This window comes from Rhamphochromis longiceps, linkage group LG2, assembly GCF_057381845.1.
Source record: "Rhamphochromis longiceps isolate RC_006_pf linkage group LG2, R_longiceps_female_GT1.1, whole genome shotgun sequence".
Lineage (NCBI taxonomy): Eukaryota > Metazoa > Chordata > Actinopteri > Cichliformes > Cichlidae > Rhamphochromis > Rhamphochromis longiceps.
The window spans coordinates 11,083,118-11,227,296 of NC_140558.1; the positions used below are offsets into that span (position 1 = coordinate 11,083,118).

Below are 144,179 nucleotides of genomic sequence, written 5' to 3' on the forward strand. Positions count from 1 at the left end.
TAAAGTAAATAAAAATAAAATCGAAACATTTCCATGTGACAGTTTGACGCTTTGTTTTAAGCTAGAAATTTAATGTGAACTAAACATCCCTGCAGTCGTTGGGCTCGGTCAGGTTGCTCAGACTCCGTGCTGGGGACGCGGCGTTGGCGTTCCTGTCATTCAGAGACTTCAAACTGCGTCATCTGCATTTGATGAATCTTCCGTTGTGTCCACACAGTTGTCACCGCCGGCGTTAATCAGAATGAACCATTCTGACGGTTCTCTGCAAGGTGGAACTCCGGCCGGGTCGCCACGTTGAAAGTGGAGCGGTGACCCGGTCGTCCTATCTACTGTACTGTTGTCCATGTTTGCGTGTCCTCGCGGCAGCGCTGTTCCTGTTTTTGTCGCCGATCGGTCGCTCGGGGATGGTTTCGTGTTTCCATTCAAATCGCTGCCAATCCCTGGGCCCGCCTTTGACTTCCAGCCTCGCTCGGTCTCCCGGGGTTTTCTGGGTTAAATGTTGTAAACAGGCTCTGTGTAAATGTCTATAAATATATTTTTTGTATGTATGCCTTTCCTAATGATCTGGAGAAGATAGATGTTATTTTTATATATTGCAGCGGATGTTTTGTAAGTATTTTATACTTTTGATATGGTTCTCTGTAAAACAAGAGTATTATGTAAATATAGTTCTTTAGAAAGCTGCTGCCTGTGTGTTTCTGTCTGTGTGAATTCTCTAGACCTGATTCAACACATTCACTAAATGAGACGACCTGAGTTTTCTGTGGAGGTTTTCCGTCCTCCATCATGGAAATGAAATGAAGCTCTTTCTAGTTCATGAAGCTGTTTCGCCTTGTTCAAGGTCACGTGGATCAAGGTGTGAGTGGGGACTCTTCCAAGGTGCGATCTCATGACTGTGTTATAGGTGGTTGTTAATGGTGTCATGGGCCACCACCTCGTCGCACTGCTCATCAGACCCAGCACCATCCTCAGTCACTGCGATGAGCAGTGACAAATGCTCGCACCTTCTCATACATTGCTGTGCAAAAGTCTTGAGTCAAGTCTTGGTTATTAGTTGCTTTTTCACTCATTTTCAGTCCAATCCTTGTACCTGACCATTTTCAGAGAAGTTTCTTGTTTTGTAAACTCTTTGAATTATTCAAGCATAAAAAGACTCCATACTCAAGGGTGAACCGGTGTTGTCTGCTCATAACAGACATCATAACAAATAATACATTTTAAATTGTATTTTTAGGCTCCGTATTAGCTGCCTCTGATGTGACCCTAGTATACAAAGTTTTCTAGAGTCAGACTTTCAGCCCCCAGCCATGTCACGCATGCAGCACCTTGCAGTTAACAGGTTATACTGCTGCAAACACTTTAATTTTCACTTTTTCATACCTCAGTTCAGCTGAGTTCACACTACAGCGTTACCTGTAGCAGCATGTTGGAAGCAATTTAACTGGATGACTTTGTTGTCAAACCACAGTTTTTAATATAAGACACCAGTATTGGGTTGGACACTTTCGTTATCGAATCTGAGGCAGAAGAGAGGAGCAGCTGCACACAGCGTTTCAGTCTCTTAACTGTATAAAGCCAGTGGAATTTACTTTAAGCTGTTAAAGTATTACAGGCAGAAAGCAATCACACAGACACACAATCAGCAGGTACACAAACCCCAGAGTGGTGGCAGCCATCCTATTCAAGCCATGTTTACAGTGATATTAATCCTGTTAACTGTTACTTTTCATTACAGTTAATGATTCAATTAATTGGGCAAAGCAGAAGCTACTTTAGAAGCTTTAGAAAAGTTTATAACTTTCTTCCTCTCACCTAAAGGTAAATCTAACAATAAAACAGAGTTTACAATCCAATAAATCGCTGATTTACATTCCTTTGTAACAATATTAAAACTAAACACGGGCTGCTGCTGGGTTATTGACAGGTAACATCCTCCTGACTTGCTCTCTGCAGCTCTGCTGTACTCTAAATAAACAATGAAGTCCAATTTGACCAGAACAGGAAGCTAATAAAGTACATCAACTCCTGGGCTTGTAACAGTCTCCTCTGAAAATGTGCTGTAAGGACAGATGATTCATCTACTGCAGACTTACAGGTATAAACAAACCTGAACCTTTCTGATTCAATCGCTTCTAGTGAGCGGTCTCTTGGAGGAAACAAAAACTGGTTATTATTAGAAAAGAGCCTGAGGGAACTGTCGGGAAACTACAGTCCTATCAGGCGTTTCCGTCTGGCCCCACAGGTTTACTCCCTCTCCCTGTTACCTGTGCTCGGGTAGTTGTTCTCGACAGAAAGTAGCGACGTTTTACTTTAGTGAACAGGTGAGTGTTGTTACATTACTGTTCAGTTTGTGGTTTACAAGAGAGGAGGAGGACTCATTTTGGGCTTAACTCCATGTTTGTGTTTCACATTTACACCTTCAAGCATCCACACTAGACTCAACATATTCATGTTCTCATCTATAAATGCTGTTTACTGACATCAGGTTTCTTATTTCTTTCCACACTGCCAGAATTATTTACACATCTTTAAGATTATGATTAGTTACTGCTCTTGATCTTTACCTTTTTAAGTCTTTCTGCCCCAGTCTTGCACAGGGTCAGCTCACAGCTTTCCCCTATTTGGAGGTGAACCGATTCCATCAGGCTGACCTTGCCACAGTCTGTTCCCCCTGTCCAAATCATGGACAAACAGGTGAACAGCCAATCACCTGGCAGAGAGCATCAAACTGCCAGGTGGCACTTGTTACATACCCACCACAGGTATCTGTCTGAAGACTAGGGTTAAAATCATCTTGTACTAAATAACTAGGGCTGGGAAGCATAAACTCCGTGGCTGGTGTTTCACTGGTATATTAGTCTTGTTGGTTTGTGGCCTGACTGGACACATGGCTGGGCGAGTCTTGTGGTGTGGCAGAGTGTAACTGTTGAATGTATGAAAAGCAGGAGTTGCAAAGTTTAACTAAAATAGTGTTATGAAAATTTAGCTTGGTAGTTGGGTCTGGTAGCTCTGTAGACCATTAACTGCTGTGACTTACTGTGAGCTTTGTAGCTACGTTCCCTCTTTGTTGGCGTCTTGGAAATTTTGGTTGATGTAGGCATTGTTGTTTTGGTATGTTACTGATGCTCATACTGGCATTTTAGCAAAGCAGTGTACAGGGAGTGCAGAATTATTAGGCAAGTTGTATTTTTGAGGAATAATTTTATTATTGAACAACAACCATGTTCTCAATGAACCCAAAAAACTCATTAATATCAAAGCTGAATGTTTTTGGAAGTAGTTTTTAGTTTTAGCTATTTTAGGGGGATATCTGTGTGTGCAGGTGACTATTACTGCGCATAATTATTAGGCAACTTAACAAAAAACAAATATATACCCATTTCAATTATTTATTTTTACCAGTGAAACCAATATAACATCTCCACATTCACAAATATACATTTCTGACATTCAAAAACAAAACAAAAACAAATCAGCGACCAATATAGCCACCTTTCTTTGCAAGGACACTCAAAAGCCTGCCATCCATGGATTCTGTCAGTGTTTTGATCTGTTCACCATCAACATTGCGTGCAGCAGCAACCACAGCCTCCCAGACACTGTTCAGAGAGGTGTACTGTTTTCCCTCCTTGTAAATCTCACATTTGATGATGGACCACAGGTTCTCAATGGGGTTCAGATCAGGTGAACAAGGAGGCCATGTCATTAGTTTTTCTTCTTTCATACCCTTTCTTGCCAGCCACGCTGTGGAGTACTTGGACGCGTGTGATGGAGCATTGTCCTGCATGAAAATCATGTTTTTCTTGAAGGATGCAGACTTCTTCCTGTACCACTGCTTGAAGAAGGTGTCTTCCAGAAACTGGCAGTAGGACTGGGAGTTGAGCTTGACTCCATCCTCAACCCGAAAAGGCCCCACAAGCTCATCTTTGATGATACCAGCCCAAACCAGTACTCCACCTCCACCTTGCTGGCGTCTGAGTCGGACTGGAGCTCTCTGCCCTTTACCAATCCAGCCACGGGCCCATCCATCTGGCCCATCAAGACTCACTCTCATTTCATCAGTCCATAAAACCTTAGAAAAATCAGTCTTGAGATATTTCTTGGCCCAGTCTTGACGTTTCAGCTTGTGTGTCTTGTTCAGTGGTGGTCGTCTTTCAGCCTTTCTTACCTTGGCCATGTCTCTGAGTATTGCACACCTTGTGCTTTTGGGCACTCCAGTGATGTTGCAGCTCTGAAATATGGCCAAACTGGTGGCAAGTGGCATCTTGGCAGCTGCACGCTTGACTTTTCTCAGTTCATGGGCAGTTATTTTGCGCCTTGGTTTTTCCACACGCTTCTTGCGACCCTGTTGACTATTTTGAATGAAACGCTTGATTGTTCGATGATCACGCTTCAGACGCTTTGCAATTTTGAGACTGCTGCATCCCTCTGCAAGATATCTCACTATTTTTGACTTTTCTGAGCCTGTCCAGTCCTTCTTTTGACCCATTTTGCCAAAGGAAAGGACGTTGCCTAATAATTATGCACACCTGATATAGGGTGTTGATGTCATTAGACCACACCCCTTCTCATTACAGAGATGCACATCACCTAATATGCTTAATTGGTAGTAGGCTTTCGAGCCGATACAGCTTGGAGTAAGACAACATGCATGAAGATGATGCTGTGGACAAAATACTCATTTGCCTAATAATTCTGCACTCCCTGTATGTGGGTGTGTAGCGGTACATTATTTGGTGTTGGGCACTTTTGATGAGATCTGGTGCTCATTTAGGCACAGTAGATTTTCACTTGCTGTTCTCAGGTTATTGTTTTGTTTTTTCCTGTTGAACCCATTTGCAAGGATAGACTTACTATCCTGCAGCTGACATGGCTTGATCCCTTCTGTATATCAGCTATGCTATCAGAAACCTCCTGTACTAAAAACTGGTTTGCCATGCATTACCATAACTGCCAACATTCACTTTTACATTCCACTTAATTTGTGGTGGTAAGAAAACTGGCTTTAGTGAGGGTGCGGCTGTTGGCTTGTTTGTGGGCCAGGTTGTATGGTAGCAGTTTTGACGTTGCCTTGTGTTGCTTTTTTGTTTTCAGAATAATTTGCAAATGTGAAGGTGGAACATTGATTTTTATTTGTTTATTTATTTGTTTATTTATAAGGAACCCCATTAGCTTCCACAACAGTGGTTGCTAGTCTTCCTGGGGCCCAAACCATCAAATACCACCAAATAAAATGTTACACAATGAGTTGGATGCAAAAATGTCCACATAATTTGGCTCTTACATCCACAATAAGGTTTTACAATTCTGAAAATGTAAACATGTAAATATTAAAAAATTATAAAAAAAAAAACACTCAAACAAAATACACAATTTCCATTACAAGTGACATTACCCTCTACAATTTTTACAAATAAATTAAAAACTGCCTAAATAGGCTTTTAGGTGATTTTTAAAATGATGAATAGAAGCCAATTCTCTAATTGCATAAGGCAACTTATTCCACTGAAAAGATGCTCTAAATATAACAGAGTTTTTCAAAAAGTTACTTTTAACTCGAGGAGTTACTAAATTGTGGTTAGTTGAGAATCGTGTGGCATGATTATGTATTTCATCTGGATATAAAAATACAAGTAAGCCATAGTATAATTTAGCTTGTACAGAAAGCCAAGAAAGTTTACCCTGCATTTTATCAATACTTGTATAATATGAACACCTTAACACTAATCTGGCCGCCCTATTTTGGACTAACTGAAGTCTGTTCAGATCTGTCTTATTAGCTGCTGACCAAATGATTGAGCGGTACTCTAGATGAGATAATACTAGTGCATTAATGACATCTTTCATAATTGAAGAAGTAATATAAAAAGAGCATTTCCTAGCTATAGCTATGCCCTGTCCCATTAATAACAGAGTTGATGTGCTGAGACCATGAAAGGTGGTGGTTTATGGTAACACCAAGTAATTTAATCTAGGTGACCTGTTCTAATACCGATTCAGCTATGGAAAGATTTAGTTGTGGGCTGTTGACTAAGCGTACTCTACTTCCTATTAACATGGATTTGGATTTAGACACGTTTAAAATCATGTTGTTTTTACTTATCCAATCAAACACGTTCAGCAAATCTAGTTGTAATACGCTTGTCAATTCAGAGTAGCTACTGGCTGAATAAAACATGGTGGAGTCATCAGCATACATTACAAGATGAGATTTCTCCAGGACATACGGCAAATCATTTGTAAAGACTGAATAGAGAAGTGGACCGAGGCAGCTGCCTTGGGGTAGACCACAGTTCATTTCACAGCCCTCTGAGAAATAACCATTATAATAAACCTTTTGCCTTCTTCCAGACAAATAACTTTCCATCCAGCACAAAGCAGCTGGTGAAAATCCATAACATTTTAGTTTATCTATCAAAAGATCATGATTTATCAAATCAAATGCAGCACTAAAATCCAAAACTACCACCCCGGCCAAATTCCCATTATCTAGATATTTATACCAGTTATCTGTCATGTGAATAAGAGCTGAACTGGTGGAATAACCAGGTTTGTAGGCATGTTGAAGCTGAGTGAGTAACTGATTTTCTGTTAGGTAATGTTGAATTTGTTCATAGACAATCCTCTCCATAATTTTACTTAGAATGGGGAGTAGACTAATAGGTCTGCTATTGACACCATTAAAAATGTCATTCTTGTTTTTAGGAATGGGCAAGGCAAGTTTATTTGTATAGCACAATTCAACAACAAGGTGATTCAAAGTGCTTTACAGAGACATTAGAAACAAAAACAAATAAAAAGCATGATTTAAAATTGATTAAAACAAGCAAACAAACTAACTAATTAACAAACAAACAAACAAAACAGCATATAAAATCAAAACAGATAAAATCAGAACAGTAGATAAAATCAGTAGTTAAAATGTAAGTTTTGAAATTTAAGCTTAAAAGTGTGGATTTGGTGCTTTATTCAAATGCAGCTGAGAACAGGTGAGTCTTCAACCTGGATTTAAATAAACTGAGTGTTTCAGCTGATCTGAGGCTTTCTGGGAGTTTGTTCCAGATATAAGGAGCATAAAAGCTGAATGCAGCTTCTCCGTGTCTGGTTCTGACTCTGGGAACTGATAAAAGACTGGATCCAGATGACCTGAGGGATCTGGATGGTTCATACTGGGTCAGGAGGTCACTGATGTATTTTGGTCCTAAACCATTCAGAGCTTTATAGGCCAGCATCAGAACTTTAAAGTCTATCCTCTGACGGACAGGCAGCCAGTGTAAAGACCTCAGAGCTGGGCTGATGTGGTCCACTTTTTTGGTCTTAGTGAGGACTCGAGCAGCAGAGTTCTGAATGAGCTGTAGTTGTCTGACTGATTTTTTAGGTAGACCTGTAAAGATGCTGTTACAGCAATCAAGCCTACTGAAGATGAATGCATGGACTAGTTTTTCCAGGTCCTGTTAAGACATCAGATCTTTTATCCTTGAAATATTCTTGAGGTGATAGTAAGCTGATTTTGTTATTGTCTTAATGTGTTTTTCTAAGTTTAGGTCTGCATCCATCACTACACCCAAATTTCTCGCCTGGTTTGTGGTTTTTAGGTGTATAGATTGAAGTTCTCTGGTGACCTGTAATCGTTTTTCTTTGGCACCAAAGACTATTACCTCAGTTTTGTTTTTGTTTAGCTGGAGAAAATTGTGGAACAACCAGTCATTAATTTCCTCAATGCATTTACCAAGAGCCTTTTTGAAAAAACTTGTTGGCAGGACATCTAAACAGCACGAGGAGGAGTTCAGTTGACCTAAGATGTCCTCCAGGTCTTTGCTGTTAATAGTTTGAAACTGTTTCATGGTGTTTAAACAGTTTTTCGGTGGACACAGTACATATCCTGAATCTGCTGTTGATGTACCAATTGCTTGTCTAATCTTTTGGATTTTTTCTGTGAAGAATTTGGCAAAGTCATTGCAGGCCATGGTCGAATGAAGTTCAGCTGCCACTGACACAGGAGGGTTTGTTAGCCTGTCAACTGTGGAAAATAAGACCCGAGCATTATGGCTGTTTTTAGTGATGATGTCAGAGAAGTAGGACCTCCTTGCACTCCTCAGTTGTAAATTATAATTGTGAAGTTTCTCTTTATAGATGTCATAGTGAACCTGGAGGTTTGTTTTTCTACATCTGCTCTCAGCTTTCCTACACTCTCTTTTTTCTTTTTTCACCAGTGTGGAGTTTCTCCATGGAGACTTTTTCCTTCCAGAGATAACCTTCACCTTAATGGGAGCAATAGTGTCCATAACATTTAACATTTTTGCATTGAAGCTATTGACGAGCTCATTGACTGAACCTTTGGACAGGTCAGGTGTTAATGGGAAGACCTGGTTAAAAATTGCACTACTGTGTTCAGTTATACACCGTTTTGTGATCACTGCTGTTGATATATTTGTGTGGGCTGAGATTTTACTTTCAAAGAAAACACAGTAATGATCAGACAGGCCCACATCAGACACAGTAACCTTTGAAATGCTCAGGCCTTTGGAGATCAGTAGGTCGAGAGTGTGTCCTCTATTATGTGTGGCCTCTGTTACATGCTGAGTCAGCCCAAAGTTGCCCAGAGTGTTACTCAGGTCTTTAGTCCCTTTGTCCTGAGGGTTGTCCACATGGATGTTAAAATCCCCAGCAATAATTACACAGTCAAAATCAACACAGATCACAGACAGCAGTTCACTAAGGTCATTAAAAAAGTCTGTGCAGTATTTGGGAGGCCTGTAAACATTAAGAAACACAACTTTGGATGGGGCCTTCAGCTGTAAAGCCACATATTCAAAAGACTGAAAACTTCCAGGAGATAGCTGCTTACATTGAAATGATTCATTAAATAAGACAGCAACCCCTCCTCCTCCAGCCATAATCCTCGCAGCCCTGACCCTTCACACATCAGACTGCGGAGACAGAGCATGAAGGTGGTAAGGAGGAACTAAGGGGGGCGAGGCTGGGCAATGTGACTTCGATTGCTCTGTTGAGGGCGGGGCTCGATGGTGAACCTTTGGCTGCTCTGGTGGGGGGTTTATGGGGGACAAAAAGGGATTGGGCCGGGGGGTAGATCTGAGCCCAGCATTGACCCGCTCCATCATGTGGGGAGGAGGGAGAAAGGGAGGGGGGGTGATGGGGGTGATGGCCTGTCAGGGGTTTGGGGGACTGGGGAAGATCGTGGTCCCTGGTCCTGGTCGTTGGTGTTGTTGAGAGAGTTGGAGGCAAATAGGGACCCCTCTTCTTGCCTCAGATGTCTCTCCTTTCTGAGGCTCTTCCCGGGTGGGGGCAGATGGAGCTCCTCCTCAAGGTTTCTGCTGGGCTTTGTCTGTTCTTGGAGTACTGTTTGTTCCTCTTTATGAGATAACTCCTCGTTTATCTCAGCCTTGGCACCAAGCACAGATGGATGACGTATGGAATAAAACAAGTTGGAGGTGAACAGTTTCACCCCTGACTTGTTAAAATTAAATCCATTTGCTTTAAACAGATGCCTGCGTTCCCAAAAAATATGGGAATTATTGGGAATTATTTTCGATTCTTTCCACTGCAACGGAAATAAGCTGCATGCCAAAGATCTATTAAATATGTGACATATAGGAAGGGACACAAACTTGGCTGCAACTTTGAGCAGTTTACTGTCTATATTATCAGAGCCGGAGAATGTATCGTCAGGAAGTGATATTGATTTTTATGAAGGGGGGGGGGGGGGGTCGAGTGTTAGCTAATGCAGGTCACTTGTGTCTTGCAGGCTATTAAAAACTGGCCCAGATGAACTGCTCTTCCACTCCACCTGACATCAACCTTTTGATCATCTTTTTCTTGGTTAGGTTATGTTTACTTAAATATGAAATAATTAGACTTTTATTTAAACTCCTTGCTTGTCACCTACTTCCAGCCAATTTGTGGCATTACTCTTTGATGTACCAACAGCAGAAAGCTGCGCTTTCCACACAGAGCTGGTGGAACCATCGCGGACACACCTGTCACACTGAATCTGTTTTTTTTCCTTTTGTTTGTTTTGGGTTTTTTGTTTTTGTTTTTGTTTTTTTAAAGGGTCAGCCTTGAATTTCCAGGGATTTCTTGTAACCGCCTGACAACAGTTTTAAGTTTACCCAGCTGTCATCAGTGTCATGAGTTTTCTTTTTTGTTTTTGTCTTTTTGTTTTTTCTCTTTTTAGTGACAGAGGTTGGTCAGGTCATCTGTAGAAAAAAACAAATGCCCTGTGAAAATACTTATTACTGCAGCTAATGACTACAGTTAATTTAAACTGTTAAAAGGGAAATGTTAAGGCTGTAACAAAATCAAATGTTGGTGTTTTTGTTTTTGTAAATGATACAAAAGAGACATTGTCCCTTTTAAAGATGAACTGTAAAATATTTTCCATAGCCATCTGTTCAGAGATGACATTTTACTTCCAATTGTGTAGCTAACTGGGAATCAAAACTGCTAAAACCTCCAAAATTAAGAAGCCATAAGAAGCGTTTGAGTTAAAAATCAAGAATGGTGGACACTGTTTCTCCATGATTTGGACACAGGGAACCGACTGTGGCAGGGTCAGTCTGTTACAACCGTGTGTGTGTGTGTGTGGGGGGGACTTAAAAAGGTAACGATCAAGAGCAGTAACTAATCATAATCTTAAAGATGTGTAAATAATTCTGGCAGTGTGGAATGAAATAAGAAACCTGATGTCAGTAAACAGTGTCTGCATTTATAGATGAGAACATGAATATGTTGAGTCTGCTGTGGATGCTCGAAGATGCAAATCTGAAACACAAAGATGGAGTCAAGCCCAAAATAATCCCTCCCTCTCTTGTAACCCACAAACTGAACTGTAATGTAACGACACTCACCTGTTCACTAAAGTAAAACGTCGCTACTTCCAGGTCTGGTGTGGTTGGAATGGAGGCGGAGTCGACTGGGTCCGCTCTCCCTGCCCAGTGCGCGCTCCCGACGCAGATAAATTCTATCGAGACGAACTACTTGGCATTACACCTGTCCTCGCAGACCAGGTGTGTGTCGGTCTCACCTGTCTGACTCTGTAAATGATGGAGGAGCTGGTCGGGCTCGGCGCCGTGACACTGCTGGGCGTCCTGGAGCAAGGTAAACTTTTTGTGACACGACTTCTTACTGGGATTAAATAATCATTCTAAACGTTGTTTTCTCCTTCCTGTTTAGTTTTACATCGTTTTGTATGTTTATGACCGTTTTAAATTGTTCCAGCCTGCAGACTCGAGAAACGGCTCAGCTGGTGCTGTTTTCATAGTCGAGGCCGTCTTCAGACCTCGTCAGTTTTAAAATTATAAATGCACAAAAAAGTTAAACACGGTGATTTAACCGGTCATGATGCTTGAATCTTTTTCTTTTCCACTATAGCTCGGTTACTGTTTTACGCCTTTTTATTTCCTGAATTCTGTTTACACGTGTTTTATGTTTGTGGTATTTAAAGCAGTTTGAATTCCTGTGTTTGCATGTCAGCGTACACCAGAGGTGGGAAGTAACGAAGTATTTGTACTTCGTTACTTTACTAAAGTAAAATTTCCGGATATCTGTACTTGAGGGTGTGGCATTAACCCTGTACTGCATAGCGTTGCCCTGAGGCAACAAACCACATTTTCATGCCTTACGGTGGCCCTTCAAAAAAAACAACAACTTTTCCCCCCCCCAAACAATGCTACCAGGCACATCTCTTTCCAATAAAATGTGGAGTTGAAGGTGGTGTGACTTTGATTGGGGAAGGGGGGGGGGGAAGGGCTCCTTTCTGCAAGCTGCACTACATGAGAGACATCTCCATTAGGAGGCAAGATAAAGATCACAATTTTACATGTTTATAGTGAAATAAATGTATATTAAAAATACTTGTATGTGCATGAATATGTTAAGAAGCATATTTGATTGTTTGTTCTACTTTTTAAAATTTATTTATACTGTAAAACTGTTCATTTTCATTCGTTGCCTCAAGGCAACACTGCGCAGTTAGCCCAATTTTTTTTTTTTTTTTTTTTTTCAGGCAATATAATGCATTTGGATATGTGTGTAGAGATGTGTTTGTGTGCATTTATGTGATCATAGTCAATATTTTTTACTTTACAATCTACTCATAATTACAGGACATGGATGCAAAAACTTTTTATGCAAGGAAACCAAGGGAGTGTGCACTTTCTGTCCTCAGAAAGTGAGGACAGTGAGCATTCAGGGAGTGACAGTGAAGTAGAGGAGTGGATCCCTGAATGAGGTTTGAGGGACACTTAGGAGCTCAGGGGTCAGTTGGTAAAGTAACTGTGTCTGTGTGTGTGTGTGTTAGTGCCTACATAGCAAGCAGGTCTGGCCAGGATCTGGTATCAAGCCGGCACTTTGCGTAATCTGGGAGAGTAGAAAAGCGCTACATAAAAATCAGTCCATTCACTGTCTGAACAGAGTTTCGGCATGTTACTTTTGCACTGTTTTGCATGTTCTGGCACATGTTGTTGTTATTGCATGGCTTGATTAAGGTACACATTATGCTGACATCTGGGGCCAGAGCTGAAACCGTTCTGGGCCAGCACAGGGCCAGCAGTGTGTCTACAACTGGCCCGTGGCTGCACACCACCTACAGATGGCCCACATATCACAATGAATAACGGCCCTTTGGTGGCCTAGATCAGGTTTGCCAGAGGTAATCCACACATGGGCCAGCACAGGATGACCAGGGTGTCTGAAGCTGGCCCATGTGTGGATTACCTCTGGCAAACCAGGTCTGGGCCACCAAAGGGCCGTTATTCATTGCGATATGTGGGCCATGTGTAAGCACATTGTGTGGGCCTGATCCCTGCCATACCAATATTGCTGTGTGGGTGTCAGTGTATGTGGTCATGTATTACTTATTGTTGTGGGGACACAAATTTGTTTACACACTCACATTGAGGTCTCGCCTACAAAGGCTTGAGTCAGGGTTAGGGTAAGGTTCAGGCAGGGACTTGTGATGGGTAGAGTCAGGTTAAGTCTCCATTAAATTAATGTAATGTCCCCAAAAGTGATGGAAACACAACGTGTGTGTGTGTGTGTGTGTGTGTGTGGGGTTAGGGTCAAATGTTGGATGTATTTTGGTGTTTTATTGTTTTGTGAAATGTTTACATTGTTTATTTATTTGTTCATCCTTGTTGTACTAATACAACTTATTATAGAATAACTTGGCATTTTACTACCCGTGTTGCCTTTAAGCAACAAACCAATATCTGTTTGGGGGGGAGCAGGTTGTCAAATTTTATGATTGATATATTATTATTAGGGACCCTAAAGCTCCCCCAAAATAGGGAGAAATATTTTTTTCCCCCAAAATTAAAAAGTCATGCAGTAGAGGGTTAAAAGAGATGAGCAAGTGCAAAATCAGGGGCTGCAGTTAGCCGACTGCAGATGTCCATAAGGTACTTCAGCATGGAGGTAGCCCTGCACTGTCAGTGTGTTGGCAGCTAAAGGCCAGCTGCTTATTTCACAGGGAGAGAATAATGCAGAGATGGAGAAGGATAAGAAGGACAGAAGAGGAAGGAGAGGGCTTAAATTAAAGACTGCTCAGTGGTATTTGATTCACTGGCAATTTAAAGTATATACGCATAGTCATCGTGTTTTTAAATTGCATATTGGGTCTGTACATGTGACATTATGTTTTACTGACTGTTATTTAAAAGCTGCATGAAAATCATCTGCAGGTTAGTGCAGGGGTTAAATGGGTTACTTTGCTGTACTGTGATGGATTTAAAACAGCTGATCACAGCTTGTACATTAAGAAAATCTACTGCAGCTCTCAATAGAAATTGTGACTTAGGATTTCCCCCCACGCTGAGCCATTACAGATTGGTGTGTCCAATTTTTAGGGTTCCTTAACCTGCTGAATCCACTTTAACCCCTGACTGTACACTTTCTGTTTAGGGCCAAAGTCACCCTCTACAATGTAGGCAAGGGAAAATATTTTTTTGTTTTTAAATTTTCCTCTTTCTCTGTTCATGTTCTGCTGATCTGATTCAAGTTGAATATTTATGAGAATTAAAATGTAGGCCACGTTTGTTAATCTAATATTTTATTACATTAATATAGCACAAGGTTGAGTTAGCTCTGCACACACATAGCTGGTAGAAACGTCCTCCAAAGAGCTACTTTCAAGACTACATTTTAGAGTCGCTACTCTTTACTTTGAGTTAAGGAGTTGAGTCAGTACTTTAACAGAGTATTTTTAACACTATCTGTACATGTGACACCTGGCGTTCACAGCCCTCACTGCATTCGTGCTTCCACTTTATTTATTTATTTATTTTTTTAGCTTTTATAAATAAAATTTGCATAGATGAGCAGCGTGGTGTGTACTTTGGTCTGTGTAGCAGAAGCTGTGTGAAGGACAGCTCATGAAGCCATCTTTTATTTAACATTTGAAAAAATAACAATGTTCATGTAATTAAAGTGTAATGTGCACTAAAATGTGTTCTTTATGTTTTTAGCCTATTTCTCTCTCCAGGTAATTTATGCCAGGAGGAAGTATTCAGTGTCTCCACCTGCCACCACTGGACCACCAGAATTTGAGAGGGTCTTCAGAGCTCAGTGAGCCCCTTTGTGTCTGTTTGTCTATGCATGTACTTGTATTACTAAAATCCTGTGGGGACCCTTCAATTTTGGAGGATGAAATTTTACCTGATAAATTGGTAAGAATGAAAGGGATGCCTCTGGTGCCCCCTGGAGGCTGTGGTGTGTAGTGTTTTACCACTTAGTTTCGGTTAGTTTTGTTGTCCTTTGTGTTTAGAGCAAACTGCTCAGAGTACTTCCCCATCTTCATCACCGTGCTGTGGCTATCTGGAGTATTCTTCAGCCAAGGTGAGGCGACAGAAGCCACAGAGGCTGCTGCAGCATTAACACGTACGCTTTACGACCTGAAAAGGTAAACATTTAAAGGTGTGTCTGTGTGTTTCAGGTCTGTCTTCAGTCTGCGGTTTGCTTTATTTATATGGACGGTTCAATTACTTTAGAGGATATTCTGAGTCTGCACAGGGACGGTGAGAGCTATGAGAACCCCTACAATTACAATAAATACACTCGCTGTTTAAAATCATTCTTATACTGATGCTAACGTTTGCACTGCAGGAACTCCCATATGAAATGTGAGTTTTACTTTATGGAAAGTTCCTGCTCTGGCTTTCATACCCTCTGAAGGATGGGATCTCTCAGGGTTATTGAATTTTAAATGTTCACAGTGAAGTTAAACGCTGAGTTAAAAATGTCCAACTGTGTGACATCATCAGAATCGGCATACTATATTAATCTCTAGGGAAATTATATATCAGTCTGACAAACGGCAACTATCAAAATTTTGAGCTATGCAAACAGGACAAGAGTACAAAATCACCAAGCTAAGGTTATTTATTTTGACTGCGATTGTTTAGATCCAGACTGTCCCCTGAATGCCTCGTCATGTTGGTTTTTTCAAAGCTTGTATTTTTTTTTTAAACTAAATTCTGCACTTCCTCTAATGTCCACTAGAGGCTCGCGCATAGACTCATGTAAAAATGTCTAACTTTACAGCAAGAAATGAAAATGTTTACAGGCTGATTCCTGTAGTATCTGTATGTGGCCTCTTTTGGCTGTGGTCAAAATGCTAACACTTTTAGAAAATAGTCACTAGTTAAAATCTAAAATGTTCATTCAACCAGGTGGAACAGAGCTTTCTGCCTCCTGTAAATGACTTACTGTGAGTAGTTCTGCCTGTGCAGGTGTGTAACAGGTAAACTGACTCAACACTGTTCATGCCTCTGGTCTCTTTCAGTCTGGCTCCACTTTACTTCTGCGCTCAGATTCTCTGGATTCTCATCGGGTTCTCGGCTGTTGGCATTTTCCTCACAATCTGCCGAGTTTACCTGAACATGGACCTGCTGCAGGAACTTTGCTCCATCTTCGGGCTGTTTTGACCGAGGAGGATAAGAAGTGACAAAAGGGAGGAGAGGTTGTCTTCTACTCTGATCTTCATCTCTGTATTTCTCATACAGTTCGTTAAATATTCTGTTATCAACCTGAAAGTAGGGAATAAAGAGAGATGATGTATCTGCATCTGTCAGTTTCTGTTGATCACCAGCAGAGGGCACCACACCCCGACTTTGACCTCAAAGTTTCTTCATTTCAAACGACAGACACCACGGTGTAAAAATACTTAACTACAATTTAAAGCGCTGCATGCTAAAGCCCCGTTCTTGTTATAGTGGATATAAGGGGGTAGTCAATATTTAAAACTTAAACTCTTTCGTTTTGCATCTATAATTAATAAATGTGCTTTCAGGACATCTTCAGTCATATTTACACAGCACACCAAGGAGGAAACGCTGTGTTTACAGAAAGAGGAACCTCCCCTACAATTTCCATTTATGGTTGAACTGATTTAACAACAGAATTTTAGTGGAAGGCAAACAAAAGCCAGCAAACTGAAACAATGCTTTTGACAATAAATAACAATTAACTGTTTTGATAAATATTCATAAAGTTTTTTTTCTTTTTCTTCTAATGCTCCACCCCCACCCCCACATACTGGCCCTTTTTAACTTCATGTTATTAAATATGACCTTTTTATAAAGCACATTTCAGTCCTCACGTTCCTGTTTTTGGCCACAAGGTGGCAGCATTTCATTTATAGAGGCTCTGGGTAATAAACACTGAAGATGAAGAATAACTTGATCATTTTGAGAAAAACAGATTTTAAGTCAATCAACATACAAAAAATTTTTTTAATTTGTTTTAATATTTAAATAAAAAATTTGTTTAAAAACAAGTTCTAAATTCACTATAAAACTCTTTTCATACCTCAAATCTATAGTGCTTATTTTTAACCTTAAATTAATACGATGGACTTTTGTTGAGCCTAACAGCAGGTAAAGCTGAGGAGTCCTGAGATGATTAAAATAGAAACCAGCCCCTCTGCTGGTCCTCCTTCACTACATCCATGAATCTTCTCCGAGGTCTTCCCCTTTTCCTCCTGCCTGGGAGCTCCAGCTTCATTAGTGTTGGTCAAGTTACTTGAAAAAAGTAATCAGTAACTAATTACTGATTACTTCCCCAAAAAGGTAATCCCGTTACTTTACTGATTACTTATTTTCAAAAGTAATTTAGTTACTTTTTAAAAACACGATTTACAACCTGAATAGGTGATAAAGCGATAGATCTTTCAGCCCAATTCTACTTTTTCTGCATAATCCATCATACAAAATGTAATCAAATGGAAAAGTCTCTTTTTAAAACTTGTTTTGTTAGTTTTAATCTTTTAACTTTATGCATCATGCAAACATTTAATTATATGCAACATTCACTGACTGGAAGAAATTTGTTTAATATTTAAACCTATTTTCTGCACATAAAATAATTTTTTTTTTTTGTGTTTACACTCAGTCTTTCAAATAGATGCAAGTAAAACACAGCAGAAAATAAAGTCAAAGACTCAGCGGTCCTTTTGCTCTATTTTCACCTGTAAAGCAGGAGTAGGGTAGGCGGAGGTTTATCCTGGTGCAGGTGTGCCGCAGTGGTCAGTGGAAGAATCCACGAGTTTCTCTGAGTTTCCCATTACGTCGTAGCGCACTGCTTGCTTGGAAGTTTAGGGGGGTTTTTTTCGCTGTAAAAATAAGTTTTCTTCCCACGCACAACAGACGCTAAAGTTTTTGTCACTTTTTATGGAATCAAACTCAAAGTAAGGTTAGTACTTCCACGCTTTAAACGCTGCACGCTCATACTCTCTCCCACAATCGATATGTGATCCATTGTTGATCTGCACACAGCTGTTGTCACAAACGTCGCACTTGCTAACGTCATTGTCATGAGACATTCTCGCAAAAAATCAAGGTTTTAGTAACGCAGTAACACAGCGTTCCTATGGGAAAGTAACGGTAATCTAATTACCGTTTTTGCAATAGTAATCCCTTACTTTACTCGTTACTTGAAAAAAGTAATCGGATTACAGTAACGCGTTACAGCCCATCTCTGATCTTCATCATCCTTTGTCCAACATGTCCATGCTGCCTCCTCAGCACAAGTTCAAACCATCGCAGCCTCACCTCTAAAAAACATAAATGAAACAATATGGAGGATTTCAGAATAAGCAGTTCTTAAAAAGTAAAAATGTTCAAAATTTCTACCACATTTGAGGTGTCTTCAGTATGAGCACTGAAACATTTTTTTTTCTTTGCTGTAATTGTTCCTCAGGGACAAGTGGACATGAAACCCACAGTCCTTTTGCACAAAAACGCATTCAGGTTTATCAGAAGCTAAAAAGAAGCTTCAGGTGCCATCTTGATTATTTCCGTGCTTTTATTTGCTTCTGCAGCATCTTTAAACATTAAAACCAGCATAACTCTGCTCCTGCTGAGATCTCTACAGTTAATGTGCGGTTAATTAAACCAGCGAGTCAGGCCGTTAATGTGATCCAGGCGCAGGCTGATATTTCCACGTACTACCTATAAAAAAACATGGACCGCACCAGCACAGCTGCCATCGGGTGTAGAGGGGTGGGGGCTCCTAAAGCATAAGTGTCTATGGAGGCAGGGGTAAAACCCCTCTGCTGGTTTTCAGCCTGACTCGTCTGTCATGAAAGCCAGAAGTGTAACAGCATTAGATCTGTGACATGAGGTTTATACTGAGATCGATACATTCATTAAACTCTGCTGTCCTACGAAAAAAAATGTACGTTTTATAATTCAAAGATAATCCTGCAGCCTTTGATCTTCAGGTAACATTTATAAGGTAAAACAGTGAGATCTGTGTTTGTGGAGGATAAAGGCGTCTTTGTTGGTTTATGAGGATTCATCTTTAAAATCAAAACTACTTTGTATCACAAGTGTAGTCTATTTGTAAAAACCCCAGGCAGCAGAAGCTGATATAAGCCTGTAAACTGTGAAGTGACCGGCTGTTGGAGATCAAATCTTTCTTGTGTGCGTCCGCAGTTTGTGTTTATTTGGAAAAATCCGATCATCCGACCAGCGGCCTGAGGAGAGCCGAGTCACGTCGAGCAGTGTGATATGAACGCTGCCTTCAGAACAAAACAGCTCTAATTAAAGCTTTAAGAAGTTCTCAGAAGCCTCCAACAACAAAAAGGAGGACATCTTACATAGTTTTGTGTTTGTCCTGAAGTCTGATGTAGATATTTTTCCTCTGGAGCACACTGCTGTTTATCCATGTCGGTGTAAACTGCTCAGTGTCTGCTAGACAAGCATCTCCCATCAGCTGAAAGTTACGCTAATCAAACCAGTAATGTCTCTCTATAAAAATCATCTCTTGGTTAAAATACACCGAAATCTCTTACTTTCATGTAGGAACTATTTTCTATCTGCTGTTTACATCCACCAAACGAGAGAACCAAGTTACAACCTGGAGGCTGAGAGGAGCCCTGACCAGTAACACTCAGACCTGCCATCAAGCTGCAGGGTAAAAGAAAATGAAGCTGAGGCACCAACAGCTGCAGTTCCTCTAACGTCCAGCAGGGGCTCCAGCAGTGAGTCAGTCCCCACAGACTCCCACGTTAAAATATCTGACTTCACAGCAGACATACACCTGTTTACAGCCTGATAGAACAACTGTTCTGGTCTCTATGGATAATTTAAACTTTTATAACACCTGGACAGGTGTGAATGTTTTCTTTCTGACAGCCTCTTTGACTGACAGGCAGCTGTAGCTGCTAGCTGTCTGCTAGTCTTCACCTCAGCTAATTGGAGTCCCTGACCTGGAGCTCTGGACCGTGTTTGTGCTGTTGGAGCCTTTTTTAATGGAATTATCTGACCAATAATCTGGCTGCTGTGAGATTAATTAAACTAAGAGACCATCAAAGCAGTCTGAGCTCCAGTTTTGGGACTTTATTTAGATTCTACTGAGCGTTAAATCATCAGGTATGTGTGTCTGTTTGATGCTCCCATACAGTCTGTAGGTTAGGCAGCAGTCAAAATGCTAAGTCGAGTCTTCAAAATGAACAGCCCCTAAACAGTGGGTGGCATCATGGTGACAACATCAATCCATTTATATGCAGTCTATGACCGTGATCTATATTTAGCCCCCACTGTGTTGACTTTTACCTCTCTTCTACCCGCGTGGAGCCATTTCTGCCCTCGTTTCAGGAGGGATTTACATAGAGTTGTAAGGTGATAGGTTGCAACTATCAGTCACTAGTTATTAAATGACTTTTGTCTTAGTTTTTCACATGTCTGTGGGTCAGAGGTGGATTGTGAGTAAGTTGTCACTCAGGTTGTTTGAATTTTCTCACGCCGAACTGTAATCTGCACCACAAAGAACTGAAGACTATTTATAGAGCAGCTCTGCTCGAGTTTATATTAGGAGGTGCAGCCAGGTCTGTACAGCCTGTACATTATCACACACACACACACAAGTGCGCGTGCGCTGGTTCATGTGTGGAATGCGGCCCTGTGTGTATTTTTAGCGTATCGTCGTCTCTTTGGCAGACGGCGGAGCAGCAGTTGTTGTTCTCAGCGTCAGGATAACTTTCCATCCAACAACAGCTGCTTCACTCTGCGCCATCTTCTCAGGCTGCGCCCATCAGAGACAGCACCGCAGACTGCCTCCATCGCTCGCCATCAAACACCTGAACACCAGCGAAACACATTTCTAAGACCCGGTGTCTGAGAAAGGCTCACAATCACATCTAACAACGTAAAAATAATTTCATGCCTCTCTGTGACCTCTGATTATGAGTTTACCAACAGGTAAACGATACCTGAGGTCCTGACTTGTCCCTCCTCAGTCTGGAAAAGCTTCAGGAGGAGCTGGAAAATGTTGCACAGCTGCTAAACTCCTGAGTTGGCTTCCACTGAGCTTCCACATAAACAAACAACAAACGTTAAGTAAAGAGACTTTGTTACGTTTAGGGAAGATATCACAGTTTTTTAATATCTGAAGCATAAAACACGTTTTAAATACAGTTTAAATGCGAGGCTTGTTAAGCCACACCTTACAAACATCACCAAGACAGCAGCACAGACTGTGTGTCTCTGCGCACCTATTCATCTGTGATGGACAGAATGCTGTTCAACTTGTCTCTGAGTCTTACAGAAAACATGATCAGTCAATAACATTATTTCAGTTTGATCTGCAGACAACCTGAAGCGATTTCCACGTCTCCTTTACCAGGTTGTCGGACAGAAGGCTTGAATGTTTAAATGGATCCAGTTTGAGCGCACTTTTTTGAATTAACATGTTTATTTTACTGCTCTGTGCACTAAATCACCATATTAATGAGTTTCTGCAGCATTAATCTCTGATGTTATTTATTGTTATATTTTTGTGTTCCCTGTGAGTCACTCATAGTCACATGACGCACAAAACCTGCTTTTTACTTGAACGTGCTCAGAGCCTAAAGGGTCAGGTTCTAGTGTCAGAAGTTGAGGGACTCGAGTTAAACTACATTTGACCACCCATCACGGGTGGAGCCATGTGACACTGGTGCATCTGTATGTGGTCACATAAGAGAGGGGAACTGGTTATGGAAAAAAAATGGACAAAGACACCTATGGACCACAAAAAGAAACAAACAACTTCTAAAAGTGGTCGATTTGATCTTAAAGTATACTCAGACATGTGGTGATGACTCATTTAAGAAGGTTGTTATTAAAAGCCACCGTAAAGACGTCACACAACCAGAGTGACCTGAGCCTATCATTAACCAGCTTCTTGTCATGTAAATCAGTGAGTTAGTTAACTTTGCCTGCTTCCTGTGGATGTGAGATTATAAAGATCTGTTAAACAGGTCCTGTCATTTGTTTTCAGCAGCATCATCTGAGCTTCCTGTTTCTAGTGATTCTATTAAGAGCTTAATGCTGATTGGCTGAGATCATAGTTAGTGAGGCTGTTAATCTGAGCCGGATTAGATTAACCGTGTGTCCAGGTGTCTACCTACTGGCATTTTAAGATGTAGGCAAACAAAATTATTTTAAAAACGTATCTTTATTTAACACAGCCCTGCCATGAGAATCCTGATTTTGTCAGTGACTTTGAATAAGGTCATAGAAAAACTTCAGTTCACCATAAAAAGTAAAAATTTTCTATAAAGAGGGCCGAAATTAAAAAAAGGTGTCACGATAGCGTACGATTACACTCAGGTATGATTGTGCTAACAACAATTTAGGAAAAAAGCAGCTACACTGCATCAATTCAGTGATCTTGTTTCAGAAAGTCAAAACATTAGCTGACAGAGAAATTTAAAAATGGCAATTTAAGTTACCAGATCCAGAATTTACATGTATTTGCCGACCATCTCCAGAAAGTATTTTGCTACCTGAGACAACTTATATAGAGTTTGCTAACGTTAGCCAGATAAAAAGACACCTCAGGGACGAACGGGATGTTGACGACCAAATGATCCCATCATGTCCTGAATGTCCTGCTGATGTTGACCACCTAAGGTCCCCAGCCTGGTTGGCTTCATTACATAAAAATAGATATTTTGCTGGCTAGCATTAGCTAACATTAGTTTACTTACTGATAGAGCTAATCATAGCTAGCTTGCTCGCTAATGTTGTTTCTAGAGCTGCAACTATTCATTGAGTAATTCAAATAATTTGATTTGACACAAATTCTTGACTTCAATGATTTGTTTAATGCACAGCTCTGCAGCATGGCGATGTGTTAAATTATGTAAATGGGAGTGCTTCAGACACGTTTATGACTAAAAACAGACCCGCAGTACAAATGTATTTAGGAGCAGCGTGTGAATAAAAACTCAGATAACAATAAGGCCACACAGCTCTCAGTTTAAAACAAAAATACTGAAACAAAAACACCTAACACAACAGCAGCAGTGATGATGACGCTGGCACCTTTTAACATAGAGGCGGAGTCTATTTACACACCACAAAGGGCAAAGAGTGAGGTCAGGCAGAGTGAAAACAAACAGCAGCTCTGTTCCTGTGATCAACATTAAAACACTTTATTGGGAAAAAGCTGCAGGAGTCCTTCATCAAAGCACCTGATCAACAAACTCCGACAACTAGAAAAGTGAAATTTGTAGCTGCTCCATCCACCGCCATTTGTCTTACATGGCAGAAGAATCTGCAGTAAAGCTCCACGGAAAAAACAGAATCCAATGAGTCGTTTATTGTGAAAGACCTGTGTTTTTTCTCTTTTGAATGTTTATGATTGCTCATTAATAAGACAAAAGTATTTTTTATCCGTTTACTAGATTAATCGATGGAATAATCGATAGATTACTTGATTACTGAAATAATCTATAGTTACAGCCCTACTTGTCCATTCGTCCATCCTTCGCTACCGCTTATCCTTTTCAGGGTCGCGGGGGGTGCTGGAGCCAATCCCAGCTGTCATAGGGCGAGAGGCGCGGTACACCCTGGACAGGTCGCCAGTCTGTCGCAGGGCTAACACACAAGGACAGACAATCATTCATACTCACATTCACTCGCACATTCACACATCCAGACCTGATTGTGTTATTGTCTTTTTCCCTGCCATGTTCTGAATCACTGACTTCACGTGTTTCACGTGTTTGAGTTGAACAAGAATGACTCAGGAAGTTCAGAAGATAAAGGAGGACATGAGGAAATAAGGGAACACTGGAAACTTACTGTTATTTTTTGATTTCATTATATTCAGGATATGTTTTTAGAGTTGGTGCTGAGGACTTTTTCTTTTTCTGATATCTGGAGAAAAAGATGGCCCACAAGTTCAAGGACCCATAAAGTATGATATCAAAACCTGTAATTATTAAAATGGGATTCTCTTTGGTCACATTTAAAGCTCAAAAGTGTTTTAACAGAAACACACAGCTGGCACATGTCCTAAGTGAGTTTCAGAGCTTTACAAGCTTTGCGTTTTGCTCGTATAATGGTCATAAAACAGGAGCAGGGTTTCACTGCCGAGCTGCAGTTAAACCCCAAAAACCTCATCCAGCCAAACAGCCGCTGACTCTCTGAATTTAGGCTCTTTGTAATCTCTAACAGAAATACATCCACTCCTGTAGACCAGGTTACCACCAAATATATGGTCTTATTTGCTTTGATGACTAAAATAAACACATTATACAAAATTTAGTGTTGTGTTAGTTGGAAAAAGGAATTTGGAAAGCTAGCTAACTAGCATTCCCATTCAGATGTGATTTTTGTAGCTATAATGTTAGCAAGCGACATGGTCAGGCAGCTAGCTGTAACTTAGTTATGCTGCGCAATTATACTGATAATTATTTTGCACCACTAGCTGATAAAGAATTTCAAAAATATTTACTAGCAGTTTAAGTGAATGACTGTCTCTACTTTAAATGTGTTTACCTAGTTAAAATAGTTAGAACTAGTCCTCATTTGTGTCATTATCAAGAAAATGGGTGAGGTAATTTGGAAAATTAGCCAACTAGCATTACCTCTCTGATATGATTTTGCTAGTGATAAAGCTTGCAATCAAGTTATACTTAGCCCACTAGCTGTATTTTTCTATGCTAGTCTGATGGCTATAATAATACTAACTGATGATGTAATTTATCAGCTTCCAGGATTGATAAGTTCTCATATCAGGGCAGCGAGTTTGGATAAGTTGGTATTTGATTGTATCCACTAAAACCAGCCATTTAAAATGACACAGACTGCCATTTGTCTGTGTTAGCAGGCATGCTAGTGCTTGCTAATATAGAACTAGTTAGACCAGCGGCCCCCAACCCCAGTACCAGTCCATGAGTCGTTTGGTACCAGGCCGCGAGAGTTGAGCTCGGGTGTGAAATTTATGGTTTTCGGGGTTTTAATCAGTTTTTATAGTTATTTTTCTTAATCGTTTTTATTGTTAACCGGTTTCCCTGGGTTTTTCCCCATGTGTCTGGTTTTATTTTGTTGTATTTATCTGTGACACCTTAAAGGCCTGTCTGTGAAACTATTGACGGACATAAACCAGCCCGTGGCGCAAAGAAGGTTGGAGACTGCTGAGTTAGACCAGCTGACTAACCTTAGCTTGTACTGTAATGTTGTCTCTGTTTAAACCCTGTATGAAGACATGTGAGTGTTGGTTTTTGTCCTCGTGTCGCACCTGGGTTGTGCTTGTTTAGTGAAGTTATTGATATTTGATTTCTAAGCTAAAATTAGCTAGCATTGCTCACTGTTTTCTTCTCCTATGTTTATCTCATATCTCAGTGATAAACTCATAAGTAAAAACATATGTCAGTGTGGAACAATAAAGCATTGTGTAAGTAGCATGCACTATGCTGGTTATATATTTTTATTTTGAATAACTGTGAATGATCTGAGAAGTTTTTCCTGATCACACCAATAACATCATCTTCCTAAACCCTAAAGAGAGTCAGACTTAGCATTTACATACCTCACACACACACACACACACACACACACACACACACACACACACACACACACACACACACACACACACACACACACACACACACACACACCCTTGACCATGACATCAGCTGATAGAAATGCTGTAATTCAAGCAGACACCACCCTGAAAGCTCAGCTGCGGGTCAGAGCAGTGACAGTATTGACACTATTGCTGCAGCTGACAATAAGATGACAGTAGTTGACATGGACGAGTAGGGAAAGTCTCCTTGTTAATGACTAAAAGGGCCTGCAGAAGATACTACTGTATCTGCAGTCATCTGGACACAGCTTAACCACAGACTGTAGGTAAAGGAAGGACTTTGTGACATCATCAGTGCAAACAGTGCAGAGGTCCACTTCAGCTGAGGTGAAGCCGAGCAGGCCACGCCCCCACCCTCATTAGCTAGTCCCATCTTCTTTGTCGTTCACTTCGTACATCTCAAATTTTCTGTGTAACACAGATGTCAGAAGGCTGGACAGGCTAACGCACAAGGCTGGTCAGAATCTGAAGCAGTCAGTGAAAGTCAGGACTCAGGAGGTCATTATGAAGAACCAGTCTCAGCTGCACCACTCCACAGAGGCAGCAGAGCTCCTTCTCCACAGACTGATTCAGTCCCACTGATCATTCCTGCTCTTCTCTGTCTATTTTATAGCCTGTGGCACATTTAAACATCATAAGTTGACTTAAAGTTATTCAAAGGAGGCACATTTACATTCCATCTCTTTCTAAAAAAAAAAAAAAAAGTTCAATATACACGATAAGCTAAAAGGAAATAAAAAAAATGGCACTGGTCTTTAGATTGTATTCAGAATTTTCAAATGGATGATGATTTATGAATCATGACACACTGCTCTCCCCTACACCTTCCTTTGTAGAGTAAAATTACTGGTATTCTATTGGTATCTGAAATACTGGCCCTGTATTTGCTTGGTATTTGGACAGATACCAAAATAGTGGATGAATGGTAAAAAGATGTTTGATATTATATTGTCTTTATCTAACTTATCAAGATGACTTCTGATAAAAAACCTTTCTAACTAATCTAGGTTTCTCTGGCAGCAGATAACGTTTATAACTTAACACCATTGCAAAGATTAAATACAATAAAAAAGTTATTTGCGCTACATTAATTTACCGTGACTAACTAAATATTTACTTTTATCTGACACCTTTCTGCGTGAAACTCTGCAGCTCGTGAACCAAAATAGCCGTTTGTGTGAATTTTCCACCTGGAAATTATTATTATTATTATTATGTTTAAATTATTATTATTTTGACATCCACAGTAACATATTCTACATACTTTTTTTTCAAGATGTGAAGTAATTTAAGGTCCAGAGGGCGTTTCAGAGCCATTACACCCTCACTTTATGTTGAAATTCAGATTACTCATAGATTATCTGGTGCTCTCAGATTAATTTTGTTGTGTAGGAGTTTCCTCAGGATGAAATAAACCGCTGAGCGGGGAGGGGGGTGGGGGTTAAGGCCTTACACACGAGTTTTCTGCATTACCATAACGGTTCCCATAGACAATAGAGTCGCTACTGCGCATGGCACAGTTTTGATATGCGGCTACTTTCAAACGCTGTGGGAAAATAGAACTGCGATGCTACAGCCGTGACAGGAGTGTGAAAGATTTCTGAAGTCTTACAAGCTGGTATTAAAGTGATGTGTAAATTTACTGTCCAGACTTTAGTACAGTGTGGAGGAAATGCAGTCTGAAGATTTATGTTCTTACTGTTCAGATGTGAAGCTGGACTTATTTGCAAGAATAATATTATATGAAAACAAAATAAAATGTTATCCACTGAATAAAATAAATAATAAAATATATTAGATTTATATATTATTTATATTCTATATAGATAATAAATATATTCGTTTTGGGATGTTTTGGGATTTTTGACCTTTTCAGAAATTTGGATGTAACAGAAAATAAGTCCGAATGCTAAATTGTTGTAAACAATGTAGTGTCTGAATTCTTTTGCCTTCTGAGTGGAGAAAATTATTTTTCTTTTTTGTGTGTAGTCAAATGTTAATTTGAATAGTGGAGGTGGGAAAAAAGTTCGGACATTTCCCTTTTTTTAAAGAGATGATTGTGGAAAGAGTTCCTGATTGTCTCTGAAGGCAGCAAAGGTAAGCCCTGCCCTCCTAGCCGGCTGCTGTAGCGGTGCGTTCATGCGACTTTTTCCGGAGTGTTTGAAAGTTGTCAACAGAGAAGCAGAAGAAGGAGCAGGAGATCAGCGGCTTTAACGGGACTGCGGAGCTCGGAGGAGGAGGAATGGGCTGCACTCAGAGCAAGGTGAGACACACGGCCAGGAGACACTCGCGGACCCCGCCGGCACAGCTCTGCTTTGTCTTCTGTTTTTCTGTCGCCGGAGGTTCATTAACAGGCGGTCGGCGGCGGCGAGACGTGCCGGGAATGAGCGGCGGGGAGCGGACTGTATGTCCGCGGCACAGGCATCGTCTTTACCCAAGTTTAACCGAGTCACAAACACGGCGGCAAGTGGAGATTTGGCGCTAAAATGTGGGGAAAAACAGCGTTTTCCTCGTCCTGAACATCTGTTTCTAATCTTGAGTTTGAGTTTTCCCACGATGCTCCTTTCTAAGAAGTGACCTCAGACACATTCATTTAGAAACTTCTCTGAAATCCTCCAGTGTGCAGATAAAGTGAGTTTATTTACGAGCTTAAAGCAGCTTTAAGCTTTTAGCACCAAAACGTGCTGCAGTGAGCTCGACTTCCCTCTGTGAGCCTCACTCAGCTGAGAGGTTTGATTTAAAAGGAGAAGTTATCATCAGTTTAAACCAGCTGTGCTCACGGGCCACAAACGGTGGCTCAATCCAGCACAAACCAGAGCACAAAATGCTAAAAACACCTTTCTGCTCATGGTTTTATCGCTGCACTCTGATAGAATTGCTCTGCATCACTCACAGTTCAATTTAATGCTTATTTATCACTCCCTGGGCCTCTGAATTCATCCTTTCTTCTGATTGGCTGCCCCTCATAAGCAAAAAGTTTGAAGAGTTGGAGTGGGACTAATGTGCCTGAGATGACCACATTGGTCATAAGATGATACTTCTTACAGGAAATGGCAGTGAAAACTCCAAACATTGTTCCGTCTTTCTTTGCAGAACCCTTGTTCGGGTCGTGTCGGACTCTCGGTCGGGATGTTTCTGAGTTTGCGGCTGCAGTTTTTACACTTTCTGAGCTGTCGACCTGTTCACCTCCATGTGCGGCTCAGCTGTTGGTGCTTAATACGTCTCTGCTCTGTGTGTGAATCTGCGGAGTTCGCCCGTCTTGTGGCTGTAATTCTGCCCCACTCAGGGGTAAAAGTGAAGTTTGCCAGCTGTTGTCTTCCACTGGTTATTGATAGAAAGTGACAGCGCCACTAAAACTTCACACAGTGCCCGAAAGGAGGTCCGGGGCCTCTTGTTGTCCCGCCGGCTTGGACTTTGATATCACTGAAGCTGAATCCTCTCTGATCCTTTCAGCGAGCAGGTTGCAGCATTTTTCTGAAACTGAGAGAAAGTTTATCAGCATTTTGCTTTCTGCAGAGATTCAGAGAAAAAGGTTTCCAGCTCCGTACTTTTGATTTTGGACTGTGTTAGAGTAACTTTGCACAATTTAAAGTTACCCTTATTTATCCTATACTGGCCCTTGATGCATCCTTTACTTCGGGTAAAGGATGCATCAAGGGCAAGATGTTTTAGCTCCTCCCCTTTAAGGATTGACTCAATTTATGTGGCACAATGATGTTAACTGCTAATTCTGAGATGGGACATGCACATTTTTTTTGTCACATGTCACATATGCCCGTCTTTTATTTACAGTCTGTGCTCATGTCCACCTACAATCGTAGAAACGCCGACGCTTTTTATAGCATCGAGTAATCAACAGGAAATGTGATGACATCATATATTTCCCAAACTTCATGTGGTATCTGCTAATGTGGGGACCACCGGACCGCCCCAGCTGCTGTTGGACAGTACAGATGTTTTGGCTTTATCTACCTTTGCATTTTGTGTTTAGTGTGACTGATTGACCAGCTGAGACATTTAGACTTTTCCATCCGATTGATCCGGCTAATGGAGCTCCTGGTATCGACGAGCTGCAGCTGAAGCCTTCGGTTGGCGCTTCAGAGTGATAACGCTGAAGTTGATGGATAATTTGATGTTGATCCTGGTTTAAATACCTGCCTCGGGCACATTGCTCCATCGCAGAGGCGGCTGAAGATGCTGTTGCATAACACAAAGCCGAGTAAATCTTTGATTAGCTCAGAATAGAAAGAGGCGTGTCAGAGAGGCTCGGAGCCTGAGAAGGAAATCCACACTCACACTGACGGCTTTAATAGCATTTCAGATTAAAGTAGACTTATTTACACTGCTGCTCAAATACCACCTTCCCCACTAACATCCACAATGATTTATGAATGATTCCTATAACTGTTGTCAGTCGCAACATTTCTGCTTATTTTAATATTTTTTTAAATAAAAATGAAATGGATTTTCTATCAGCAGTTAAAATTGTGAAGTTTGGGATTGAAATCTCTTTAAGCCTGCTGACGCGTCCACACAGCGATATGGAAACTAAAAATCGTAGCTGCAAACCCCTTTGAAACCCTACACTGTAACACAATGCTGTGCAGTGACTGCGATTGGTCCATTTGGTCCCATCGTTTCCTCCTGTTTCCTCCTTCTTTACTGCTGCCGCCATTTTTCAAATGGACTGGAAGGGAACGGCCGGTGGTGACATTGCAGAGTCACTGCGGTATCTGTGCTCGCTGTGCTGAAGGCTGTATACAGAATCACTTGTGTGACTGGCAACAGTGCCGTCCCGTGCTAGTTCACGGCTAAAACAGGTGAAATGTGATTAAACTAACCTTTAATTTGTATCGGTAATTACATAATGTGACACCATATGTGTACAGCGTAAAAAGCCAACATTCGAAGTATGATTTGATGATTGAAGAATGTGATTAATGTAGACTGCAGGCTCTTACACAAACACAGTACGTACGGACCTTATTTAACCTCGTCTGTTTTCTTTCTTATTGAAATGAGAGCGCCGTATTGATAAAGTTATGGATATAACTGTGAATAAACTGTTAAGGACGTGCATGTAGGAAGCTTTTCGCTCAGTGAGCATCGCGTTGTTGCTCACAATTTTATGCTAGCAACCAGTGAGCTTTCCAGGGTGTGGTTGTCTAGGTAACCGTGCATTTACTGCTCTGTCACGTGTAAATCAGCAGTATTCTTCACTCATTGGTGTCAGTTGCGTGCCTCACAGTGGGCAAACTTAGGACCGCCCAACTGCTTTATGTTGCTGAACGTCACCGACTCTCTACGGTCTTTGGTCACCACGTCACTGCTCTTCACTGGACGCCTCTTTAGCACGACTGGTATCAGTCTGGTACGACTGTTAAGTTAACAAATTTGGAGTCATTCTTCTTTTTAAAATGAAAACATGACAAACATCTGAGAATGTAAACTAGATTTATAAGTAAAATAAGTTAAGTTAGTTAGTTGCTCCTTTCTCTGCTCTGTCTCGCTGCGTGTGCACCTCCTCACACACGGAGTGGAGCAGCCAGAGGAGATGTTTCTAAAGAAGTTGGATACAAAGTAACCACTGAGCCTTTTAATCGACTCGTTGTAGCCTCGGACACAGAGAAGAGATCTGATGCATGTAAAGGTGGCTGATTAAACCAGAGTGCTTCTGCCTGACAACAGTAAAGTTGAATGTGTTTATTGGTTTGTGATGGGTGGTGGAGGGAAACAGCTGAAAGGACATTTTTCTGGACCTTTGAGCTTGTTGATCAGGTGATTTTGATTATTTATTTATTTATTTTCTTTGACCTGTAAAGGTTTTTATAACAGTAATGAGTGCCACTCCTCGCTGTGGGTCAGAGAGGCTTCTCAGACTGAATCTTATAAAATCTTTAATCCTAAACACGCGTGAAGGCCTCGTGGTGAATCCACAGCTGTGATTGTTGGAAACATGTCAGTAGCTGTTGCAGCTCTATTCAAATATATTCAAACCTCTGACTATTAACGCCGCTCGTGTTGCTGCTCTGCTTGCGTGCAGTTTGTTTCTCACCTTTGGTCTTCTCGTTCGCACCCGTCCAGTTGTTTCTACCAACAGATGGTGTGGCGGTTCTCAGAGGTTACAGTTTTCCACCGTCTGGACTCCAGACAGAGCAGACGGTCTGTTTTAAAGATGACAGGAGAAGAGTAACGTGGGTGGAGGAAGATGTTTTGGAAATAAGAGTTGGCAGGACTCGAAGCTTAAAACTCGAATACCTGAACGCACTTCTGCTTGTTCGGTTTCTGCTCCCCCTCTGTGTAACCTCTGTGCAGTAAAACTATCAGTTCACCACATGAGTTAAAATAACAGGAACTAATGAATACTGATGAATTCAGCTTTGAACCACTGGTAGAAATGTCAGAAGGAATAACAAATATCTGGATTCTGTTTTTATCTACACAGAATTTAAACATCTTCTCTTTTTCCCAGAAAACCCCACAAAATAAACCGTTATAAGTGATCTAAAAAGAATTTTGTGAAGTTATGAAATACTCTGGCTGTGTCTTAATTGGATGAGTTGTTGTCACTTCTGTCTCTCAAAACAGATGCTGCGCTTTAGTAGCGTGTTACCGCGGTGCTCTGTAAGAAAAAGCCGATAGAGGGCAGTATGTACGGGAAGTAGTAAACAAAGTATAACTAGTAAACTGTTCAGGAGTACTTTGAGGTGTGGGGTCCAGGTTTTAGGAGGCACCTCTGAACTCCTCTCCCTGTTTCTAAACTACGCCAACCGCCAGAGGAAGTTGATGTCATCTGCTTTCATCCACAACCTCATTCTCCTGGTTACTACCAGTGACATCAAACCTGCATCACTGCTAACACTGCAACCACCTGCCGCTCCACCTCTCGCTGTGTGAGCAGGAGCAGCTCCATCCTGACCTCCAGCTGACTTATCTTTTAAATGGAGACCTTTCATCTGCTCTCACTTGTTCTAAGCACACACCACGCTACACCGCCACGTGGTGATGAAAGTTTACCCAGAATGCACTTTTTAAAGTTTGCTCCAGTGATTTATCAGAGATCAGATCAAACACCCTGCTCTGATGGATCCTTCGTGCTGATGCTCAGAGTCGGTGTCAAAAAACAGAAACCAGGTTTAGTGTTTAGAGTGGACGTGAACCTGGTTTTAGCAGAGCTTAAATGTGTTCTAGTCTTATAAATATCATGTAGGCTTCTTTAGTCTCAGGGAGGCTAAACAAAAAAGCTTTAAAAAGTGTGAAACTTTGAAAGTCTTCACAGCGAGAAGGTAAAGTTTTGCTCGGCTTCACTGAATAAACTAAAATTCTTTTTTAGAAAACAGCTGATTCTGAGGATGTCCGGTGGGATTGTTCATGGCACAGAGACCATTTCAGCATTTCATTGTTTACTCGCTCGGCTGTTCAGTTGCTGCAGTTTAACCCAAACTTGTTAATCAGTGTTTTTTCCTCGCGGTGGAGGTTTCGGGAGCAGAGTCTGGTCTCTGCTCCGTGAAACCAGGCCTCTGTTTCTCTGCAGGCAGGTTTTTCTCCGAGGTGAAGTGTTGTTTAAACACAGGAGAGGAATCTCGCTTCTGATTTATGGCCATTTTAAAAAGTGAGGGCCTCCACAACGCCTGCAGGAACATATGCTTCTCCTCACCACCACCTTCCTCCTCCTCCTCAGGTTGAGTCCACGTCGACGTGTTTGAGCCAGAGATATTTATTGTTTCTGCTTCGAGTTTAAATAAAGAGGGTGTCCAGTTTGCAGAGCAGAGTTTGAAGTGTTTATATAGCGTGTGTGTGTGTGCGTGTGTGTGTGTGTGTTTGTGTTAGGGCGTGATTGTTTGGCCTCAGTGTTTGAGCAATAAGATGGTGTGAGGCAATACAGTAAGCATTTCAGTGTGTGTTTGGATACACGCCTAACTTATGCAAGAGTTTGTTTGTGTGTGTGTGTTGCTGGGATTGAACAATGCTGGTTAAGTAATGAGTTGCGTGTATCCTGATCGATATTTTTCTTTCTTTAATGGGATAAACGAGTTTTCGGCGTTCCTTTTTTTCCCCTCTCGCTGAAGTGATGCTGGCTTCCTGTGAGCTGCTGAAAGATTTACGGCGGTTTACGTTGACAGATCCAGTGATGACTGTCATACAGATGCTGCGGGAAAACAGGGGTTCAGTATTTGCACACAGATGCTTCAAAACAGGGAAAGTCTTTTTAATGGACCTTAAGAAAAAAAACAAGGATTTACAGCCAGATTGTGAAGGCACACATGCACCTTCACCTGCAGGTGACTGTTTCCACAGTTCATGCTGGACGTGATGTCACAGCGTGTCTTCCTCCCATCACCACTGGGTCGTGGCAGATGGCCGCCCCTCCCTTCTGCCAGAGTATTCTTCCTGTTGTAAGGGAGTTTTTCCTTCCCGCTGTCACCAAAATGCTTGGTCAGGGCGGACGTCTGATTGTTGGGGCTTTCTCTGTTTCTCTGTATTATTGTAGAGTCTTTACCTCATAAAGCGCCCTAAGGCAGCTGTTGTGAATTGAATTTCTCAAGTTGCGCGTTTCTGCGATCGCCATCCAAAAACCAAATGTGATTGCGAAGGCTGGCTCTGACTGTTAGCTAATGACTGGTGATGAGTACTTGGTGTTTCCATACCACAGATAATCTTGTATTTTGAAACGGGTTTAAACAAGATTTACAAAATGTATATATTTTTTTAAAATTCAGTATGACTCGAAACGAGTGACGGAGTCCGTAAACTCAGCAGGGGCGTGTTTACAGAGTCTGTCGCCATCTGGTGGCCTTCAGATAAAAAGCATGTTTAAGTCACTTCTACGCTGGCTTCTTTTTTCCCATCTAGAAGCAACATCTGTTTTTTTTTATTTTTTTTTATTTATTACATCTTTGTTCCTCTCGCTGTAAACCCAGACTCACTTGGCCCCACCGCCACTCTCCCTCTGAAGCCCCTCCCACAACCTTCCTGCACCCCAGCCTGGCTCTCAAAGCTCTCCTCTAGTATGGAGGGAGACATTGAAATTAGAATAATAACTTGAAGTTTAGTCGTAATAATAATGGGCAGAAGAACAGCTAGAAGCTTGTCAGTGTAATTATTCCATAGTCAGAACATGCGTTTATCTATTTTATATCAGCTTATGTCTTGTTGGATTAAGCTCTACTTCAGTTATCTTAAGTGCGTAATAAAAGCCTTTATTGTCCTCTCATGGTTTCATACTTCAGAGGGTAGAACAGTCAAACTGGTTTAAGTTAGATTATGTTCTTTTTAAGAAGTTTTTAAGAAGGCTTTCAGTAAATCACTTGATCCTTTTGTTTGTCTGCTCCACCTTTTCCAGGTGCAGCTGCAGGTTTTTACATTAAAAGCACTTCATTCGTGTTAATGTTGAATCGTTTGTTATATTTTTGTAGCTCCTCACCCAACACCTTGTCACAATCTGAAGTCTTTTTAATCTTTCTTTTGGGATTCAGACCTGCCCCAGGTCGTGGATCGTCTCTGTGCAGGCCCCGAGCGGCTGCAGGTCGTTTGGTTTTCAGCAGCAGGAACAGCCGTCTGTTGTCCTGCAGCAGCTGAAGTTATGTAACACACAAAGAAAAGAGGGAAAGTTTCAGCGCCAGTCATGTGGACACTAACGAGACGCTTTCATAACAAACTCCCTGCTCCAGTTAGTTACCTGGACTCGGTCAGATCGTAACACTTCACTTCATGTCTAATTATTATGGGATGTTATCAAAGCTCATCTCTGGACAGGTGGTAGTGTACATCAAAAGCTCAAACCTTCCCTGACTCGGGTTTCTTTAAACTCAAAGTGTTTCAGATCTTCCTTTCTCATGAGTTGCTCAGCATTTCTCTTCCACCTCACCATCATGTGGTCAGAGGCGTTCACACCAGTGACCTGCTGGAGGTCATTTTGTAGCTCTGGCGGTGCTCATTAGGGCTGAAGGATTATGGAAAATAATCTAATTGCGATTTTTTGCCCCAATATTGCGATTGCGATGCGATATGCGATTATTTTTTAAGGTCTTTGTCTTCTGTATTATTAAACAAAGACAAGTAATACATCATATAGTATGGCCAATACTATATTACATTAATTTTAAACTGTTCTTTCCTGGAAGACAGACCTCTGTTATGATGACATGAGGTGATGCATGAATTGATGACTGACATTTTTATTTAACTTCTTCAATCACAACAGTATATTTGAACATACACAATAGTTTATTTTTAGCTTACAAACATCTGAGCATAAAGTGCTGACAAGGAACCCTGGTGTAAACATTAAAATGAAAGTCAGTACAATGTGCAGATTGCAGAAATATACATAAAAAAAATCAGTGGCTTTACCACACTCAGTTTTTCGACATCTGTGAACTACTAGACAGTCATTCAATTAAAAAATAATATTAAATAAATAAAACTAATAAATAAAAAATACACACATCTTACTGATCTCTGCAGTCAGTAACATTACACATAAAGTGCAAACATAATAGCAATTGTATAAACACACACACAAACGCCTTTAAAATTTAAAGGCGTGAAATTGGACGGTCTAGTTCTGATTAGCGTCACCGCTGTCTCGGTGGAGTTTAATAAACTCGGCCGTCTGCTTCTTGCTATCTAAAATATAACCAGACACTGGCGTAAATTCTCGACTGTCTCATACTTCTGTTTAATAAGTTTTCTGTTTGACGTTTAGTCAGCTGTGTGAAAACCAAGGAGGAACCCACCCGGGGGATTAATAAAGTTTTATTTTATCTAATCTAATAACTTTAATCTCAGCCAAACCGATTTACTCACGAACAAACAAAACACTGAAAAAAGCCCAACAATAACATTTTTAGGTTGTCTAAGTGACTTATATATTACGTTTAACCCGAGCAGCGAAACTCCGCGGTGATCTGAAAATGATGTGCCGGGAGTTGTGCCGTTCTCGGCCGCATCAGTAACCCTCGAGCTCCCGGCTAGCTGTCGAGCTGGTGGGTAGCAGACGCCTCTGAAAACGTCGAAGCACTTTTGCAAATATGGGATATCTTGATAAACCGAGCAGATATTTGATGTTTACACAACTACTTTCTCGCCTGAAAATATGTTAAAAGTTTATTTTGTGACCCAGAAAGATTAGTATGAGTAATTTTAAAACTTAGTAGCGGCCGCCATTGCTGGAAACTGGAGTTTGGCTGGGCCGCGCTATGAATTCTGGGATATGGTAGTAATTTGGACAGCCTTCGGTGCGTCGCTGTGACGTAATCGGTCTACAAATGCGGCCTCAGGAGGATGCAGTAGGGCTGGGCGATATGACCCAAAATTCATATCTCGATATTTTTTAGCTGGATGGCGATATAAGATATATATCTCGATTTTTTTTTTTTTTTTAAGCCATAAGTTAAGAACAAAAAGAGAGTTCTTAGTCACACTGTGTCCCAGATGTCACACGGGCACTTTTATTTACATACAGCGTAGATGTACATGAAGAAATTACTCAAAAATAAATTATCAGCATTTATTAAATAATCATGGTCCATAAATAAAAGAAAACAATGTTGTTTTTGTGCATAACAAAAAGCTCACAATTGTGCAGTCAAAATGTAAACTAATAGACGCTGAGCGTAATAACAAAGAGACAGATTTCACAGCTGCACCACGTCTCTGAACAGGTGCCATTTGTGGTCCTTATACACACACAGTACGTATCACTCCGCGAGGCTCCTCCCCGGTAGCCGTAATCCTCCGACATCAAGCCGTGCAGCTCCGTAGCTTAGCAAAGTCATATTAAAACATTTTTTGACAGATTGCTGAGCGCTGTGTACCACATAAAATCGGTTCGCGGTCAGTAAGCACAACCAGAATTCATACATAAGGCGCACTGTCGAGTTTTGAGAAAATGAAAGGATTTTAGGCCGTGCAGCCCCTCCGGGCTGCATGTCGTTAGCGCGGTTAGCTCGCTAACACGTTGACGCCGTCCAGCCCCACGCACGGGGCCATCCGCGGTAACTCGCTAACGGAGATTTTCCGCTTTCATCTTGTCATTGCCTGCAGGTGAAGCTATGGGGGAGGCGAGGCCGAGTAACGTTGCGTAGAGACAAAAGTGGACGAAAGAGAGGCAAACCTGCGGCTCCACAAGTATAATTATAACGTAACATAGGCTATATCGATATAAACGATATTGCCACATCTTATATCTCGTATGAAAATATATCGATATTTTAAAAAAACTCGATATATCGCCCAGCCCTAGGATGCAGCCCATGAATTTGGACATGTCCAGAGTATAATCGCAGCCTTTGCGGTTAGAAAATTGCACTTGATCATGTCGCGATATTATTGCAAATGCGATATATCGTTCAGCCCTAGTGCTCATCCTGTTGCTCCTCGCACAAAGGAGACATGAGCCCTGCTGATGGGTTTAGGACCTTCTGCCGCCCTGTTCAGCTCCCAGAGTAACTGCCCGTCTCCAGGAGTCTCCTCCACGCTCCTGAGACTGTGCTGGGAGGCACACCTGTTAATGACATGTGGAGATGGACTACCTGTGTAACCCCTGCAGGGTGCAGGTATCGCCTCATGCTATCAGTAGCTACACTGACACTTCCCAAATGCAAAACTAGGGGAAAAGAAGTCACACAATGTTAGCTGGGAGAAGATGTGAGTGGGCTCCAGCTGTGAAATCATTCCTGTTTTGGGGGTTCCCGTTCTTGCCCGTCTAGTGCAGCTGAAACTGCTACTTAAGTCAGTATCCCAGAGGTTTGATGCCATTCTCTGATTATTTTTAATAATACATGTTCATTAAGAGGAATTTGAACCTCTGTTTATTTACTGCAACGTCTCCTTTTTGTCTTATCAGAAGAAAAGCAAAGGCAAGAAAGGAGAGAAGACTCAGAAGGCGAACATCCGCCAGGATGATGAAGGTGAGTATATTTTGTGCTGCAGACTGGTTTCCTCTTCACTCTTCTTTCGCTTCCTGTTTGCTTCTCTTGTTTTTCTGAACCTAATGTCATGAGAATCAGTCTGACTGATGATGAGAGGTTTCACTTTCACTCTGCTGTAATGTGGCTGTGGTTGCGTAGAGTCATACTTCATATTTTAGTAGTACAGAGACTCCTTTTTTTCTGAGGAAAAAGGCCCGACCTCTTCCTCTCTGAGTGATGTCACAGAATTGTTTCTATAGAAGTTCTCGTTTCTGTTTTTGGTGGGATAAATGCATGTGTGATAATTACAGCGTGTTCTTCTCCGTAAATGGGCTGGTATTTAGATGGTGACACAGATTTTTGTAATTCTGCTTCTGTACACTTCCAGTGAAAATAAGCAGCTGATATATGACTGGTTTCATCCTCTTTTTTTTCTAAAAAAATAAATAAGGTTCGCTTAGAAAGAGGGTGAGGAACTTGGTCATTCGGGAGGAGGTCAGAGTAGATCCCATGCTCACCTGTACTGCGCGGTGTTTTGGGCTTGTCCCCAGGCCACAGCCAGGACACTCCTGGAACGGGAAAACCTTCGAGTCACCTCAGAACTTGCTGGAAAAGAGCTCTGACCATTTCATACATAACAAACTGCCATCTTAGTTTATGCTAAGGCTTTTTTTAATGAGCCATCAAGCTGCCAGGCGCTGCAGACGAAAATGAGCCTGTGCGCAGATAAATCTGTTGCATGACAGACGAAAGAAGTCATGCTTCCTGGCCTGTCCTAAATAAACAGAAACTGAAGTGACATCATCACCAGAACGTTACAGGTGTCTGTTCACACCTGTTAGGACACCTTTATCTCCCTCTAACAGAACACGTCTTACAGTTTTACCTGTTCAGGTTTTTTACCTGACAGTTTAAAGGTCGAATGCTAACGGAGCCTTTAGCATAGCATTGATTTTATGCTACTGTGTTTCTTTTTCCTTATTTGGGTCGAAGGTTTAGGCTAGTTCTGTTTATGCAGGACAGATGTCTCCACCTCAGACACATCCATCAGTTGGAGCAGATTATTAACATTTTTCTTGCTTTCGCTGCCTCGTAGCCGGACACTTAGCCTGTTAGTCTTAGCCTCGCGTTTATTTTATGTAAGCGTTATTTTACGCTTCAGTAACAGGGAATCTAAACATGCTTGTCACCAATGAAAAAAGCATCCATAAAACAAGTTCATGGATGTTTTTTTTTTTTTTTTTTTTTATATAAGAGTTTTCAAAAAGTTCTCTTTAAACCCAGACTTATTGTCAGTCATCTATTTTCTTCCATTTATCCAGTTCAGGGTTCAGGGAGATCCCATCATAGGGCAAGAAGTTGGGTACACCCTGGAGTACATTGCAGATCAGCAGTGAGAATTTATCTGATAGCACTTTTAACGCAGAGTTCAGAGGGCTAAACAACAATTTAAAGTAAATTAAAAAGAAGAAAAGTCATTCACAAATTTAAAATACTTACATGGACAAAAGAGTACATCAAATTAAATTTAAAAACAATCCGCTAGTAAAGAAAAAACCCCAAAAGAAATAGAATAAAGACAGTTTGCCCAATATATTCACCAATATTAAGTCTTGCCGTATCAGTTTTAATAATGGCTGATGAATGAAAATGAAAAATGTAAGTAGAGACTGTAGAAACACCCTTCAAACCTGTTACAAGTGATGCTGCATAGTTTGCCCACCAGAGGGCGCTGTGCAACTTCCCAGCTGGTAACTCTTGTTTGGAGCAAACAACAACCAGCTGGTTGGAGTAAACAAGTAATCCACAATTTCTTTAAACTGCATTACCATTTTATATTAAGGGCTTACAAATGATTACACATAACAAATATGTTTTATGCTAAATATTGGCCCATATATCTGACTTTGAATGAGTTAAATATTATTGGTACTAGCCTTAAAAATCCTGCATCGGTCAGCCAGATAAAATGTCACAAAAAAGGCAGAATCATCTTAAATAGAATCAAATCCATAGAAATGGATGTAATAATGCAGTAACAGGAAAAAAGTGACCTTTTTAACAGAAAAATGAAATTAATCTACGTCAAATAACAAAGCTCGACTTATTCATTATTCTTGTTTTAGGTTTATTAAATATTTTTATGTTATTAATGAAAAGATTTAAAACTATGAAATGGAATAAAACTACAGAGTTTAACATGACGTAGTGCCATATGTCTCATGTTTCAGTTCAGCTTTCCAGTGTGTGGCTTTACTCAGCCAAATCATGTGACGGTCCTATGAAAACAGACAATATTCACATTTTTACGAGCTCCAGTTTCCCAGCAGTGACAAACGAGCTCTGAACGATCATCCTCACACTGATTTTTATCAGAGTGACTGAATCAAGCAGCTGCTTTGAAGGTTTGACTCACCGCTGACGCTCGCTGCACCCTCATTTCCTCCTGTTTACGAGCCGCTCGTTTAAACTGCAGCGATGGAGGAAGACGTGTCGTCATCCTGTGAATCACTAGCTGGAAGTTCACCTTAAAAACAGCATATTTGCACATTTATTCATTCATTCATTTATTCATGTTTTTTTTTTTTTGTTGTTGAAAATTTCACTGTTTCAGCTCTCTGAGTTTTAGTTTAAATCTTCTCTTCCTCTCATGTTAAATTGTCTCCACGTGGATTTTAAAGCTTTAAAAATGCGACTTTATTGCTCTGAACTCCGTCGGGTCTCATTTTTCTGTGTTTACATGCTGCTGCAGGACCTTGTGAATAAACTCAAATCAAAGTAAAGCTGGTCTTTGTCTAAACATCAGACAGGCTCCGACCTGTTTGCGCCTGAATTTGAACTGGGATTATTAGAAAAATACAGATATTAAGTAAGGCCTGAAAGCCCCGTTGGCTCCTGGTATTAAAATATGTGGCAGCTTGTTTTTGACTGTTTTGTTAATGATAACCTTCGTTGTGTTTGTGACAGCTGAAATGTGATCGGGTTTATCCAAACTGAAGACGTCACTGAAACTGAATGAACAGATCGTGTGTCTGCACGTCCGTGCTGTAATCAACGGGTTGAAATAAGAACTGCAGTGAGAAACACTTCCTCCATACAGGTGTGATTCATGACCGTGTGTTCTTGCAAGGATGAACTTCAGCTTTAGACCTTGAGAGAACATTTTTTCATGATTCCCACGGTCATTAAAAAGTATGAAATTAAAGTCAAGAAAAGTGAAGTTTAGAAGGCCTGAAAAACGTTACAATATTTTTCATAAAAACAAATTTGCAAAGTGCTTCACAGCTTCAGTAACACATTAACAAACAGGACATACAAACTATGAACTTAGTGTGGCTTTTCCAACGCAGATTCTGATTAATCGTAAGGAGATTGATAGGTAAAAATAGTAGAAACGAAAAAAAATTTCTTCAGTCTTTCTATTGAAATATTCTTTTTAATATAAAATTCATCATAAAAGCTGGGAAAATGCTGTCACGGCAGCCAAAACATTAGTCAACCTATAATGCCTGTAGTTCCGCTCTCTGCCTGAAGAGGGCGGTGTGTTTTTAGTTCCACTCTCTACCTGAACATGGTGGTGTCTGTAGTTCCACTCTCTGCCTGAAGAGGGCGGTGTGCTTCATCTACTACTTTGCGTTTGTGTGGGAGCCCCGTCAAAACCCTGTCCATTAAGCTAGCAGTGTCCAAGCATTCTTTTTTTCTTTTTTTTTTTCTTTTCATACCGCGCCCCCCTGCAATGACTGCGCTCCCCCCCCCTCCCTAGGGGGCGGGCCCCACACTTTGGGAACCTCTGCTCTAAAGCATGTTTGTAACTTAAGGTCATGTTTTTGTGCCGGTTGGCAGGTAAACGTGCGTCAGGTGAGCCGGACGTCTGTCTGGAGAAGCAGTTGGAGCGGTTTGAGTGGCAGCTGAGGATTTTAAGGGAGGCCAATGGGAACCCAGAGAGGGTGGAGTTACTGAAAGACCATGGTGATGAAGAACTGTGTGGCCTCGTACTGAGCATCCTCGATAAGGTGAGATGTTCTTCTGATTACTGACCTGATTATCTGGAATCACTGATTTTCATTGTTGATTGAAAATAAACAGTGTTCTCTGTTTTGGGTTTTTTTTTTTTTTTTTTTTTACCATCCAGAAATTAACAGCCGAAGAGGTTTTTCAGTGTGTAGGAACTCTTAGGTACAGCAGGTAGTACTGTCATCTGCATACAGAGTGATACTGAATATGGTGCTTATGAAATATAGACTCAAAGTGTTGTGATGCTGAAAATAATGAGGACCAAAAATAGTGCCTTGAGGGATGCCATCTTTAATAAGGTGGCATCCCTCAAGAACACGTTTCTGTGTTCTGCCAAAGAAGATTTTAAAAAAGAAGAAAACTAGTGAATAGACTTTTTAAAAAGATGTCAGTGATTAAAAGAGCACAGAAACCAGTCAAGTTTCTTTGTAAAACACAGCAGGTTTTTGGGACTTCATGTGTCCTGTTTTATTGACGCCTGCCCTCCAACTGTCTCATTATTTTCCTCTTTATTAAACTGAATCTGTCCTGACTTCCAGGTGAAAACGGAGACGACGGCCGATTTGAACATCCTGCATGAACAGAAGAGTAAATCTGCTACTGAGGAGCACGAGAGGCACGTGGAAGGTAATGCACAGCAGATGGCTGGAGAGTCAACACTTATATCTGCTGTATTTGTTTAACGATTTGTGATTATGGGACCACAGACTTCCCCTCCTGCAGAGAGACCCCCAGGATCAAAGAAGCAGGAAATGACTAAGAAGCAGACTGGATTCTCTTTTCTTTTGTCACCCTGAAGTCATTTTTAGTCTCCTTTTGGTCATTTTATGTGTCTTTGTGGTTGTTTTTGTCTCTTTTTTCTTGTCTAATTAGAATATCTGTTATAGATAAAAGAACCCGACAAACACAAGTGAAGCCACTTTTAAAAAGTAATCCTGTATGAGTCTTGTTAGATGTTAAAAACATTTCGCCAAACTTCTTAGCTATGGTCTACATGTGCCTGTTTGAGGTCATGTGATGCTGGGACTATAAACCGAGTTTGTGTTGTTTCCTGCAGAGCTGCAGAGGAGAAACGAGCACGAGAAAAATCAACTGACAGAAAAGTTTCAGGCGGCTGAAAACGTTCTCAAGGTAAACGTGGAAACGACGAGCAGTGTTTTTGTGTCTGTTAATACAGTCTGAAAATCAGCCGAGAATGTAAATGAAATTCTGTATTTAACGACTAGATTTAATTTCATTCTTGATTTATCTCACAAAGTCTGCGTTTCCTGTTTGTGTGTGAGTAATTTTGTTTTGTTTTACCCATTAATTATTAAGTGTTAGTGAAGCTCTTATAACAGTCTACATTTTAAAAGATATGGTTCCCACAGTTGATGCACTTGGTAAAAGCGGTAATTGTAATTTCAAGTATTTGTAGCTGATGAAAAGAACAAATATGTGAAGTAACGGTGAGAGCGGAGATCGTTTGTATGATACAGACCTCAGTTTCACTAATTCGAGCTTAAAGTTAAAGACATAGCCTGTATATAAAAGATTCCATGTTTGTCTGTATATATTAGACTCTGTGTTTGGAAGCCTCGGTATGAGCTTAGCTTTTAGTGCTAAGTCATCAAATAACGTCAGTTAGCTTGGTTATTAAACTGCATAAACTGTATGGGAGAACCACACAGGCACCTGCTAATGGCAATGAGCTGAATGAGTGTTTTTATTTGATTTTTTTTAAAACACTGAATCCAGTTTGTTCTAGGGGGAAAAAAGAGAAACAGCAGTAAATTACAACAGTAATAATCTGTTTAATAATTCTGGTGATCCTTTTAAATTGTGTGAATTTGAGGCTTCAAAGGTTTTGCATGGACATATTTGAGTATATTTTGCCCCTTCTGGGACTGAAGGTATTGAATTAGTTTCTGTAAGCAGCAGTGTTAAACATACCTGCAGAAACCCTCGGAGAACTCCAGTAGGGGGCGCTGTTCTGGATGTTAGCGTGTTGATGTTTCATGTATTCAGTAACCAGGAAGAAGCTGAATTAAGTGTTTTTGTTTTGTTTTTGCAGGCTAAAGTGGAGGAGCTGAAGGCAGAGCTGCAGGTTTACAACGAGCTGAAGAGACGAGTCGAAGAATCGATGTTTAAGAAGGACCTGCAGAGGAATATACAGGTGTGTGTGTTTACATAAAATTAAAGTTAAACTTGTGTTTGAAGTTAAATCAATTTAAACCACCTGTAACTACAATATTAAAACTCTTTAATATCCTGTTTAGGCTCACGGGAGCCCAGGTGCATTCTGGGAGTCTGAGCAGGAGTCCCTGGTGTTTGTGATTGAGATGAAGAGTGAGCGCGTGCAGGAGCAGAACAGGAAGCTGCAGCAGATGGACACGCTGGTACGTGATGATGTTTAAAGAGTTTCTGCAGGCGTGAAGCTTTTACGTCACCTGTCCGTACGATGACGCCGAAGCTGATGTGGACGTGATGAAGCTACAGACACCAGATACATGCTGAGTGTTAGAGCGAGCTGTGTTTCATGGGAAATGATCTGAGTTTTCTCAGATGTGCAGGAGCTGCTCTTCTTTTTTATTGTCAGCTATAGTTTTTGTATCCGTTCAGAAGGTTTTATACAAAATATATAATAGCAGCTGAAAGCTGCAGGCTTTAGAGAGGCCTGTGGATATCAGAGAAAACCATTTACCTTAAATCTTTAAGTTCTAGACCCATGCTGTTTAAAAACAACTCTGAATAATTAATTAATGCACCTCCTCAGTAAGATAATCGGTAAATGAGCTTTTTAAAATCCTGAGTCCAGAGTTTGCAGAGAAAATGCAAAAAAACTTTTAGTACAAAGACATCTCTTTGTAGTAACTGTGATGTTACAAGACTTTAAAAGTTTGACTTCATGTGCTGAACACTGCAGAAAACCTGAACTTTGACCTCAAACTCCATTTCATTCCTGTTCAGTTACATTTAATGTCTTTACGTTTCCTTGTGTTTGTGGGGCTCGTTCTTTCCGCGACGTTCTTCGTCTTCATGCTCGTCTCATGATTTTCAGGTGGAGAAGAATTTGGCTTTGGAGGACCAGATCGTTCACACCATGCAGCAGAACGAGGACCTGAGGGTCCGGATAGACAACTGCCAGACTCTCATTCAGTACGTGCCTGAATATTTAATAGAGTGAAGAAAGCAGAGCAGAGGCATGAGTGTGCTGCCACCTGCTGGACGGAACATCTTCCTGCAGGAGCGCTTCAGTCAAAATGGGCTGGTGTTAGAACAGTTTAATATAAGGAGGTGCATTTCTTGAAGCTAAAGGAGCAACACATTTTGATTTAGTGATAGTAACTGATCTAACTTCAGATTCAACCCTCAGAAAAACCTCATTAATATTAGAGAAGAGTAATTTCTTATAAAACCAGACAAACCTGAGCAAAGTTCCCACCTGACCCTCTCAGAATCAGCTGATCTCTGTTTACATTAACTTTACTTTATGCTGAAGTACTGCAGGTTTCAGCTTTCAGAGCTACGAAATGTGTTTACATCCACTCCAAGTGTCACAAGCTAAAGAAGATTTGTTCTAAAAACAACTTTGAGCACCAGTTTAAAATCTGTGAGGCAGAGCAGCCGAAACAAATCAGTATCCTTGGATCAGTGCAGTCTGTTGCTCCGTTTTCTAGGAAACATAAAGACGTAACAGAGGTCCCCAACCACCTTGTCCTTTCTCAAATAATTTTCCCTTTCCTCCTGTTCTCAGGCAGCTATCGAAGGAGCAGCAAGACCTGAAGGTGGCGCTGGAGAGGCAGGTAGCATCCAACCAGAAGCTTTCTCAGGAAAAAGAGCAGCTGATGTTCAAGCTGAGACACAGGGACTCGTGCCCGCCCATCCACCTGCCCACCGTGATGCCGGAGGTCACGCCAAGATGACCGACTGCGAGTCTGACCCTGGATCTTTTTCCGACTAGCAGCCCGTCTGGTTTCATTAACTGAGCAAAAGAGTCAAACAGAAAGAGTGGCCAACCCTCCGAGTTCACGTTAGAGACTCTGGAGCTCTGACTCTGCCTACATTAATGCTGATCAACGAGAACATCAGTTTCACTGCAGCCAGCGGATCTTCTGCAGTCGATGAGGTTTACTGAACAACTCTGGATCCTCTGAGATCACAGAAAGCTTTGAGCGTTTACCGCTGTATGCACGAACTGTTTGGAGCCAGAGAGACATGTTTATTTTTGTTTTTCTGGCATTTTCTAATGACGATCATCGGTTTGATGGCGGTTTAAATGCTACAGAAAGCATGAAACTGAGATACTAGGAACAGAGTTTTATTTTATTGCAGAGCAAAAACGGACTGATGAGCGTGGCAGCACAGAAATGCTCATTCTGTCCGTAACATCACGTTATCAGTTAACTTCACTCCACTACTTGACTCAATCTTGAGTTCAAGTCCAAGAACTCCTGGTGGCACCATAAAACCTGCATCATATGCTGCGATGCTTCGTCAGGTGTGCTTTTTCAGGTCTAGGCCTTCAGCTATTAATGACTTTCCTTTTTGAATTAAACCTTCAGCCCATTATCAGTCTAGAATTTATTTCATAAATTACATCCAATAACAAGCAATTTTCGTGTGACAAAAGCCATAAAACTTGACTAATTTGATTTCTTTTGCTGACTAACTGTTACTCCAGTCACTGTATCCGTAGGTATTACGGTTCTGGAAATTCCAAATGCCAATGCCAAAGTGCCTCCCATCAGGACGCCGAAGTGCTGATCAAAGATCTCATGAGCGTCTTTGCTGAAGTTGGAGCCTTGCTGAGTTGAACAGTATTTGATGCACGTGAAGTAGCTGAAGGTTCAAACGTATTAAACTTTCTCCAAGGACTCTGCTGGGAACCAGGTTTGTTGATGGTACCAGAAAGTCTGAGACCTCTGAGGTTTCAAGGGTTGTAACAAAGGCCTGTTTTACTTGGATGGTTAATGCATTTGATGAGCTTCCTGAGGATCCTAAAGAAAAAATATGACTAGTACTTGATAGCTTTCCAGTTTATTAGTGTTTTAGCGTTTACCTTTGTGCCTTTTCTAACTGCAGGGACTGTTTTTCCACTTCTTTTATCCTTTTTATTTCCAACTTGCTCCTTTCACTAATAGTCCACAAAATTAAAAAACAAAAAACAAAAACAGGGATATCTCTAGAAACTACAGACCTGCTGGCTCTGTCTGGAATTATTTTTTTCTTTTCACGTAAATCACCCCAGTTTCTACTGGTAACTTTCGGCTGTGGGTTATTTTTCACGAGGTAGTATTTTATAACACCAGTAGTAAACATAAAAGTGAGCAGAGGTTTAAACCCCGAAAGGACTAGTACAGTTATCGATGTAGGGTGGAGCAATGGAAATAGAAAGGTAAATACTGACACCAGTTCACACCTACCCTGTGCTGGAACAGTGCTTAGTGCTTTGTAGGGAAGTCTTTCAGGTTTTTCTCTCATTACAAACTTCTGCTTGAAGGTTCAGATCTTTTTTTTTTTATTTTTTTTTATTTTTTACTGTAGTTGGTTCTCTCAGTTCTTTCCAAGCACTTCTATTTTTTTTGATGTTCAATTGAGATCACACTTTTCATTGTACAGCATCAGTAATTGAGTATTTAGGAGCCAAAAAACAAACTGCATTAAAGGTTATTAAAGCATTAAATGGGCTTTCAGATCAACAGCCATAGTTTTATTCGTTAAAAAAAAATTACACGCTATATATGGCACGCTAACATAATATCTCATGCTATTGTCTTTTGGTTGGAAAGCGTTGCAATAATATTAAGATATGTTAGCTGAATGTTAAAACCTAGCACCAGAGCTTCAGTGAACACCTCTGTAAGAGCTATCAGTGCTGGTTGTTATTGTCAATTAGGGATTAGCAGTAAATTATTAGCATGTTAGTCGTGTGTTTACCCGTTAGTATATTAATATCCCCAGGAAAAAAGGTACATGTCAGAGTGCTAGCACACAATACTTAATAAAACACACATTCATATCTTAACCTTAGCAAGCAGAATGGTTTAAAGGGTGAGGTTTATTTTATTTTATTTTTTTCAACCAACTGACTCTGCTCTATTAGTCCGTGAGCTATTGTGGCAGGTAGGCTAACTGCTAACATGTTGGCTGGCTCCAGTAATTAGCTGTGTAGGCTTAGCCAGATTGTTCTGGTTGTGTTCATAATATATTAGAGTGAGCATGCTTATCATGTTCTTGATATATTTACTGCTTTTATATAACCATTTTATCATGTGTATTTGTTAAAGCAGTTTAACCACAGAACATCAGTACTTTTCCTTTCTACATCTCTTTGTTAGTCAGTTAATCTATCCTTTTAGCTGTGTTATCTAACTGGTAATATGCAAGCTAGCCACAGTAGCTCACAAATATTAGCAGACAGGCTGTTTGGGTGTTTATTGTTTTAAGTTATTCAGTGATGTGATGTAAACATTGAGCTAAATTCTGCGACCACTTAAAATAGTTATCTAAATCACATAAATCTGAAGTGTCCTTTTCCATGCATCTTTGTGAAGCTGTTAGTCATTTAGCAGACAACGAAATGCTAACATGCTGGCATCTGCCATTTTGCAGGATTCCTAAAATGTCTATTTCAGTAACAGGCACATTTAAAGCTTGAAAAGTTTAATTTTCACAAGTAAATACTTAAGAACAGTCACAGAAATCTAATCACTGCATACAGTCTTTGAGTCAGTTGATGAATTTTTTTTTCCTTTGTAAGATTTGAAAAATATTGTTATCTTGTCCTTTTTTTTTCCTTTTTTTTTTTTTTTTGCATGATGTAAGTTTGTATTGCCAAAAAACAATGTCAGTGTTGTTACAGCTCTGTATTTTGCACCAGCACTTTGACCGCTATTTTTACCAGGCATTTATAGAGATTTACATATTGTACAGTTTAGATTTTTTTCTTCTTCTCTTTCCTACATGTAAAGAAAAAAAGTAGTATGTCTTTTTGCAGTCAAATGGAAGTCAAGCGGTTTGCTTTCACAGCGTGATGTAAATACACTCAAATGTTTTCTTTGTTTTGTTTTTGACTTGTTGAAATAAAAATCTGTAACTGAGTTTGACTGCTGTTAATAATTTCATCTGAGATTACATTTTTACTTACATTTGGATTTGATCAAGATGTAATATCGTACAGAGAATGAAAATACTTTAAAAAACAGTTTGTATGTAATGTTAAACTCCCTAATAAACTTAAAGATAAAGTATAAATTCCTAATCTTAAACATTAAGAAGAAAATGGGCAGGGGGAGGGGGGGACTTTCAGTGGGTAACAGGAATATTATATATATTTTAGTGAGGAATTTGAACTAAAATTCTTAAGTACACAATAACAATAACAAAAAAGACACTAAGAACAAGGAGAACGAGCAGAAAATTGTTACTAAATGATAAAGATTGAGTTGTGTAATGCTGATCTGTGACCACGAGGGGGCAGCAGAAACCAGCCACTGGAATACAACCTGTGAATGTGATCACCACCACAGGCTTTCCCAAAGACATTACATCACTAGCTGATGTCACTGGGAGCTAATGCTAACATTAAACTAATGCTCAGCAGATGACCATATACTAAACAGTCTTATTCTGAACTGAGAGATCCTTGGCTGCTTTCAGGACGTTTACATATTTAAGTCATAAGAATATTCCAGGAAATATAATTCACAAATAGGAGCTGTATTTAGCTGTACACTGGAGTTGTACTTGGAGGCACCTTGGCTATGGGTTAAAAAAATAGTTCCTGCAGTGTTGGTTTTTTTTATTTGTTTTTTTTTAAATTATTAACTGGTCTCTGGATATCACATCTGTAGCAATGTTATATACAAATATAGGGTATATCTTTTGTTTATTTTTGCAAATAAATCTTGTTTCTTCATAGTGTTTTCATTTGCCTTTTCTTTGTTGCTTTAAAGAAAAACCTAAAATTTCCACCAACATCTTTTTCTAATCACTTCCTTGATGATAAATTAGATTAAGGAAAGATGTGAAGGAGAATTCAAAACCCTATGTGTTCTTAACATGTTGTTTTATAAATGTTGGAGAACTCTGATAAATAATCTCGACATCCTTCAGTTTATTTTAATGAAACACATTCTCTTTATTTGTGAAGCCACATTACAGAAAGTGCTTCATACAGGAAAAAACTTTATAACAAGCAGATTTGAATAAAGTTTTGGGTTTAAGAAACTGTTACTGAAGCTTTAGTAATTTACATGATGATCAGCTTCACTTGTTGGTTGATCATTTCGTTTGATTGCACATAACTATGGACTGTTGAATGGCATTATCTCCTTTTATACCAGCTCTTATTATGGCTACAGGTACTTCAGGGTCATCAAAGGGTTGTTTTTTTTTTTTTTTAACCTCTAGCCTGGTTTTCCATTTGTGAGCATTAACTGGGGATGTCGCTAACCAGTGTTTCCGGACCAACCCAGGTCATTGTCTCTCACAGTCAAGTTTAGATGTGTTTTAGTTTATAAGTTGAGGAAATACAGAGATAAGAGCTGCCATCTTTACGAGAAGACGAGAGGAAATGTTTTCATGTCCTCTAAGTCTTTTAGCTAAGCTCTGGATGGCTTTGATCAGCCTTTCAGTGATCGGGGCTGTAAGAAATCCTAAATCCAGTAACCGTGCATCATCTTAGACAGCAGGTCAATAAACTGCTACGGTACAAGTCAACCAGCACACCTCAGCCAGTGTCCACCAGGGTTAGCATTTGGTTTCAGCCACAAGCTAAAAGATTCTCAAACTAGAAGTCTCCTTTCAAATCAAATCTCTCACATGCATTCTGTCATAAAATGCCAATAATGATCTAGTTACAGCCTAACCCTGAGCCTGCACTGGTGGACAGCAACCTGAGGGATGGTGAGAGATCAACAGTCCTCACAAAAAGGCGTCCTCACATGTGAGAAATCCACAACATGGTGCCGAGTCAATCAGAAATCGAACGAACTTAAAAAGAGCAACTTGCGTGGCTGAAAATCCACCGACCACAGGTATGGATCCAGGTTAGTTTGTGATATATTTATGAAAACATCAAGAACACATCTCACACATATTTATGAGAATATGAGATCAGGGTCAACTCCAAAAGTTGTAAGTTGGGCCAAGAATACTGCTCATATAAATATTTTTATTAAACCTTAACAAAACTGGTAATACTGATTAAAAAAAGCAACAACTAGAAAACGGTCTGAACAAACCATAAAACCCCCTCGATGACGGGAGAAATTAAAAGCCACCAAAACCGCTAACACTGACGGAAAAAATAAACTCCAGCTGACCACTCATACTCAAATCTGCCTGTAGGGGGCAGCAGTCAGGTGAGCCACAGACGTCACTTCATACACGAATTTATGTTTGTTTGTTTAGAAAGTCCTTGTCTTCCTGATGACATCACGCAGGTCATGAAAGACAATGCGCTGTGATTGGTTGGGGACTGGCCTGCTGTCTGTCTCTCTATGTTGAGGCCCAGGAAGATGGAGACCTTTGACCTGCAGAGAGCGTGAAGTGCTGAACGGATGTGAAGGGATCAGCGTGTCAGTGGCTGTTTGATGAGCTGAGACAAAACCTGAAACCTGCAGGTCGACACCCCCAAAAGCACCCCCACCCCTCCAACCACAGAGTGTGTGCGCTTCTTTTGCTGACATTATGGGGACCCTGTTTTTGGGGAGCAACAGCAGGTCCCCATGAGGTAGATTTGATTCTGAAGGCTTGGTTTAAGGTTGTTTAGGTGCATCTACAGTAAATGAGTCCATGTAAAATCCTCTGCAAAGATGAAAACACACCTGTGCCTGTGTGTGTGTCAGCTACGGGTCACAGACTCTGCTGCCATGTCACAGGTTTCCCATGACACCTCACCGCCACCTGGGAACACCTGGAGCCCAGGGCAAAGTGTGTGAAGAGGAGTTTTATAGAAAAGGGAAAAGGATGAAGAAGTGTTAGTCAGCTCAGACAGTAAAAACACAGGTTGTAATAATAAATATAACAAGGAAAATACACATTTAACACCTTCATCTGACTTAAGAGCTGAAAAAAACTACATCAGACTATGAGAGACAGATTTTAACAGCTCTCACATGGGAACAAAGGGACTATACTCAGATCCCCAACAGCCACAGTTCATCCATCGCCTCTGTTTTTGGCAGTTTTAATTACTTACAAATCTTAATTGTATCAATATGAATAGTAGCTAAATTTCCAGTCTGTCCTGTGGGAAAAGCCTTTGTCAAAATACAGGTAAATAATATTAATCTGGTCAGAAAATATTCACCAGTGTGTCAATCTGTCCTCATTTTATTTAAAACCTAATTAGAGGACTAATTAGGTTTTAAATAAAAATTCTGCCACCAACTTTTTTACCAGTCAGTTCTCCGAAATTTTAAAAACTGTCCCATGATATGTTCAAATAAGTTTCATTAAACGAGAGAGTTTTAAAAAATCTCTTCCTTAATGTTTTAATCAGTCCTGGCCCCAGACTGTCAGTGGTGTTCTGTCTGGGCAAGCAAGTCGAGCACCGCTTGCCCAGTGAAAGCTGAAAATAATTATCAATCAAAACCAAAGTGAAATGGCCTCACTCTTTCCATCTCTAACACCATTCTCTTATTAAAAATTCCTTGCCTGTTTGCCTGTACACACTCAAAACGTTCAATTCCGCTGTAATTTTTAAATTGATATATTTTAATGTACTTTTTAAATCAAGCTGTTTGTCTGTTTCTGCATTCATTAAACCTGTTCATTGAAAGGACAGTCACTACAAACATTTTTTATAAAATATTTCCAGTTTTATAGAACAACAGTTGCATCAAGATGATCACAAGTTAAAGACCGAACAATAATACAGAGAAAACATCTACTGAGCTAAACCTTGAACATCTGCAGCAGTAAAACTGATCCATACATAACTCTGAAAAATAAAAGTATTCTGCAGAAAAATGTTCCCAATCAAACTTTATATATAACCTGCCAATAAATCAATTTGAATGTGTAGTTGAAGCGTCTTTATAGTGTTTTGCAAAAGGAAAGGTTCTTAAAAATTCATCCACCACTCATCAAGTATAGAAATAAAGATGTTTCACAGTTCTTTAGGAGTCCATCGAGCGGACAATCCTGTCAGCATGTAACAAAAGGCATGAAGAACAAAATCATACAATGGTATGTTTTAATCAGGTCCTATAAAAGCTGCTGCACACCACTGTTTCCATGTATCATCAGACGCATTATATGCCGTCTGAAGTTTGTCAGCCATTTTTTTTTGCAGTTTTCTTTTTCAGACTACTTCGTGCTCTGTGGCGTTCTTAAGAACCACCTCAGCCATGTTCGACGGTCCTGCAGCTGCTCCTCCTCGCCCAATTAAACCTGATGAAAGTGACAGGCATCAGCAGGACAACTGTATCATCGCTGTTTGGCCACGTCGCTTGCACTCCACTTTCCCTCTTTTACATTTTTTAAGTGTCCTTTTCATGCGGGTCATGAACAGGAACGATTAAAAGTGGAGAAAAAGAAATTTGCAGTTATTTCCTGTTAATATCTTTCCCTTGTTGGGGTCTAATGAGAGGAGTCGCCCCTTCACTTTCAAGAGGGCTTAGCAGCAGTTAGCTGGCTCCAGGCTGCGGGGACAATAATCACACTTTAACTCAGCCTCACAATGACTCACACCACTTAATTCCCTCTTTCAGAGCCGGCGATAAAACGCCAGAGGCAAAATTAATAGATGCTAATGGCCGCCTTCAATCAAAGCCGAGCGGGATCCAAATCTGCCAGTAAGGCCTATTAATTAACATGTGGAGCGGGTGGGGGGGAGCACGGGGAGGCGGAGGCTGCCATACTGAGGCAGGATGGGGAGGAAAAAGGGGCTCTGCGGTTCACACGGGCCTCTGCAGGGCAGCCCATTGAAGGTGGAGGCAGGGGGGCTTTGTGGAGCTTCCCGGGCCACAATTAGAGCCTCCTGAATGGGCTGGCATTTGTCCTCCAGGTCCCAAAGCTGCACAGGAAAGGCCGAGTCTGGGCCACATGGGTCGAACCAGGCGTGCAAGTGGTGTCCGAGGCTGAGGACACGAGGCACGAAAACACACCCTTTCTTCTTCTATTTTTTGTAAATGCAAGATCAGTCCTCCTCCTCCTTTAAACTGCAACAATATGTTTGCCATAAATTTCATGTTTTCAGCTGTTAAAACTTCATTATGATCATCAAAAACCTTTGAAACCCTCTAATGATTCATTACAACTGATAAACTTCATATACTAACGGTAGCTTAGAATATTTGAATATTTCCATTAACCACAGAAAAATTATTTGTTCTCACAGAATTTAAAAAATCAAGCTTTACCCTTAAAACTGATTAACCCAGTGACGTTCCAGAAGGTAACATGTAGGCATCACTGTAATGGACTCCCCCGACATGTTTAAGTGCAAGTTTTCACAAAGCGTGAACATTTCTGTACTTTTAATTTGCTTTTGATGGTAATGAGCAGGATCAGGGAGAACCTGTGGTGTTCAATATTGGCAAAGTTAAACTCTGGAATAAAACTGAATGTGAAATAGAAAAGCCTGTATGAGACCACTTCACAAAGGTGGCCTGAGCATACAGAGTATTAGGATGTTTGCCAGAAGTGGATCAAGAATGTTAACCAAAGGATTTTGTCCCCAGTAACAGCACTGATGAGATTTGTTGGTTTATATGCACCTGCCTAGTATAGGCTCGTTTTATAATACATTTTTAACGTATTAAAAATGTATTATTGTCATTATCTGAATATATTACAAAATAATGGACGGATTTCTGCGAGAAGGTAACACCAGCTAACACTAACTGGCTAGCTACTATTAGCTTAGAAATACAGTCCACTTATCTCTAACATCCCCAAATGACTGGCTCGACACAGATTACAACAGAAACTACACATGACAACAGAAACTAACCCTGATGTGGCTTCAGATTTTATTCTACTTATGATATCATGAGCAAGCAAGGCACATTTTATGAAACCTGACAATATTTTTTCTGACATTCAGTCAAACCGGATGCAGCTCAAAAAGATAATAAAAAACCAAAACCAATTATAATCAACATTAACTTGCCTGCTAATATGGACAAACTGTAACTTACCTACAAAGCAAAATACAGGTTTAAGCTGATGACGATGGCTAATTTATCTAAATCCCCAAGGCTAATCTGGTAAGCTAGCACGTCACTTTCACATTACTTTCTAAGCTAACATTATAAACAGCAGCTAGCTGGCTGTCATCACTATTAAAATAATATCTGAATGGAAAAGCTAGTCTGCTAGATTGCCTGAATACCTTACAATCTAATGTAATCCATGTCACTCAACTTATACATAACAGTCTTATTTTAGCTATCAGTAAATCTGGTTTGAAGCAAAGCAAAGATAGCATTTAGTCAACTAACTGCAACTTTGGCAGAATAGTTAACTTAGTCAGTCCTGCCTGACTAAGCCTTAATTATGCTTCTGTGTTGAATCTACAATGTAAGTCATGCAAAAGGCCAATGTCATTAGCAGCGCTTATACTTGTGTGGCCTGTATTGGTCCACGTCAGGTTACAACGTGGGGTATTCAGACGTTTCTGTGGCTACGAGGGATTCATACAGAAAAGTATAAATCTAGTGTTAGCACGTAGCTGCTACAGTAATCGTAGCGCCATGAGAAGCCAGAACACGCAAATCAGTTGTTGTAGTGATCTAGTTGCAGCCTACTTAAAAAAACTGAAATTCTGAATCTTACATTTTCTAACGATTTAAGATTCGAATAAAAATACAACAGAAGTGACGGATTTCCTTGAAATATTTATTTAAAAAAACACAAACAACACAGGCTGTTAGCTATAAATAGCTAATGCTACCCAGTCACATGCAAAGTGTTAAGGCAGTGCAAAGAATAATATCACATTTCCTTTTACTTTTTTTTTAAATTAATAAATACATTTATATAAATATATAACTGGAGATACTTGTAATTTCAAACTGTTATTACTATGGGCCACACTTTGGGAATCACTGATCTAGCCTGTATATCAATGACTTGTTTAATACATTTTTTTATCCCAAAACTGTTTATTATTTGTCTTATATTTTCATGTTGGAGTAATTTACATTACACATACAGTCAATGGCTCAGGTGTCGTCTTCACTTGACGTGATTTTCCAGGGTTTTTTTTGCTCTCTACAAAATTAAGCTCAGCACTATATTGCTATGAATCATTAGAAAAACAAACATTTCATTTATTTACTTTATAAAAATTCATCTCCAGGTGTTACTAACGATGGAAAAAGCAGATCTCTGTGTAGTCATTTAACTGATTTTTATGCTGTTATTTTTTACTTTATGTGATTTTTCTTTTTAAATAGTTTAATTTACATAAAATAAAACTTCAGCTGAATAAATGTCCAATCAGCTGATGAGCATACACTTCCCATCATGCACTGCATTAAGGCGATGATACCAGAGATCCCTCGATTTCACTGAAGTTTGATTTTGATGGACGTGTTTATCGCCTCGGTCACAACATGAGAGCAGAGGACGTCTCGCTGCCTTCAGCTGCAGGACAAAACACATAAAAGAGGGAGTTTTCCTCTGACCTTTGACCTCCAGGGTCAATTGTCTTGTTCTGAGTCAATTAAAGTGTCACTCAGAGACACAGGGAGACCTGTGTTTTCATCACTTCAGAGGACATCACACTGGCTTTTATTCACTTCCTGGAGACTCACCTCACAATAAAATGTAATGACTGAAGTTCAGAACCTGAGTGTGTGCGAACACACTTCAGTGTGTGAGTGACGCACAAAGCAGTGAGGTCCACGGTCACGCTTCACAGTTTGGACCTGAAGCTCTTTGTTCGTGGTCACAGAGAATACTGTGAAATTAGCGTCAAAGGTGTTCTTACGCCAGAAAAAAAGGAACTTTGGGGGAATTTTTCAATTCTTTTTATGGATTTCAGGAAACTAAACCTAAACATATGACAACAAATCATTGACAAAAATACACACAAGCTAGTTTTTAGAATAGAATAGAATAGAATAGAATAGAATTCAACTTTATTGTCATTGCACATGCACAGGTACAGGGCAACGAAATTATACAATCTCAGAACAAATCAGGGGCGTTTATGCAGCAGCATATAGATGCGCCATGTTGACAGGAAGTTGTAATAAACTCACAGTTGTTACTGTGACTTCACATCATACACATTCAGGTAGATCAGCAGGTGGCTGCCACCCCGAAGCCCCTCAATAGAAACAATTTTAGACTAATTTTTAATTTTTCTCTTCCTCCTCATCAAAAAATAAAAACAGAGGCACGGAACAGCTAAAGTAGCCACAAATAGTCTTCAGAGTTTAAATATTGTCTCATTCCTTCATTTAATTAGTTTTGTGTCCTCGTTTATGTCACTATATAAACAGAAAGAGACAAAAATAATTAGAGAGATGGACAAAACGGCTCCATGGGCCTCTTTAGCCTCATTTTCTGTCTTATTTATTCGTTTTTTTCTTTTTGTTTGCTTCAAAAATTAAAAATAATTACTAAGATGCACAAACTGTCTCTTAATCCGCCCACACACACCGGGGTCAACTGTTTGTCGCATTTCCACGATAAATAAATTTCTTTAAGCACATTTCCCTCTCACTAAACGAACATTAGAAGATAACCAGATGATGATTTTTAATTAGACAGCTCATATTAATCATCTCTGCTATGACCTCATCACTCTCATCATCATCCTCCTCTTAATCATCCTCTTCATCACTGTCAGTCATTATCATCATCACCTTTAACATTCCTCCTCCTCCTCACCGTCATCCTCTCCATCAACAAAATGGCTGTCGGGGCGGCTGCCTGTGCGCATGCTCGGCGCACACCTCTGGCAGAGAGGGCAGGTATCAGTGCCGAGGCTCCTGACTGACTGACACTCCCGGCTCGACTCACACATCAGCGCGCGGCGGCACGAGGCAGGAGGACACGCGGCCGAGGATCACCCGGAGCCTCTGAGCACTATCACCCCGACAGCGGAGCCCACCCCGGGCACAGGTGAGAGGAAACTTCGGCCCCTTCCCGGTGCGGAGTGTCCGGATTTGCGCTTTTACGCACAGCGGAGAGTCACCATGGGGGGAGTGGGAGTGTGAGCTCCCCGAGTCCGCGGACCTGGACTGACTGGACGGCGGGTCGTTGAAGAGTTGAGCGCTCGGTCTGCAGCGGTGCTCACGATGTTCCAGCACGGCGGAAACAAGAAGTGCTTCACCATCGAGTCTCTGGTCGGGAAGGACGGAAGCAATCACGGCGGCGGCTCCGGGGAGGAGCCCATCCGGCCCACGGCGCTGCGCTTCCCGGACTCCCTGCACCCGGCCGCTGCCGCCGGAGTGTTCGGCTCCTGCTTCCAGGGGAGCAACGGGAGGACTTTGTTCCCGGACATGGTGCTGCAGGAGCCCGGCACACACGCACAGGGCCCCGGCGGGCTGCCGCTGCACCCGCTGCAGATCCCCCCGCAGAGCTTCTTCAGCCCGCAGCACCGGGACGCGCTCAGCTTCTACCCGTGGGTGCTGCGGAGCCGGTACCTGGGACACCGCTTCCAAGGTGAGCCGGGAGGAGGAAGGGTGGCGTGACCCTCGCACTTACTCCCGTGGTTTCTGTCGCGTTTTAAACGCTTCCAGGCTCTTTTGGGGTCACACCCGGTCTCTCCACACTCCGTGGGTCTTTTCTCTAACGTGAGCGCGTGGGCTGTCTTAAAATAAACGGGTTCAGTGAGCAGAGAGCGCACCAAACTCTCTGAGTCTTCCTCTTAGTTTGACATTTAATTGTTCTCTGGTATTATTATTATTATTATTATTATTATTATTATTATCATTTTAAACGGTAGTTTTGATTGGTTTAATTTCAGTTTGGGTTGAGAAAGAAATACTCTGCACTCTGCAGATTCAGAGCTAACAGGATTTTGTAGTAACAGACTGAGTCACTGTCAGAGTTCAGAATAACACACACAATAATTTGATGTCATTTGGATGTTTTCCAGACTCTAAAAACCAAAAAAGTATCGATGAACTTTCACTGTTTCCCCTCACACACACACACACACACACACACACACACACACACACACACACACACACACACACACACACACACACACACACACTATAAATCAGAATTTGCTCCTGTGTAAGTATGAAACTCCCACCTGTAATATCAATAATGTTATTATTTAATTATCTGCGTTAATCTCGTCTTTCTGTCGGTTTTTCTGTTTTTTAACGATGTTGAATTTTTTGCTCCTCCAAACTTTTCTCATTTTTTTTCATTTTTTCCCGCAGACAAAAACTTTTTAATTTTAAAGCTTAGGTGAGATCGACGCGCGCCGATTAAAGCGGCAACATGTCACCGTTTTATGCTCAGGTGATTTATGTGTTATTGATGAAGGTGATTATGGATCCAAACTTTCAACTTTTCTAAAAACAAAACAAAACAAATCAAAACAACAACAAAAAGAGATAAAAAACCCCCCCACAATTTCCTTTGTGAACTAAATATTCAGAGTCTCGTTTAAAGAGTCATTTCGTTTTTCAGGAAACTTTTTTTTTTTTTTTTAAAGAAATTGATTATTGGGAGCTGCTCTTTGATTGGTGATCGGAAAAAGCGCAGCAGCTAAAATCAGGCCGCAGAAATTTTTAAAATATCAATAAAAAAATCTGATCAGCTCAAGTAACGAAATGTTTTTCTATCCTAAACACGGACATTTATTTAACTAATTTATTCAGTGAAGCCATATAAATGGGTCAGGTGTCTAATAATAATAATAATAATAATAACAACAACAATAATAATAACAACAACAATAATAATAATAATAATAATAATAATAATATGAAGAAGATGGCCATAACAGGACAAAAATAAAACAATAATATTTTTTTAATTAATTTTTTGTCTTTTTTATTTCCATTAACCATAAAGCAAGAAACAAAACAAAAAATCTTATTTAATCATGCTACTCGAGAAATAAAATAAATGAAAAAGAAAAGGAAAATAGTAAATAAAACAAACATTTTGTATATTAGCTAAACATATGTAACATACACTAAACAAAGAATACAAAATTGATAAACTCAGTTATTGGCAGTCATAAAACGTCTAATGAAATCATTTAAAAAAATCAAAATGTTGTGTAAATGAATTTGTCTCACAATTTAAAAAAACAATTTTATTTGATCTGGTTATGTTTGTAACATTACATTTTTTTTCATTAAAAGCAAAAAAAGCAAATTTCTTCAGGTTAGTTAACAGAAAACATACAAAAAAAGTAAAATTTTAAAGCCTGGAATAAAAGTGTGAAAACAAACAGGGGAAAAACAGTTGTTGAGAATCAGTTCAAATATGAAACAAAACAATTTTATTAAATAAAAGAAATTAAAATAATAGGGTTTTTGGAAAATAACCAAAAACACACATGCATGTTAGCTCACAAACTCAAATAAATAAATAAATAAATAAATAAATAAATAAATAAATAATCCTAACACTGAACAGGCGAGATTCACCTGACAGGCTGAACCTGAGCTGAGCTGCAGCTCGGTCATGTTTGGTTCACAGGTTTCACAGAAGTTTCACTAACGTTGTCGTCTCTCGGTTTAACTCTTAAATCCAGTTTCTCCGTGACATCACGTCTCAACGTTTTTATGAATCACTGCTGTTAAAAATATATATATAATTTATGAGAAAAAATTGAAACCATAAAGTAAACTCAGATTGTGTCAAATAAAAACCTAAGTGTTAGCCCGCTTTGTGATATCTACACATTTATTTATACAGTTATCTATGTTAGGAATATTTGTAAGATTTCTGTAGCCTGTTTTTGTTTTTTCAGTCCCATTACAACAACTTTATTTACATTCACGACTGGATCCAGTCATCATTTTTAAAGAAGAGACTCAGAAATCTCTGTTTCAGCTTCAGTTTACAGCTGATTTATGAGAGGAAACATTTTATCCATACTATTTTTTTTTAATTATACAATTAAATATCTACGTAATTGTGGGGACTTAAGGAAAAAATACATTTTGCTTTAAACCCTTTTGTAAATTTTCAACCAAAGGTAAACAAAAATAAATCTTTTCAGAGTTCAGTGATTAAAACAAGATAATCTGCTGCTTTTCTTCTATGACTGTTATTTTTATTTTCAATTGAATTAATATTTTTAGAGTTTTAAACATTCCAAGGAAGTTTTGGTAATTTGTTTAACCTTTTTTTGCCCAAGTTAATCAATTAATCACCAAAATGTAAATTCTATTTTTTCTCAGTTATAAATCAGCATTTTCAGAATTCACTGCCCAGAGAGAGAAAATATTTTTTCTGATCCAGATGTGTCCTTCAGCTTAGTACATCTTCGGATTTGAAACAAAAATAAACATCCCAAACACTTCAAGTTCAAAAGGACTGCAGCTTTGGGATTATTTTCAGCAGCGGATCGATATAATGAACATTTGTGGCAACACGTGTGTGTGTGTGTGTGAGAGAGAGAGAGTGTAAATAGAGTTAAACTGCAGAGTTACCTTTCCCTCAGGTGAACTGATTAACCTCCCCCCCGGCACACACACACACACACACACACACACACACACACACACACACACACACACACACACACACACGCTTCAGCTCAAACTTCCTTTTTTTTCCGTCCAAACAGATTTTTGATCTCTGGCTCATCACATTTCTGCATTTCATCAAAATCGAGCAGAAACTCTTTCATAAATTTATTTTTGGTTGTAGTTCGAAGCGTTGTTTTCTCGCTCCTGCCCGCCGTTTATCTACTCTTTGAGAGTTTGAATCTTTTTGTTGTAATCTTTAGTCCTGTTGAGTTCTGCTCTGGTTCTTTGTGACTCCTTGTGGCAGTTTTTGTACTTTTGTGTAGTTTAGAGTTTTTGTGGTTGTTTCCTTTGTTGCAGATCTTAAGTTGTTTTGAGTTTTCCGTTTTGCGTCCCTCTGCGATCGTGTTTTCGACTCTTTGCCTGACGTAACTTTACAATAAGATGAAACTAAGTCGACGTGTTTGGAAAAAACCCAAAAATCAAACGAGTCAGGTTATTTATTTATTTTTACATTTCTTAATACTTCTGCTGATTGTCTGTGAGCGCCTGTGAACCATCAGTTTTTGGTTCTTCTATGATTCCTTTTGTTGTTTTTGCTCAGGCCTTCTGTTTGGTAACGGCAGCCAATCAGAAGAAGGTTGTATTAAAAGGGGGAGGAGCTAAAACTGCTTTTGTCAGACTGAGGATGAACTGAGAGGCCCAGGCTGAGATACTGGAGGATTATGGAAATGAGCAGTATGGGTCGCCGTACTGCTCATTTTTTATTTATTTATTCTCAGAAAAGTGAAATCTGTGTTTTAAAGACCGTTAACCTTCAAACATGGCGGCGTGTGCCATGACCCATTTCCTGTTTATTACAGACTAAAACCTGAACTCTGGTGATGTTCAGCATCTGTTTCAGTGCAGATGTGCAGATGTGACATACCCGTGACATGTTTCCTGCTTCCTGAAGCACTTTAATCATCATTAATCAGACATTTATATTCACACATCTAAAGGCTTAAAAAGACTTAACTGACAAAATAATCATCAGCCCACAAAAATACTTTGTTTTTTCAAGCTGAAATATGAAACTGCTGGAGATGGATGCTCTGATTTTTTTAATGAACTATTATTTAAGTTCAGCCAGAAAATCGTCTATTTATTTTTTTCAGAAACTTCAGCCGATAATTGATTGTAATGATTCATGATCGATGGAGCTCACCAAGGGACATTAAAATTGATCTCAAAAACAAAGAGAAGTTGTTTTACATTTCTTTGTCACTGTAAGCTAAGTTTTTAGCTCGAGGCTTCGTCTTGAGCTCCAGTTTGGATGTTTAGCTGCAGTCTCTTTAAGCTTTTCTACAAACCACGCAGGTGTCATTAAAGACGACCCTCACGGGCATCTTTAGTTGTTCTTACTTCAGTTTGATGAGCGACAGTTCACCAGTTTCATCCTGTCTCTCAGCTCCAGAGAAACTTTTCATGTAAACCTGTTTGACTGAAATCATGAAAGTTTGAATAATCCTGCTGACAGACCGGACCGGTCACATGACCTGCTTCTCTCCCTCTCGGAGGTGAAAACCCCCCAGCGAGGCTGCAGGTGTTGGTTCTGCTGCGTGAAGCTGATGATGATGGTGTTTTTGAGGGTGCGTTAGCTTCAGTCTTGCTGTGGGCGCGCTTCTTTATTTATGTGAAGCTATTCAGCCTCCTCCAGATGTGCGATTCAGTGTCGGAGTTCAGGTTTCTGGCTGATTTTGTGTCTTTTCTTTTCGGAAGTGACCTAATTAAATGTTCTTCTTCACATCTGACAGAAATTTTAAACAGAACATGAATGTGTGCACAGTGTTTTCTACATTTTAGAAGATTTTACAGTTTATTTGACGTCACAAACTCCTGGACTTCTCTAGTTCTCTATGAAATAATCGTGTTTAATATAATAATTTCACATTTCCTCGTTTATTTATCTGAACATTTATTGGAGCGTATCTTTTCCCAGTCAGGGTTAGTGCAATGAAAGTAAAACTACAACTAGGTGATAAAAATATTTCAGGTAACAGGTTAAAAAAAATAAAAGTAACATAACTGCATTCTATGCTTAAATAAAAAGCTAATAAATAAATAATAAAGTGTAGGGTAATGTGTTCAGTTTTAGTCTTTGTGCGTAAACGGGTGAAGAGCTTTGCAAGGCAAATCAAGGTAACACTGAAACTGATAAAAACTCAAACAAACAATTAAAAAAAACAAACAAACCGCAGTGAGTCTGCAGGCGCTGACTTTGTCGTATTTTTGTGTTTTGCTGGTGTTTCTGGGCTGTTTTCCAGCCTTCAGCTGCTTGTCTTTGTTCTACTCGCTCGCCTTCCCTCGGACTCTCACGCGTGACGGGGACAGCCCGACTGTAAATTGTGTGTGGTGTATGTGGTGGAGACGGCGGCGTTCGCCCTGATTCCACTGCAGAGTATGAAACTTCAGGTGGAGGCGGGAAACAAAAGAAACAAGCAGAAGCTTTTAGTCTGGAATCTGAAACCATGTTTTTCTGAAACCTGTGTTTTTACACGGGGACGTTACATTTGAGCTCGAGTCGGTCACGCTTTACCTCTGCTAGCTGTTCCAGATGTTTATGGAGCTTCATTGTGAAAAAAGGACTAAACGATCTTTTCATGTGGCGCCTTTTCTGCTAGGTTTTTAACTTTTGATCTGGAGGTTATAAATTATTCTCAAAGCTTAACATGATCTACTTTTTCCTGAATTTCCCATTTTTATCAGCTTTTTGTGCAGTACATTAGGAGGTTGGTTGTTTAATGAAGGACTCACAGTTCATTTTTTCTCTTAATGGTCAACGTGTCGCTCGTGTGACGTAGATGCAGCTGAGAGACGTGAAACTGACCTGATGAAGGCCGCCCGCTGAAACGCGTGGGTCAAGTCTTTATACTGAAATGTCGCTGACGCCTAAACTTCTCCTTGTTCTCTCTGGACCTTTGAAGAGGATGAAGTTGTGTCATTTCTGTTTTCAGAAATGTTCATGAAGTTCGGACGTTTCGATGTCACGTTTTTATTTTATTTTAGAGTAAAATTCATAAACTGACTTTTATTATTTGTTAAAAATTTAAATTTAAAAATTTAAATCCTGCCAACCGACTAACACGTTCTTCTTCTTGTGTTTCAACCTTTCCAGTGCGCTCGCCGCTGATTTTTCCCGCCATGAAGCTGCCGCCTCGGAGCTTTGCGACCTTTGACCTGCCTGAAAATCTCACCGTTGTTACATTAAAACATCATTTGATACTCAACAGAACTATTTGCAAGGCGAGGCGGCCATGAGTCACGCCACCCGAGTCCGCGTTTGCATATGAATGTCGCTTTAGAGACGCTAAGGTGGGATAAAAGGCGTGAGAACGTGTCGTCAATTGTCCTCCTCACCTCCACGAAGCTGCCACCGTTTTTGCGTAACGCGCATCGTCCTCGGGCAGAAGTCGGATTTGTTTTTATGTAAAATATTAAGAAAGATATTTCCGTGCGATTTTAATAAACGGTCAGAAAACGAGTCACACAAAGAGAAGCGGCGGCGACGCTCTCGCTCAGATTTCTTTCACCGCGCGCGTCTCATAAACAAATGAGCGTCTCGTTTTCAGCCTGTGATCGGTAAAACGATGATTCACCGCAGTAAAATCTGACCGCAGATCAGATTTAAGCGCGTGTTAGCTGGAAAATTAACTTCATCATCTTCGTTTCACGGAGCTAATTTACATTTCTGTGGCTGACGTCTGAAACTGAACTCGCTTCTGTTCGGCCAGTTTCTCAGATTTGCACAAAAGAAGATGTGACACGGTCAAAAATGAGTCCCGGCCGTCGTCTTCAGACGTCCCGTTTTGTTCAGAGAAAGAAAAATATTCATTCAAAGCTTTAAACTGATGCTTTTTCTAAAACTCAACCGTTCGCCTCACGTTCCTCGTTGGTCAGCAGCACATTCGTCTCTTTGTTCAGGATTTGAACTGGCGAACGTCTCCTGACGGTGATTGGAAATATGGACGTTTCACCTCAAATCTATGCAATTCAGTTCAGTTTCCTTTATGCAGCGCCAAATCACAGCAACAGTCACCTCAAAGTCCAAAACAGACGGCGGAGAGTTTGTTTAAACTCAAGGTGGCATCGTCCTCTTTGACCCGCTGTTATCTGTCGTCACCTCTCCAGCGTTTGTTTGTAGACCTGAAGAAGCCTCTTGGATGTGAGCGGAAACGTCTTCAGACACTTACAGAAGTCCAGTTGTTTTCTTTTCAGCCTCTCAAGTCTGCCATGACCTCTATAACTGAGAACTGACACGAGCGGCACATTTTCACATCCACGTTAGAGTCACACTGAAATTTAGATTTTTTACCTGTTTGCTGTTGCTAAGGATCTAAATCTGATAACGGGAACGAACGCCTTTTAGGAACGTGGGTAAAATCCACCCTGACACTGGTGACCTGCTGGTGGTCTGACGGATGTTTGCAGGTTGAGTGAAGACAGGAAGTTTGCACTGAGTTTGCCTGACAGCTGGAAGGATCTGACGTAAAGACAAAGGCGGACAGTTTCAGCTCCCTGCTGTCATTTTTAGATGATTTTCTAGCATCTCTAAAAAAAAATCTTAGGGACTGTTTTTAAATTGCATTATGTAGAAAACGTGCTGACCTCGGTCCTTCATGTGTTGTAAAGTAAATATCTGATCCTGTGGCTCTATGAATGTCAAACATGCGAGTAATTCACATCAGGAAGATGAAGGAGAACCGAAACCTGCTGTTTCTAAAACAGTTGATCTGAATTTGGTGCATGGTGTCATACCTGGGTTTAATCTGTGTGAAAGCCTTCAGCTGGTTTTAAAGAATAAGCTGTACGTTGTTTACGAGAAACTAGAAATTAAAGTCTACAGACCTCCAAATATTTCAGGGACTTGAAGCGTCTGTCGTTCTGTGCATCCCTGAGCTCCAGGCTCACAGCTGTGGCAGCAGACATTTACCCTCAAACATCCCGAAGACCGAGCTCTGGGAGTTTTTTGAAAATCGAATTTTAAAACATGAAAGATGTTTGAGGGTTTTTTTTATTTATTTTTTTTATCTCTGACCAAAACCAACACCCAAAACATTTTTTATTTCATTTTTAAAGCTTTAATAGAAAAAGTAATCACATATGCTCCCGAAACTTGACTACTTGTTCTCACAACACCGTCATTTAGGACCAAAGTAACCTGAAAGTTGGCAGTTCTGACCCAGATGTGGCCCACATCTGTAGTTTTCTTTAGGCCTCCGCTCGTCCACAGGTCCTACTTAAACGAGCACGGCAGGTGTGCTTGCTGATGCCCAGACGTGTCCGTCGCCTGTGTTTTAATGTTTGTTTCCCCTCATTTTCAAATTCCTGCCTTATTTGATCTAATCTCGCATTTTTTCTTTGGGCTCCAGATTTTGCTGCTTTGCATTTCCGTGAAGCACTTTGTGACATTTGTCTATAAAAGCTGCTTCTGTTTTGGACTAAAGCAGTGAAATAATTTCCCAGTTTAAATCCTGCCACATGTTCACTTTTCATTTCCTGGTTTATAGATTTTAGTCCCACAAACTCCTGTATAAACTTATAAACGATATCCAGACCTCTGACATTTACCTGGGCGCAAATTAAAGAGAAAACGGAAGCGATATTCAGATTTCTGTTCTGGAAAATCATCCAAATGAGTGGCGATTTCAGCAGATAAAGCTTCATTTGTATATTTAAAATTAACATTTCAGAAAAAATGAAACACAAAACGTCATTCGCGGGATTCAACTGGGAAAGTTTGAAGGTGCAGGCTGTGGTCAAGCTGCACATCCAGATGCAAATGTCAAACAGACGAGGTGTTTGTTCAGATTAGCCAGAGCAAACACACACACACACACACACACACACACACACACACACACACACACACACACACACACACACACACACACACACACACTGTGCTATAACAATGATGAGCTGTGCTGCTGCACATTCCTGTCTCTGTGAGGATCAGTGTGCGATTGCTACCCAGAAAAAAAATCCCACATTAGACTTTACTATTTCAGGAGTAATTGATCACTTTGCCTGCTTACTGCTTGTAAAAAGTAATTCAAGCCACTTACTCCAAAATGTCACCAATGTAGTTGTCATCTATTAATGCAGCACTACACTTTTCATGTCATGAAATAAAATGAAGATCTGAGAGCAGAATTTGGTGAAAGAGAGTCAACATAAAAATGTTGGTGAGTCACGCAGTAGCCTGAAATGATTCCCACTGATCTCCAGATGAGTTAGTAATTTCACAGCCTGCTGTGCCCTGGATTTTGCCTTTAAGGCCACAAACAGTCCAGCTATGAGCCTGCAGGCTCCGCTTGGGGTATTTTAATCAGAAAATAAAACGTTTGTGAGTGTTTGTGTGTATTCAGACTTCCAGTCAAAGAGGGCAGCTTTGCATGATTCACGATTCAAAATAATCCTTCTTTATGTCACACTGAACCGTGACCAAGCTTCTCCCTTCATCCTGCCTGGAATGAGCTCCTCCTCCTTACACCAGCTTTCCTCTAATTGGCTCTCCCTCAGGGGGGATATGCCCCCCCCCCCAATGACATCACAAGTATCCAAGATTAGAAAAAACTGACAAACTGAGTGGTCGGAGCAGCAGGGATCACTGAACATACACTAAACTTATTTTTACAAACTAACTCAGCTCTCTCTGTGTGTGTGTGTGTGTGTGTTCAGGTGAGGACAGCAGTCCGGAGAACCTGCTGCTTCACGGTCCATTCTCCAGGAAACCCAAACGGATCCGGACGGCGTTCTCGCCTTCGCAGCTGCTCCGCCTTGAGCGAGCCTTTGAGAAAAATCACTATGTGGTCGGAGCGGAGAGGAAGCAGCTGGCCAGCGGGCTGTGCCTGACCGAGACGCAGGTAGGCATCATGGGAAACCGAGCAGGAGGAGCAAGGCATGATGGGAGGAGAAGGCGGATTTAGCAGAGAAAATGATGATTTCACAGTTTAGCGGAGAATAAAAAAAACTTCTCAAAAACCGCAGGGTGAATTTAAACGAGATGAATGGATGAAAATGTAAAAAAGCGTCAAAACATGAAAACGTGAGTGAATACATGAATCAAAAGCAAATTATTTAAAAAAAAAAAGAATCTATTGGACTCTAATTTGAATGAAAAGTGATCAATGAATGGATGAATAAACAATGAAACACTTACATGAGTCATAAGTTTCTTCAAAATTAAAACATTTTTGGAAAATATGAATGAATGAAAGTTAAGATTAAATCTTCCACCTAAAATATTAGTGAATGGATGATTAATAGAGGCATGAACAAGTGAATAATAACAGTCTACAGTGAAACAACCCCCCCCCCCCCCCCCCCGAGTGAATGAATGAATGCATCATTTATAAAAAATTAATGAACTCAATAAAATAAAAACATTGAAACAGTGAAAATTCTGAAAACACATGAATGAATGAATAATAATAATAATAAACTTTATTTATAAAGCACACTAAAAACCAAGGGTATACCAAGGTGTTTGAAAAAAATAAATAAATAAATAAATAAAATAGGAAAAAGGAGATGGGAGGGAAAAGAGAAAGGACCTGGCATATCAATTATAAAACCTTGACAATCATAATACATAAAAGTAGTTAACAAAGCGTAACGGATAAAAATGTATCAACGCACACCAAATATTAGCTTGGTGGAAAAGCAAGATTAAATAAATAAGTCTTCAACCGTGATTTAAACAGTGGCATAGAGTCAGACGCCCGGATAGCAACAGGAAAATTGTTCCATAAGACTGGGGCAGCTACAGCAAACGCACGGTCGCCGCGAGACTTCAGCCGAGAACGAGGTTGCTCCAGAAGAAGTTGGGTAGCAGATCTAAGTGCTCTGACAGGAGTGTGGAACCTAAGAAGCTCATTGAGGTAGCTCGGTGCCAAATTATTGATAATTCTGTATGTGAAAAGTAGTATTTTAAATTGAATACGGTATTTAACTGGCAGCCAGTGCAAGCCAGCAAGAACAGGAGTGATGGAAGAAAATTTCCTGCTAGCTGTCAAAAGGCGTGCTGGACAGTTCTGGACAGTCTGCAATCTAAGGAGAAGGGAGGAGGAAAGGCCAATGTAAAGAGAGTTGCAGTAGTCCAACCTGGAAGTCACGAATACGTGAATACGTTTTTCCAGGTCATTATGCGGAATATAGCACTTAGTCTTAGAAATGAGGCACAGCTGATTAAAACTAGACCTCACAACAGCAGACACTTGCTTGTCAAATGTAAACGAGCTATCCAGTAAGATGCCCAAATTACTGTCATAATCAGAAGGGGAGCTAGCAAAAGGCATCAGAGCAGCACACAATTGGTCACGGGGGATTTTACTATCGAACACCACGATCTCCGTTTTCTTTTCGTTCAGGACAAGAGAATTACTCTTGAACCAATCTTTAACCTCACGCATGCATTCACGAAAATAGTGAAAAGACATAGCAAGATCGTCAGTAATCTCAAACTAAATCTGTATATCATCAGCATAGCAATGTAACGCAATATTATACTTCTCAAAAATTGCTCCAAGAGGGAGCAGATATAGTGAGAAGAGAATAGAGCCTAATACAGATCCTTGAGGCACACCACAGGGTACAGGTACCAAGCAAGATGAGAAGTTCCCCAAATTAACCAAGAATGACCTGTCAGCGAGATAAGATTTAAACCAGTTAAGGGCAGTGACTCTTATACCCACAGTATGCTCAAGTCTTAGTAGAAGAATGTTATGATCCACCATATCAAACGCAGAGGAAAGGTCCAATAAAACCAGGACCACAGAGCGTCCAGAATCAGTGCTTTTTACTACTCTGTCTATGAACGGATGACCTAAAACAGAGAAATGTCTTTTAGATGAAAGCATGAATGCATCAATTAAATAAAGTACTCAAATGGTACCAAAAAAATCATCTTTGGATAAAAAAAATGAAGAAAAACTTAAAAAAAGAGTTTTTTGAATGCTAAATGGAGAACAAAGATTTCATTCAGAATGGATGGATGAATGGATGACTGGGTGGATGAATGGAAGAGTGGTGGATGGATGAATGGATGAGTGGATGAATGGATGAGTGGGTGAATTAATGGATGAGTGGATGAATGGATGGATGGATGAGTGGAAGAATGAATAGATGAGGGGGTGGATGAATGGATGAGTGGAAGGATGAATGGATGGATCGGTGGATGGATGAGGATAAACTGCCCATAAAGAACAATATTTTAGGCAAAAACCAAAGACTGAATAAAAATACAAAATACAGCGTGAGAATAAGAAGAGGTGAATGAGTGAATCTCTTAAATAAAAACACTCACAGTGTGTGTTTGGGATTTGAACCTGTAACCCTACCTGTGTTGGTGCCTTGCTCGCCGGGCTCCTTGCCATCCGTCAGGATGATGCTCTGTCTGGCGTCAGGCTGCTGGCTGGGATCCAGCCTGGAGGAATGGCGGGGGGAGGAGTGAGTCGACGGTTAGTCAGCTCCCGCTGCCTTTTCTCAGGGCTGATCAACAGTGTTTGTCATCGGGTCGGTGCAGTGATATGCGCCCTGACGCCAGTGATTCACACACCTTTTTTTATGAGCTAATTTCACAGCAGAGGACAGGAAGACAGGCAGTGAGTGATCCATCAATCAGCTGGGAATCAGCCAGCAGCGGTTATTAATCGCACATAAATCACAGCTCTTTGCAGTAATGATCGAGTCGCTCCTGCAGGACGTCTCAGGGCTTTCCCAAAACATCAGCTTCAATCAATAAACAGCCATCACTGGAAGGCCAGTGGGGGGGGGGGGGGGGGGCGATGAGGGGCCACAGTAGGAGTATCGCTTACAGTGACAGCACCTCGAGGGCATGTTGGTCTAACACAGCGGTTTCAAATATCCGGCCCGTGGGCCACATCAGGCCCGCGGTGTAATTGTATTCGGCCTGTCAGTATGCGGGAGCCAAATCTTCAGCCCTGCAGAGAATCCATGCAGGCAGGGGCGGGACTTTATTTTGAAACGGAAAACCATGCAGCCAATCACATGCAGACAATAGTGGTACAGGCCAAGTACACAGAGAGGCGGGGAGTCTGATTTAAAAAAAAAAAATCAGGAAAAAGTGAAGAGATGGGTGAAAACGTAAAATGAGCAGCATCTGGCTGCATTTCAGTGGTTTTGGAAAGCTGAGTGTAGAATTTATAAAATTAGGATCTGGATGAAGTCATACGCGTTTTTAGTTTCAGTTATTTCCCATCACGGAGGACAAAAGGTTTCAAACCTCATGTGTGTTCTCACTGCTAGTAGTGAATCCATATAAGCTTTTATGAAAACACTGGATAAAAAATGGCTTCCTTGAAAAAGATTAAATTTACAGTCCAGTGTTCAATATTACATAAAATAAAGTGTGTTTGAATGGCAGAGATGTGTGCATGTGGCCTGAATGTGCGCCTGAAGCCATTTATTATTATAATTTATAATTCTTGTCTTGTTTGTTCTGCTGCTCATTGCAAACAAGCACAAGCAGACATTAAACTTTTAATTGTATTTTTACAGCTTTTCCTACTGATAAAAACCTCCCTCATGGCCATTCATACTACACAAAGTAATTAAGCAACAAACAATTAAATTACAGAGAAGTTTTCTTTTCACTTTCTATGGTAGAAATTTCTGAAAACAAAAAATTGGACCGTGGACGATGAGCTACCACAACTTTTTCTGTAATTTTGCTGACAAATTTCTTTCTTTGTCTTTATCGTGTCGAAACAGTTAAATAAAGGGGAGTTTCACTGGTCCACTGATCAAAGTGGGCTGTATGTTGCCCTCCATGTAAAACGAGTTTGACAGCCCTGCTCTAACATTTGCAGGATCCAGCCTCGGAGCAGTTTATTGGTCGATCTATGTGAGAGTGAGGACATCCTCCGTCTAGAGTTTAAAAAATGAGCAATGTTTTATTCACTGAGGCTCCAAACCAACGACTGAGGTCATTAACTCATCAGGAAGGTGCTCACTGAGGTCACAGGTCATGGCAGACTTCTATATAACCTGAACATTTGTCTAACAAGTGGCCATGGTGGCCATCACAAAGCAAGCAGGGTTAAGGCACCTCTGCACCGGCTTCACTTTTCAGACCTGGACGGTGCTGTCTCTGGATCTAGATGTTCCAGCGGCATTTTCCAGTTCCTGCTGGTGAAGCTCGAGATATTCCCGGACTAGGTGGGATATATAATCTAGCCCAGCACCTCCAAAGACCTCCGAAAACATGATCTGAAAAACAGGAAGAGCTTGGTTATCCTGTTGTTCAGATCATGGAAGTGATATCGGACAGAGCTGGAAAAAGCTGACGTGCTGCTGGAGAAGCTGATTTGGGTAGTTAGTATTCAACACCTCATTCTTAGGAATGGAAGACAGATAGAGTGACTGGTTAAATAACAGCTTTGGTTAAAGTCCAGCCCCTCACTCTGGGGCTACAACTCTCTCCCACACAGGTTAGTCATGTTTAACTGAGGCAGATTTGTTGTTTTCAGTCCTGAGGCTCTGAGAGGAGCCTGATAATCACTTTCCTTTGCTTCATCTGGAGACTAATGAGCTCCTGACTCTTCATTTAGTTTGAGAGTGACGAGTGTGACCTGTGGTGCAAGAACCCAGCAGGAAAATCCTATCTTTAACTGCCTTCTCATTGAGAGCTCGAAGATCTGATATTATTAAAGTGTCACCCGAGGCCTTGGGGAACGATGTGTTTCTATCATGTCTATCTGTATCCTGCCATCCAGATTTACTGTCGATTCAGTCGGCAGATTGTGCAACGTGAGCTCGCTGCAAGCTCGACGAGTTTTAACAGTTCTGCGTGTCACAGCCGTGTTTTACCAGCGTAGAGGTTTTAAATCACTGCGAGGCTCGCACACGTGTATCATCAGCACTGACGGCAGCACAGGATTCCAAAGAGTAGCTCTCAGAGTTCTCGGGTGTTTATTTAAGTAATACTTGTGTACTCGTCACATGTGCAGAATAAACACACCTTCACTTTGTTGTGCAGTACCTCAACGTCTTCAAGTCTTCTTGGGAATATGATCTTCCATCTTTAAATACTCTGCTGTTCTCTGTGCCACTTATGGACTTCCATCGTCATTTCAGCTCTGTCGGGTCTGACGAGCAACCCCACAGCATGATCATAACTCCACCGTGGAAGATAAAAACTAAAAACTAAAGCTAGATGTGAGAAAAGAAAACCATTAAAAAATGGACATTTGTGTGTTTGTAAAACATCTAGAAAATCAGTTTTGTGAAGATTTTTCTGTGTGAAAAGAATCCAGTTCACAAACAGTTTCTAAAGGTTTAAGATGGTTGGACTGTTCAGTCTGATTCTTGCATAAGCCTCGAGGGAATAATAAACGGTACATATTTATTTCACTTTATACTGACAACTGAGGTCAGTTTAATTCAAACTAAATGTGACGGAGAGAAGAGCTGTTTAAATTCAGAAATCTAAAAGATCTTCTTCACACCAGCTGTAGGGTTTGTTCTGGTTGTTCATACATTTATGGACAAGAAATAAAATATGAATAATTTTAATTAAATCTAAAACAATAAAAGAGGCTCTTAAACGAGTCTAAGAGACGGAAATTAGTTTTAGTTGAAATCTTTTCTCCCTGCACCACAGATTGAATAATGTCTTTATTCAGGTGTGCTCAGCCCTACGTGTGTCTCTGTGTGCAGGTGAAGGTGTGGTTTCAGAACCGCAGGACGAAGCACAAGCGTCAGAAGTTGGAGGAAGAGTCTCCTGAAGCTCAGCAGAAGAGGAAGGGCAGCCAGCACGTGAGCCGCTGGAGAGCTGCGACGCAGCAGGCCAGCGGCGAGGACGTGGACGTCATTAGCGAGGACTAGAGCGCAGCGATCGCACCGTCACGAAGCTGTTGATACACAGAAACACACACATACATACACAAACACAGAAACTGCCCCTGGGTCAGGATAGCTTGAAGACACCTGCAGGACTTTAAGGTGTGTTCAGGCACCTCATAAGGCACACAGCTTTTATTTTGAAAGGCACTCCAGTTCAGTTCTTTACATGAGGTGAAATATCAGCATCAGAACAATCAAATCTGCTTTTCAGATTGTTTACCAGGATGTAAATAAGTTCACTTTTAATGTGATTTAAAGTCACATGAGATTTTTCATCCAGGTAAAATAAACTGGCCGGAAGCGCCAAAGCTTTCAGTCGGATGTCAAAACCAAACTGAAGCAGCTTCAGTTCAAATGGAGCACAGTGCATCCTTATGTCCGAGAGCCTGGACAGTGACAGTGGCCCTCCTCAGCCCTCCTCAGCCCTCAGTGTCTGAGGTGCAAAGTTAATTATTCTTAATCTGATAGAATGACTGAGGACGATCCCCATGATCTTATTTTGGAAGTTCACTAAATGCTAACTCGCTCGTCCCGCTTCTTCCTGTAAATCACTGCGTTTTTCAAAATTTTAGAGACCCAATAATATTTAATCGCTGTGAAGGCTTTTTTTTTTTTTCCACCACAATATTATCTGGACTCATGGCGCGCGCGCGCGCGCGCACACACACACACACACACACACACACACACACACACACACACACACACACACACACACACACACACACACACACACACACACAGACAGCTTACCTTTCCAAGGACTCACGGACTTCCCTGGATGGCGCCCGGACATTTTTCCTTTCAGAGTTGAACTTTGATGTTTCTGAGAAGCAAAACTAAAAAAGTAGAAATGTGGTCACAGCTGCTGACTGAACACTTGGCGGTGCCAAACGAAGCCGCCGTCCTGAAATTAAAAAAAAGAAAAAGAGACTAACGTGAGAGGAGGCGCTGCCGGGATGAAGGCTTCTGAGTGTATGTCTGCGACAGAAGGCAGCCGCTCGCTCGGGTGGAGGAAATCCACCAAGCTGAACGAGGGCAAAGCAGAGAGACGAGGTTCGTCCAGGAGGCAGACAGGAGGGGGTTTATGATGACGAGGGCAGGGATACCATGTTAAAGGGGTTTGTGTCAGTCTTTACATTCCAGACTTTAACTCGGGGCTGAGAGCCAAAAAAGGTCACACATTTACACCCATAACGGGTCAGTCATTAAAAATCAGTTTTCAAAAACGAATTCCGCATGTTCTCATGGAAAAAACCTTTAAAATGAGAGTCTCAGAGGATTCTGGAAACACCCTCAGACGTAAATCTGGGTCATCAAAAGATGGCGTTTTTGGCTTTTTTGTGCTCTGGGGATAAAAATAAGTAAGACACATTAAAATTTTTACATTTCATCATCACCCCTGGTTTTTATCTTTGTGATAACCCGAGACTGAGGAACAAACTTAGTCTGCAGAGAGGCGTTCAGGTGTCTGCAGATGAAGTTTAACAGATGTGCCCAGCATCGGCAGACAGGGTGTAATCACAGACTGAGGCTAACATCCTGCTGGACGAACCGTTGTCTCCTGTTTTTATAGTAACCCCCTGAAGGAAAACCTGAGCAGAGTTTAAACATCTGCAAATATTAAATGTTTTTCTTATTGTCAACAAATCTGATCAGCTTGAGCTCCGAGTTTATCCTGAGCCTTTGACAACACGACACAAACACTCATTAATGAGTTGGAGGTCACGCACACTGATGGGTAACCTTTGTTTAATTGAATGAGTCTGCATTTGACTGGGTTTATCAAACCAATTCAAACATTTAGATATTACTCCACAAACTTTTCTTTCTGCTCTGTTGTGAAAAAAATGTAAACATCAACTGAAGATTAAAATACATTTTTTCCTCAGTAGTTTTTAAATCTTTAGATTAAAACAATCTAAAAATTGTTATAAAAGCAAATTCCTCAGGCAGAAAAGGTAAATTCTTAGGGACTATTTTCAGCGGTGGATTAATCCAGATTTGTAAAAATGACTCAGACTCTTATTTTTGGGTGTTTAGTTACACAAAAAATATTTATTCATGAACTTAACTGGTGTGAAATCTGTGAACAAAACTTAACAAGGTTTTATCCCTGCACTTTTAGGTCTTCATGTTGGGAAAAGTCAATTGAAAACATAAAATTTTAGGTATATAAGAATCTAAGATAATAACAGTGTGAAGACATATTTATTTCTTGTCTTCTTTTTTTAATTTTAAAAAAGACAAGAAATAGTGAAATTGTCAAAATGACTATTTTCAGCAGTGGATTAATCCATTTCATTATGTTGACTAAGATCTAAAGTCTTCTCTGTTATAAGTCAAGTTATTACCTAAACAAAAACAAAAAAACAAAAACAAAGCAATGAAACTTGGAAATTAGTTTTATTTAAAAAACAAAAACAGGAAGTAGTTATCCACCTAAAGCAGAAGAAAAGCGAAGCACTTGTTCAGGATTAATCTACATTTTGTGAGTTTTTGTGGCAGCAGGACTCAAACGAGGTCATAAACATGTTTGGTGGTGCGTGTTTGAAATATGTCAGGCTCATTTTAAAGAGATGTGGTGACAATGAGAAAAATAAAGTTTGATTCAAACTCCTGCAGGAACATTTTGGCAGCTTTCCAGAGTGGCGGCGCAGGAAGCAGCTGATCCCGGAGCAGTTTGTTTTGCTTTTCATTCTAATGGTAGTTTTTGTCTTTGTGGGGAAAAATGTAGGTATTTATGTAAAAAAGGGGGAAAAAAAGAAGAAAAAAAGGATTTGAAAGTATTCTATGCATCTGACGTGTACATAATGATAATAATATTAATAACGTGTGGACTGTTTGTTTGTTCGTTTCTCTCACTGCATCAGTTCATCTGTTGGTTTCTTCTTCCTGGACAGATTTACCTCATCATCTCCTTATGTAGCAGCACTTCTTCTTCTTAGATCTATTTTTTCATCAGTTTAGGATCGAATGCACTAACTGTACAACTCATTTCCTCTGAAAAGGGGAAGGAAAAAAAATGACAGAAGCTTTGTACTGCCTGTGTTCAGATTTGGAAAAAAAATATAAATAAAAATGAACGAAATTTAAAATGTTTTCTTCATGTGTTGACAGTTTGCTCAAATATTTATTAACATTTAAATAGATTTTAACAATCTGAAAAATGGGACCTTAAAAGCTGCTACAGCTCTGTTTGGTCTGTTGGTCACATGAGTGTCACCGAACTGAGAAGGAAAAATGGATTTTATATTAAAATAAAGATGAAAAATGGGAGTGACTGTATAGAAGTCTGGGTCCCCTGCACAGGTCAGGTTGTCACTGTATTCAATATTTAGGTGGTTGCATAAGATGACATCATAATGTGTGATATAGACGAGAACCTCCAGGGGCTAAGATGTACCTGTATGCCAGGTGTGGTCACTCAACTACTGATTGAGTGGGAGGAGTTATGAAGAGACAGGTTTGGTGTACTGCAGTAATAGTATACATTACAGTTCTTATATAGATTTATTTATATCTATACACATTTTTATATAGTCAAAATATTGGGTTTTTTTTGGTAGTATAGATTTTAGTTATTGTAATTGCTGCTACACGTGTGCTATTACATGGATTATTTGGTCTTTTACTACTTTAATGTACTGTAAATAATTATTCTTTTTATTTTAAAATAAATATTTATTTAAACATGTGATTATTATATACAGTTAGGCTGACAAATACTTGGGCTGAGACAACTTTTTTTTTTTCAGATTTTGGTTCTGCACATCACAACAATGAATTTTAAATGAAACAGCTCAGATGCAGTTGAAGTGCAGCTTTGATTCAGTGGGCTGAACAAACACATTTCATAAAATGTGAGGAACTAAAACATTTTTTAACACATTCTCTTCACTTCACGGGCTCAAAAGTAATTAGACAAATTACATAACTGAAAATAAAATGTTCATTTCTAACACCCTCTGCTGGCAACGACAGCCTGAAGTCTTGACCTCATGGACATCACCAGATGCTGGGTTTCCTCCTTTTTAATGCTTGACCAGCAGCTTTCAGGTACTTTTTGTTTGTGGGTCTTTCTGTCTGAAGTTTAGTCTTCAACAAGTGAAATGCTCAGTTGGGTCAAGATCAGGTGACTGATTTGGTCATTCAAGAATATTCCACTTTCTTGCTTTGGCTGAATGCTTTAGGTCATTGTTCATCTGTATTATAAAATATCAGACAGTATATCTCTGATTACCGCCGAATTCATTCTGTGTCACATCATCAATAAACACTGGTGTCCCACTGGCAGCTGAAGCCATCTCACTGCCTCTGCTGTGTTTTACAGATGTTCACATTCACACGCATGGGCAATTTAGAATTACCAATTAACCTAACCCCATGTCTTTGGACTGTGGAGAAAGCTGGAGTACCCGGACAGAACCCATGCAAACACGGGGTTCTGGTAGAGGTTGATCTTGGTTTCATCTGCCCAAAGAAGGTTTTTCCCAGAACTGTGCTGGCTTCTTTTTAGATGGTTTAAAATCCAATCTAGCCTTTCTATTCTTGAGGCTCATGAGTGGCTTGTACCTTGCAGTGAACCCTCTGTATATTCTTTCATGCAGTCTCCTCTTTATCTTCTTCTCTTCTCTTTTTGGATATATCGATACACCTACCTCCTGGAAAGTGTAGTTCACTTGGTCAGCTGTTGTGAAGCAGTTTCTCATCAAAATGGAAATTATTCTGCGATCATCCACCACTGTCGTCTTCCATGGTCGTCCAGGTCTTTTTGCATTGCTGAGTTCACCAGTTCTATCTTTCTTTCTCAGGATGTACTAAACTGTAGATTTTGCCACTCCTAATTTTTCAGATGGGGTTTTTCTGTTTTCACAGCTTAAGGACGGTTTGTTTTACCTGCATGAAGAGCTCCTTTCACCACATGTTGCCTGTTCACAGCAAAATCTTCCAAATGCAAGCACCACACCTCAACTCCAGGTCTTTTATCTGTTTAACTGATAATGCCCATGAAATAACCTTTGACTGAATTGTCCAACTACTTTTACTTTCCCTTTAAAAAGAGGGTGGCACATGTTAAGAAGTTGAAACTCTTAAACCCTTTATCCAATCTGAATGTGGATACCTTCAAATTAAAATGTAAGAGTCTACACATTACGTCCATGTCCATTATATAACTGTAATGGGAATATATATATATATATATGGACCCAACTGACCTAAAACACAGTATTTTGCTTTGAGGAGAAATGTTTTATTAATACTAGTAGTGAGTTTATATTGCAGTTGCATATTCTATCATTTGGAAACATTCACTTTTCTTTTAGCCAGCACTATTTTAAAAATGCAATGGCACGAGATTCCTGTGGATCAGGGCTTTAAAAATGTTTGTGAGGTTTTTTTCTGACTCTTTGATGGTCACATGAATGACTGGATGGTTTTGTAGGAGCAGCTGTCAGACCTGTGACAGGGTGAAGCTCATCCTTGGCTGATGGAGTCCTGCTCCTTTTTCAAGCTATGACATCATTGCTGCTGTGAAAAAAAATAAAACAGGATGACACGCTGCACGTCAGAAACACGATGAATGTAAACATGACGTGTAAATGCTTCCAGGGGTAAGATTTTTCAGCCATCATCTGCACTGCTGCATCACTGTGAATGATCCCAGTCAGGAGAGTGTGCAGCCACGGTGGAGGCTCTGTCATGGGTTGGGCAGCTGCTCAGCCATTGCTGTTGGAGATCATTGTTAATACTGATGAAACTATGAACACAGAAAAGTACCGTCATATTTTGATCCACTATGCAAAACCACCTGGAAAGCATCTGATTGGCTATACCCTTTTTCACTTTTCCTGCAACATACGAAGAAATGAGGGGTGGATCAAGACTTTTGCACAGTGCTTTAACAACGACATCCTCTAACAGTGTGTCAGTCCCTGTAAACCAGCTTACAGCTGAAATAAACAATTAGTTTTATTTTCACATCTTGCCTGAGATATAAACTCAGGAAGGGCTAACGTAGGTTACAGATTAAGTGCAGGTTTAGAAGGCTACCAAAAAACTCTATTGTAAGACATATTAGATTCTCAACTCAGTAATCAAGTATGATCAAGAAATATACTTTTATGTCACCATATCGCAGCAGAAGTACATCAGAAAATTAGCAGCACCTTCTTGTAATGAGGTTTCTTAACCGGAAGCACTAATTGACCTTGTTTAACTACATATGACGTCTGAGGTACATCTAAGTAAGGAGATGCCCTAATTACAGGAGAAAAGCCCAAAGAAGTCAGCGACAAAACTGCTTTGAAAACACAACAAATAATGAGCAGAGTGTGACTATGATGGAGATGCAAGAAAAGCTGCATCCTCCTCCTCCAGGCGCTGCTACCTGCCTGTATGTTGCTGTTGTTGCCATGGAAATGTTTCAATATTCACATCGGGAGGCTGAAATGAAATAACAGATGGTGGGATGCATGTAGGTGCACGACCGGCAGAAACAAATTATCACTTCTCGTTATCTCCTCAGAGTGTGCCGGCGGTTTCAAACGAGTCCAGCTGAACCACGGCGCTTATTGAGGGTTTTTAGATTCAATTACAAACGCAGAGAAGAGACAGCAGGTGGATTAAAAAACTGAAGATATGTTTGGATATTTGAGGCTCCTGCTGTGCTCGTTTTTTTTTTTTTTTAAATGAGAGGAGCTCGCAGGATTTTCATATTTATTTTCAAATGTGTTAACCTGATGTAAAAACTTCCAGGAAATACCAGAGAGCTGCAAACAACAACAGCCCTTCACAGTTTCAGTGGTTTATCAGTAAAGAGTCATCTTATCGTGTTTGGTTTCATACCATCAAGCAGAAGCAAGACTGTTTTAGAAGCCATTTTGAAATACCTGCAATAATTTACCTTATTAGGGGCGTGGCCTTTTTTGACTGACAGGTGGATAGCGACATCTCAGTTAAGTCCCTAAACTGGACCTCTGGGTTGTGTTTGTGCTGTTGGAGCCTTCTGGAGCATTTTTATTAACATGATCTGAACAACTGAACAATACAATGGTTGCTGTGAGGTTACTGTACTAACAGACCGTCCAAGAAGCCTCAGCTCCACTTTTGGTGAGGGGAAATTCTAATTTGGATGTTAATTAGTACTAATTAGCAGCTATCCGTTCCTGTGTGATGCTATCGCACAGTCTATGGATGTAGTTTGATAAGCAAGTTAGCTAGCATTAGCTACTTAGGACTCCATCCTCTTGTGCAAATATAGTCCAAATACAGTCAGCGATGGACACCAACAGCTAAAATGCTAATGCAAAGTTCACAGTGTGGATATCTATTATCTGTTTACATAGCAGTCCATGGAGCAGATATAAAGTATTTATAAAATACTATATTGAGAGGCTCCAACACACTGCAGATTTGAACCGTATCCTGCAGGAATCGATGGTTTTACCCTCTTTGTGCTGTTGGACCCTCTGCTTTGTTTTTCGTAAAGTTTGTTCAACACTTGTTGAGCTTTTTGCTCTCCAATCAGCTGAGTGCTGCAATTAACGTCAATCATGCACCACCTCTGCATCAGTGGGGCTCAGCGGCTCTATAATGTTAAAATGTTAATCAAAGTATTTATCCAAACAAGACAAATTAACCCAGCCTCTCGTTATCGAACCCCCTCATCAACCAAATCAACTTAATTGCTGTAAATGAAAGCAATTAACATCAGAGCCTGTCATTATCCGCTCCGCTGCTTTAAAGCTGCAGCTCAGCCTCGGGCTCAAGATCAAGTATCTGCTGCCACACTCGCACTGCTGCCACTGTTTATGATGATGAAGTGTTTTGTATAAATTTTATTAGCCTCTGTGTATTTACATCAGGTCCGGTATTTACATGCTCGTACATGACCGAATAAAGGCATGACAGTAAGTCCTTTCAGCTACTGCGATGGGCGGACATTTAATGCACACCTCATTGAAGCGAGGTTCCACAGTGGGAATTGGTGTGACCACAAACTTCCCATGTGGGAAGTAAACTAGCTGACGCTACTATGAAAGAAATTCCTCTTAAAACCTTTGTTTAACTACAAATACATAATGAATGTGATGAAAGGTTCAGGTAGTAAAATGAAAACGAGTGTATAATTAAAGTCCTGAATGGCAGGAGCTCTTATCATGGTCTTCTTAAGACTGCTGTCAGAAATCTAAAGCAGAGTTGTGTAATGAGGTCGGTCAACTTGTGATGTTAAAGACTTATTTATTTATTTCCAAATTGGATCTTAATGGTAATTCTATACATGCAATTTTTATGTCTCAGAAACCAGTGAAATTAAATTTACTGCTTTCCATTTTTGTAGATTTAAGCATAAAAAACATTTTGTCTTCAGACTTTGGACTTGTTTTCAGACTGGCTTTAAGTTTTTATTAACTTTGTTCTTGGACTTTGTTTCTGATGATTTGGGACACGTTTTAGACAGTTTGTGAGGTACGTAATTAAAATGTATTTACAAAGCAATTTTCACAGTCACAAAGCACTGAACAAAAATAAACCTAGCAAAATAAATTTGAAAAAGGTTTGGGGTGCTGTTTTAGACTGGATAGTTCAGGAGAGGTTTCAAACTGGTTTGGACTGATGACTTGTTTTTGACTTCTTTACGACAGTTTCTGTTTTTTTTTTTTTTATGAAGTGCCAGGTTTGGGTTTTGGACATGATTTTGAATGGTGTGGGTACTGTTTTGAGTTGGGGTCTGAAATGGTTTTAGACCAGTTTTTGCTTTGGACATGATCTTGATAACTGAGTTAGCTCTTAAAGTTGGTCTTAGATTTCATTGTTGATGGTATTGGACCTAGCTTGATGTTCATTCAGGACTTTTTAAAATATATTTTGACTGAACGTCTTCTTTAATTCTGAATTTGGGTCTGGATTGGTCTTAGATGGCTGTGGAGCATCGTGGGGAACTTTTGTCTAAATCATACTTACATACAGTTCTGGGAAGCATTTATTTGTCAAGGCCTAAACATTTAGCTGAGTAAATAGTATGAATTTGTTTTAGTCTTCAGTTGTTGCCTGGGGAGACGTTGTGTTCATTTAAATGGTAAATGGACTGGTTCTTATATAGCGCTTTTCTACTCATCTGAGCACTCAAAGCGCTTTACACAACTTGTGCATTCCCCCATTTGTACAAGCACATTTTTCTAAGTGCTTTGTAGCTAACATTCACACACATTCATACTCCAATGGATGCATCGGAGAGCAATTCTTGCCCAAGGATATTTGGCACGTAGACTAGGGGAAGCCAGGAATCGAACCACCAACCTTCCGACCAGTGGATGACCTGCTCTATCACCTGAGCTACAGCCACCCCAGATTAACTGACTATTGTTATCAGTAGAAGTCTATTCAATCAGCCAGCAGTAATCATTCCACGGCTGCAGACATACGTTTGACACTTGGTAAGTTTTTTTCAGTCTGATTCAGCGACCAAAGAGAAACAAAGGATTTCATCATATGGTGTCAGCTCATAACAACAGTCGCCCCAAGGCACTTATACAAATAAAAACACAGTAAATTTAACTTTCAACGTGACTTGCTCCAAAGAATATAAATAAAAATGAACAGAACATCTATAAAAGCCAGTGATTCACATCCATTGCTATGTACAGCATTTATTGACTGCTCCACCTCGCTAACTGGCAGCTCAACGTCTTCGTTTACAAACAGCCATTTGATGGATGAGCTAACGTTCTTCCCTAATGCACCAGATACTTCAAGAAGGCGTTCCCAAGGAAAAACACTTGTGCGTACATGCGATTTTCACATGAAATAGCGAACGGTTGTTCTGTAGATTTGCCACCATCAACAACCCAGAACACCTCATTTGACTGAAATTCTGGCAAACTTTCTCCAAGCTCCCCCCCAACGTGCTATGACAACAGAGCCCATTGGAGTGATTTACAACCACCATGACAGGCTAATGATGGGTTTTTGCCATTGAGCTGCGTTTATAGACTGGAAGAGCTGGTCTGGCAGATCAGTTTTACCCACACAGAGGACAGAGACCAGCAGAAGGAAGAGCAGATCCTGAATCAGCGCCCGCAGGCAACCTTCCCCTACTGAGCCTTTCCTACGCCACCACCTGGATGGGCTGCTGCGACTGGCTGACAGGAGCTCGGGGGAAAATGATTGGCTGCCTCTAGCCCCGGAGCTCGGCCTTTAAACGATTCACTGAAAGAGCTGTAATTAAGTGTAATGACATCTGAAAGGCACTATGAGTGTGCAGAACAATGATTGAGATAATTACACTTAATCATACAGAAAAATAACATCTGAGTTGGATGTGAATGCAGCAGTCCAGACTGCACTCACTGCCATTCACATCACGGCTTTATTTCCAAAGATAAATAAACTTTTTAATAATTTCATATGAACTTTTATTAAGGAGGCAGATATCGGTTATTACTAATACCTGTTTGTCCCGTAAGGAAAAATGAGGATGGTTTACCCTCTATGGATGCATTATGATAACAGTTAACAAAAATACTGGCGGTGGCCGTTGGTACCCCTCAGCCTCCAAGTAACAGATCTAAAATCCTACATTGTTTTGTTCTTGAGTTATCGCAGTCACAAACTCAGGTGTCCACATCACCCTGCTGGTAGCGTGACAACAGTACCTCATCAGACTGAGAGGTAAAAAAGTTTTTATTTTTATTTTTACTTGGTCATTTACTTGTGCAAGTTTTTTAGCCCTCACTCGGTTTGTTATGTTTTGGCTCCACAGAGCCAGATTATTAATGAATTATTAAATTTTTAACATTTTTTTAACATCCATGAATCATTCAAGGATAAAAAGAAACCTGGTGCTGTGAAGAAATGCCAGATGAGATAACACAATGTGACAGGCATAAAGCCATAATCTGAAAACTTGGCATATCGTAGCACAGTGTGCAAAATTTTAGGAAAACTGGACATATTGAGAATTTTTTTTAAAAAGTGGCAGGCAGGCATGGAGAGTATGGTTTGATTATGAACCATATCTGTTCATAATGTTAGCTAACAATAGCTCACCTGCTTTGGCTCTATCTAAAGCCCGTGTAAGGCCAAATCAGTGTTAGTTTTTGTCTTTGTGTGGAGTTTGTGTTATGCTTAAGGCCGGTAGTTTAGTGATGTTACTGCTTCCTGTTTCCTTCACAAACAAATCAGTCTGCAGGTTGTTGGAGGAAAACATACCCCATAAAGACACTGGCTATAAAGAGCATTCAATACAACAAAAACAAACATAAATAAATACATTTAAAAACTCTTTTTTAGCTATTTTTTTTCTGATAAAAGATTCTGTGGTTACACTTTAGAGTGTAAAATAACACGTTACCTTCATGAACCGTATTCATTCTACAGTCTGATATTTGATATTTATTAAAATTTGAATAAAATACGTCACAGTGGTCATTAAAAATATGTTGTCACCTCATGTTTAAAATGATGTCTTTTGAAATAGTATTTATTAAAAAAAAAGGTTAATAATTAATAGTTTGTTTTCTGAACGTTACACACCAGAGGTGGGACCAAGTCATTGTTTTGCAAGTCTCAAGTAAGTCTCAAGTCTTTATCCTCAAGTCTCAAGTCAAGTCTCAAGTAATGTCAGGCAAGTCAGAGTCGAGTCTCAAGTCACTGGTGTAAAAGTCCAAGTAAAGTCACAAGTCTGAAATTTTGAATTTCAAGTCCTTTCGAGTCGTTAAAAAAAAAAAAAACGAAAAAATAATGTTGCAGTTATATGCTAAATGTAAATATTAGACCATGTAATTTTTAAATCTGTGTTTTTCTCAACACATGACAAAATAGTGAACTTAGAAAATATACACAAATTGTGAAATTGCACCTCTTTAAAATGCAGCTCAATTAAACCTAGCTCCAAGAATAATTTTCACCGACAGTTCTGAGATAAGCCGCATGTTATTCTTGGATGCGGTTGTAGGACCGGCTTTAAAATCGCATGACAAAAATATCATACACATTAAAAAAAACTGCATCACCAACGTAGCCTGGAAAACATTTGCTAGTTAGATGAAGTCAGCTATCTCATCGTAGCATATTTATATGCATATTTATAATTATACGCTTCTTGGAGTGAGCGCATACACTCATGAAGTTTAGTAACTTCAGGTCACTGCAACAAGCCCAGGTACAGTTTACCGACGGATGGGTACAGGACCTTGAAATGCACCGTGTAGAACGAAAGACCATCGTACGTATCATAAGTTTACCAGTCTCACAAATTGTCGTCATAAATACACATTCATTAACCATTTATTAATAGGACCTTTGAGCTCAATGGTAATTAATTAGCAGTGGAAATAATTTCTGGTAGCATCACAGAAATGTAGCAGTGACAATAATATTGTATGCTGTAATCGTACTGGGCAATTAGTGATACAAAAAACCTGTTTTATCCTGTGAATAAAAGTATATGTTTTTGTCAATGTACCATAATAACAGAAGCGAAACGCAATATTGTGTCAGGACAATTCACTATTTATGCACAATAAACAAAGGAGCATAGCGCGACAATTTCTGTTCAGCGCCAGACTTGCTTGTAACCTATATCACCAATTATGTTATGAAAATGACGTATTAACTACAACAGAAGACTTGCCTTTGTGGAAATGCTTGGAGCAGACTAACCTGTGAGCTGGAGTGTTCTGGGACGTTATATTTGATATTTGAATGGCTGCAATCCAGGCCATCCGTCGCCTCTTTGTTACTTCGGAAACATGGCTCGAACAATTTCTCTTCAACGACGTAATCCGATAACAACCGATCTCTTTACCCGTCGGCTTCCCGTGGCTGTCATGTGACCGGCTATTGCAGTTAATAATACAACGGCTTCTTGACATTTTTGTGTTTCTTTTTATCGCTGTGTGACTGATTTCAATTAAAAGCCTGCGTGCGCTAGTACCTCTTGCCACGAGTTCCCAGAATCCTTTGCGGTTTTACCCCTGAATTACATCACATTTTCAATCTCTATATAATATGCATGTTAAATTTTATATTTGGGGTAAAATATCAAGTCTTTTCAAGTAAACCGGTTCAAGTCCAATTCAAGTCCCAGGTCATTGGTGTAAAAGTCCAAGTCAAGTCACAAGTCTTAGAACATTTTTTCAAGTCAAGTCTAAAGTCATAAAATTAATGACTCGAGTCTGACTCGAGTCCAAGTCATGTGACTCGAGTCCACACCTCTGCTACACACACACTGTGTTACTGTGGAAAAAGTTTACATGACTGATGTGCAAAACTAACCTGCCCTGACCTTATTCAAAATAATGCTTGAATGATCTACTGTTTCATGACTGACTGCATGCTACTGTCATTATATCAGGGTTCAGATGTGCCCGTAACAGTGCACAGGCTGCTGTGCCATGTAAGTAACTTTACAGGAATTTATAATCTAATTAAAAGTGGAAATACAGGTTTATGAGGTTGATTTAACACTTAAACTTTATTTATGAATAGTCAGTTTGCTATGTCTCATTTAAGACTAAATCTCCTGTGAGCAGCTGCGTCAATATTCATATATTTTTTATTTGTCATCACAGAACAAATACTTAATGATCCAAAAATAACACAACGTTTTTTGTAAGGAGCATCATTTCCTGGTGATTGATTTAACACTCTTAGATTTCTGGAAAAAAGTGTTCATTAGTTTCGTTCTAATGATCAGGAAGAGACGTTTTGGGTGAGTTTCGAGTGCAGGGAGTAATTATGAGCGAGGAAAACGTGTTAGGTCGAGACCACAAAAATAATTATTGTTCTGTGATCAAAAAAAAGCTGTGATGTCTTCACGCTTCTGTTAAAAACAATAAAGAAAAGAAAGGTGAAAGAAAGAAAACTCAACACACACCTTACTTGATCACAAACGCACACAGCGGCCCCTTCCTCACACAGGTAACCTCTCAGTGACCCAACCTGTTGTGCAGGTGAGCAGCAGTCAGGGCCACAAAAAACAATCTCATGAATGTTTGGGATTACAAACCGCCGCCAATCATGCTGCTCAAACAGGACGTTGTTTCCAGCTGGCATCTAACGGCGACTATTAAATGTCCCACCTCCATCTGTCAGTAGCCAGAACCTGCTCGCTAAAAGGCTGAGTCGGTGACTTTCAGACTGTCTGCCGAAGAAAAATTTAAAAAACAGAAAAACAGCGCAAGATGTTATGTCTGAACTTGCCGGCACAAAAGTCCCGAAGAATTATACATACGTTCATAATAATGCTTAGTAGTGATAATAACCTGTAATGCAACGTCACTGGAACTGCAGGGAAACGCAGAGGAGTCGATGAACAGAAATCACAAAGAAATTCTCAGGAAATCCCCAATGTGCCGAAACTGATTAATATCCAACAGACTAAATTATCATATTATTAATAGCCCTTCTTTGAAATTTAAAGTTTTGGTCCAAATTTTGTTGTGTGCTTTTTTAACAAAGCAAGAGATTTTCAGCATAGCATCTCTAAACATGCTACTAAAGAAACCATAAAACAGGGGTCCCCAACCCCAGTCCACAAGGGCCAGTGACCCTGCAGGTTTTAGAGCCCACCCTGGGTCAACACACCTGAATCGAATCATTACCAGGCCTCTGGAGAACTTCAAGACATGTTGAGAAGGTAATTTATCCATTTAAATCAGCTTTCATGGATCAAGGACACATCTAAAACCTGCAGGGACATCGGCCCTCGTGGACTGGGATTGGGGACCGCTGCCATAAAATATTTCTATCTGCACAGAATGACAGAATTATTTCAGAAAAACAACATTTACGAGGGTCAACATTAACTCCCTGAAAAACTCATCTTTGTATTGAGCCACAGCCCAAACCACTGCTGTCCAATGATAGTCTTTAACTTTGTTGAGCTCAGAGCTGTAAAATCACGTTCAAACTGAAGGTTTAGCATGAAAGCATCATGCTAATGAAAAAAGAAACAGGTTTAGACTTGAGAAAAAGAATTTTGATGCTCACAAAACAGGAGGTGGATGTACAAAGTTAGCACAGCATTTTCAAGTGTCAAGAACTGGAGTGAGAAGCATCATCAAGAAATTCACACAATACAGAACGAGCCTGGCAGAGCCAGGAAGTGAACGATTTCAGACCCTGAAAGAAAACTAGAAGTGTCTAAACACCACAGAATAACTGCCAAGACACGAGTGAATGACTTGGCTGAGTCGGGAATTAAGAAGACAAGACACTAGAACGCTGCACAGGAATGGTCTGTGAGGTTTTAGACCAAGAAAAATTCCACCCCTGCAGAAGAGACACCTTCACACCACAAATGAGCATGTTTACATACATTTCAGTGTGTTAGAGCCCCGTCTTCAATCCAGGTAGCGAGGCTTGAAGTGAGGAGGAAGAGGATGATATTTCATTAAGATGCCGATGCCGTTGTCTCTTTTCATCGTATTTTTGTTTCTTTATTGAGGGGGAGAGCTTCTCAGAAGATAAAACAATGCTTCATTTCTTGAGTATGAACATGTAGGCATGAATTTAAATGTTGCCTTGACCTTCTCTCCTTCACCTTTGGCGTTGTACAAATGGAGCCGCTCCCTAGCCTAAAATGCAATACGAAAAGAGATCTCCCCTCCCAGCCACTGTAATTAAATATAGTGGGGGAACATGGCGGCTTCCATCACCGCAAAACCGCTCCTATATATTTTTAATATATGAATTAGAAGTTTATAAGGAGGCGTCATTTTGTTGGAAGATGTAACTACACACTATTTTAAGTATATTTGTGATCATTCCTTGGTAGCAGCTTCTCAAATGTAACTAGGCATAGATGTTTTATGTTACCACAATTATAAAAGCCTGTCTCTTCATTTCCCATCATCCCTGGCGGCTCACTGCAGCAGGCTGCAGCTGATTGACAGCTGACGGACCGCGGCGTTCTTGTCATCTTTGTTTGCGGCGTTGACAGCTTTGTGTGTTCAGCGGAGGATTAGAGCTCATTAAGAAAGCGAGGCTGGCGGCTCTTCAACAAACCACACACAGACACCTCGCCCCATCTTTAATAGCACCAACAGGTGAACCACATTTACATCGTTACAGTGGTACCTGCACAGGGCTGAGATAGATCAGGCAGCAGATGAACAGGCAAACGCAGAGGTGTTGGGAGCACTGTTAGATGAACCGAACAAACAACAAAGAAATAGAACAGGGAAATGTGACAAAACATTCGAATCATTGTTATGCTGAACTAAAGTAATCATGAGCTATACAGACACAACACACATATGAATGAAATATAAAGCAGGCTCAAACAGGATGGGACTGATTCACATGTTAAAGTTGTATGTTGGGCTAGCTGGTATATAATGATGCACTACACGGTGGCTAGCTACACAGCTATGGTTAGCATAACAGTGAAGCTGGAGGATGAACACTAACTTTTTTCCACTCAATAAAAGTTAACGTGAGGGTTTCCGATAGTTGGAGACAAATGCAATCGTATGGCAGGATGCTGTAAACAGACCAAACTTCAGTCAGGAGAACAACTGAGATAATCCATCCACAGTATGAGGTTAGTCATTAATATACTGCTGCATGAGCTGGGCTGTAGTTACATCGTAAGGTTATAAAAACTGAGCTTTAAAATGTATAGTGGTAATAAAAACCGAGAGGCCAACAGTGATCACTGGCCTTTTTTAGGGGCTTGTTCAGATTAAATAGAACAAGATAGAAAGCATTAAAATATGCCGCTGCTCCCGCCCTGACTGTAACACAGTCAGTTCTTATTTTACTGTTAGTTTTTGTGGATCACAAGGTTTAAAACTGCTTAAACACACACACACACACACACACACACACACACACACACACACACACACACACACACACACACACACACACAAAAGTAACTCCACCAGAGTGCCTATTTCAGGTCACTTTTGCCAGTCCCAAGCCCGGATAAAGGAGTTATTTTGTTGCTAATGTTAGCTAACAGTAGCATGCCTGCTAAAACGGACAAACCAATGACTGTCATTGGGACAAACAGACTATCTCACATGAAAAAATATGCAATGTTGTGTCCAAACTCTCAGTGCTGATCTGATAACACAGCTGGTTATTTTACAATTTCTTTATCCGCTAACTGACCATAACCAGAACCATTCAGAGCATCTAGCTAAATTAGCCTTGTTTGCTAATGTTAGTTGGTCAGGTTTTCAAGCTGGTAATGTGATTTGTGAAGTCTTATCCTGTACCTTGTAATAATGAAGCAATCCGGTTGTTCAGTCTGACGTCACTAGCCGTGTCTGGGTCTAAACTCCGCTGCAGGTCCATATATCAAATGATCACTATGGCATTACTGAGAGTTGAAAAACTGTCTAAAGTCTTTCATCTTTAATAAAATGATCAGCGTTCTGCTCTACCAGGTGTAACAATTGAGTTTAACATCCAGGCATCCGTGAAAACAGAATTTATGACATTTAACGGAGTTAGACGTTAGCAGGGAGTTAGCTCGCTAGCTTCTATCTAAATACAATATAGCATGTCCTGACTGCGGGGTTTTGGAAACAAATTAAAACGTACAGCTCTGTTATCACTTCCAGCATAAATGAAGACAGAAAACTAAAAAGCAGTGACGTTTGTAGGGTTACTGAAGTTGGGCTAGCTGGTATATAATGATGTGCTACGTGGCCGCTAGCGACACAGCTATGTTAGTGTTACACCACTCCAGGACAACTTGGTGTAAACAGCAGAACCGAGTTTATTTGGGTACTTCAGAATAGTGGCTTTCACATACAGAGCCCAAAAATACACTCGGTTCTGCTGTTTACACCAAGTTGTCCTGGAGTGGTGTAACATTTTGGAGGTTCCACCGAGATAGTTTTTGGGACTACTTCACACAGAGGAACACAGTAAAGGAGCGTGACAGAGCAAAGGAGCTAATGCTAACGGATTGCGACAGTCTAGCTAATGCCACGGAAACTGTGTTTTCTCCCGTCGGATACACTGAGAGAGTTTTACTCGTCTTAGTTATCTTTCAAGCATGTCTGTGAACCGTGAAGATTTTTTGTTGGAATTGGAGCAGAAGTTATGTGGACTTTCTTTGGAAGAACTGCTCAGAGTATGTGAACTATGTAATATTACAGAAAAGGGCAGCAAAGAAATACAAAGCAAATCTCGCAGAGCTCTCGTTAAGCTTATTAGCCAGTTTTGTGAACGAGAAGAGCTTTTACAGCGAGAGGATGAAGGCATGTCGGTGCTTCTGGAGCTAAATGATGTGCTGGTTTTGCTGGTGGAGGCGCGGTCAGCGGCTGTCGGCGCAGGAGCGGTGGTCCGGTCTTCATCTTCAGACAGAGCGGAGATGACGGTGGAGGCTGTGCACGAGGAGCAACTGGCAGCGGCGCGGGCACCTCCGGAGCAGCGGACAGGGCCGATGACATCGTTAGAGCATCAGGCGGCTCAAGGGACATCAGCGGAGCAGCAGGTGGCCATGAGGACGTCGCTGGACGGCGAAACACAGCGCAAGGGGAGAGACTGTATTGGCAACAGCTGCTGTAATGTTTCATCAGGTGGATTCAGAAAAGACTTCAGGATAAGTGGACATGTGGGTGAGTCTACAGCTAAAGACACGCTGAGTTTCAGTAGCTTAGAGCACCAGATGGAAAGCGGCTTAAAAACGGGCTACTCTGAAGCTGAGATTGTGGAGGCTGTCATACGTGCCATCAGTCCTGGGTTAAAACTAAGGAGCTATTTGGAAGGGAAAGAAGATCTCACATTGACCAGCCTGAGACAAGTTCTAAAAGCCCATTATGCAGAAACGGATGCAACAGTACTGTACCAGCAATTAACCAAAGCTACACAGGGGGCAAATGAAACACCACTTGAGTTCCTGATTAGAGTGCTGGATTTGCGTCAAAAAATCCTTTTCGCATCTGAGCGCACCCAGTCTAGCCTAAAGTATAACAAAGAACTTGTTCAAAGTCAATGTTTTCAGTCCATTAGAACGGGTCTTCTAAATGACAATGTCAGAGCAGAAATGAGAGCATATTTGCAGGATGAAAACTGTAGCGATGAACTCTTATTAATGAAAATGCAAACAGCCCAGTACAATGAAAGCGAGAGAGCGTTAAAGGCAAAAGCCCACAGGTCATTTAGAACAGGACTAAATGTAGTTGAGCAGAATGTAGCGCTTACTGATCCCCGCACAAGCCAGCCTGACACAAAACCGGCTAAAACCCTCAAAGATAACTCCTTATTTGCAAAAATTGAGGAAAGTAACTCAGCAATTAGGGAACTCACAGGACAGGTAGCTTCACTAGTGCAAACTGTCCAACGAGATAGAAGTGGTGATGGTGGTAGACAAGTCAGGGCGTACAGAAAGGCAGCTCAGAGACCAAAAAGACGATGCTCTGCATGTCAACAAGAAAACAGGGACTGTGACCATTGTTTCAAATGTGGCAGTGACTCTCACTGGGCAAAGGGATGTAAAGTAAGGGGAGCTCAGAAGCAGGAAAACTGGGCGGGGCTGTGACTGCGGGACAAGCCACAGCTTTACCACCAATGTCCCAATGTGATAACATTCCCAAGGCCCAAAGCTTATCCCTAGCATCACCAACTGACTCAGGAAATCCTAAAATTAGGAACCAACCCCCAAACGTGTTAAATTTAAGTACCAAAAAAAGAAAAGTAGCACAGCTCGTGGGCAGAAAGTGTCTAGTATGGTGTAGAATGAATAACTGCAAAACACAGGCACTGTGGGACACGGGAGCCCAAGTTTCAATAATGAGTGCATGCTGGAAATCAGACAATTTACCTCACTTAGAAGTTCACCCCATCAGCGATTTACTAAGTAAGGATGAACTTTTAGACTTGAGAGCTGTAAATGGATCTGAAGTCCCTTTCCAGGGTTGGGTAGAAGTTAGCCTTAGCCTTTGTGATTTGAGAGGAAAAGCTGTAGCTCAGAATGAGGTTCGGGTTCCAATCCTAGTAAGTCAGGATGTGATGCAAAAACCAATAATAGGGTTTAATGCTATTGAGGAACTGATAAAAAAAGACACTACTCAGTCCAGTGAAAGCTTGTCTTTACTCAGAAACTCTCTAAGAGTAGGATCAAGCAAAGCAGAAGCACTGTTGAACCTTATCCACACCACCAGTAGCGAGATAGTTACTTATCCTATCAGATCAGGACGCAAAGCTATTGTCGTACCGAGTGGACAAATGTACGGCGTTAGTTGTTCCATCAAAACAGACCTAAAGGTAAAAAGTGAAATGCTTTTTGAGCCAGATGAAAACTTGTCTTTAGATGAGGGTCTGAAATCTAACTGCCAGTTGCTGTCTATATCAGGCAGTACCCGCAAAGTCAATATCTATGTTACTAATGCTACCAAACATGACATTGTGCTGCCACCTAAAACCCTTCTAGGTAACATAGAGAGGGTAACACATAGTTATCCTGTAAATCTCAAAGAAGCTCAGATAGGCTCGATTGTAGAAAAAGACAATCAGAACCCACCTAACTCAGCAGAAGAGCCTTGGGAACCACCTGTCAATTTGGGCCACCTTAACACAGAACAACAGGCAGTTGTCTTGGAAATGTTAAGGGAGGAGTCAGGCGCATTTGCTAAACACAAAGAGGAAGTTGGTTACATAAAAAATTTAAAAATGGATATCAAACTCACTGATCAGATTCCTGTAGCCAAATCCTATAATGCGGTCCCACGTGCTCTCTATGATGAAGTAAAAAGTCACATTCAGGACTTGTTAAAAAAAGACTTTATTCACAAATCAACCTCACCATATGCCTCTCCAATAGTGTGTGTGAGGAGGCGGGATGGAGGCCTGAGACTGTGTGTTGATTATAGGGGCCTCAATAAAAAGACCATTCCAGACAGACACCCTATTCCACGAATACAGGAAATCCTTGATGGACTTGGCGGCAATAGGTGGTTTAGTGTGCTTGACCAAGGCAAAGCGTACTATCAAGGTGAAATCAGCGAAGACTCAAAAAAATATACCGCCTTCACAACACCCTGGGGGCTGTATGAATGGAATAGAATCCCATTTGGACTCACCAATGCACCTGCAGCTTTCCAGCGGAGCATGGAGGAAAGTTTGGAAGGCTTGAGGGACAAAATATGCACTCCATATTTAGATGATGTTTTGGTGTACAGTCAAACATTTGAACAGCATATTGAAGATTTGAGATCAGTTCTCAAACGTCAGCGGGCTTGGGGAGTAAAACTAAGACCTGATAAATGTGACTTGTTTAAAAATGAGGTCCGCTATGTGGGCAAAATCATTTCAGCAGACGGCTACAAAATGGATGACAAAGAGGTACAAGCAGTACGAGCTTTGAAGGACAACCCACCAACAAACATTAAAGGGCTGAGAAAGCTTTTAGGATTTTTAGGATACTACCGAAGCTATGTACAAGATTTTTCAAGACATGCAAAGTGCCTATATGATTTACTCTCAGTTGACCACACCCAAACACCAGCGCGGTCAGCCAAGGCGGGGCATGCTGCACCCACCCAAAAAATCATATGGAGTGACAGCCACCAAAAAGCACTAGACTATTTGGTGGATGTTTTGACTAATCCACCTGTGATGGCTTATCCTAAGTTTGAGGAACCCTTCATTCTGCACATCGATGCTTCAGAAGAAGGCCTTGGTGCAGTTTTGTATCAGAGGCAGGACAGTAAATTAAGAGTCATTGGATATGGGTCAAGAACATTAACACAAGCTGAGAGGAACTACAGGTGGCACTCAGGGAAACTTGAGTTTTTGGCACTAAAATGGGCTGTGACTGAGCGCTTTAGAGACTATTTGTTCTATGCTCCCTCAGTGACAGTGTACAGTGATAACAACCCTTTAACCTATGTTTTAGGCACAGCTAAACTGAATGCAACAGGGCACAGATGGGTTTCCGAGCTGGCTGATTTTAACATAACACTGAAATACCGACCCGGAAAAAGTAACGTTGATGCAGACTTTTTGTCCAGAACACCTTCTAGTATGGATTCATACATGTCAGAATGTACTGAGCTGTGTTCGCCTGAAGTGTTAAGCGCAGTACTGAATGCCATTGAAACACAGGAAGACAAACAACTGGATTGGATATCAGCCATAACATGCAATCCAGAAGTAAACAAAATACTTACAGAAAATCTGCCAGATGTGAGGATCACAACGCAGGAGCTATTGCAAGCTCAAAAGCAGGACCCTGCCATAGCTTATGTTCTTAACTTAAAGAGTACTGGTGCGAGTCTTGACAAGACATCAGCGCTCAAAACCCCTACAGGAAAACAGCTACTACACGAGTGGAAAAAGCTGTTTATCTCAGATGACGGGTTGCTGATACGAAAGACTGTGACTTACACTCAGATTGTGATTCCGGAATCGCACAAAGAACTGGTGTACAAACACCTTCACTGCGAAATGGGTCACTTGGGGGTGGACCGTGTGATGAATTTGGCAAGGAGTAGGTTTTATTGGCCGAATATGTACAAAGATATTGAGTTTTTCATCACACAGGTGTGCAAATGTAATATTCAGAAAAAACCTACAGTTCAGTGTAGGGCCCCCATGTGTCACGTGCCGGCTACTGCACCCTTTGAAATGGTTTCAATAGACTATGTCCATCTCGAAAAGAGCAGGGGAGGGTATGAGTATATTTTAGTGTTACAGGACAACTTCACCAAGTTTGCTCAAGCCTACCCTACACGCAACAAATCTGGCAAAACAGCAGCAGACAAAATTTTTAATGACTTTTCCTTGAAATTTGGTTTTCCTGGTAAATTACATCACGATCAAGGCAGAGAATTTGAAAACCATTTATTCAAACAGCTGCAGAAGTACACAGGAATAGCCAATTCAAAGACCACACCCTACCATCCACAGGGGAACCCAGTGGAAAGGTTTAATCGCACCTTGCTGTCAATGCTCCGGACCCTGGATGAGGAAAAGAAAGGAAACTGGAGTGACTATGTAAACAAAGTTGTGCATGCCTATAATTGCACAACTAGTGACTCGACAGGGTACTCGCCCTTTTATTTACTCTTTGGTAGACATCCACGTCTCCCTATTGATGTAATTTTTGGACTGAGTGAGACGAACAAATGCAAATCATATGAGGATTATGCTCACAAATGGCAACAACAAATGAAAGAAGCATATGACATTGCATCCAGAAACATTAAAAAGACTCTGGCAAGAGGGAAATCACATTATGACCTGAAGAGACAAAGTGCTGTACTCTCACCTGGGGACAGGGTACTTGTCAGGAACATGTCAGAGAGGGGAGGCCCGGGAAAGTTACGCTCCTATTGGGAGGATCAAGTTCACATAGTGATCTCTCAAAAGGGGGAAAACAGCCCTGTTTATGAGGTTAAGCCGGAGCGTGGTGCTGGGCGAGGCCGTATCCTCCACCGCAACATGTTAATGCCCTGTAATGCATTACCGCTTCCCACAATAACAAGAACTGAACGAAGCCACACTACACAGACACAAAAACAAAGAGACCTACAAGACGCATCGAACCATATAGAGAGCTCAGATGATGAAGAACAGTATTGGTCTCAGAGAGTGAGGCACCACCACTGTCAGCCTCAAGGGGATTTAATGGTGTCTGCACCTGCTACTGAACTGGACCAGGACCTTCAGCGAAAGAGCACGGAGCTTAGAGTGGATGCTGAAGAGTTTCAAGTAGAAATGGTGAATGGACAAGGTAACGCTGAACATGACACCTCAGCATCATCAGACACTGTTGCTTCGCCAGGTCAGCCCAGTGAAATGAACCCAGAACTGTCGGAACCGCAGCCGAGAAGATCTCAGAGGGAGAGATGTCCACGGAAAATATTGACTTATGATGCGTTTGGCCAACCAGTTCAAAGAGCAATTGGTCACAGTGTTAACCCATTGTATGCCAGTGCAGCAGCACCGCCATTCTATGACCAGTTTGGAGTACCTTGGGCAGCTCTACAGATGCCTTACTATGCAGCTTATGTGCCAGTTAGTTATTATTGAACTGTGAAAGAGTTTTTTTGAATTTAAATGATGTTACTTTTCAAAAATGTATGGGGACTTACAAGGCCTTACCAATATGGTGACACAAGTATTTGATACTTTTGGGATGGTAGCGTAAGACATTGGATCGTTATGTTTGATGAGGTTAATTGTGATTAAATGGTTACTATCTAAGTTGATAAGCTCCGGAGCACGTGATAAAGTGATAGTAATGTCTTAGAGGGTAATAATTGTATGTGGACTGTTGGAAACAACTCAGCATTGTTATAAGCCAATGCTTATCTGGTAAGAGAGTAACATGTGATTCTGTCACCTGAGGTCCAATAGTGCATCATGAAAGTGATCTTAAAGCACTGCTAAATCCTATTCCGACTTACGCCATCTCTACGTTGTCACAAGGAAAAGAGAAGTATAGTTGTTTATTTTTGTTTCTTATTGTCATGTTTCCTCAATGTTGGGACAACATTTATTTAGCAGGGGAGGAATGTAGCACTTGGTAAAGTGTAAAGCTAAAATATGTCCAAAACATTGCATAAATCTGTTGGTATTTGTGTTATTCAACTATATGTTTGGATTTTTGGCTGCTACATGTTTTTCCACCAGTAGGGGGCAGTCACGAAAAAAGAAAAACTATGTTCGAAAAAGGAAAAGAAGAAGAGTGTATTTTTGGGCTCTGTATGTGAAAGCCACGGTTCTGAAGTACCCAAATAAACTCGGTTCTGCTGTAGCATAATATAAACAAGCCAACTTTTTTTCCACTCGATAAAAGTTAACGTGTGTGTTCTCGGTGGTCAGGAACAAATGTAATCGCATGGCAGGATGCTGTAAAAGGACCAAACTTCAGCCAGGAGAACAACTGAGATAATCCATCCACAATACGAGGTTAGTCATTCATATACTGCAAACCTAAGGTTTTAAAAACTGAGCTTAAATAAATGATTAGCGGTAATAAAAGCCGAGGGAGGTCAGCAGTGATCACTGACTGTTTTAGGAGCTTTTTGAGATCAAATAGAAGAAAATACATAACATTAAACATGTTAACAACACAAAAGCCATATTAAACGCAGACTACTTTAGGCCCGGAAGTAGGATTCGTCGCGTCATCACTGAACAACCGGATAGAGTCCTGACATTTTTAAAATTGGCATATCCAAGCAGTAACAACACTGGCTAAACCCACAGATATATAATTTTTAACTATAGCCTATATAACAGTTATATAAGGGGTCATATATGATGAATGGGGACTGTAATACTTTGATCAACAGCACATTTTAGTGACGTTAGGCTGTTTTTATTCTTGGTTTACTTTCAAGCTTCTTTTTTCAAATGAAATCTGAAAAGACATGGATTGGAGATATAATTCAAATATTTTGTAAAGAAAGACTCATTATAAATGAAAGGCTGTATATATCTCCAAATTGAATAGATGATTACAGAATAATTACCAACATCATTACCGTAAAATCAACACCTGCAATTTAACACAAACCCTCATTTCCCCAAACGTTCCACTATCCTGACCCACCAATGGGTCTAATCCTGTAAATAGAGTTAGGAGTAGACTGAGAAATTAAAAATATCACATAGAAATATGAGGTTTATGAAATGATGTAATCTGGTTACTTAAATTTTAAATACAAACACAAGATACAATGATAATCGGAAAGACTCATTTAGCTGTGATCACAGCTGTAATGATCTCCAACTATTTTTGTTCTACAGGATTTTAGTCCATCCAGTGCAGACATATCACACTTCAGCTTTAATCCCAACAATGAGTGAGTGAAAGTTGATGAAAGCTCCCGAGGGTGATGAGGAAGTCGGCAAACATGATTGGACAGCATCCTAACTGACATCCAGCTTCCTGGTGAGCCCTGCAGCGCTCTGAGGGTGACGTCGCAGTTAAAGCTGCCGATTGGACGGTCCCCTGCCTTTAATTTACCTCTGATACAAGTCAGCACAGGTGATCCCACACAGGTAAGCAGCTGCAGGCCGAGATGAACCAAAGCCTCGTTTTGTGGTTCTTTATTAAAGGGAAGGGTGCGGAAATGGGTTGGATTCCCAGAAATGGAAAAATTTGGAGTTTTTAAATCACTTCTGGTTTCATCTGCGTCCGTATTACTGAGAAAATGACAAAAAAGTAGAACAAATCAGCGTATGAATAATGAACGAAAGCATTAGAAATGTTGGAGCTGAGTCTGTGGCAGGAGTGTCGAACATAAGGCCCGGGGGCCAGAATCAGCCCGCTGGCTGGCTTTGGAAAATGTGAAGCAGGTGTCCATGTACTCAAGTTTAATATTTTCCACTTCTAAAAAGCAAAGAAAGTCCAGATTTGGGGACTGGAGAAGCTGCTGGTGGTGTAAATGACCACAGTTCGAGTCTCTCACAGACTGAAAGACGATGATCCGTGAGTCTCCTTCGGGTTTAATAAAGTGTTTACTGATAGATTTGTTATTGTCTTTAAGTCACTTAGTTAAATTTAGGAAAGATCATAAAATTGAATATTCCTCATGTCACTTTCTACTTGTTTAAATTCATTTTTTTTTAATTTATATACCAGCAAATGATAAAATCAGTCATCTCAAGGCGTTTTATGTCGTAAGGTAAAGACCCTAAAATAATGCAGAGAAAACTCAACCTTAAGACTAAAGACCTGAGTAACACTCTGGGCAACTTTGGGCTGACTCAGCATGTAACAGAGGCCACACATAATAGAGGACACACTCTTGACCTACTGATCTCCAAGAGCCTGAGCATTTCAAACATTACTGTGTCTGATGTGGGCCTGTCTGATCATTACTGTGTTTTCTTTGAAAGTAAAATCTCAGCCCACACAAATATATCAACAGCAGTGATCACAAAACGATGTATAACTGAACACAGTAGTGCGATCTTTAACCAGGTCTTCCCATTAACACCTGACCTGTCCAAAGGTTCAGTCAATGAGCTCGTCAATAGCTTCAATGCAAAAATGTTAAATGTAATGGACACTATTGCTCCCATTAAGGTGAAGATTATCTCTGGAAGGAAAAAGTCTCCATGGAGAAACTCCACACTGGTGAAAAATGAAAAAAGAGAGTGTAGGAAAGCTGAGAGCAGATGGAGAAAAACAAACCTCCAGGTCCACTATGACATCTATAAAGAGAAACTTCACAATTATAATTTACAACTGAGGAGTGCAAGGAGGTCCTACTTCTCTGACATCATCACTAAAAACAGCCATAATGCTCGGGTCTTATTTTCTACAGTTGACAGGCTAACAAACCCTCCTGTGCCAGTGCCAGCTGAACTTCATTCGACCATGGCCTGCAATGACTTCGCCAAATTCTTCACAGAAAAAATCCAAAAGATTAGACAAGCAATTGGTACATCAACAGTAGATGCAGGATATGTACTGTGTCCACCAAAAAACTGTTTAAACACCATGAAACAGTTTCAACCTATTAACAGCAAAGACCTGGAGGACATCTTAGGTCAACTGAACTCCTCCTCTTGCTGTTTAGATGTCCTGCCAACAAGTTTTTTCAAAAAGGTCTCAAAGACTTTAGGGTCAGACCTGTTACAGATTGTCAACTTTTCTTTAATGTCAGGTGTGTTTCCAGAACCACTAAAAACTGCTGTAATTAAACCTATACTGAAAAAGGACAATCTTGACAAGACACAAATGAACAACTACAGGCCGATCTCAAATCTCCCAATTTTAAGTAAGATCATTGAAAAAGCAGTTTCTCAACAGCTCAATTACTTCTTAAAACAGAATAACTGCTATGATGCCTTCCAGTCAGGTTTTAGACAGAACCACAGCACTGAAACCGCTCTGACAAAAGTGTTTAATGACATATGTCTGAATACAAACAGTGGAAAAATGTCAGTCTTAGTTTTATTGGATCTCAGTGCAGCATTTGACACAGTTGACCACAACATATTACTCAAGACTAGAGAACTGGGCAGGTCTTTCAGGAACTGTACTAAACTGGTTCAAAACATACTTAGAAAACAGGAAATACTTTGTATCAATAGGTAACTTCACATCTGAGCAGACAAGTATCACATGTGGAGTTCCCCAAGGTTCAATCTTGGGACCCCTTCTGTGTAACATTTACATGCTCCCACTGGCACAGATTATAAAGAACAACAAAATAAACTACCACAGCTATGCAGATGACACACAAGTATATATCACAATGTCACCAGGAGACCGAGGCCCTCTACAGGCTCTTGGTAAATGCATTGAGGAAATTAATGACTGGTTGTGCCACAATTTTCTCCAGCTAAACAAAAACAAAACTGAGGTAATAGTCTTTGGTGCCAAAGAAAAACGATTACAGCTCACCAGAGAACTTCAATCTATACACCTAAAAACCACAAACCAGGCGAGAAATTTGGGTGCAGTAATGGATGCAGACCTAAACTTAAAAACACATTAAGACAATAACAAAATCAGCTTACTATCACCTCAAGAATATTTCAAGGATAAAAGATCTGATGTCTCAGCAGGACTTGGAAAAACTAGTCCATGCATTCATCTTTAGTAGGCTTGATTGCTGTAACAGCATCTTTACAGGTCTACCTAAAAAATCAGTCAGACAGCTCATTCAGAACTCTGCTGCTCGGGTCCTCACTAAGAACAAAAAAGTGGACCACATCAGTCCAGCTCTGAGGTCTTTACACTGGCTGCCTGTCCGTCAGAGGATAGACTTTAAAGTTCTGATGCTGGCCTATAAAGCTCTGAATGGTTTAGGACCAAAATACATCAGTGACCTCCTGACCATGTATGAACCTTCCAGATCCCTCAGGTCATCTGGATCCGTTTTTTTTTTATCAGTTCCCAGAGTCAGAACCAGACACGGAGAAGCTGCATTCAGCTTTTATGCTCCATATATCTGGAACAAACTCCCAGAAAGCCTCAGATCAGCTGAAACACTCAGTTTATTTAAATCCAGGTTGAAGACTCACCTATTCTCAGCTGCATTTGAATCAAACACCAAATCCACACTTTTAAGCTTAAATTTCAAAACTTATATTTTAACTACTGATTTTATCTACTGTTCTGATTTTATCTGTTTTTTTAATCAATTTTAAATCATGCTTTTTATTTGTTTTTGTTTTTTAATGTCTCTGTAAAGCACTTTGAATCACCTTGTTGTTGAATTGTGTTATATAAATAAACTTGTCTTGCCTTAAAAATGTCTGAAGGCAGAAAACAGATCTGTGAAATGTCTTTACATATTAGGACACATTTCTCAGCTTCTTTAAGCTTGACTTGGCATCAAATGGTTTCAGACAAACTGGTGTTTCGTGAGTGACGTCAAAAAACTTTATTCATTTCAAGATCCCAAATTTGCTCTGAATTTGGTGTGTCGGGTAATAAAGAGTCGCGTTACTCACAGAGGCTCTATGTGGCTGCAGCACTCAGATAATTTACATGACAACAGTTTTCTTTGATCATCAAAGCATAAAAAGAAAACAACTTCCCAAATGAACATTTCGAATGTTTTGTTTTGGCTCAGCAATCCTTAAATGTGGCATTTGCTGCACAGAAAACAATAAAAACGATTTGTATTAAAAATCTGCTCAAGTTATTTAAAAGATTAAATCACCATGTGACACAGATGCACCTCAGCACATCACACACTGGGCACAGTTTGTATGCTGAACACTCGTATTAAACCACTGACCTGCTGATTGGTGGATGAGCACAGTTATTATTATTTCTGTCGGAAATGTTATAACTCATTAAAAATTGTTTATATTGTTTATATTCTATAAACAGAAGAGCTCCATAAAATGAAATAAAATGTCACCCTATTAGGTACCCCCACCACCCACAAACGGGACAATTTTTATTCAAATTGGTTCCCTATCCTCGTTAGTGCACCTGTGCTTTCCTGCACTTAATTAAAAGCCAAATCCTGCAAATTTCTGCATCCGCCGTCAGTGGCTCTGTTACCAAATATTGAGCAAGGTAGCACTGTGCTAATTAATGTTAGGTGGAGGGGGCGGGGTGTACGGTGTGGGGGCTCATTTACATAAACATGTAAAGTAAAAAGAGAGAAAAACAACAGGACCTGCAGCCGTCTGCAGGTGGTTGCTGTCGAGTTACTGAAGACCCTCCAGCATTTTTGACACCTGAAGTGGGCTCTGCTTCTTCTTCGTTGGTGTTCAGCGGGAGGGCATCTCAATAAGTTGTTAGATTTTATTATCTATTCTGAGGAACAAAGTGTTAGAAAAAAATATCCTGAAGGTTTCAGGGCGAATATTCAGTTTTCCGCACCAAAAATGAATGTGTAAATAATGTTCGATTCCATTGATGCCGGCTAGGTGCTAATCACATTCCAGACAAAGAAAAGTGGAATATTGCAACAATTAGCAGGTTTGATGGAGACAGTCACACAACCTTATTGCAGTGCTTATATTTAACTCTAATAAATGACTAAAACAGTGTCTGAGGAATTGCAATTAGGCACCAAAAGAGGTGTGGAAGCAGGCAAACACTGCCGGAAATCAAAACGGTAACAAAAGAGGAATGGAGAGGAAGCATGTGATGCCATGATGCTGAATCCAATTCTGAGGGCCATTTTATACTTTACAGATATAAAGCCACAGCATGACGTGGAACCGCAGGGTCGGAGATGCCGGGTTTTTCAAGTTTAAGTGCAGTTAAACCAAATGCTGTATATAAATGATTGACGTAGCCAGCAAGCAGTGTTGGGGAGTAATGGAATACATGTACCGCCGTTACGTATTTAAAATACAAAATATGAGTAACTGTATTCCTTTATAGTTACCATTTAAAAAGGTGGTATTTAGAATACAGTTACTTTGTTGAAATAAATGGATTACATGGCGTTATTTTCCTGTTTCATATTGTGGTGGGTCAGGACTGTTTGGGTTTTGCTAGACAGCTATGTTCTGTTGTTCCAGGCGGCAGCGTTACGGTTGCCATGGTTACAGGTTGACGCACGCTCTCTCTGCGACTGTGTGTTTCCTGGGTGAGAGAGCGCCTTTTTGTTGTTGTTGTTGTGCTAAGCTAATAGGCAGAATGCTACAGGCATAGCCCTAAAGAAAGTAGCTTCAAGGGCAGTGTAGTCTGTGCTGCAGGGAGAATGGACTGCCATACCCGTTATGTGCCTGTGAATGCGAGGAGGGAGAAAAAAGAGAGTGGAAAAGTACGAGTTGAGCAGAAACGGGAGCTGGAAGCATGTAAATATAATAATAACCACTGCAGCCAAGAAGAGTGCCTGATGAGCCCAGTTGTAAGTAAGCTATTAAGACTCGACTGTACACTGTGTTCGTGTTTTCCTCCGAAACAATAAGTTCCGTTGGAGCAGCCTTTCAACGCCTCTCTCTGTCTCTCACTAGCAAACTTGACCCAGACAACAAAGTAAAGCTAGTTTTCGGCTATGAGCCTGACATGAACCTGACGTATTAGCCAGAAGTCCCTTTACTACAGTTCGGAGCCGCGAACCTTCAGTAATAGAAATAAATCACATTCATGTAGTTGTAAACAGCATGATAATATATTAAGTATTCCAAAGTATTCAGAATATGTTACTCTCATTGAGTAACGTAACGGACTACGTTACAAAATACATTTTGGGGCATGTATTCTGTAGTGGAATACATTTTAAAAAGTAACCTTCCCAACACTGCCAGCAAGTCTTCACTCCCTGGTTTCTGGAGGGATTTTGAAACCTCAGTGCTGGTCTTATGGAAGCTGTCGTTTTGTTTTCTGAAGTCAATTTTGACCGTCTTTGGATGAGAGGGTGGAATGCTAAGCTATCAGCTAATAGTAGTTAGCTTTGTTATAAGCTGATCCAAAGACTGCAGCAGTGTGTCACATAGACACTGAAATCCTAGAATTTCATTCACCAAAAGCGAGCTTAGACTTTTTGAACGGTCTGTGAGTATAATTAACCACAAAGAAGACATCATTGGTAAGATAACGGTATTAAAAAGGCACAAAGGTCCCCTCCTGGGACCACCTGTGTTGCCATACACCTGTCAGTCAAATAGGCCACGCCCCTAAGTATGCAAACTTTTACCTCAACAATACACCGGGCTGTAAACATGTTTATTTCTGCTGCAAAGTTGCTTATTTTCAGCAATTGACTTCCTGTGTCATTCAGTGGTGCATTATGGGTAATCTGTCTGTCACTGACCGTGCTCCTGTGACGAGCCACCATTGTCCAGCATTGTCCTTTTTTTGGACAACATCTGCCACTCCGACACCACCTTAAGGGAGTCCAGCTCCATCCACACAATATTGCTGGCCTTCTGGATCAGTTTACTGAGTCTGTTGGCGTCCATGACCCCTGACCTGCTGCCCCAGCATGCAACAGCACAGAGGACGGCACTGGCCACAACAGGGTCCTGGTCCTCCTAAAGTCCACAATCAGTTCTTTGGTCTTTGTCATGCTGAGCTGCAGATGATTCTGCTCGCACCACGTGACAAAGTAGTCCACCACAGCCTCACTGATGCACCAGACCACCGCATCGAAAACCTCTGAAGGTGGCAGGTCACTGAGCAGTGGCTGCAGTCTGTGGTGTCGAGGGTGAAGAGGAAAGTTACAGCCACTGGCCTATGGACACATATGACATAAAAAAAAGAAAGAATTGCTTGCTCTTAGGTGCAACAGCAGTAGTTACAGTATTTATACATGAGATGTCATACCAACTAGTAGACACACTTAGATTATAACAAACACAGAGCGTCATTCTCTGCTAACGAGACCATTGCTCCACTTTATGTTTATAAATAAAAAAATGTACTGACATGTTAGATTTTGTATACTCATGTGCATATATATATGTGATACAAATACATATATAAACTCTCTGATCAGCTTTTTCCTATTTCAGGTGACTTTTGTGGTAATTGTGCTTTACTTCATACAGCAGTAGTTAAGAGGAAACTTGTAGTTTAACCTTTCTTGACACAGCATTTCTCATGCTTGTTATTTACCTTCCTTTATCTTCCACCCTCATCTTTCCCAGCCTCAGTGAAGACATTAGCTCGGATAATTTGTTTAAAAGGTGCAGGCAGGTTAGGAGGAGGCCTCGTTATCCGGCTCTGTCTTTTCAAATAGTGAAAGCGAGCCCTTTTCTCTGAGCCCCCTCCTCCACTCTGCTTGTTTAGCTGCAGCCATGCATGCTTAAAAACGAGGGAGGAGGACGGCACGTCCTGCAAATTAGCAGGCTGATTTCCCTCGCTGGGTTTGGACAGAGGATGCTGCGGCTCGTCGGCATGCCTCAAACACCGAGTCTGCAGTCACAGTGGCTGAGTGAAGATGGCCGCCTCTGATTCAAAACGCTCCAGCCAGTGTTTTTACAGCCATGGATTACCCAAATGTCTGCTGCATGGTCGGTTTAGCTCTAGCAACTGCAGGACTGCACAATTCAAGCTGGAGACACAACAACGCTGATGTACTTTTCTGAGCAGGTTTCTGTAGAATATCATTTCAACACTTGTTAAATTTCTTTAACAAACTGGAGCCTCGTTTATCTGCTGATAAACAGACTGTATTTTTGATCTCGTCTGCTGTAAACTTCAGTTACTTTAGTAAGTTATTTAGAGGAAAGGCCTGACACAAGCCAAACAAAACCTATTTAAAAAGTAGATTGTTGATGAATTTACTATTAGCTTCCTCTTGTCTTTGTCCCATTCAGTAAAGACTCATAGTTGTGTGTTTTTCATTCTATAACTTAACAACTCACTTAACACTATTCGCAGTACACTCATAGCTAGCCTTAGCTAGCTAACTCTTTTACGTTTTGTGTGTGTGTGTGTGTGTGTGTGTGTGTGTGTGTGTGTGTATATATATATATATCCTGACACTAAAAAAAACTCTAAAAAGTTGTTTCATGTGTGTCTTTTCATTCTGATTGATATGATTCACAAAATACTCAGTGCTAAGAAACACACCATAGCATATCATTCAAGTACAGAGATCAAATTACAGTTCTGAGTTTTGATTCCACATAATTTAACCAAGTTATTCCTGCTTTGTCACTATTGAATACCACCTGTAACAACCCTATGAACCTACAGCTAATGTTAGCTACTACGCTTTCAGTTTAGCTAGTACTAGCTTGTTAGCAGCACCATTAGCTTGACTTTCACCTCTGAAATAAAGAAAATATATTTACAGATCAAAATACATTTACCTGTAATGCTTTTGTAGAGTTTGTGAGCTCTGAGAGGATGACTGCACAAAATGTAACCGAAACTTACATTTATCTTTGCTGACATTGAGATGAGTCAGCATTGTTACCCGTATGGTTCTTGCCTTAATTTGATTTTTATTTTATTTTATTTTGGATGAGTATATGGATATCTGAAATGGTCTCTTTTTTTGCCAACATAAAATACTTGTAAATACAACACACAGCTGTATAAGGCATGTCTCATCAGCTTGGTATTTATTTCCTTTTAAACACACCCTGGAAAAGAAACATTTGATTAAAGCTGCACTGAATTTACTACACACTGTATTTACCTGAGTGTTAGAGACCTGGGCTTTACGGATGAGAAAGCTGGAGGAAAGTCTGGGGGTGGCAGTGAATGTTAGCTAAACAGTTTTCTATGGGCCACATCTGGGATTAAATGAGTCCTACCTGACACCAGTTGTTATGTTTGCCATGACATAGGGGTCATGTGAAGACTAAGCTAAAAATGACATCAAATTAAAATCACACATAAAATAGTATTTTAATAGCGTTAAACCTCATTTGTCTAATCTGAAGTACTACAGAGTGAGTAATGCATTCTTACAGCAGTAAAAAAAACAATCCTCTGTTCCTCTTTGGGCAAACCGGAGCTGGATTCATTGCTTTGCTGCAGGATCTGAGCGAGTTCACCGCTAATAGGGGCATTAACCGTGTTTATCATCAGAGGTTTTCTGGCTGAGGAAATAGAGCCTCCTCCCACCTCCCTCCATGTAAATGTGAGGAGCAGACTGGAACAAGGAGGGTAATAATGGCATTTGTGTTTTACATACGTGCAATGAGGCGGTAAACTACTTTGGAGTCTTCCCGTATATGTGAGTCAAAGAGGGGAATGTATGGAGGATCAAAGTGGCCAAAATTAAAAAGTTTAAAAAAATGTACATATAGATATTTATATACAGTGTAGGTGTTAATAAATTTAGTAACACTATGTAAATTTTAAAAAAAAATTCCCTATTTTCTGTTTTTATAGTTAATAAAAGTAGACAAAGGAACAGCAAGCAATAACAAAATGAAAAAGCAGATTAACAGAAAGGAGTAGCTAATGAATGATAGGCACTGAGGTTATTATACTACAGTAACTTTCTGACTAACTAGGCAACTTGTTTACCAAAAAACGTAACCTTCATGGCTGAGGTAATGATTCTGAGCAACTTTTGGATTAATTCCGACAATGATATTGAGTTTGGTCATGATCGAAAGACTATAAAATTGTTATTTTGCGCTGGTTTTGATTTCAGCCCTGACTTTGGACTGGTTTTGGTCATGACTGAGATTTTAAAGTGGGATAGACTAATTGATTTTGGACTGTGAGGGTTTGGCTTTAACAGAAGTTTGTTTTCGATTTGGTTTTGAACCAGGTCATTTTGAGTTGGGTTTGGATTGTCGAGAATATTTTTAGCTGTTTTTAAACATTTTGAGTGAGCTGATACATTACTTACACGTATCGGAGAATCCTTCATTTTAGCGACTGCTGTGCAGGAACCTTCAGAAGAAGCACATTTGATTGATTGCTGATGGTTGCAACTTTAACACCACATTTTTCATAGACTTGCTCTTGGAGTCATTTTGCAGCAGTTCAGCTTGCAGCCTGTCAAAGCTGAGAGAACAACAATCAGCTTTCTTCTAACACAGTATAATAATAGTTCACATTTGGTGAGAATTGCACAGAGAGCCTCTGAAGGAAACAAAACTGACTGGGCTGTTGGTACAGAAACCTCTTGCCAGCACAAGACAGTCGGTGTGAGTTTAAAGCGTTGGTTTAAAAGTTGTAATCGTAAGCATATGCACCACAATCTGTTCTGTTATTTATTGGTACGCTAATCACAGAGCACAGCAACATTTCTCTCCCTCTCCCTCCTCTCTGCCTGCACGAGGAGCTCATCTGAATCTGGAAGGATTTCACAAGTAATAATTCATAGGCTAATCTCACTCCATGACTCTAATTAACGCATCATTAAAAGCATAATTCAGATAATTATAATTTCTCACTTTTTAAATGAGAGATGAGGAAGAAGGGGAAGGGTGTCTGAGGAGCCAATTTAGTGAGTGAAACAGATTCTGAGGCAGCGCAGAGCCGAGCCGGTGGGTGGGTGGAGAGAGAAACACAGCAAGACAGAAAAAAATAACGACTGAAACAACAACCAGACGCCTGCAGCTTCACACAAAACATAAACATTAAAGTCAACGTGAAGGACGAGCCTGCATCAAGTAAAGCATGTTCAAGATCCGGCTTGGCGTTTTCATCCAGGAACGCCACATTTATATGCCGCTCCAGAGGGTTTAGTGACCCGTAACTGTGGTTGATACGTTTCACGTGGTCCACAATGTTGACAAACTACAGGAACAATGAAGGCCAAAACAGTGGAGACAATAGGCTGGTTCTGGATTCAGGCTTGGGTTTGGACTGGTTTTAGACTGGCATGGCTTTGGTTTAAGATGGTTTTGTAACTTTGTTAAGGCAGATTTTGGACTGGTTTAGGATGGCGTGTTAGTTTTGTACTGAGTTGAGCACAAAAACAAATTTTTTTTAGCCGGGCACTGGGCTTGGTTTTAGACTTGGTCCGTTTTTAGTTTTAGTCTTAGTTTTGGACATTTCTAGATTTCCACCATCTTTTAGAACAGCTGATTGAGATTAAACTAGCCATGAGAATTACATGAAGTGGTTTCTTATGTGTTTGCCTTTGGTACCACGAAATCAATTATTCATTATCACACTTATAAACACAAATGATGACTCACTCCTGTAAACTGTTAATGCACTGATTATGATGACAGTTAGCCTCTTGCTGCCTTCAGGCTAATGTAGATGCCTGCATGGAGGTGAAGTGCAACGAAACATTTTCAGGTGTGCAGGGTGATGTCATCAGGAGGCGGAGCATTTCATTAGATGTTCTGTTTTTCCGACGGCCCGGCAGATGTTCTCAATTTCTGGCGAGTGTCCAAATTAATTATCCCACCTTCAAACACACCTCAGCTTTCCTGTCAGAGGCGTGAACAAGGTAAGCATTTCTCCCTCTTCCATATTTCCAAAGGAAGTCCAAAACACCTTTAAAGAACCTGTTAAAAACGCAGCAGCAACACTGCTTCTGGGTTTTGGACCTTAATAAAACCAACTAAGAGAAATATTCAAACACTTAAATATTTGGAAGTGTTGATATAACACTGTTGATGTAAAAATATTCAGAATATGACAGAGCTGTGGTTTCCACTTAAAGACTAATGTGAACTGTGGGAGCACAGGTGAACTACAGTCTTTATATTTTCCTTGTAGCTCCGGGTCAAACAGAAGACCACTCGTTTTTGTTTCAGAGATTTAAGTTTCTGGTATTTTCTTCATAGAATAACCCCTGAGTCCTGCTTCATCACGGAATACAAAGACACCTTCACATTAAATGTTAGCAGGCCACCAATTTCCTTCTCACATTCATTCAACTTCCAGCAGGCTGCTCACATATTAAAAAAAATCAAAAAGCGGCAACAGTGGATATGGTGAAAGATTTGTGCGGATTAAAGAAGACTGAGAGGCTAACAGGATCTCCTCTTGTCCCTCCTGACTCGCACTGACGGCTGTTCAGAAATCATATTTTAATACAAATGGCCTTATCATTATTTTCACATCAGGAAATACTTTAGTATCTCAGGGAAGCACAACAATTTACACTCTATAGTGGGTTTTATAATCACACAATAATAAGTTTTTTATTACTTAGTAACATCCAATTAAAATCCCGGATTTCATCAAAACTTAAACACAGACTTCTCTGATGGTCTGTTAGTGCAAATAACTGCACATCAGCCATATTATTGGTCTCCTTAAAAATGTCCCCAAAATGCTCCAAACACAGTACAAACACGGTCCAATTACCTGTGGTGAAGCCTAGCAGAGAGCTAGCAGCTACAACCGCCTGTGTCACCATCCCCTTGTCAGTCAAAGAGGGCACACCCCTTATAATAACTTTAAGCCTGAATACCTGAATTTAAACACTTGAGTTGTGTTATGAATGTGAAAGCCATCTATAGAGACCAAAAGAGTGTTTGTATCAGGCTGTAAACGTGTTTATTTCTACTGTAAGGCTGGACATGTAAACATGGGATTTTATGGGGACTGACTCACTGTTAGCTTTAAAAACAGTGCTTGTAGGAATGGGTGTAATGGGTCAATAAGGAAGCGGTAAAATCTGCTTTGAGGGAATAGACAGAGTAGAGAAGCCCTATATAAAAATCAGCTCATTTACTGCTTGAGGCCCTGGTGGACATTAGAGGAACAGCAGGTTGATATACTGCAGTATCTGAATATCCACATCACCGTGTGCCAGAGAGCGTTTTCCAATAAGATGCTAATTCAAACTTTTCAAGTGGACCTTTTGTTTTTATTTATTTCCTGTCATATGTTTCCTGTTCCAGTGGCAGACGATCGTACTAAAGTCTCAGATAACGAGTGTATGTTCGCTAAGCCCAGTGTGCCAAAAGCTCAGGCTGCAAACTGCTCAAAACACTCAGTGTATCACAGTTTTTTTGTATGATGTTAAAGAAAGGGAATATCCCTCTAAGCTTTATATGGTCATTTCACAAGCCCCGCCTCCTATTCAAACATGCCAATCAGATAAAAAGTGGACATAATAGGGGGAGGAGCTAAAATAGATCACTTTTAATATCCCTGCTAAAAAAACAATTAGCTTTGCATAACAAACACAAACAGATTCAGGTAAACCCAACACTGACCAGCACAATACAACTTGCACACAGCAGCATGTTACGTCAGGTATTACCTGTTCAGGTGATACATGCCATGTAATATCACAAAGAACAGTGAACCTGAACACAATCATTCAGGCTTCCAGGAGGCTGCTGAAACTTTCACCTGTCTCTCTTTGAGAATTCAAAATTATTTACTTCTCACACGGTTAATAATGAATGTGATAAAATATGCACATACCCTCTGAAAACCCTACCTGAACCACACACACACACACACACACACACACACACACACACACACACACACACACACACACACACACACACACACCAGCTGTGTGTGTGTGTGTGTGTGTGTGTGTGTGTGTGTGTGTGTGTGTGTGTGTGTGTGTGTGTGTGTGTGTGTGTGGTAGTTTGAGACCAGCAGTCGTCCTCATTAGGAGCTCGGGATTGTTTGTGCCTTCTCACCTGTCTGAGAGCTGGAGGTGTCAGCTCCGTCGCCTCAGGTGTAGAGATGATGTCACCTTCCCTCCCCGACTTTCCTCTAACAACAGAGGAACTGCACAACCATCGTTGCTGCCGCCGCCGCACGCTGTGATTCACACACGTACACCCGCTCAGATACCTGAAGTCTGCAGGAGAAAAAAGATGGAGGAACTTCACACTCAGGCTGAGAAAAGCTGTTTTTTTATCGCTCATTGTTTAGTTTTACGGGAGGAGTTGTTATCAGAAAGCATCACAAAGATGGGAATGAGAGTCTGATGACAGAGGGTCTCTGGCTCTAACGCAGCGGCGTCCTTAAGAGTTCAGGATTATAAAGTCAAATGATTTAAGCTGCAGCAGGATGTGGACAGGCATCATATCACAACAATGGTTAGCCATTAGCACACTGATGGCCTCCTTCTGCCATATTTCATAAAGTGATGTGATTGGCTGAGAGCTTGAAAAGTGAACTTTTATCAGTTGCTTTAGCACGAGCAAAGCAAATTAGCAGACCCACAGTTCATTTGGGCCAAACATGAGACCTCAGCTTTATTAAGTTGACTTTTGGCTGTGGTAATGTTAGCTAAGCACCAACCAAACGTGCTCAGATTAATTAAACTACTAACAGGAGGCCTGAAAAAGAGGTGAGGCAGCTTAAGTTGTACCTAAACACACCATATTACTCGTGTCTTTTTTACAGAAAATACTGACCTGAGGTCAGTAAATCAAAGCAGCAAGAGAGGCGTAGAAGAGAGGTGCAGGGGTGGAGCGGGTAGAAATGAGTGTCGGGGTGATTTATGACTGAAGGAGTGCAAGCAAGTGAAACAAGAGTGAAAGAGAAGGTTTACAGGATGTTAGTGAGACCTGCTGTGATGAGACAAAAAGACAGGAGGCTGAGCTGAAGATGTTCTGATCTCATTGGGATGAGCGGAGGACAGGGTGAGAAACTTCAGAGGGACAGCTCAGAGTCAGAGAGGATCTGATGGTCTGGACATGTGCAGAGGAGAGAGGGTGGGTATGTTGGACAAAGGATGATAAAGATGGAACTGCCAAGCAGGAAAAAAAGAGGAGGACCTCGGAGAAGATTCATGGATGTAGTAAAGGAGGACATGTAGAGGGTTGGTGTGAAGAACAGGATGGTGGGATAGGAGATGGGAGCAGATGGTCCTCTGTGACGACCCCTGGAGGGAGCAACTGGAAGAAGACGACATCCAGAAAGTTCTCTAACAGAAGATTAACAGCGTTCAGTATGACGTACATAAATATGATTGCAGGCTGTTGGATTAACATAAAACTCCACAGAAAAATGCTGTTACTGTGAAAGATGTTGGAGACTGTGGTCAGAGTGGCCAATATCTCCAACCCAAACCACGACCAACTGAGGGCTTCACCAAACTCTATTTAGAGTCGGCTTCCTGTAGTCGTCGAAGTTTTCAGGTGGTGAGATTAACAGATGTGTTTGTCTGTCATTTCAGACTCCTGTCTCAAGTCCACTTCCTTGTTTGAAGTGATGAACTTCTTGATCAAACAGGAAGTACATCACTGTTTGAATTTCTTTATTATGTGACTTTTTACCTGTTGAGTCATAAAACCTGTCAGACCTGAGAAAAGTTCCCACCTGACGCCACCTAAAAAACACATTAGCTTTGTCCTATAACCAATGGTGAGTACCAGCATCATGGGAAATATCATGGTTTAAATATTCTCCTCCTATTTAGGAACAGTTCAACACTGGTGCAGATTTTCTGATAATTCACTGGAGAAAAAACAGATTTTGAAAGATCCCCATTTGACCTACATTTGGCATCAGCCTCATCTTTTAGATGTGAGTATTTCTGGATGTTTTCCAGGTGAGTCCATCCGGCCCGGAGACTTCTCCCACATGGCAACAACGGTTTGTCCAAATGCGGTTCATATTTGCAGTTTCCATTGGGGAACATTTGGTTCTGTCTGGTGTTCTTGACTCAGCCACAAGTCCACCTTATATGAGGCAGATGTCAGGTGTGTGGTGGTATTCGGATTATATCTGGCCCACAAAAAAGGCCCATAACCCATATTAGACCGAGCTCTGGGCCACATTTGGCTCCCACAACATTTTTCACTCTTGAAATTGAGCCAGAAGTAACATAAGTGGCCCAGATTAGACAACTGTGCCCAAATGTGTCCACGATCTGAGCCGACTAGAGCCAGAGCACACTCGCCTCGAGGCGACTGCTGTTGTGATTAAAATTTATTTTAGTTATAAATTTGATTTGGTCTGGACCTGGTAAAGACCTCAATAAACTAAACTCTCAATAAAACACCATAACAGCAAAAACATTTAAATAAGGTAATATTTAAAAAGCTGAGTATAATAAAAATATTTTATATTTTATGTATTTTATAAAAATTCAAAAATTTTGTGGTGGTCTCACAGCAAAATGTGAAAAACTGCAAAACAACAAGCTCGTGATTGTATCACAAAGTGCCGTGAAGCTGCGTTGAAACTGGTGAAACCAGCTGGTACTTTTTTGTTTTACTCAATTAGAATCTGTGCAAAACTCTGAAAAAATGTCATTTTATTTTATTCTTTCCTCTCAGAATTATAAACGTCTAATGATCCCCGAGCTCTTCAGCTCAATTAGATGTTAACTCAGCATGTAAGCTGTCAGACTGCAACTCCACACTTTTCCCTGAAGTATTTCAGTATTTCTTCACAGTCAGAGGTATTCGCACTATATGAAAAGGAATTAATGGAGCAAAAGCACTCATGTAGTGAAACACAACGGTGCAGTTTACACAGAGAAAGTATTTATTCTTTTTAATAAATGCCAGATTACTGTGCAATCATGACTAGTCAGAGGCTTTCCTTCCAAATGAAATGTAACGGGGACATTCGTGCCGCTGATTTCCATCTTCCTCCCTCCTCTGAAGCCTCCAGTAGCTGAAGTGTTTCTGCATTTGGCTGCTGGCTGCTGAAGGCCTGGAGCTGCAGATGGCCGCCTCGTGCCCAGTCCGAAATTTTCCACACAAGATGGCTGGACCGGCTCCCGCTCGCCAACGGCATGCCTGCTGCAAACACAATGACGAACGTCCAGTCACGAAAGAACGGCGTACAAAGCCCGATCTGAGCGAACCAGGCATCGAGTTGACCTTTAACCCTCCACCTGCTGTAGAAGCCGGAGACGCGCTGACGGAGACTTTCTTCATCTGCTGCTGAATATCTCCTAAAATAGATGGACGGAAAGCACAGGAAGCTCATAAATAACTGTTTGTCAGGGTATTTTAAGTAAACTGTGGTGATGAATCATTTTACCTCTTTACCATTTATCTAAAGAAGAGACAGAAGGAAGATAAATTTTGCTTCCTTTTGCACCAGTTTGTTTTTAACTTTCTCCACCAAATGTCTTTTTAAAAGCACAATTATCCATTATAATTTCCTGCCATCGATTGTAAGTGTAGGTGTCCTTTTTGTTTTCCAATCATTTTTCATTTCTTGGACGCGCACATTTCAATTGTTCCTCGGCGTTTGGAGGGATAATTTGCGCCCCCTCCTCTCATGGTGGGTGTCTGAGGTCTGACCCGAACAGACGACGGCGGTGAGAGCCCAGCTTCATCCCAGATGATGTGGTCGGACGTGGGAAGCGGACGAGGCCTGAGGACACTGGCGGCGGTGGGAGTTTGGCCCGGTTGAGCCTCACGTTGCCGTGTGGGCGTTGGTCTGGATTTGGTCTTCCGTTTGGATGTTTGAGGCGGAGAGCAGAGGTTTGGGGATAGATCAGGGATCAGTCGAGGTCAGCGTGAGCTGTTTGTAGGCTGAAGCCTCTGTGTGGGCGTCCCAGCCAATCGGTGGCTGCTTTCAGATTGTCTGAACCAGTTTTAGGGAGCTGAGCTTCAGCTCTGCTTCTTTTCTTGGGGATGGACTGCATTGTTTTCTGGATGCAAATAAAGCCCAGCTAAAAATCCTCTTATCACCCGTCCTGTGAATGATTGAGAGTTAATATTTCATTAAAAACTAAAAAATATTTTGGTAAAATCAAACAGAAGAGCTTGATAAGAACAGGTTTGTGGAACAGGAAAGGTTGTGATAAAAGAGAGGCCAATAATTTGTCTAGCTGTCTGCTAGGCTTCACCTCAGCTAATCGTCCTAAACTGGCCTTTGGACTGTGTTTGTGCTGTTGGACTCTTTTTAATGCAGTTAATTAGGGATGGGTACCAGTATCCGTTGCCATGATGGCACCGGTTCTGACATAAACGGTAGTAACCAGACCGAAATGCAGCGCACATTTCGGTGCTTTATTACGGTGCTTTTTTTCCCTGAGATGTCATATGCCTTGGATTCTAGCCAATCGTTTTACCTTTGCAAGGATAGTAGGCAGGCCCAGGTACGTACGTTCTTTTAGAGCAGAGCTACAGATTAAAAGTGCCCAAGGCGAAGCGGTCAAAAGTCTGGCTGTACTTCACAGAAAAAGATGCAAACTCAGCAGCCTGCAACAAGTGATTTAAGGTGATACTGTGCAAAGGAGGTAACACCTCGAATCTGACGACAAACCTGGCGACGCATAGCGTTTTTTTTAAAAGCGGAGAAATGCACCGAGTTAACAACATCCCCCAAGAACCCAAAGAGTAGAGTCCTGGCCCCTAGCCCTGCCAGTGTAGCAGAAATGATGACGGATGATGACGGCAGCAGCAGCCGTTCTTCTCTGTGTGAGTAGCTTAATGTTGTTTGTGTGTAATTTACATTGAGTACGCTATCCACATTATTAAATTAATGCATGTAAGGTGAACTAGCAAACACCGTTGTAGTTACATGTGGCTGTCTTCTTGTTTGATGGCAGATGCTCCCTTCACCCTGGCCAAAAATGACCAAAGAAAAGGTGGAAAACAGCTAAACATGAGAGATTTTTAGACAAAGTTTGTGTTTTTTCCATTGCTTCCAGCCAAGAGTGATACCATATATCCCCTGTAGCTGCAGAAAAGGCTAACATTGTTATCTTTTTACAAAAAAATAGCTAAACATGAGAGGTTTTTGGACAAAGTTTGTGTTCTCCATTCTTTAAGCACCGGTTCAAGCACCGTTTAAGAACCGGCACTGTTTCAAAAGTACCGGTTTGACACCGGTATCGGATAAAACCTAAACGATACCCAGCCTTACAGTTAACTGACCAACAATATGGCTGCTGTGCAGTTAATTGTACCGTATTTTCCGCACTATAAAGCGCAATTAAAATCCTTTAATTTTCAAAAATCATCAGTGCACCTTATATTGATGCACCTTATGTATGAATTCCAGTTGTGGTTACTGACCTCGAACTGATTTTATGTGGTACACGGCACTCAAAAGTCTGCCAAAATTTTTTTAGTACAACTTAATCTGGGTCCAAAACTCTGTCTGCTTCAGGTCCCAAAGTCAAACGAACACTGTGGCATCACTGAGAGTTAAAAACTGTCTGAATTCTTTCATCTTTAATAAAATGATCAGCGTTGCTGCTTTACCAGGTGTAAAAATTACGTTCAACATCCAGGCATCCATGAAAAGAGAATTTATTAAATTTAATGGAGTTAGAAGTTAGCAGGAAGTTAGCAGGAAGTTAGCTCGCTAGTTTCACTAGTTACCTAAACATGATATAGCATGTTCTGATTTCTGAAAAATTAAAATGTACAGCTCTGCTATCACTTCCAACATAAATGAAGACAGAAAAGTAAACAGTAGTGACTTTTGTAGGGTTATTGAAGTTGGGCTAGCTGGTATATAATGATGTGCTACGTGATCGCTAGCGACACAGCTATATTAGCATAACATAAACAGTGAAGCTGTAGGATGAATGCTAACCTTTTTCCACTTGATAAAAGTTAACGTGAGGGTTCCCGATGGTTAGGGACAAATGCAATCGCATGGCAGGATGCTGTAAACAGACTAAACTTCAGTCAGGAGAACAACTGAGATAATACATCCACAATACGAGGTTAATCATTAATATACTGCGACAACATGGGAATAGAGCAGCTGTGATAGAATTCAACATTAATGAATCAATGGTACGGAAGTGGAGGAAGCAAAAAGAATGAGTTGAGTAAAGTTATCTGACTGTTTTGTTTCACTTAATGCGCCTTATAATCTGGTGCGCCTTATGTATGAAAACAGACCCGTTCATCGACAGTGCGCCTTATGGTCCGAAAAATACGGTACCTTGATAACCATGCTAGCTACTGCTAGCTTATGACTTCACACTCTGCCCTCTTCAAAATCTGGCAAATTCAGGCTCCAGCGTCACAGTATGTTGCATATTTTAGAGGCAAGCTTTAAGAAAAACAGTTCAGGTATTACAATAAAAACAGAACTTTTTGAAAGCTGACTTACAGTCTCGTAAACATCCAGAGTCGCCATAAAGGCGTCTGTCAATACCTCATCAGGCAGGCTGGAATAAAATGTCTCCCAAACTAATGGACAGGGGCGGGGCGTGGGGGTGGCTTACTGGGCTTAAGCCCGGGTTGTTTTGTCAGAAGCCCGGGGTCTTTTGGAGTGTAATTTTTTCATAGTTAGATGCCTGGCTGACAACTGTATAAAACAAAAAGTACACACAATATTCAAAGCACATAGTGCACACTGTGGGAATTTACGACTGTGCGTAAATCCCCCCTGATATTGGTATGATCCGATCTCAGGCACTGAGCGACTGAGCGAGGGGGCGGGGCAGCTGCTGCCTGTGAGTGCGCTGTTGGAGAAACAGAGCCAGCCATACTAAGGAGAGCTTAAGTTTGAGCAGGTACCAAAGCAAATCATTCGCACCGTACAAATAATGTAAATATGACGGTGTATCACGAAAGATTGATATCAAACTGATCACTTGACCAATATTACGTTACTTGCTCTTCAAGTGAATCAACAAATGGCGAAACGAAAAGCTGAACAAATACTATATATATATATATTTTTTTAGAGAGTCTTAGCTTACGTGTGTTTATTTCATATTTTCAGTTCTTACCCTCCCCGACTAAATCGGTTTCAGTTATGTACTGAAATATAAGAATGGACATTAGAGGGTTCTTTCAAAGAAAAAACTCAGGTAAATGTTATTTTATATATTATGCTTTGTATGTTGTTCAGTATATTTCTATGCAAAACAAGAGGGATTTCAGTACACAGCAGGATATTCACATTTGTAACCAGATATTTACATAAAACATTTTTACTGTACAACATCAATTTAGAGTAAACTTTTGTTTTAGATAAATATTGAAATATCTTTTGAATTAGTTAAATGTCAGAATAAAGAGAGAGAAATCTGTCTATTTTTTATCACTTTGATCAAATTTAGGAGTACATATACACTAAGTTTATTGTTAATTAATAAGAAAACTCCAGAGGATTCCATTCTGAGCTGAAGAAGCTTCTGATAGGTTAGTAGAGTCCATGTGAGTAAATTGGTGGCACAGCTGTGGATGCATATAAGGCAAAACACAGAGCCTGTTTCTTTGAAATGGGAAAATCAAGAGATATCAACCAAAACACCAGAAAAAGAACTGTGGAGCTCCATAAATGTGACTCAAGTTTGAATACAATTTGGTGCCATTTGCAATTAAGAAATACAGATAGTTTCTCTCTTTACTCTTAAAGTTAACAAATATGTTTTTTATATTTATCAATCTAAAAAAATAAACATTTAGTCTGATTTGATGTTACAATTAAAAAAGTGTTTGTGTTTTGATCTGAAGAGTACATAAATATCTGGTTTCAACTGTATATTTGATTATTGTCAGCACAAAGAAGGAGAGAGAGGGACAGAGAGGGAGATGGAGAATGAGGACAGAACAGAGATGGAACAAGAGCAGGTGAGACACACATGTTAGTCAAATGGTTGTTTACCAAAAGTATCACCGTATCATAGGTACTCATGTATCTCGTACCTAGTGTTTCTTTTTAGGTTTGCTATTTTTCAAATTCTATATTTATTAAGTTAGGCAGGCTTGTTTGCACAACAAGGCTAAATAATTATATAAACTTTTCTCAATCTAAATAGTGGACTTTGGTAGAATTAAAAAAATAAGTGTAGTGCAGGTCTATGATGATTTTTAGTGCTACTATCATCTAGTTCTGATTGTGGTTCTGTCTTGGTTAAATCCTAAGTAGTCCTGATTTTGAACTGTTGTAGTCCTGTTTTAATTCAGGATCAGTTCTGGGTCTGGTTGAATTGGGGTTTAGTCCTCGTGTCTTGATACAGCCCTGACCTTGTTCTGCCTTGCTGCTTAATTAAAAAACTAGTTTAAGGTGTCCTGCACATGTGATATATATTTTTCCTTATATGAAGTCATCCTTCTTTGAACAAAAGTCAAAACAGAGCCAATTAATTTTTCAGTCATTTCTAACCCCCCCCCCCCCCAAAAAAAAAAAAAAAAAATCCCACATGCATACTACCCTTTAGGGCTAAGCCCCAGGTGTTTCAAATGTCTGGCTCCACCTCTGCTAATGGATACAAAAGGTCATGATACATCCTCTGTTTTATTTTATTTTCATTCGTTTTCCTAAGTTAATATAAAAAGTTTCAGTTAGTTTAACATTTTTCAGAAAGTCCATTTTTATTTTTATTTGAAATTAAAAAAAAAAAAGGTTTGCAACATAAAATGTATTTAATAGTTTTGTGGACTAACTCTTTAATGGGATGGGCCAGGATGAAATAAATCAGAATTATTAGAAGTGTTTTGAAAACGCATACATTTCAAAACGGTGCTTTTGCCTTTCGCGTGTGGACAGCGAAAACGGAGACTTTCTAAAACGGAGACTTTCTAAAACAATGACGCATGTTAGTCATATGATTCAGTTATGTGACCAATTAAATTAAGATAGCTTAGGGCAGGGGTCGGCGGCTCTTTAGTCCTTATAGTGTGGCTCGGCATGGTTTGGGAAAATAAATTAGAAGTATTTAGCTAAAGTGTAATTTATTTATGTTAGTTCTTTTTTAACTTGTATTTCTAAATTGGAAGATTATTGTGATATTGAAATATATAAATACAATTATATACTAATTAATACAATTATAACTGGGTCCAAATGGCTCTTTGGATGTCAAAGGTTGCGGACCCCTGGCTTAGGGCATTATACAGCAGTTGTTTTGTTTCAATTCAATTCAATTCAATTTTATTTATATAGTGCCAAATCACAACATAAGTCGCCTCAAGGCGCTTCATAGATACAGAGAAAAACCCAACAATCATATGACCCCCTATGAGCAAGCACTTTGGCAACAGTGGGAAGGAAAAACTCCCTTTTAACAGGAAGAAACCTCCGGCAGAACCAGGCTCAGGGAGGGGCGGCCATCTGCTGCGACTGGTTGGGGTGAGAGAAGGAAGACAGGATAAAAGACATGCTGTGGAAGAGAGACAGAGATTAATAACAGATATGATTCAATGCAGAGAGGTCTGTTAATACATAGTGAGTGAGAAAGGTGACTGGAAAGGAAAAACTCAATGCATCATGGGAATCCCCCGGCAGCCTATGTTTTGTTTGCTCTCTATTTTGGCAGCCCTATTAAAGATTAATACCAGTCCGTACATGCTCCAGATAGCTTTTCTTCTTATTTAATTCTCACTCGCTTTTGCAACTTCGTACTTTTCAGAATCAGAATCAGAATCAGAATCAGAATGGGTTTATTGCCAGATGTTGAGGTTTACAACATTAGGAAATTGCTGCGGTGCTTCAGTGCAGACAATAAGAATTAAAGTGCTATGTAGAAAGAAAGATATGTGCATGAGATATACATGTGATATATACATGAGAATAAGAATTATGAGTGCAACGTAGAAAGATATATACATGAGTGCAGGTGGTGATCAGTGCCAAACATATATACATGAGAGTAAGAATTATGAGTGCTACGTAGAAAGATATATACATGAGTGCAGGTGGTGATCAGTGCCAGACATGAAATGATGCAGTGACACAGCGTAGGGTCATGTGATAGTGGCGGGGACAGTCATGTGGTTATTGTTCATGTGTCCAACAGCAGAGGGGAAGAAACTGTTCTTGTGGCGAGAGGTTCTGGTGCGAATGGACCGGAGCCTCCTGCCTGAGGGGAGCAGGTCAAACAGACTGTGTCCAGGGTGAGAAGGGTCAGCAACAACTCCACCCCATTGTTAGTCCATTCCACGCTTTTCCTCAACATTTTGCTGCGACGTTTCAAAGAGCCGGAAAGTAAATGAGCGGCAGACAGTAATGAGGCAGGTCGAATCTTCTTGCGTTTCACACACGCGCAGTACTGGGACGTAAGCATTTTCGGCCGTTTCAATGTGGATGCACAACTCTGTGAAAACGACTGAAAACGCTAGTGTGTACTTGGAGTGTTTTCAGATGAAAATGCCATTTTCAAATCTATCCGGGCTAGTGTGGATGTAGTCTTAGAGTTCGACAAAGGATTTCACAGACAGAGGAATAAAGCAGCACATAAAAGAACTGATGACTGCTGCCTGCCCCATATGGCAAAGAAATAGAAAACACTTATAAAAGACTTGCATCAGACGTGGCCTACTTCATATAGTGAATCGTATAAGGCTTATATGATTTACTCATGAAAGTGGCCACTTTTATAAGAAAAGATAAGATACCTTTATTAGTCCCACAAGGGGAAATATATTGTTTTGGTAAGTATCCAAAACATATGTTTACATTTTCAGAATTGTAAAACCTCATTGTGGATGTAAGAGCCAATTTATGTGGACAATTTGCATCCAACTCATTGTGTAACATTTTTATTGGTGGTATTTGATGGTTTGGGCCCCAGGAAGACTAGCAACCACTGTTGTGGAAGCTAATGGGGTTCCTTATAAATAAACAAATAAACAAATACAAGTTTCATTTATATAATTTTTCTAGGGATCTTATATCTGTTTTCACTCTTGTATACTTTTCCTACAAGTTTCACACAAGACAGATACAAACTTTATAAGATTTATATAGATCTTTTCCATATGGGGCAGGTCACATTTAATCACTTTGTTAATGTAAATGGAAAATTGATAAAGTGAGGGTATATTTGAAATGCCTTTTATCATTTAAACCCAGGTAGACACCAGTAGCTGCTGAGGTGTTTGCTATTACATCATAGTTGTCTGTGGCTGTTCATAGTGATCTTGTCGACTCCTCCAACCACAAACCTCTCCTGCTCGTTGTGATTCTGGCTAATCGGTTGCCACAGTGGTTGTTGTGAACATCCTCGGTAAAGAACGACTTCAGACAGCGTGGGGAACCGCTTACAGCTACCGACATCAGACATCTGTTGCTGATAAACTGCGGTTATCGATATCCAGAAGATTCACTGCTGTCAGTGCAAAGAAACCGCAGCTGAGGTACCACAATAAAGGCTCAGGTCTTTATCTCGCAGCTTGTCAGGTGATTCATGGCGAGGAGCCGCAGGGACTTGTCGGGAAATACTCTCTGCTCATTAAACATGATTTATATTTAAAGCAGAAAACACTCCCAATAATGTTTGCTTTACATTCAGAGGAGGGGTGCAGTAACAGCATGTGTTAATTTCACCCACAAGAGCCAACATGGAGGGGTGACGTGGTTTATATGGAAATCCTAATTATGAATCATCTTATAAGTCAACTGATTTTTAGGTTCCATAGTGTTGAGGTCAAAACTGTTGTAAGCAGGTCATGAAAACTCAGTCACCAGAGGGACAGTTAAAGATGACATGCACAACTTTTTCAAGTGCATGTCGCTTTTTAATGCCAATATCTGAAAATACTGGAATATAATTGAAAACATGAAGCTTTATCCAGCTCTGACAGCCTGTAGACTGATTTCTATGTAAAGGAATTCATTTGAAAACATTTATTCTGGCTAACTGTCACATGATAATACAAATTAACATACAGTCCAACATTCACTCCAGGACAGGAGTTGCGTTTTGCCATAAACCAAAGCCTGGAGGTCATCCTGCGTGGCCACAGCGGGTTTCTAAATGCATCAAATCTGAAATAATGGAATAGAATCAAATGTCTTTTATTTTCACTATATGCACGTACAATGAGATTCAGAGCATCCTACCCAATGCAGACAGGTAGAAAAAGGGGGGGTAAGCTGCACATTTCAGCAGTGCTATATACAAATATAAAAGAAATGTGCATCATGCTGGAATACTTATTAAAGGTTCACACATTTTATTAACCACTTGGCTTGTTCAGGGTCTCTTGGGTGAAATGTAAATGACCAACATCGCTATTCTCCTGTAGACGTATACACAGGTGCCTCCATCAATCCAACATCCAATCAGAGGACCAATGAGGTTAATCTGACTGAAACACGCTTTGGTAAACAGGAAGTACGTCTTATTTCAATGCAGCGGGAAAAAGTCCTCTACAGTAATGTGAAGGCTTCACACAGAAAATGACTAGTGAAAGTTATTGCTGCTAAAGGAGTTGTTGGAGTCACACATTGCTTCTGTTTTGGTTTTCAGTTTGTGTTACATAAATATCAACCCAGTGAATCTGCAGTGACGCTCAGGACCAGATGATTTTTAATACAAATAACATCCAATGAGTTAAATACTGACTTCCATTTATATAACACTCAAATGAACCATACTGTAGTTTGTTTCATTAAGAAGTGTAATAAAACCTCTTTAACAAGTCGTGGTCAACCCCTAGGTGGCGCCGAAACAAATGCAAACGCCTGTTGTTATTTTAAAAGTATAGATTACGAAATAAATTTTCAAGAATGTGACTCATGTGAGTAATGATTTTCCTTTTTTTTGTTACTTTTTATTTTGGATGGTGTACACCATCTGTTGGCTTTGACTGATTACACTAAAACCAGGTGATCGTGCTCAGAAAAGGTTTAATAACAAAGATTATAATCCATGTTATTATAAAGTGAAATAACATAGAGTAAACGAGTCCTTTGGCAGAGATGTTGGAGTTTTGCATGTTTGACAGTCGCCCCTCTTGGAGCAGGACTCTTGCTTGACTCCTTTGTTTTTGTGCTTGGACGCGGGCCTTCACGACGCCTTCCAAAGGCAGACGACAGGAGCGAGAGAGCACGACACAGAGAGGAGGAATTAAAAGAGAGCGAGAGAGAAGCAAAATGAGCGTTTAGCCGCTGGTGTGAATTGCCTTTCGCACCAGACAGATTTCCTGATCCCATAATGGCTCGAGTTCCCGTTTCCTGGTGCAAATTCTCGCCGGCGCTTGTGTCGGCTGCACATGCTCCGGCGGCCTAATGAGGCAGCATTAGCCAGGGGAGACGCGGTAATTAGAGCCAACGTCAGCGCCGAGGACAGATGGCACGCTAAGACAAGCCTCTCGACTTCACCTCTGCTGTGTGTGTGTGCGTCCTGACAGAAGAGAGGGAAGGCGAAATGTGTCAGAGAGAGAAACGACTTAAAAATATGTCTGAGAAAAAAGAGCTGAGAGGAAGGGCGACGATTTTTCTTTCTTTTTTTGCTAAATTAAAATAGAACGAGTGCACTACTAGCCCAAAAGTTTGTGGACGCTCTAACTTTAAAGCTCTACAAAAGGGATCAGAAGTAATGCATACTACGAAATGCTGCAACACAATGTGTCTTTACATCCATTCATCAATTCACGTCACTACATATCAAGTTTAGACTCACAGGTGTGCTTTAACCTATCCCGCATAGTGAGCGCAGTACTTCCTGTTCAGGGCGCCGGCCCATCACAGGGCGCTTTCAGGTTGTAGCTCTTTGAATCAAACTGCTTTATCCCATAGAGTCTGGAGTCATCTTAATAAAATACTACATCCCATAAAACTGCTTTTTTTCCCCACATAACATAAAAGCAAACATTCATCCTTATTTAAAAAAAGGAAGTTTCAAACATGATCAGAAAAGATGGACGTAGGTTTGACAAATAAATCAAATGCAGGGGAGACATTATTTCTAATGGCCACTATGGAAATAAGTTGATCTTTCTGATTACTTTTTAGTGCTTATTACTTATTCTGGTACTTATTGCATATCCAGTACCATGGTCTTAATATGTACATATGTGGTAATCTGTCCTTTCTTTTGTTTCTTATTTGCATTGGAATGATATAGAGTCGCTCAATCCAGGGTGTGACCTCTGTGGTGCAAGAAGAGTTCTGGTACTGTAGACATATTTGGGATGACTTTAAAAAAACTTCATATTTGGTTGCTATATAAATGTTGAACACTGACTCCCGTTTTGTGAGGGCAGAGACTGTATAGAGATCGAAAATGTGACGTCAAAACCGCAAAGGATTGTAGGTACGAGTGGCAAGTGGTACTAGCGCACGCAGGCTTTCACATGAAAACAGTCACACAGCGATAAAAAGAAACACAAAAATGTCAAGAAGCTGTTGTATTATTAACTGCAATAGCCGGTCGCATGACAGCCACGGGAAACCGACAGGTAAAGAGATCGGTTTTTATCGGATTCCGTCGTGGAAGAAAAATTGTTTAAGCCATGTTTCCGAAGTAACAAAGAGGCGACGGATGGCCTGGCTTGCAGCCATTCGAAGACCAAATATAACGTCCCAGAACACTCCAGCTCACATGTTAGTCTGCTCAAAGCATTCCCACAAAGGTAAGTCTTCTGTTGAAGTTATTATGTAATTTATCATAACATAATTGTTGATGTAGGGTTGCAAATAAGTCTTATATTGATTTGAATTGAATTCGTTGCGCTATGCTGCTTTGTTCACTGTGGCTTTGCAGGCTAATATTTGTTGTGTTTTGTAGGAAAATCAGCCTACAAGATGCTTGAGTGCGATCCAGAATGGGCACCCTCTATCAACCTGGGTCATACCGAGTTTAAAGCTGCTACCACAGCGAGATTTGATTGGTTAAGAGAGAGAGCGAGATTGTTTTGCAATGGGTTTCTTTTCAGTGTTGATTTGTTTTTCACCAAAGCAGCTAATAAAGCACAATGGAATACAAGTTTGCCTCTTTCTTGTAAGATTCTATAATAGAATGAAACAATAATGCCAGTTATAAATAAGGAGAATAAATTGAATGAATTATGAAACACTTATTTTATTTCTATTAGATCTGAAAATGTGTAATACTACAACCTGAAAAGACAAATAGATTGCGTCTAACGTCCTTACTCCACTCTGTATGCTCGTATGGGTCTGACCCTTTCACTCCTTTGATTTTTTTCCTCGTACTTTTTTTTGCCTTTTCGTCAAGTATGTCTTTGTGCTGACCTGCCTTGTTCTCCGTCGTTTTGTACATAACTGGTTTTGGGGCAAATAAAATGCAAGTAGGGATTAAAACCGCAGAATGAATGATTACCGGTGCTAGAAATGCTAGCGCAGTGTTTTGATTTTGCTGCCACTTGTACCTGCAATGCGTGAAAGTCACGTGGTCTGTCCATCTCTATGATCTGGTGTTGATTTTATGTAAAAGGCTGCCAGTGGTCATTAGAGGAACTGCAGTTTGTTTTCACTTGGCAAGTCTCCTTAAATGGGTGCAACATTAGAAAAAAGTGTAAGAAGATTTCTGTCTCATTTCTGTCTGCTGAAACTCACATTACTTCTTGCAGTGCAGACAAAACCTCACAGACTTGAAACAGAAATCCCTCCACATATAATGACGTGATTTAAATGCAAAACAACACAGGTGCTCAGCAGCCTCACTTTTACATAGGATTTTAAACAAAATAATTACAATGAGAAATTAAAATGAACCCTGGCATTGTGAGTCTATCATCACAGCTTCGATACATCGGTATGAAAGCTCTAACTGTTGCATTAAATGCTCTTCAGTGGTGACAGAAAATCAGCTGGATTATAATAAACGTGAATATAGTATTTCCTCACCTGGAGAAAATAAGTGGCAGAGTGTCATTCCGGTATCACTGACACCTGTGGTTACAGGTAAAGGAAAAAGGTGAGAGGATCAGTGGATAAAGGTGATTATATTAAATGTTGATAAGATCAAAGCAGAGGTAGGAAAGAGAAAAGTGAAAAGACAAAACTGAATGAAAACAGGGAAAAGACTTTTTGCTGAATGAGAAAGAATAACAAGAGAGACTGAAATGTGTTGCAAAAGGAAAAAGGTAGCATCAGAGAGAGATGAAGAGTGTGGAGGAAGAGGGATAAAAATAGACTGAGAGGTGAGGAAGGAGAGAGCATGTGGAAAGAGGAGGAAAGCTTGGAGGAAGACCGAACACGACGTTAAGAGAGAGCAGAGGACAGAGAGAGAGAGACAGGAAACAACGAGATACAGGAGAAGGCAAAACAGCAAATTAGAGCATAAAATAAAGCATGAGAGTAAGGCAATGAAAAGACAGACATAGCATGTTTAACAGATTACTATTTCTACATGATGGCTGAAGCTGATGTCACAAAGTGCCTGAAAACAACAGCAAAGAGATGCCAAACGGGCATATATGTCGAGCTAGGACTCAGGAATACTCGCACTTACTCAGAGAACATTACACAGAGGAGTCAGATTATATGCAGATGACTTCATTGTATTTGCAGGCAAGGGGAGGAAACACCTCCCAATAATCTTTTATCCATCAATTAATGGCTCACCGCCTTTTATTAGCATCTAGTTTTGTTCTTCTTCTTCCTAAACAATCATTTAAAGACTCAGGAACACTTACACTTGCTTACAAAACATTACACAGGAGAATGAGGTTATATGTCGATGATTTCATGCTATGCACAACAGAGGGGCAGGGAATACCTCTCAACAACTTCTTAACAGCTTACCCACCTTTTCTTAGCATCTAGACTTCTCTTTTTCTTATATAGAAGTATGGAAGGAGTAAATGATTGCAACATGTGGCAGTTAGAGCCGAGAGAAAGAAAGCGAACATTATAAAAGATCATAAAAGCTTTGATAATAAAATATAAAATTATAGCTTCTCATCTAAAAATTAGGAGTTTTTTTATCTCACAATTTAGATTTTAAATCGTATTTTCCTTCATATTTTTTCTGCTGTATGCATTTTTTATCATTATTGCCCAGATGTGGGAGGAAGTGCTGCCTTGAAGACTAAATTCAGGGAATAGGAGTGAGTTTAAAGCGTGACTGGCTCAGTTTGGTATTTGACTCAGTGGTTGGTCAGTGGGTAGTAAATTCAGTTGTAGTACACCCACCTTATTTGCACCACTTATCTGGTTAATGTGCTTCTATGTGTGGCTTTGCAGGTTAATACAGCCTAATGAAGCGCTGGCTTTTGTTCTGGCTTATTATCTCGCCCGCTCAGGTGTTGTTGACATGCATACATAATTGGGTGGCAGACAACAGCAGCGTATTACAGCTCTACCTGTCCCTGCCGCCCCCCTGGCAGCGTGGTTATGACTGTACATAATTATCATTGTCACTATTTTCCAGTGCGTTTCGTAACCGTATTGTTGATGGTAATTTATTGTTCATGTAATCAAATATTGCCACGCGCTCTGCTTTTGCCCGGTGGCACATTTAGTGTTAATTAGGATTGCAAGAGAACAGTGTGGATGGAAGAAAGAGAGAGAAATGTGGAAAGTTGTTGACAGCCAATCAACTTCTCACTTTCAGAGGGAGCTTGAGAGTGATGCAAATAGTCGGATGAGAGAAGCTGGTGGCAAACGGCTGCAGATCTGCAGCCAAGCCGAGTCTGTTTGGTATCATTAGCAAGTTTTTTTTTGTTGTTTTTTGGAAGGAGGGATATTAATATGATTCTCAACTTATGAACATATGAGTCAGTGTTTACTAACGAGCCTGCAGCTGAAGTCTTTTTAATAAATCCTGTAAGTACATTATAGAATCTGCCAGCATTTATGAAATACAGACTTACTAAATAAGACATCTGTGAGCGCATTACAAAGGGTAAAAAGTGATTTATTTTTTATTGTCTAAGAGCTTCTGACCTCAAATTATTACGCCATTCAATATGATTCAAAATACCAAATTGCATTTTTTCAAGTTTTACTACTGCTTAAAGAGTAAAATTAAGGTCATATTTGTCATTTTACAGGCACTTTTAATTATTATTTTACATTAATGGATAACGATGAAGATATGCATGAAGGTTGTGGGTTGGACTCAAACCAAGGCCACTGCTCTCCAGCTATGTGGCATGTGGTCGCCTGCCCACTGAGCTGAAGTGGCGCCCCTGCACTTTTACATTTCAATGAGAACGGCTTCCCTTGTACAAGTGAGATTAATTTCTTCTGGATATGACCGTGAAGCTCCTTCATTCCTCAGTGGATTTTAATTCTCAGTTTGTGTAATGCAGTCAACCAATAGTAGCAAAACATGTGACTTTCTTCCTATAAGTCCCACATGTTGATAACTTATATGGATGGAATATGGATTTAATCACAGCATTTTTACATTTTGTCCTAAATTGTACTTTTAGGTCTCAATATTGTAATTTGTATCTCAAAACTGTGAGATTTTCTTGTCGTTTCAGTCACAAAACTTTAAGACTTTTAAAGTTAAAATGTTCAAATTAAATTTTGAACATTTTAACATTAAATATCTGTGCTTTATGTTTTAAGTTACATTTTGACTTCTTTCAAGATTGTCATCTCTAAACTGTTATAAAAAAGCTAAAACTACTGAGATGGTTAGAATTTTCTTTTAAATTTGTTCACAAAGTTTTATCCATTCTTTATATTTTCCACTTTCAGTCTGGTAGCTTTAAGTAATAATTTTTACTTTTTAATTATTTGTATTAACTCGTTCACTGCCAGCCATTTTCAAATCAGGTAACTCCCCACTGCCAGGGTTTTTGAGCATTTTTACTCATTTTTGAAGAGCCACAGAAAACTGTGTGTTATGATCATATAAACGCTGAACCTACCAAAATGAAGAACAGACTCTCTTCTTTCATCCAAAAAAAAAAGCTTGTTTCTACCATTTTCCATTCTTTAGTAATCAGCTGTAGAAGAGAGGTGGGTTCCACCAAAAATGCCTGTTTTGACCAAAAAAAGGGAGAAAACGAGCTTTTTGTGAAAAATACATTTCAAGCAGAAAAGTGCCTTTGACACTAATATTTCTTGCTTTGTGACACCTCTAACATATAAAATAGTTTTTCACTTCTATAAAACAGAAATAACACTGAGAAAGGTTATGTTTTATCAAAACAATTTATTTACAAATATATGAAAAAATAAAATGTATTCTAGCCCCTCCCATTGAAAAACGTAATTGACGTCTATAGACGTCAATGGCAGTGAATGAGTTAATATCTTGATTTTTATACTTTTGTGTGTGACTTACTAACTCAAAAGTTTGACCTTACGTTCCTATTTTTGACTTACAGAGTCCAATAAATATTCTTTAAATCCAAGACTTGCTATTTATTTTTAACTGAGCGCACAAAGAGAATTGCCTTGCTTTTCTATCTGAAGGGAAGTTACTGATAGCAGCAGTGCAACGTGTGTCAACAGGCTGAACGTGCAAGCACACATCAGCAAATATCTTTACAAACAAAAGCAAACTCCTCTAATTTACATCCTCACACACCCTATACATCACACATACACACACACACACACACACACACACACACACACCTGATACATTCACTGAATTCTCACACTTCCAGTCATAGCTTACATTTTACATCCAGAAGTTTTGCAGACCTCGATGTTTTGCTTTTTTTTGTTTGTTTGTTTTTAACCTTTTCTAACTACACACACACACACACACACACACACACACACACACACACACACACACACACACACACACACACACATACTTGTACAAGTGTCTTTCTGAGGACCCTGGACGGCACGCACCCTAGCCTCTAACCTCAGCCCTACCAAAGTGAGGACTAGACATAAGAATGTCCTCGCTTTCCTCAAGTGTCTTCACCCCGGAGGTGAAAGTATAAGCTTGGTCCTCACAAAGATTGTGTTTGAAAAAATAAAGCCTCAGGGAATCAGCTGATTCCTGGTAGGGAAGTTATTTGCAAATACAACCAGTTAGTCCTCATTCTTCAACTCTTTTCTAGAAACACGCTGTTAGAAAGAGTTAACTAGATGTTTGCAGGACGTGATCGGCGGTGAACGTGGCGTCCATGTTGCAGGGTGGAGTTCGCACACTCACAAACATGGCGGCACAGAAAGCCCTGAGCAACAATCTGTGCATGCTACCTTCATTATCATCTCCCCTTCTCCCCCTCTCTCTCACCCCACACCTTCCTCCCAGCAGCCTGCTGAACAGCTGAGGTGTCAAAGCTAAGCAAGGCGAAGAGGAGGAGGAGGATGGTGGGAGGGAGGGAGGGAGGGAGGAAGATGGTGTGTTAGGGGGGTTGTGGGTGACTGGGCAGGGTTTGGTTCCCACCAGCATCACTACACCATTTGGGAACGGACACACAAACGCGTCCATGAACCAAAAGCTTCAGTTTTCCTGTCAGTTGGTTGATTTCAAAGCACAATTGCAAACAAGTACATCAGATTTTAATCACTTCACCCAGAAACTCAGGTTTTTTCAGTGTCGGCCAAAGCTCTGAGTTGTAGCCCGGGGTTTGAAGTTTTTGGGCTTCCAGTTTCTGTTTATTATTATTTTGTTTCACTCTTAGTTTTCCTGTTGTTCTGTTGTTTACACTTTGTTCTTTGTGTATTTCCTCAGTATTTCCAGTCGTGCATTCTTAGTTCCTGGTGCTGTTTATAGTTGAGTTCATTAGTTTGCTCAGATAGAGTTTTCCTTCATATTAAGTTTACTTTTATGCCTGTTTTTCTCTGTTTAGCTGTTGTTGTTTACTTTCTGTTATCTTGCTGTTTACTTTTCTGGTGGACTTTGATTTCAGCTGCCAAAATAAAGGCTTGTTTTTGGTTTCCTTTGTCATGAAATACAGGCCATGTCCACACTAATACGTTTTCGTTTGAAAACACATCTTTTTCTCTCCGTTTTGGCCTCCCGTCCACACTGAGACGCCGTTTTCGGTCAAGGAAAACGCAGCGTTTTGAAAACGCTCTCCAAAGCGGATCCATTTGAAAACCCGGAGACTTTTTGAAAATGATGACACATTTTAGTCATGTGACGCAGTCATGTGACCAATTAAACTAAGATAGCGGAGGGCATTATACAGCAGTTGTTTTGTTTGCTCTCAATTTCGACAGCCCTATTAAAGATTAATATCAGTCTGTACATGCTCCAGATGGCTTTTCTTCAAATTCTTTCATTCTCACTCACTTGTATTTTTTGTGTTACTTGCAGCAACAACTCCACCTCATTGTTAGTCCATTTAAAAAACTCTGTGCTTTTCCTCAACATTTTGCCGCAACGTTTCAAAGAGTAAATAAGCGGCAGACAGAAATGAGGCAGGCCAAATCTTCTTGTGTTTCAACCATATTTTTGATATCCAGGTGTTCGGACTTGTTGATATGTGACATACCTCCTGCTGTGAAATCTTTCTTGCTTTTACATTATTTAAGAAGGAAAACATCCAAACTTATTTTTGTAAGTGTAAGAAGAATTGTCCTCAATGTCCATTGAGGAGAGGCAGATTGATTCCTGGAGGGCTGATGAAGGATCATTCAAGATGTTTTTCTCTTTGGAAAAGTACTTCAGGTGTTACACTTCAGCACTTCCTCCCGCTGAGTGTGTGTGTGTGTGACAGGCCGGTGTGTTTGGAGTTAGCGGTGGACGACAGACTGGCCCTGAGGCACTGCAGGTGTTTGTGAAAGGAGCGAGTTAAAGAAAACAGACAGAGGAAGAAAAATGAAAGAGAAACAAAGAGAAGACAGACAAACGAAGTTGTTTATTTACTGTAAAAAAAACAAACCTCCCAGCAACAGACAGCGACAGTGAAGCCTCTTAAATGGCCAGCAGGGGGCGACTCCTCTAGTCTGATTGAAGTGAAGTCAGTGAGAAAAGGACTCGGCCTCAGTCATTAGTTTAAACTCTTATTGAAGAAAATGTGTTTTCTTTGTAAAAGATGGTCCCACTGAACTCAAAGAGGACAATTAGGTAGGACAAAAGACGAGGAAACACTCAGCCTGAAGTTTTAGTAATAAGTGGAGACGAACACAGTGTATACAGGCTATGCTTGATCTTCAGATCAACATGCAGAATCTGTAAATACTGAAACCTTTCTGCATCCCACTTGAATGAAAATAATAATCAACAGTAACGTTAAAGCAGCTCCAAGTTTGGAGCCATGATTTTCTGGTGGACTGGAGAAGGAACTGTCGCCCCAACCAAGTGAGTCTGAATTTTTTTAAAAGTGATGGAGGACGAGATGAACCAGTGGAGTTAACAGTAATGCACTGCACCAAGAGCTGAATGTGGAGCGTGAGAGGAGGAGATACTGGGCAGCTGATGATGTGAGACCCAAAGGCAAACAAATAGCTTACCTGAGCATCACTGGAGCACTCGCTAACGTCACTCCACAGGTGTGTCAAAATTCAGGGGCTGCATCATTCGAGGTCCGCATTCGTAGACGGCTGCATCACGGTGAGGCTACAAAGGCCGCACAATTGTATCCTCGTTTTCTTGGGTTTTGAAGAGTGCATGGGGCGGATCCTATCCCTTAGTATTTTTATATCTTCTCTTTAACAGCTCTGTGCTACATGCCATTGCTGTTATTAGGCAATAGGAGTTACGCTAAGATAATGTCATAGGTAATTTACTCCACAGAGCTCTAAAAAAACGTCATAGGTTTAACTCTGTCTGTGATGCTGGATTTTAAAAAAAAAAAAAATTTACAGTTAAATCGTTCAGAACATGTTTAGCGCCTTTGTGTCTGATTACAGAGCATGAAATCACTGGGTTGGTTGGTTGATTACTGCTAAAAGTTCTCGATTAGTTTAAGTTAGCTAACTAGAGAGAACTAACTCAGAGGAAAACGAGGAAACTGAAAATCAGTGTAATGGGACTCATCTGTGTACTGCCTTTGGCTGCTACGACTTTATGTTTAAAGCAAACATATTCTGTCCACTTCAACTCAAATGATTTTTATAGCATCAAATCGCAACAACGGTTGGTTTAAGGCGCTTCTTCAGCTGTAAGTGGTTCTTCATTGTTGGCTAGCTGCACTGAAACAGGAGAATCCAGCTGTTAGCCGTAACACCAGTGTTTGTAGAGCGCTTTGTAAATGAGGACTGTGTGGAGGAGAGGCTGTTGGAGTCAGGTGACCTGGTGGTTCAATGGACCGACCAGATGAAGTCAATGCTGTTCCCGCTGCATTTGACTTTTCCGCACAGGGATGGGTGGACAGAGTGATAGAGCTGCAATAATAAGGTGCAGTTTAACCCCCAGTTATATCGGGGTTCTTTTCCCAAGCACACCTAAATAGTTTACAACACAACAGGAGCATCACTCCACAAACACAGAGTTTCTAAATCTGTGATAGTTTTTTAGAGCAGGTCTCCACGGTGTAAATTACATTTAACAAATGAAGTGTTTCCTGTCCACTTCGGTTAGTTAGTGTTAAGCAGCTATTTTACACTTGAAAGCGAGAAAGCACTACCTAGGCTAGATTTGTGCCTACACTGGACGCACTATAATGTTGCTGGCACCCGGTTTCAATAGATTAATACTTTGAATTAGGAATTATTTGTTTGCACTAATAAACACAGCTGCCTGCAGGCTGAGGCCACCAATAAAACATTATGTTGGTGTTGCAGGTTTTGACAGAGCTTAAATGGACTGCTTCTTAAACAGCAGCTTTCTGCTACTACTGCATGCCTCTTTCACACATTCATACGTTCACACAAGGGCCTGAAAATCAGAAAGTATTCACAGTGTAAGTTATTTTTTTGCACTGCTTTATAAAATATGTTAAAATCAGGTGATTTTGAGGGTGTCAGGTTTGAGATGCCGATTGACTTCTGCTGTTCTTTAGTCCCTCTTTGTGTTTTTATTCCCGCTGATCGTGGATGCTCAGAGCTCTCCATAAACACTCTGTCTCTGCTTTCAGCACTGATGTGATGGTGAGACGCAGTCAGATAAGAGACATACGTTAGTAAAGAGTAAGAAGAAAATCTCTCCCTGGCTGACAAATGTCCCTCAGTTATCAGATAGACTGTTTGCCTGAACACAAACTGTCAGATGGAAGTCAGAGCCAGAGAATCCGAACATTAGGAGACAAACTGTGAAATCTTTGCGAAAGCTGACTTTCCAAAATTATCCGCCTCCTGCCAGTGAGCTGGTGGAGTCTGATAGGTGTGGGAGAGCCGACCGTCTGTTGCTGCAGTAATTAGCAGCAGATGATGGCAGAGGCGGCTCGTGATGAGACACACGCTCCTGTAGCCGGAAGGTCAGAGGTCAGCGTTGTCTTTACACTTTCTGTTAACTGTTTATTTAAAATTTACACCTGAAAAAAAAACCCACCCAAATTCAGTTTAACAGCTTCATGACTGAAAAACGCTGGGCTCTGCTTCCATCGTCAGGCTGTAGTGAGACTGAAGGAAAAATGTGTCATAACCAGCGATGATTCACAAAAATCCTCAGGAAGAGTATTAAAGAGGTGAGAGCAGGTTAAAGGCAGAGTACAGCCGTGGGTGCAGCCTGAGAGGCAAAATGCACTGACACACTGATCTCTAACACACTGATGCTGAAGGAAGATAAGACTTTATTGATCCCACGGCGGGGAATTTTTTGCGTTACCTCAGCTCAGGTAGAGAGGTGCAGAAGGAAAATACAAATAAAATACAAACAAATATAAAATAAGTAAGATAATACACTATATACAGCGTACACAGTATGTGATTATGGATATAGTTGTGGAAATATGCAAGACATATATTTAACTATTCTACCACTACTATTCTTATGTAAGTAATAGATAACTATAAGTATAGACATGTACACACACATGTACACACTAAATATACATGTATGCATATACATACACATATACCTGCACACGTCCATACACATAGAAGATATATAGTGGTCACCATAGATGTCCACAATGTCCAGTAACTTATGACATCGTGATTGAGGAGTTATAGAGTCCGACTGCTGTTGGGATGAAAGATCTGCGAAAGCGCTCCTTCCTGCAGCAAGAGTGTTTCAGTCTCTGACTAAAGGAGCTGCTCAGCTCGTGTTTTCATTAATCTGTCTTAAAGTTTGGCCTGAAATTACTTTCTAAACCTCACTGTCTTCATGTTAGCTTGTTGTCTTCATCCACAGACTATACAGAAGCATCACACAGACACAGATTCCTGCTAATCAGTGCTCAGTAACATCCAAATAAAATCCTCCAAGTTTACTGTGCACCAAAACTGGAGCTCAGCTTTCTCAGACGGTCTGTTAGTACAGTAACCTCACAGCAGCCATATTACGGGTCAGATGATGTCATAAAAATACTCCAAAGACTCCACCAGCACAAACATGGTCCAGAGGTCCAGGTCAGGAATTCCAATTAGCTTGGGTGAAGCCTAGCAGACAGCTACAGCTACAGCTACCTGTCAGTAAAAGAGACCACGCCCCCAATAATACAAACTTTTCACACAATTTAAACAGGTGAATTATAGCAGGGAGTAAACATGCTTATTTCTGCAGTTAACTGTCCCATACAGGTGATATGGCCAATGATCATCTGCATGGGACAGGTGGCTTCATTTATAACCCCACATGTTGAAAACTGGCTTTAATAATTTGCATTACCAAACTACATGGATCACTAGTTTGTAGCAAAAAGCTGGCTAGCAGTAGCTGATACGCTACTTTTACCAGCCGGTGGATGGTGCCATGGCAGACATGGCCTTTTTTGAAAAATATACAGTCTATGCAGGCAACAGAATATTTATCTATCTGTATGATCTGCAGGTCTTACATATAGTATCCAGGTGCATTATGGGTTATGAAGGAGCCAATCAGGAACCCTTAGTCGCTCAGACGTCAGTTTTTGAGATCAGGACAACAGTCACAACCAGTGTCCCTCCTGCCTCTGCCACCTTGTATTGTCTAAAGCAGCGCACAGAGCGGGCTGACCTCAGGGTTCAGGAGTCCTGCTCCAGGTCCGCCTTCATCCCCAGTAAAAACAGGATCATTTAGGAAAAGCATATGTATGTGCATCTGCTCGCCGTGACTCTCGGAGAACCGCGGATGCTCTGAGACGCTGTTTCGAGCACCAGAGGACCGATTTTAAACCGAGTGGCCATCTGTCTTTCTCTTCTCTGAGTTTTTTTTGGCACCCGAGGGTGCAGCGGGTGGGGGGGCAGAAGAGTCGGCCTCTACTCGACACCCCAGACAAAAGAGTCTCTAAAGAAAAGAAGGCAACAAATGCTCATCCAAGAACCTCCTCAGAGACCAGGACGAATCGTTCAGGGAGCAGGAGCATGGAAATGTGAAGGAAGCACAAGATTAAAGACATCTGTAGACGTGTTGGACATAATGTGGCTCAAATCACAGCAAAATGTTTCAGTTAGAATGGAAAAAATACTCAAATAAAGGAATAAATCCACAACAAATTCAATAACGGGACAATAATGGTCTGCAATGCTTTTGCTGGCCAAAGTTAATCTTAATAATTCTCTCACAATAAACTGATATTAATCCATAAATTAGGAACTCCAATATCAATCCTTTTTTTCTTTGCAAACTTACAGTAAAAAAAGTATTTCTTTATTGAATGAAAGCCAAGGACCTAAGCATGGCTTTCTCATGAATACATTTATGGCAAAATAGGTGCTCATTTTTTAGGAAACTGAGGGAAGTTTTCAGGAAATTTTCTGAAAAATACAGTGTGTGGAATAAACTGTTCATAAAAGAAATAAGCCTTTCCTTATTTCTTGTTAAATAAATCATATTCCAGTGTTGCTCTAAACACAGTTTTTATACTCTTGGAGCTTTATGATGCTCAACTCTTCATTCTGTGACAGGTGAACACACCTGTCAGCATAAGATCCCAAACATATTTTTGTATTATACCTTCAGGCAGCTGTTTTTCTTAGATTTATAGTGTACCATCCATCCTCTTCCACTGATCCTTACCAGGGTGACAGGGTGGGGTCTCTGGAGCCTAACCCACCTGTCATAGGGCAAACCTGAACAGGGCAACCTGCACAACCATATCATGGTGCTGTAACACAACAATTTCCTTTGTGGGATCACACTTCACTTTCTACTTTGACATTTTGAAAAATCCCAATATAGAGTTTTAAGCCTAGAACTAAGCATACCAACTGTGAGAGGAAACATGACCATAAAATTTTTATTTTGGATAAAAAAGGAGCACGAGAAAAGGCTAAGCTGCAGGAAAGTGTACGTGATTACTTTTAATGGCGAAGGCACGGCACATCCCTGCTTCTACAGAGAAGAACTCTTCAGTCTAAGCCTTTTCAGCACTGCTGTGCTCAGTAACAACAGTCTGACTGCAAGTTTCACGCTTATGAACTAACCTGACTTTGTAGGTTTAAACGTTTCCATAGCAACAGCAACCTCCACCAATCAGAGATGTTGTTACAAATTAGGATTATGGGTTGAGTAGTACTTTCAAGCAGGTTGATATCAAACAGAGATGTGGTTTCTACAGGAGTGAATATATTTTACAGTGTCAAAGCTTGCAGTGGTTTCAAGTGTAAACGGAGGGAAGTTTGAATAATATTTAAACTTGTTTAAATAAAATTTAAACTTGGTTCGTTGCTAAGTCGTTTCTTATATGTAGATATAACACTATATACATCCTTTCAGTCAGGTTTCAGAGCCCATCACAGCACAGAAACAGCTTTAATGAAGGTTACAAATGATCTTCTTATGGCCTCTGAAAGTGGACTCATGTCTGTGCTTGTCCTGCTAGACCTCAGTGCAGCGTTCGATACCGTTGACCGTAATATCCTATTAGAATTATTAGAGCACGCTGTAGGTATTGCAGGTACCGTGCTGCAGTGGTTTGTATCATATCTATCCCTCTTCCCTCTAGCCTTCCGTTAATCCGAAATGCTGCAGCAAGAGTACTGACAGGGACGGGAAAGAGAGAGCATATTTGTCCTGTATCAGCTTCTCTTCATTGGCTTCCTGTTAAATCCAGAATCAAATTCAAAATCCTGCTCCTCACATACAAGGTCTTAAATAATCAGGCCCCATCTTATCTTAATGACCTTATAGTACCATATCACTCCATTAGCTGGGAGATTCCCATGATGATGAGCTTTTCCTTTTCAGTCACCTTTCTCACTCACTATGTGTTAATAGACCTCTCTGCACTGACTCATACTGGTTATTAACCTCTGTCTCTCTTCCACAGCCTGTCTTTTATCCTGTCTTCCTTCACTCTCCGCAACTGGTCGCAGCAGATGGCCCCGCCCCTCCCTGAGCCTGGTTCTGCTGGAGGTTTTTTCCTGTTAAAAGGGAGTTTTTCCTTCCCACTATCACCAAAGTGCTTGTTCATAGGGGGTCATATGATTGTTGGGTTTTTGTCTGTATGCATTATTGCAGCTTCTACCTTAAGATGTAAAGTGCCTTGAGGCTACTGTTGTTGGTTTGGTTGATTTGGCGCTGTATAAATAAAACTGAATTGCATTGGTTACAACATTATGGCTCATAATAAAAATCCAGAATAAATCACAAATTTTACTCTGGGAACCTGAACGTTGAAACATGAGACCACAAACCACATGCTATAGCTTGGCCACCATTTTGGCCCTTGTTTTTTTTTTTTTTTTAATAAATTAACAATTAAAGTATGAAAGTGCCCCAGAATAAACTTTAAACTTGGTTCTTTGCTGAGTCGTCTGTTATATGTAGCTACAATACTGGTATATGCCTTAGGTGCCTCTTTCATGCCTGAATGGCTGAACAAACAAAACACATCCCTAAAAATGGTCAGTGAGAAAACCTGGAGAGCTTTTGGTAAAGATCACAAAACAAAACTGACCAGAAAGTCTGGCTCATTGGCAGTAAGATGTAAATGAGTGCACATTTGCCGTAGTACTAATATTTAGCCTCCTAAGACCCAAACTCTTTCATGGCATGCATTTTTAATTTCTCTTTGCTATTTGGGGTGACTAGGACCTGATTAACGTAAAAACAAAGAACTACCAGATTTATTTTTTTTTACCTGATTTTTGTTTCTGAGAAAAATGAGATCAACATATGAGGACATTAATTTTAAATTTTGATAGAACAGAAGCAGTATAATGTGCTCGTGAGTGGATATCAGGCCCTTGTAGAGTAAAATTTAATATTTTGGTCTAGACAACCCAAAACGTGATGTCCAGGTCCACCAGGTCCTAGGAGGTTAAAATGACATAAACTGTAAGTAAAACAAAATACATTTGTGTTTTTAAAGGTGTAAAGAGAGCTTTTGCCAGTTTTTTTTTTTGTTTTTTTTTTACATGTTTGCATGCAACATTGTGCAGTGAGGGGCACTTCTTGAGGGAGACTTTGCTAACAGTGTTCAAATGTAATCCTAAATTATTTCATTTATTTGTGCACAAACCTGTGCACATTTTACATGTGATGCGTCTTGCATGGTGGGAGGTCATCAAAGACTTTCTCCATTTCAACTACAACAGCTGGCAGGCCGCAGCTTTGGGTGACTATGATGGAACAACACTTGGCCTCTAAATCACATGAAGCTGAAACAGCTTAATTCCAAATTGCACAAAGTCTGTGCAAATCCAAAAAAGAAAGCCAGACGTGTTGAGTGGTGATAATAAAATATGAGGATAAGAGGAAGAAGCAGAGACCCACGGCTCCCACTTCAAATCAGGATCTCCACTTGGACAATACGTTCTATAAATAATTCTGTACCAAGTCCTATAAGTAAATACGTTTCAAGTGTTTCTGATGTTTTTGCTTCTTTTTTTATTGCTCTCAGACAGTAGTGTTATGATCTATTAATCAATAATTTTGTCTGAGCAGGGGTGCTTGAAAGGTTTTTTAACAATGGTTTGGCAATAAAATGTCTGAAAGTGAATCAGTGATGCTGAATAGTTTCCAGTATGTGCCATCAAACGTGCAGCAGAGAGGCAAAGTAGTCTGAAATCTATTGAGTAGTTTTTTGTTCAGGGAGTAGTTTTAAACGTTTTTTATTATCTGACGGACTAGTTTGAAAACTAATGGAG

General features: G+C 40.4%; 3 protein-coding genes across 4 annotated transcripts; all 3 read left to right on the plus strand.

The window, feature by feature from the left end:
• The first annotated feature begins 10,965 nt into the window (after positions 1-10,965).
• ltc4s (leukotriene C4 synthase) lies at positions 10,966-16,150 on the plus strand. Of its 2 annotated transcripts, XM_085380872.1 has the most exons (5): positions 10,966-11,118; positions 14,484-14,583; positions 14,783-14,853; positions 14,951-15,032; positions 15,800-16,143. In XM_085380872.1, the coding sequence occupies exons 1-5, from the start codon at positions 11,061-11,063 to the stop codon at positions 15,939-15,941; spliced, it is 453 nt and encodes a 150-aa protein (XP_085236998.1). In that variant the 5' UTR covers positions 10,966-11,060; the 3' UTR covers positions 15,942-16,143. The 2 variants fall into 2 exon arrangements, with proteins under 2 accessions (XP_085236998.1, XP_085237005.1); XM_085380879.1 differs by lacking the exon at positions 14,951-15,032 and having other exon boundaries at positions 14,783-14,917; positions 15,800-16,150.
• An 11,346-nt stretch (positions 16,151-27,496) lies between these two features.
• ccdc69 (coiled-coil domain containing 69) lies at positions 27,497-49,390 on the plus strand. Its single transcript, XM_085417716.1, has 9 exons — positions 27,497-27,643; positions 38,231-38,294; positions 42,138-42,307; positions 42,848-42,935; positions 43,366-43,439; positions 44,362-44,463; positions 44,567-44,686; positions 45,349-45,446; positions 46,045-49,390. Exons 1-9 carry the CDS (start codon positions 27,623-27,625, stop codon positions 46,211-46,213), a joined length of 906 nt encoding a protein of 301 aa, XP_085273842.1. The 5' UTR covers positions 27,497-27,622; the 3' UTR covers positions 46,214-49,390.
• An 8,487-nt stretch (positions 49,391-57,877) lies between these two features.
• Positions 57,878-75,579, plus strand: emx3 (empty spiracles homeobox 3). Its single transcript, XM_085417724.1, has 3 exons — positions 57,878-58,922; positions 68,651-68,835; positions 74,651-75,579. Exons 1-3 carry the CDS (start codon positions 58,556-58,558, stop codon positions 74,816-74,818), a joined length of 720 nt encoding a protein of 239 aa, XP_085273850.1. The 5' UTR covers positions 57,878-58,555; the 3' UTR covers positions 74,819-75,579.
• Positions 75,580-144,179: the final 68,600 nt, after the last annotated feature.

Coding starts and splice junctions, on each gene's coding strand:
- ltc4s (XM_085380872.1), top strand. CDS start 11,061: ATGATGGAGGAGCTGGTCGGGCTCGGCGCCGTGACACTGCTGGGCGTC. Junction 14,854..14,950: donor TGGAGTATTCTTCAGCCAAG/GTGAGGCGACAG, acceptor TGTGTGTTTCAG/GTCTGTCTTCAGTCTGCGGT. Junction 15,033..15,799: donor TCTGAGTCTGCACAGGGACG/GTGAGAGCTATG, acceptor GGTCTCTTTCAG/TCTGGCTCCACTTTACTTCT.
- ccdc69 (XM_085417716.1), top strand. CDS start 27,623: ATGGGCTGCACTCAGAGCAAG. Junction 27,644..38,230: donor TGGGCTGCACTCAGAGCAAG/GTGAGACACACG, acceptor TTGTCTTATCAG/AAGAAAAGCAAAGGCAAGAA. Junction 42,308..42,847: donor TACTGAGCATCCTCGATAAG/GTGAGATGTTCT, acceptor CCTGACTTCCAG/GTGAAAACGGAGACGACGGC.
- emx3 (XM_085417724.1), top strand. CDS start 58,556: ATGTTCCAGCACGGCGGAAACAAGAAGTGCTTCACCATCGAGTCTCTG. Junction 58,923..68,650: donor CCTGGGACACCGCTTCCAAG/GTGAGCCGGGAG, acceptor GTGTGTGTTCAG/GTGAGGACAGCAGTCCGGAG. Junction 68,836..74,650: donor TGTGCCTGACCGAGACGCAG/GTAGGCATCATG, acceptor CTCTGTGTGCAG/GTGAAGGTGTGGTTTCAGAA.